The sequence below is a fragment of the Cydia splendana genome, chromosome 6 (assembly GCF_910591565.1).
Source record: "Cydia splendana chromosome 6, ilCydSple1.2, whole genome shotgun sequence".
Taxonomy (NCBI): Eukaryota; Metazoa; Arthropoda; class Insecta; order Lepidoptera; family Tortricidae; genus Cydia; species Cydia splendana.
The window spans coordinates 3,738,976-3,883,154 of NC_085965.1; the positions used below are offsets into that span (position 1 = coordinate 3,738,976).

General features: G+C 37.7%; 4 protein-coding genes and 1 long non-coding RNA gene across 5 annotated transcripts; 4 read left to right on the forward strand and 1 right to left on the reverse strand.

Moving 5' to 3' along the window:
- Positions 1-2,110: 2,110 nt before the first annotated feature.
- On the forward strand, positions 2,111-18,472 carry LOC134791270 (zinc finger protein hangover). Its single transcript, XM_063762255.1, has 8 exons — positions 2,111-2,319; positions 2,462-2,673; positions 5,177-5,278; positions 5,361-5,753; positions 12,596-12,806; positions 14,154-14,601; positions 17,194-17,328; positions 18,312-18,472. Exons 2-8 carry the CDS (start codon positions 2,469-2,471, stop codon positions 18,447-18,449), a joined length of 1,632 nt encoding a protein of 543 aa, XP_063618325.1. The 5' UTR covers positions 2,111-2,319; positions 2,462-2,468; the 3' UTR covers positions 18,450-18,472.
- Positions 18,473-22,075: 3,603 nt separating this feature from the next.
- Positions 22,076-63,995, reverse strand: LOC134791335 (sodium-independent sulfate anion transporter). Its single transcript, XM_063762351.1, has 13 exons — positions 63,874-63,995; positions 37,827-38,037; positions 36,863-37,064; positions 36,168-36,307; positions 35,203-35,283; positions 34,218-34,381; positions 33,279-33,433; positions 31,523-31,684; positions 30,234-30,346; positions 28,097-28,270; positions 26,481-26,631; positions 25,739-25,912; positions 22,076-22,376 (listed from the first exon to the last, which is right to left on the reverse strand). Exons 2-13 carry the CDS (start codon positions 38,025-38,027, stop codon positions 22,186-22,188), a joined length of 1,908 nt encoding a protein of 635 aa, XP_063618421.1. The 5' UTR covers positions 38,028-38,037; positions 63,874-63,995; the 3' UTR covers positions 22,076-22,185.
- Positions 63,996-82,200: 18,205 nt separating this feature from the next.
- Positions 82,201-84,762, forward strand: LOC134791544 (PDZ and LIM domain protein 7-like). The gene is made up of 3 exons (XM_063762592.1): positions 82,201-82,456; positions 83,013-83,186; positions 84,607-84,762. The coding sequence occupies exons 1-3, from the start codon at positions 82,439-82,441 to the stop codon at positions 84,760-84,762; spliced, it is 348 nt and encodes a 115-aa protein (XP_063618662.1). The 5' UTR covers positions 82,201-82,438.
- A 2,355-nt stretch (positions 84,763-87,117) lies between these two features.
- LOC134791545 (uncharacterized) lies at positions 87,118-90,681 on the forward strand (the record flags this gene model as incomplete). Its single annotated transcript, XM_063762593.1, has 4 exons — positions 87,118-87,174; positions 87,386-87,466; positions 89,089-89,192; positions 90,578-90,681. Coding segments are annotated over 4 exons (324 nt in total), but the record flags the coding sequence as incomplete, so codon positions are not given.
- A 24,389-nt stretch (positions 90,682-115,070) lies between these two features.
- Positions 115,071-121,016, forward strand: LOC134791828 (uncharacterized). Its single transcript, XR_010144340.1, has 2 exons — positions 115,071-115,252; positions 118,743-121,016. It is a non-coding gene; the product is annotated as an uncharacterized LOC134791828 (long non-coding RNA).
- Positions 121,017-144,179: the final 23,163 nt, after the last annotated feature.

Here is a 144,179-nt window from a genome sequence, read left to right on the forward strand (position 1 = left end):
TGCACACAAAAATATGTGAATATTGCTCATTAGAAGTTCCCACTCAACAATGCGGTGCCGCGTTACCGCTAAGGAAAATTATTTGTGGCAGTAATTATACTAGGTGTTAATAAACTAAAACACACGCACTCTTACGTAATTATTGTGGCAGTTTTCGAATTAATGAAGTTTCTTCTCTTAGGATCGATTGGGATGAAAAGAAAAAAATATGTATTGTGATAACTGGCCCTATACCTTTTGTTACGTCACAACATTTCTTAATATACTTAGTTGGTTAACCCAATTTTTCAGTCAGTAAGAACCAGGAAAACTATGCTCATCCTTTTCTTTTGGGTACTAGTACTATGTAGTGTAAGTCAAAGATAGAATGATTCTCTCTGTCTATGACTGAAATGAGACAGTCCTTTATTTTATTTTATTTATAAGGCACACTATACAGACGACATTCAATGCATGATTACAATAAAAGTGGTAGGCTTTATATAGAAATGCCATCCAAATAAGTGAGCACAGCAAGAACAATAAATAACAACGAGCAAAAACTATCCTTAAAATATAAAAAAAGACAATATATCTTAAAACCATACTAAATTATAAAATTAAATAAATGATCGTAACGACCTTTGACGAACTGTCCATGCTTATTGTCAATTTTCAGATCCCTAAGGTATTTAATGCCAAAATTTAAATTAGCCGTATTGTAATTGGAAAGTCTCATTTTATGAACTTGGCACATGCAGATGGAACAAGTAAATAAAAATCCCAACAAAAACATAAATGTGAAATGAGAGCCAAGTTCAATATTAAGAATATGTGTCGTTGTTGACTCGCCGACAAAAGAATTGAGATCTATATGGGTGCCAAGTTCTGTGCTGTGTAGAAAATCAATTATATTGTTAAAAATATTTTGCTTTCCTGTTTTTTTTTTAAGAAGCAAGTATTCCTTGGCTTTGATTCACTGATCTGTGCTCTTATTGAATAACCCTTTATGCAAGTAAGACAAATGTTTATAGAGTCTGTACGGAAAAAGAAGAGTCGTGGAATGTATTGGGCCCCATAACTACATTCCACGAGTTCCACGACTCCTCTCTTTCCGCACAAACTCTATCATTCGGTCTTTTGAATTGGTTCTCACTAGTCATTATCAGTAGAAACGTTGAGCGGGGTCAAATAGGTACAGCGGGATGCTACATTACCTCTTTCAACTCTAGCATTCCATTTTCTAATTTTCTGCGAATTTTAACAAACTTGAAGCTTTCTAAACAATCGACTCACGGCTGACGGTAGCTGCCAAAGTAGAAAGTTGATAACTTACGCGGAAATAATACTTGATTAAATGTAAACTAACTTGGTTATTCGGTCTGATCGGCATCGAATCACTGTCAAGTTCTAGGTCAAAGAACAATGCGCATATTGTTATTAAATATAACCCAGCGTTATTAGACATTGTTATCTTCTTCTTCAACCTAGCGTTTTCCCGGCCTAGCGCCAGGGTCCGCTTTCCTGCTCAGTCTTCTCCGTTTTGCCCGGTCTTCGGCATCCTCAGGTGTAAGATTGTTCTCTTGCATGTCCGCTGTCACGACGTCCAGTCAGCGCTTCTTAGGCCTACCTATTAGACATTGTTATCTTATTGATGTTAAATTAGCCAATTGCGTGTGCCTTGCATTATGTAAAATCTGTGATAGAAATGCTATTATCAGCCGTCTAAGGTTTACGTCACATTATCAATTACTTGAAGCATATTAACATACATAACTTTGAGTGAAAGTACGGGACTGGCCCGCCCATACTAATGTTCAAAATGTTTAAAGATTCCGAATTGGCCTCGCACTTTTCTCCGACGAGACGCAAGTTGGTAAACAAGGTGAATAAATTAATCGACTCAAACTAGCCGTACTCATCGATTCAAAGAACAGATAATTTCGCCTAGAGACCTTCTTGTCTACATCTGCTAAGACTAAAATATTCAAATTCTTAAAAAACTAATAAAAGCTTCCTAGGCTAATCTAGTAACAGCATTAACCGGTTTTATGAAAAACTGTATATGGATACGTGTTTGGCGCGTATAACCGTTTTGGAATAATGTATCGCGTCTGCGCGCGCGCTGCTCTGTGCGGGCGCGGCTACCATCACTACTTTCCTTCCCTGCGTGTGTGACGTAACTCTATAAAAGAGTGCGCGGTGAAGACGCCGCCGCTATACCGTTTCCGTTCGCCAGGCTCGGCCATAACGTCCCGACCACCGGCACAGAAGGACGCGAGCGGAACCTCTTCCGCTGAGCCCCCACGGACTCACCAGTGATCACTAGTTCAACAAAAGGTGAAGTGCTCCAAGGATCAGTGCACGTGTGCAGTGACAGTGTTGTGATATCGTGATGGCAACAGTGTCTGTGTGTGTGTCTGTGGGGCACTGTCGCGATCGCGGTCAAGAGGCTGTTATTAAAGGGATGTGTTTGTTTCAGATACGAGATGAGGTCGTTGTGGTTGTTAGCGGCGCTGTGCTGCTTAGTTTTGTCGGTCAGCGGGAGCCCCATCGCGCGATCGGAGGAGAAGGAAGTCGGCAGACAAGCGGCTGCTGCCGCGCCGGCTGCGCCTGCCGCGCCGGCTGATGACGATGACGACGACGACGATGACGATGATGATGACGACGTAGACCTGGATGATGCACTGACAGGTGAGCCACATACTTAAATAGTGATCCAAAATACTCGAGCCCCGTGAGCCTTTTTTTAGAGCTCGCCTCATCTCTTGACGCCTAAAAGGCTAGGTCTAGGTCATTTATTGGGGAATCTGATACACCGCTACCTTAAACCCACTGGTGTTTATCGCATACCGAATTGCCATCTAATAGAAACTCTACCATCCATTCCGGCATTTCGGATGATGGAATTCAAGGGCAGTCAAATAAATATTTCACTTATGTTGCTGTTAAACCACCCGGCTTTTGATTTGGTAACGTGTGTCTTGTGCGATTTCTTCGAAGACTTTTCGAATAGCGGTACCTAAAGGTGCCAATATCGTGACAGCCAAATTTATAAACCTACCGCATTTCACATTTTTTTTACTGTAAATCCATTCAACTGTATTCCAATACTACAACAATGGCTTACAAGTGCACTACGTAATTAACTATAAACATCAGTGATCTATTTGGATTTGTCTTAGTTCTTCTTGCATTCATAATCATATTTTGCTATAGAATTGTAAATAACATTAAGTAATAGTCACACCTGATTGAAGATATTCGTTAATTATGGTCCATAGTTGAGAGATTTTGGAATACCTATAGGTGCCATTTTCAACCATAAGGGTACTTATGGTTGGTTGTCAATGAGGCGGTATTTCCATACCTATAGGTGCCATTTTCAACCATAAGGGTACTTATGGTTGGTTGTCAATGAGGCGGTATTTCCATACCTATAGGCTTTCCCCGCTCAAACGGTATCACCAGGCTAGGGGTCGCGGGGTTGGATAACGGCCGGCGGCGAAAAAGCTGGCTCACACTGGATACACAGCCGTCCCCAAAAAGACGTGCGATCGACCGCCCCACAAGGTGGGGCGCGACCAGATACAGCCTCCGCAGCCGGAAGGCGGAAGAGGCCACTCGCACCCCTTCAAAAGGGTGTCGATGGACAACACAATCAGTATAGGCTTAATTAGAAATCAACTTTATCGACAACCGACAATGTGGTACCTTTTGGTTGAAAACGTCACATAGCTGCAGTAGTACGGTATTTAAATAGTACAAACAGTTTCGCACTTGTTTAGCCAGTACGGGTACTCGCATGCTGACCTGTTGGCTAGGTTTACCGTTCAAATGAGTAGGCACCATAACGGTTGAACGAAGTGTGAGATTTACGTCTTACTGAATGCACCGGTGACCAATTTACTGTAGTTATGAAGTTAATTTACTGCATTTTAATGAACACCTGCGTAATTACAATGGGAAGTAATTATCAATGATTGAATAGTTACGAAGCAGATCAGGTGTACCTTACAATATAGATGCTGTCATAAATAAAATATGTTTAGATTTTATCTAACAATCTCAATTAATCTTGTTTAAGAAAGTTCAATATATTAATAAATCAATAGATAACAATCTCAGAATTAATCGTGTTCAAGAAACATATAGGTACATTATAGTTCAATTGTATATTCATGTAACAATAAAGTAAATGTATAAAGACTTTCTTTTTAAATCGAAGTAATTAAGAATATACTTAACGAAATCTATCATAACGTCGAAAGTGTTACGTTTTTTCGATAAAAATACCTGAGAACCAGGCCGAGGAATGTGAGCCGGCCGTGACAGCGCGCTCAATGCTTAATTAATTCAAACAGATACTCAATCAGAGAAATTGATGCTCCCCTGCTTTCTAACTACGAAAGTCTCGCAGGACGTCACGGTCCGACGGCGTCTTTGATTAACTGTTTGCTTAACAGTTCATTTGCGTTTGGTGATGCTAATCAAAAACGTTACAGCCTACTTCGCAGATAATTTATGATTTATGATAAACATGCTTTAAATTTGTACCGTAAAACCACCCATGTATAGTCCAGTGCAACTATGGTCGACAAGTTCACCACTTAATAAATACATAAGTACCAATGATAGTTTTGGATTTGTTTGAGTACGACATTCAAAGAGTCGTCGCACCTAAAAAAAGATATTCGAGTTCAATTTGGACCAAAGATGGGAGGTTTTGGATTATAGCTGGTTGGTTATATGATAATTGGATGGTTGGTTACTGGGCTTTCAAACAGCAGGTTTAAATTGGTCACTGGGCTTTCAAAGAGCAGGTTTAAATTGGTCACTGCGCTTTGAAAGAGTAGGTTTTAAATAGCCGCAGGAGAAAACAAGGGGTACACGCTGCTAGACCATCATTAGCCTGGATCAAACTGTAGTAGTACTAACCAGCAGTCAAAACGGAAGATAAATAATTAGAAAGTAACCAAGCCCTCCCGTGGCCGAGGCCGGAGTCGAACCGGCGTCTTAAGATTACACGGCTAACGCCATGGCCTAGTCCTAAATTTTCGAGTATATACAATGTTTGAAAGACTAGGCGCCTTGCACAAATCAAAATATTTGTCGTACCTACAAATATAAATAATTAGGATACAGACATTTTTTTACCATACCATGGTGCAGAATTTTAATAAAAATGTATTTTTAGGTGACGACGATGATGACGATGACGACGACGATGAGGAGGAGGCTGACGATGATGATGATGACGAGGACTACTTGGAGAGGTTCTTCGATGACATCTTAGGAGGTGAGCTTAATACAGATACATACTTAAAAAATGATTAGTATTCTAAAACGTATCAGTATTACATTCGGGATATGATTTGCAGATGACGAGGATGAGGATGACGATGACACGCCAGCAGCGGTGCAGCCGGTCGTGGCTCCCGCCGACACCGTCGCCGCCGCGCCCGCCGCCGCCGCCGCTGCCAGTGCTGAAGAGCCCGCCGCCGTAGCCGAAGCCGCCGAAGAAGCGGCCGAGAGCGATAGCGAAGCCGCCGCCGCCGAAGAGTCCGAGGTCGCTCAGAAGGAGCCCGCCGAAGTAGAAGCCGCCCAGCCCGCCGAGGAGGCCGCTGAGGCCGACGATGCCGATGACGACGACGAGGAGGACGACATCGCCGACGCGCTCGACCCCGAGGACGACGACGACGACGACGAGGACGACGACGACGACGACGATGACGACATCACCGACGCTCTCGGCAGAAACGTGAGCAAAGCACGTGAGTCCAAAAAGCTGAAGGCTAGTCTCGTCAAACACGCGAAAAAGTCAGGGAAAAAAGCGAACTACCTGGGTAAAGTAAAGAAAACCAAAGCGACGGCCGCCGCGGCAGCGACTGCGGAACACAAAAAGTTCAGATAGTGAGTAGGCGCCGATTCCCGGGCGTCGGCCCCATCGGCCCCATCCACCTGAGAGACCTCCGCGGTCCCCTCCTTTAGCTTAGCTATTTATTGACTATTTATTTATTCTATTTAATTTATTTTATTTATTAAGTGAGTGTGTTTGACGTGTGAAAGTGTAAGTATGGAACCGAGAGAGTTAAATTAATGTCTAGATCATGTCACACTGGTCTCGTGGCAATTTATTGGAAATAAATCTGTTGTTCTAATTTGTTGTGTGCAATTTTTTCTGTAACCTACAAAATGATTTGTGCGTTCTTTTTCATATTGCAAATGATTGAAATGAATGATCGGTCAGAATTCTAGTTGAAATTATTTTTGTCAGCTGATAGAGTGACATTATCTAGTAATATTAATTTAATTTTGAGTATAAAATGTATACTAGTCATGATTATAAAGTAGGTCCTATCATCCTAACCTATTACTTCGTATGCTCGTAATGTATGTAATGACTCTTTTAGGCATTTATCTATATTGATCCCGTATTACTTCCAAAGTAGATGATAATATTAGTATTGTATATGTAGATATTAAAGCGTAGATGTAATTAACTAGCCTTTTGACCGATTTATCTATATAATCTAACGCACAGACCAATTTCTTCCCGCTCCCAATTCCTTTATTAATTAAAATAAGATAAGTAGAAAATGAGGGGCAGAGAAAGAGGTAGGAATCCCTCGTGAGATCGCGGGCGCGGCCAAGGCCCTTCACAACGCATATTGACCACTTTAAACAGGTGGACCAGTATAAGTGTGAGGGCCGACTGAGCACAGTTACCACGAATCTAGGGATCAAGTGAGACTAGGGACAAGTTTTGAGACGGGTGAACAGGTTTATTAATCGCTCAGCAGCGCTCGGGCAGAAGGAACTTGGACGTGGATGTGTGTTAAGAGGACGGGCGCACTTTCCCAATCTGGCCCGAGCGATGAACCCGCCCGATTTCTTCTACAACCTTGACACTTTCTTTGACCTTGCTGCCCGCACTCAGGAGCGACCTTGACGAATCTCAATATTTCAATACTGATAGAAAGTAAATCGCACTAGATGTTTACTCTCACTGAATGACGCGCACCGCGAAATTTGCGTGAGTGTCCGGCTTAGTGAAAACGAGATAATGAGATGCGAGAAGAGAAATTTTAAATGTTTGCCGCCGTGAAATGCTGGGAGAGTCGAGGAGTCATATTCGACCCGAATGGAACTTGTTTGTTACCGGTAGTGGTAACCTACATACCGTACCTGTTGGGTAGCTTTGCTTTTTACGGTAAAACTTCGTTTCCAATGAAATTTATAAATACAGTGGAAACTGGATAAGTGGAATCGCAAGGGACCGGCTGTTTAGTTCCGCTTATCCAGGTTTTCCATTTATCCAGTTTTCCACTTAACCAGGTTCAAATAAAACGTTTTCTCACTTACAGAGGCTCTCGCTAACAGAGGTTGTGAATGCTAGTAATGTCGCTTATAGAGGTCACGTACAGTATGGTCAAATAAAAGATGAAGAAATAAATAATCATCTTTTCTTAAATATGAATGTATTAACAAAAAATCGGTATGTAATCCTGACTTTAAAAAATGCAATACTGTAAATAATCCACAGTACACGTTTACAATTTTCAAAAACAAAATCAATTAAACAAAATCACTCCTAATATTTATTTATGCAAGAGAAACCAGTATGGTTAAATAAATCAATGTACCGATTGTACTTTAATGAAAAAAAAAACCGTTATTTTGGTTTGTTGACCTGAGTCACATTTTACCACATTTCTTTCAATATCGAGAATACTGTCGAACACATTTTTGTCTACGTTTTAACGTTTGGCTGCGATTAAAAAAAACTCTGCAGTGTTTCTATTGCTTTTTCAGTCTGTTATAATTTTTAATTTATCCCGAAGAGATATAAAAACTTGATTTTGCGCTTAGGCATTGCTTATCTAACAGCACGGCACCGCACCACGGCTAAAAGAACCAAACTGAACGATTTGTGATCTCATACAAAATACGTAGTTAAAACACGAACCATAATGTTAACGAAACAAACTACCCTCCTTGTGACGGTTTATTAAAATGACAAATTTTATAACGCCGAGCTATTCCACTCATAGAGGTTTCGGAGACGGCTGCTTCCAGTTACAGAGGTAAAAATAAGAAATTTTCGAAAAAATGAATTCCGCTTATAGAGGTCCCAAAATTCCACTTATAGAGGTAATTCGTTGCCAAGGGACTGGAACCGAGAACTTGGGTCCACTTAAAGAGGTTTTCCACTAACCCAGGTTCCACTTATCCAGTTTCCACTGTAGTATTAATAAAATGAGTAGTTAAACTAGAGTGAAACGTTGCATAACGTAAATTATAAAGTCATTATCATGGTCAATATCGACAAGTATAAAGCCAGCGTAGCAGAAACCTACATATGGCCGCCGGTTTGTAACTATGCCGTACTTCAGATTTCTTTAGCACGTCTCGGCACGCAGTTTCTTTTACGTGTGGAAAATAGAAAATCCACCGTTGACTGCGTGTATTAATTGTGAGTCGCCATTAGAATTCAAGCGCGACTCCGGGAACGATACAGTTAGCCGTTCGCGTGTCTTCATACGTGCTCAGAATTAGGTGTATTCTATGAATTATGCGGGCCAATAATTAATTATATGTACACTCGCGTGATGCAATGAAAAACTGACGAGTTTATATTTAAATAAAAAGGAATGTCTCGTCCGTTGAAAGAGAAATTGTTTGGCAAAGTTTCCCTTTGACTTTGCGCTCATTTGCAAATCAAACACAAATAACGTAGGTAAATTACATACCGTACATAATTTTATAATAGTGTGCGATAGATACCGTTAGATGGCTTAAAATGAGCACAATACACAAAATAGGTAATTATGCATAGTCATATATCCAGTTATTAGATATTAATTATTTAAAATTTAAAATTGGCGTGACAGGAAGGTCAACGATTTGAAGTATCGAACTATTCGTTACGATTAAATCAATTAACAATAAATAAATCGCTTGAATGTTCACAATACTACAGTCGAACAACACCTAACACGAATCGTCAATTAGAAACCTATCATGTGTATAACTAGAAGCGATTACTTGGTAGCATGCACTTGTTTGTTGATAATGGTCGATAGCGTTTCTAAATATGTAGTTAGATTTTTAACATTTGAACAAATAAATTTCAACTTTCAATATTTACACTATTACTATTATTGTACTATTTATATTATTGTAACCATAACACATTCTTGATTATAAAATCTTAACAAATCTTCTTCTTAGTAATACTGAAAAGACGGCAGTTTTATGGACAAATCCAAAGGAACAATAAACTAAGGACAATTTAGGTAAGGCGGTCTGCTTATTAAGTTAGTTGCTCTGCAAAGACAGTTTTCAAACAATTCTTGGGTATCTAATGTGTTTGAACCTATTTACATTCCATAATACAGATCAGCATCAACACTACTTTTTATATGAAGGAACCGTTATTAGGTACCTATAAGTATACAGCATTTTATGTAAGTAACCAAAAACGATGAGGTAATGAAGTAGATTAAACAAAACGACCAAGATGGTCATTATGTTTGGGAGAGAGTCTTTAGGTAGGTATACCTACTTACTAAGTTTATTCCAAAAGGAACAAAGTAGAACATTAACTACTTGCCAAAGACGTCTAAACACGTAGACGGCAAGTCGAATCTCAGATACCACGACCACAACGTTAACCTAACGTTTAGAATCAGGGATGTTGCGAATATGCGCATCCGCATCCGCAGAACATCCGCATTATTTTCAACATCCGCACCTGCATCCGCATCCGCATATAATCGATGCGGAGCTCATGCGAATGCGGATGTCGACCAAGTCGGTAACAGGAACGTCTTAGCGGCGGCGTAGGGCCTAGACGTGTGCGCCGCGCCGGCGCGCCGCCGCCGCCGGGCTTTTTGACCACGCCGCCGCCGCCGATAAATGATCGGCGTGAAATCGGCGTGACCTTGAGTGTTGTTAATTAGCTACTCCAAGTTGGTTTTTCGATTACAATATGGATTTTTTGTATTATTTATGTTACAGTTGTCAAATATACATCAATTATTAATTAAATGAAACTGAATAGCCAGTTGCAGAAACTATTTGACACACCAATTAAAGGAAATGAGTAATCCTAAGTATTCACCGTCTACTGTTAACGAACGAATGAAAACTGCTTCTTATACCTTGGACAGCTGGGAGAACAAACCCCTCCATTCTCAGAGAGCTCTATATCGCCACTCAGCTCTATCTAACCCAACATGCCATGGGTGAGCCCTTAAGGTGAAATCAGACGGTTCATTTTGTGTTCATTTTCGTGTTTCATTATTCATCTTTCACTCAAAGTGACACGTGTGAACACAAACTGAACCAAAAGTGAAAAATGAATTCATTAGTGAAATGATCCAACAGTGTTGGATATTTTCATTCGGCATCTTTCACTCGCACTCCGAATGAACAAAAAATGAACAGTGTGAACACAGAGTGATTGTTTTCTCGAATCCTGTGGGTAGTAGGTAGTACCTAGACTTCTTGGAAAAAGCAGGATATGGTATTTGTAGGTACTTAGTAAAAATATTTCAGAGTTCCAAAACAATCGCCAGTAGCAAGGTATTAGAAGATCTTCAAAATTACTTAAATTCATCCGCAAATGATTGCGATACAATTCAGGATCTTCAATGATTACCTAGTTTCCCCAATGTATTCGAAGCTCGCACCCACCACCGTCGACGTTTTCTTTGCTTTTTGCTTGTTAACATCTTTACTAAATGATCACAAATAAAAATGAATCCAAGACGCACAACTTCATTCGACGCTATAGTGAAAGAAAATGAAAAGTGAATAATCTTAGCACCAGCACTGTGTGAACATGCAATGAAAGAAAAATGAATCATTCACTCAAGTGAACATTCATTCGAGTGAACCGTCTGATCCCACCTTTAGATTCTTAGGACATATTGGATGATATGTCCGAAGAATATATGATGTGGAGAAACACATGAATTTAAAGCCGAATGAATTTTGGCAAACGTGCTCGAGTGACCACGACGGCTCTGTCAAGAGCGATACGACAGAGAAGAGCTCGAGTTGGAGCATGTGTAAGATGGTCGAACGCTATGAAGAGTGCGGCAGTCTGCACCGTGCAGTCCATACGGCTTATGACCGCATGAAATGGACACAAATTACATGTAACGATCCTCAGCAATGAGGAGACGAGAAAAAAGATACGGCTCAGTGAATCTGGTGCTTGTACGACAACAAAACCATTAAAAAGAAGCCATAGCAATCCACTATGTCTAGCAAATTTCAAGGATATGTGGAGTTCTGTTTTGTTAAAGTATGTCATTTTTAATAGGATAAGCCATGGAAAGCTTGAGAAAACGGAGAGTTACTGATCGGATCGAAGGTCATTAGGACCAGGTAACTTATTAATGCATCAAACATCATCAAACATCAAACATCAACATTTATTCAGCAAATAGGCCACAAGGGCACTTTTACACGTCATCATTGAATTTACATACAAGGAAAAATAATAACATCAACAATTTTATAAAATAAAACTAACAATTCAATCTAACGTATTACAATGCAAGCCAGTGTTAGGGAAATCAAGTTATTATACCTATCCTATATTCATTTACAAACCCTATTTTACTCGCAGCATATTCAAACTATATGTAGTTCACTGACCAGCAACCTGCATTGATGAAATTTTCAAGAAAAACAACAAATTAATGATTTTTTCTAAAGAAAGCTGAAAGTCAAGGTCACGCCGATTTCACGCCGAAAATACGCCGCCGCCGCCGATTTTTTGGCAAACGCCGCCGCCGATCATTTCTTAATCGGCGCACACGTCTAGTAGGGCCAGGTAATTTCGTCATTATATATAACGAAATCGTCTAGATTACGAAAAGTCGACCAAGTTACTGTTTATTAAATAAAACGCACCTATATTCTTGCTCAAATTCTAAACGTTTCGTTTTTTTTTTTTAATAAAAAATACTAGAAATGTAATATTTGTCATTTTTTAAGTACCAAATCTTGACATCCGCATCCGCATCCGCGGATGTGAGGCTTTAAATAACCGCATCCGCATCCGCGGATGTCAAAAAATCTGCATCCGCAACATCCCTGTTTAGAATTTTATTATCAACAACAAAATATTTCACTGGTTCTTTTCTGTCAACGTCAAATAACATCTTGCTCAACCAAACGCAGAAATATCTACTCAATTCAATTTTATTTGTAAAGCGATAAGTAGTGATTGCTGGCAATGGTTTAATTTCATGGCAGCGTTGTTGAGTTAAAGGAATCTGTAAAGTAAAATTCAGCTGAAATGATTAATTAAGTTTAATTTCACCTTCGAATTTGTTACTTTCCTTTACTTTAACTCGACCACGCTGCCATGAAATTAAATAATTGTTACCGATCACTAGCGATAATATGTCATTTTTATTTCGTGTGGTATAATAGAACACTTTATTGTGCATAATGGGATTGTATATTTGGAGGATATGGAAAGTACAAAGTATAACTACATAGGTATTTACTCACAATGAAAGCACACGTATTAAATTAAGATTTCTTACTTACTTAGTAAGCGCAAAACTTGAACATAACAAACCATTCACAGGTGCACTAGAAGGCGAGCCAGAGAAAACGCCAAAGGAGACAGTGCCAGCGATATACATAGTGAAGTACAACCGCTTCATTGACAATATTCTGGAAAAGATGAATGACATACTGCGACGCTCCTACGACCCTGTCAGCGTGAAGCTTCAGCCCATTGATGCAAGCAAGAAAACAAACAAGCCGAAGAAAAATAAGAACAAGACCAAGAAGAAGTAAGATACTTAAGGCTTAGCGCGCACGAGCAACCTTTGTCTCCGCAACTATTTCATCTCTCACATCAAGTCTAAGGGTAGTGACACAAAAAAAAGTTGCGGAGACATAAGTTGCTCGTGCGCGCCTCGCCTTAGCTTGCGCACTTGCACCATAGCTTATCATGCCAAATATTGCCTGGATTGACAATTAGTTAATAATGACATTAATGAATCTACCACACAGCTGTATGCATTTAACTTTAAGAATGAGAACGATTGTTTATTTAACCCTTTTCCAGGCATAAATGCGAGTTTACGATTTATCGACAACATAAGCGCCAATAGAATTTCAATTTTAGGATTCCGATATAAGGTTCAAATTAGATTGCACTTTCGGGCAATGCGACTTGTCTTCAAATGAATTATCAAAGCTGGATTAATTTGAATATGTTTGAATGTTTTGGGAAAACCTTGGGTCCGGCCTGGAAAAGGGTTACCTAAGGGCAATTTATGCCATGATAGGCAATGTTGAGCAAGTTAAACTATTGATTTACTTTTGTATTTGTAAAACATGCTTTGATATATCCCATCGCAAATTAAATTAAATTACTATAACTACGCATCTTAAACAACTAATTTGAAAAGTTCTAAAGTTCAACAAGCTCAAATGGAAACTGGGAATTGGATTCATACTTGTGAAATTCGTTTACAGACAGACAGACAGACACCGGGTCAGGTGAAAGTAAATATAAAACCTGTTAATAATGTTGAACAGTTCTCATTAAAACTAAATCGGTAGAATAATCTCGAAATCTTTTCGCATTTTTTCAAGTTTTTATTTTTATTGTCCCTGGCATCCAGTTCAAGCCGTAAGCTGCGTTCACCGTTATTAAAAATAATATCTTTCCATACAATGAGACGATGTGAGCGGTGTCGGAACGCTGGCAATCTGAGACCAAGGTGCGTAGCGTAGCGTAGTCGTCTCTCTAATATATCACTCTTACATATAAGTGCGACAGAGCGTTTCGTTACGGAGCGTAAAATATTGGCATCTTGGCTACGCACCCAAGACATCACATTGATAACGCAACATCAATAAGGAATCACGCGGTTTCTTCAATGTTGATAGGTATCTGTTAAACAGTAAAATGACCCTCTTTATAAAAACGAGCTATCGTTATTGTAACAACAAGATTGCCTAACAAGCGATAAACGATATATTTAAGTCAATTTGTTCTAATAGACCAAAAGGCAATGAATGATCGTGAGATAATACGCCCATAGAAAAGAAACGCTTATACTCGTAGCCTTCGAAATCGAACAACTTTCACTTGTTTCAATCAAGATTAACACTTGTTTCGTTTCCAGGAAAACGTCTAACAAAAAAAAGAACAGCGCTCGCGCCGGCAACCCAGAAACGACGACTGACAAAATCGCCCCAGAAGACGTAGTTAATGAGATAATTAACAAGATCAAAGAACCCAATAATGAAGGGCCTGTAGATCAGCTTCAAGCAGAAGGCAGGGCGTTGAAATCTGAAAGCGGGAAAGCTAAACCGACTACTCCAAAACCGAAGCCTTCAAAAACTACGAAGCCTAAAACTAAGCCTCCTAAAACATCCAACAAGAAACCAGCCCCAAATAAGACCAAGACGAAGACGACAGTTAGTAAAAGCAAACCGAGAGCGAAGGGGACGTTGTATGGGCTGTCCTCGTTAAGGAGGATGGGCGATGTTGCTGTCAGCATTATGTCGGATCACACCACTGTGAAGAGTAACTTTGCTGTTGGACCTTTGATCTTGAGAGTGGAAAAAGAGGTATTGTTCACATTACATATATTGTTGGGGTTTATCCCGTTCTTTATTTTTATTTTAAGCCACAGTTTCATAGGAATTTGACGGTTATTGTGGCGCTACCACACTATAACTCTGTATCTTTAGGTACTTAAATAAAAGTAATCAAATAATTTGTACATTTTCGGGTAGTTATAACATTTATTGGTTAACCAACCAAATACAAAACCACCTGGATCTGTCACTGAACGACCTGACTTTAACCTACATTATTTGATCATGTATAATGTTTTTATTTATTTACCCTCAACTGGCTTAAGAAGCCTTAGGGAGGCGCCTAGCGACATCTACCTTAATTACTTTTAATTTTTAGGGTTCCGTACCTCAAAAGGAAAAAAACGGGACCCTTATAGGATCACTCGTGCGTTTGTCTGTCCGTCCGTCTGTCCGTCTGTCACAGCCTATTTGCTCCAAAACTACTGGACCAATTAAGTTGAAATTTGGTACACATATGCAAGTCTGTGACCCAAAGACGAACATGTAATGAAAATAAAAGAATTTTGAATATAGGGGGCACTTTTGGGGGGGGAAATTAGAGAATTAAAAAACAAAGTTTCGCTAACCATATCGTGTCACATATTAAATGAAAGGGCTTATTTTAAGGATCTTAAATATATATTTTTTTGTAATATTATATTAAATAGTTTAGAAGTTATTTAAGATAATTTTTAAGAAAAAAAACCGACTTCTATGGGGGCCGGTGAAAGATTATTGTAGATGGTGCACTATGTAGAAATGGAGGTAAAACCACCCACTTTTCTACTAGCATTTCGCTTCTGTAAGGGTCGTAGTTTTAGCCTAACCCAATCTACTCCTCTGATAGCAGTTCGGTTTTGTGAGGATCGCAGTTCTAACCTAACCTAACCCTTGTTCGGTTCTGTGAGGATCGCAGTTCAAACCTAACCTAACCCACTTAACGGCGCATGCGGTGCGGTGTACGGAGGTTTGAGCGGGAGGGGCTAGTAAGATTGCCATCATCATACTTTAACTAGGTATACCTACATTTTATGGTAGGCAATCATAGTGGTTTATTTAGTTAAGGTATCATAGTGGTTTTCCGGGTCCGAGTCCGAGTCCGGGTCCAAGTCCGGGTCCGAGTCCGTGTCCGAGTCCGGGTCCGAGTCCCGTTCCAAGTTCGGTTCCGAGTCCGGGTCCGAGTCCGGTTCCGAGTCCGGGTCCGAGTCCGGGTCCGAGTCCGAGTCCGGGTCCGAGTCCGAGTCCGGGTCCGAGTCCGAATCCGGGTCCGAGTCCACGTCCGGGTCCGGGTCCGAAACGGATCCGGGTATGAGTCCGGTTCTGGGTCCGAGTCCGGGTCGCAGTCCAAGTCAAAATCGAAATTCGAAATCACCAAACGTGTAGGTACTATGCGTCGTTGAAGAGTTCTGTTCTGGTCATCATCAGCAGTTCCACTTCATCAAATGCGACAGTTTTTCATGTAAATGCTTGATTTTATGATGAAAATACAAAAAAATCTATACTTATGCCTTTAAGATTTGAGGAGTTCCCTCGATTCCTCATGGATCCCATCATCAGAACTGGGTTTTGACAAAAACGGGACCAATCTGTATGCATATACATACAATCAAAAAAATAATTTTCAAAATCGGTCCAGTAATGACGGAGATATGGAGTAACAAACATAAAAAAAAAATAAAAAAAAACATACAACCTAATTGATAACCTCCTTCTTTGAGATTTGGAAGTCGGTTAAAAATAGGCAAAAAATGACCATTCCCCCCCCCCCCCCCCTTAACTCCGATACTACTAGGTCTAAAATTTTGGAAAAAATACATAAAATAGTTCTTCACCTCTAGATGACAGGAAAACCTATTAGAAATCTACAGTTAAGCGTCAGTCGGACTTAGAAAAAAAACGCGGTTTGTATGTTTTAGGGACACGGCCGTAATGGTTTACGTGAAACGTGGTGTGGACAGCTATTGCGAAGGCCGAAGGCCGAGCTACGCGTATGGCCGAAGGCCCGAAGCGAAAAATTGTGGGTAGGATGTATCAGGGCCATGACCGCAATTGTTTACGTGAAACGTGGTGTGGACAATTAGTGCGAAGGTCAAAGGCCAAGCTCTGCGTGGGGCCAAAGGCCTGAAGCATCCGAGAGAGGTGCGCCTCCAGGCAAGGTCGAAGGATGAGCTGTAGGAGGTGTGCTCAAACATAGAACAAATAATTGGTTTAAGTAGCTAAATGAGAAGGCCGAACTGCCGTGTCAGACGTATATCTGTTATCTTGAAATAACAGAGATACGCTTAACCAACGCAAAAAGAATATAGGCACTATGCTTAACTTAATACTTGAACAAAATTTTGGTTTTTGTTAGCAAATTTACTAAAGTTATTGCGTAACTATCCTCTGACAGCTCAGTTAAAAAACATGGAAATGCCTGGCCATGCCCCTAGCCAGCCGTGTGTTGTAAGTGAGTTGAATATAAGAACTTCGCTTTGCTCGCTCGTTCGAAAATGAGTGCAGTACGGAACCCTTGGGACGCGAGTTCGACTCGCACTTGACCGGTTTTTTTATCTAAACTTTGACTTTATTTGGTTCTAGGTCGGACGTGGGGCTAAGAAGGAGTTAAAGTCTGCTACCGCCACCACCGCCGAGATGACCGGCAAGATTAGCCTCAGGGTTAACAATGATGGTGTCGCCACCTTACACTCTATCAAAGTTCTGCAGCCTAAACAGGTGAGTGAAAAATTATCTTAGTGTTTTAGAAATAAGGTCTTTATTGGCTCCCTCGTGGCAGGGGTGCGAAACTCCTGACTTCGGTCAAACTCGGCTCCGCTCGGCTCAGCATTGCTCCGAGCAATTATTAGGGTTGGCACCACTTGACTTCCTTTTGCGTGCACGACCACAGATAAGATAATCACTTGATTTATGACAACCCTAAATAGCCGAAAGGGATAGTGCCATATATTAGAAAGGGACAGCAAGATTCGACCCTGAACCGCTGTCAAACTTCGTTTTAGTAGGAAGTTTCCTTTCTGTACGGTAGTACTATTAATTATTCTGTGCTCGTGGTTGAAGTTCTTGAAGCGGTATCCAGACGGGACTGATCAAATCGGTCAATTTGACCAAAAATGAAATTGGCGTCAATCTTCAATTTTAGATTTATGGTGATATTAAAGCCCTCTAAATTGAAAAAATGCCCCAGAACGAAAATACTGGCCTCAAAATTTTTATTCTTGCGTCCGCACCTCATTTTATCGGTAATATCGGTCGTCGCCCAAATCCAATGTTTAATTTGTATGTAATTTTTGTATCTATTGTTTTCTTTGTCTCCTTTGTTTTTTTAATTTGTAGTTTCACAGTGCCTTGGTTTTACGGTTTCGATTCGATCGGGCAGTTTAATCAGATTAGCGAAAAATTGATTAGTCTGGATACGCCTTAAAGTAGACTTAACCCTTTGAACGCCACGACTATCATGCACGGCGCGTCATGGTAAACGTCAACTGACGCGCTTGATCTAGATTAGGTACAGTGTAAAACATTCGCACACACCGATAAGGTAATGGCGCGTTGTATATAACAGGCGTGGCGATCCTCTGATCGCCTGGTTAATATGGATATTTGCAGTTCAAAACAAGTGTTAGGATACCTACTCAATTATGACGATTGAATATAAACTTTATTTCAATAGCAATACGACTAATTATCCCTTGCTACAGGTCCGTGTGGACAGCAACAACGAACGCACACGAGAACTAGTATGGCGCCGCAGCGCGAGGATCGCGCACGTCGTGTCTGAAAAACTCATGTCAGCTTCCAAACCCATGTTCGTTCACCAAAGCGTGACCAAGCAATAAGCAACCTTAACACTTAAGCATAAGGCACAAGATGGCATATACTTAGGAAATTGGGACTCGCAAACGAGTGTCTTTGCCGCGAAAAATAAAGACGCCAGTTGGAATCCTGATTTGACACTGGAGGTTCTGGCGTCTTTTTCATTAACTTGACAATGGCACCTGACACTGACAATTACGTATTTCTGAGCGGGTACTTAAGCTTTTGGACGCCAATGACCGATATATCCGCACCGTAGGTTCAACGCCAAAGACCGATTAATCATATACCGGGTGTGGCCTGTAATATGAGCAAAAAATTAAACTGTAGGATGTACTCCTCATACTGACCAACATATGTTCAGCGACTTTTAAAAATAACTTGTGGTTTGATTTTTAATACACTTTAAAGTTTATTCTAAGACGCAATGTATTGCTAATTTTGTTATGTTTAAGGCGTGACAAGCAAAACGTCAATCACAATGATATGGCGCGGCGATGGCGTCCATTGAAGATAATATTTATTTTGTATGAAAAATAGGGACTCTAAATACTTCATAATTTTTAAAAATTGCAGAACAAAAGTGTCACCGTTTGAGGAGTACAATCTATGTTTTAATTATTTGCTCGTGTTACAGGCCACACCCGGTATATGTGTCGCAGTCGGATCGTATAATCCGCCGTATTACATTACGGCTAGCCGTTTTCAAAAACAGGGGCGTTTTGAAATGCGGCGGTTTAACGATTAGCCGGATTGAATGCGGCTGAATGAGAATCCGCCGGAATGTATTCGGCGCCATACGTTCTTCAACACGGCTAGCCGTAATGTAATACAGCGAGTCATTAGCCGCCGCTTTGACAGTTTTTAGTTCCCATTTTTAACACCCGTGGCGCTGCCTGACAAACGCTGGTGTGTCCATCAAATCTGGAGTTCGTCGGACTGTTTCTTTTCAAAAAACATTTCTTTCGCAACTTAACTAGACGGAGCCCCGCTTCGCGGGGCTCCTATTTCTGAGCGGTTTGCCCTTCGGGCATCTGAAGCTACCTAACGAACCTAACCTACCTACCTATTGATTTAGTGAGACGTCCGTGAAAACATTACACTTTGGGGAAAAAAGCGTAGGTAGGTAAGTAGGTTAGGTTCGTTAGGTAGCTTCAGATGCCCGAAGGGCAAACCGCCCAGAAATAGGAGCCCCGCTTGCGGGGCTCCGTCTATTTAAGTTGTGAAGGAAATGTTTTGGAAAAGAAACACATGTAGTGCGGTGGGACCATGGTAAAAATAAATTAAATTGCAAACATTGTCAAACTCCGGTTACGTAGGCGACCGAAAGAACTGGTCACTCTACAATCTAAAATAGTAGTACGATGCGGCTAAACGTTGGCCGCCTTATTGAAGAACGTATCGCAATGACAATCCGGCTAATCGTCGAACCGCCGCATTTCAAAACGCCCCTGTTTTTGATAACGGCTAGCCGTAATGTAATACGGCGGATTATACGATCTGACTACGACATATGCATAAAGTTCAATTTCAGTTTTGACACTTCGGTGACGTGGCGCCCCGCCCGAGTGACAGCTTTTGTGTTTGACACGGCGTCGAAAAGGTTAAGTACCGACGACGGTACAGAACGTCAATGTTTGCTTGAATTGTCAATGTCTAGAGACAATTGTCAGCGCAGTGAAAAGGGTGGTCGTGTCACTGTGAGGAGTTAATTGTCAAGTTGGTGAAATAGGCCCCTGGTTTATTTTTCATTAGTACGTAGGTACCTATATGATATGTCATCTATTTTTTTTAAAGTTGGTGAAATAGGCGCGCCATGTCACTTTTTCTTTGTATGAGATATATTTTTGAATTGTATTCAGATTTGCATTTATAGAATTTAAATTATATACAAACTAAGACTGTTAAATTATGGAAAATTAAGTTTTAAATATACTCATAGATGTGGAATAGTCAGAAGATGCATTTATTAATTTGTAACTTTAATGGTGCTAAGATTATTTTATAAAATATATCGTGTAATTTATTAATAAAAATATGTTTATATTCGTAACTGGCATTTTTCTTGTTAAGGGGTAAAATAAAATCCACAAAATGTCATTTGAAGTATGCTTATTATTTATGTGCTTTTTACAGATACAGCCAATACAGATTTGATTACTGGGTGGGGATATCACGAAATAACCAATCGATTTAAAATTATCCATATAACATAGTCATAAAATAAGTACCTAAGTAGGTATAAGATTTCGTTGGATTCCCGAAATATTAAAATTAAAAATTCATTACGCAAAAGCTTTTTAGATTTTATACTTAGTTAGGTAATGTTGGAGCCTTAACCTTAAAAATAATTAAATACAATGTATACTTACACAATGTACAAGAAAATGTGGGCTTATTTATGGGAAGAGAGCGAACATTGAATAGTTTTATACACATAGACACACATACCATAAATTCTCTAATTTCTCTATGATGCCGTCAAAAATCGTAAATTACAGTCTGACTTTTGTGTTATAACACATTTCTTATTTGCGAAAATGTTATTATTGCGTAATCTGTCAAGCCAATTCCGTCAGTAGAAAAAAGCGAAGGGCAATCGTCCCATAGAAAAATTGAATTTCTCGCCTTTTGCTACTGACAAACTTGTTTGACCGGCTATATATGTAGTCTGTGGTAATACATGGTAATACTAACAGATAACGTAGTATTTTTAGAAAAGAATGATATAAAAATATAGTTTATAATATTATAATTATATATATTACAGTAAATCCAATTCTTTCCTTTCCAAATTTTCGTCTCATACGTATTTCCTAATTCCTTGTTTCCCTAATTTTAATACCTTCACAACTTGACATTGGCTAACGTTCCAAAAGACATAATAGAAAAAAAAAAACAGATAACGTCGACATCGATTTAAAAATGACATTCAAATTTCGAACATATCTGAAAAACAAAGGAATTCGATACGACTGGTATGGAAACGGTTTTCTTTCTTCTATATAAATAAGGTAGGTCGGTAACATAACTTTTAAAGTTTAGTTTAATCTATTATCTGTTCCTACAGTGCATCAATTACAAATCCACATTTATTCAATAATTAATACTAATTAAGCGTCAGTATAGATATCGGCACTAGAGTTGAGACTACTAGAAATAAATAAAGTTTCCATTATTGGATTAGGAAAATTTCAAGCCCTATACAAAAATATGAGGAATTTTAAAAATTAAATACATCACGTGGAAATTTCGATATTTTGGAAACTTATCAAGTTATCACTATCAGTAGTTACCTCAACTCTCTTGCCGACACCTATGAAACCAAATCAAACATACATCGTCACATCCAAATGATATCTATAGTCTGTATCTTTATGTATTTAAAAAAGAGTGAACAAAATCTACCCTCAAATGGCTTCTTGCCAGTTGAGGGTAGATGAAATCATTACATGATCAAATAATGTAGGTTAAAGTCAGGTCGTTCAGTGACAGATCCAGGTGGTTTTGTATTTGGTTAGTTAATCAATAAATGTTACAACCTCCGGAAAATGTACAAATTATTTGTTTACTTTATTTAAGTACCTAAAGATACAGAGTATAAATGTCAGTCGCGGGTGTATTTCGCACGTACTTATCCGTATATGTATTAGTGCGAGAGAGACGCACAGGCGACTTACATCATTTTGAAGTCGCAATGTAACTTTGAATTAACCTATAACATAAATTGTCAGATATCTACACTAGAAATTAACATGGTCAAGTGTCATTGACCTCACTGGAGTCACTGGACGTTTTTGTATTCTCTATCTTAAGCAAGGGAGTCTGGGTTCTGTCTTCGGTGACGATTTCTGTGACGTCGTCCAGTTGTAGGGAGTTGTACGACGGCGGTGGTGTGATGGTTTCTTTTTTACCATTTAGTAGAGGCATTGCTATTTGCCCGGTGAGGTCTGAAAAGAAACAATGTGTGATAAAATGTGAAGTTTTCATACGCAAATATTGTCCAAAAGGAAGAAATACCTTTTTGTTCGTGAATTTATTTGTTACTTGCAATTTCTTGTCGAGAAGTGACAAATATTTTTTTACGTTACTCATAATTTATTCAATTTTTTTTTGCTTGAACTAACGTGACATTAAAAAAAATACAAGTTCCTAAGGTGATATCTATTTTAAAAATTGCGACTCGTACTAAAAATACATACGTATTGTATAATATTTTTTTGGTATTAAGTAGGTAGTCTCGTCGTACAGCCTGGTAAAAAAGAGTAGAAATTAAAAAGCGGCAACACTGTAGTGTCGTCCCGTTCTCTTATATAAATTGATTTGAAAGGGACGACACTTCGTGTTGCCACTTCTACTCTTATTGCCAGGCTGTAATATTCACGCACATCAAACGGCTGCAGTCAGCGAATCAAAGAGTCAAATGAATCTAAACCTTCTATACAGTAGTTAAATTCTATATTTCAGTGGCAGCCACCCATTAAACGTAAAATACATTAAAAGTAATAATAATAATTTCCTTACTTCTGATAAAGATATCAAAACTAGATGGGCCGAATACTATAAACATTTACTTAATGTCTCACATCCAAGAACCGTGACCATAAATACTACACGAACTGTTATCGGACCACTTCCTCCTATCACATTGGAAGAGGTCAAATTAGCCGTAAAACATATGAAAAACAATAAGGCCGTCGGCCCCGACGAAATCCCAGCGGAGATTTGGAAAAGGCTTGGAAGCACTGGACTGTCCTGGTTGTGCATACTCTTTAATAAATTGATGGTAGAAAATCTTCCCATACCAGAGGCTTGGCGAAACAGTTTCTTAGTCCCATTTTATAAAGGGAAAGGAGACATTAGGGATTGCAACAATTTTAGAGCTATTAAACTAATGTCACATACGTTCAAAACGTGGGAACGTATATTAAATAACAGACTAAAAGATATCGTACAGCTGACTCAAAATCAATGTGGCTTTGTTGCTGGAAGGAGCACTTCCGACGCGATTCAGGCCATTCGAATATTGGTGGAAAAAGCCAAGCCAACAACACTAATTTGCATATGGTCTTTATAGATCTAGAAAAGGCCTTCGATCATATCCCACGCGAACTTATCTGGGAAGCATTGAGATTCCATGAAGTACCTGAACAGTATATAGCATTAATTCAAGATATGTATACCAATGTCACCACCCAGATAGTTTGTCCAGCTGGAACATGTGAAAAGTTTGAAATAAGCAACGGAGTGCACCAAGGGTCAATATTAAGTCCTTTATTATTTAACGTCACCATAGATTACCTAACAAGAGCTCACCAAAAACCAGTGCCATGGAACATCTTGTATGCTGATGACGTCGCCCTAATATCAGACAGTGTCGAAGACCTCCAAAATCAACTAGACCTTTGGACTAAATCATTAGAGGAAAATGGTTTGAGAGTAAGCCGTAAGAAAACAGAACACATGTCATGTTTGTTTAACGGTACAACAGATCCCAACTCAATCAAGCTCTACATAAATGATGTCTACAGTGAAAGAATTTAAATACTTGGGGTCGATAATCAGCAACGATGGTAAAATTGATAGAGACGTAACTAGGGCTTGCAATATCGGACTGTTTCCAATTCCGGAACTGATTTTCGATATTGGGTCCTGGTTCCGGAATTAGGGTTAATCATATTTCTATTCGATTTTAAATTAAAAAACAACAAACCTGTGAAATTCTGATACTTTACGTTTATTAAAGCTAGTATTGTTTTAGTGGAATTTAATTTGCTGTATTATTAATCGAAAAATGTTAATAAATTGAGTAGTGTCCTAGTGCCGTCTTTGCACCTCTTATTTTAGCACCTAATTACTGCTGTGGTCACTTTTATTCACTTCAATGATACGGCGTATTTATTTGGGGAAACTACGAATGCTGGCAAACCATTTGATGTCTAATTTTATATAATGTCTAAATATAACGGGTTCGTAGACACTACTGGCTGGTGGCTCTGTTTACGAAGATGAAAGTCCTGATGGGGTTTCGATCTCGGTAAGGGCATTTATTGTGTTAAGGTACCTATAACGATTATTTGTTCCTGGGTTAAGGTTGTTTTTTATTTACATATTAAAGTACCTATTCGGCTATACCTATTACCTTTACGCATTGTCGACAAGTGCCCAAAACGCAAGCCTTATTGAGATTAAACCAAATGGGCTAAATGATTTCATTAGCGCTTCACTACAGCCAGGTGAGAAAAAGAAGCTTCAAGTAAATTTCCTGATTGCTTTTTCTTATTAAGTGTAAAATAATAAAATCCGAAATCTGTCATTGAGAATAAGATATTCAAATATTTATAAATTTTAATTCAAAGGTTTCGCGTAGGTATAGAATTCTAGGCTATAAGTAAATATATCTTTGATTTAGCAAGTATCAAAAGTAAAAAAATTGATGGTTAAGTTAATGAGGCATGTTAATGCATGTTGCTAGACATCAGACATTTGTCAGCCACGGCTAGTACCACCAGCATAGTGTAGTTTCTTGGCAATTTTCAATAGTAAATGTACTAATATCTAATTCCGGAATTTTCGATATTCAGTGGTCTCAATTCCGGAATTGTAATATCGGGAAATTTGTCCAAGATTCCGGAATTTCGAAATTCCGGAATTCCGGAATGCAAGCCCTAGACGTAACCCATAGAACCACAGTAGGCTGGATGAAGTGGAGGCAGTTGACCGGTGTTTTGTGTGATAACAGAATGCCTTTAAAAATAAAGGGTAAATTATATAAAACCGCAGTACGACCCGCCATACTTTATGGAACTGAATGCTAGGCATCAACAAATCAACACGTTCAAAAACTTCATACAACAGAGATGCGCATACTTCGCTGGTCAGCTGGAGTCACCCGGAGGGATAGGATCCGTAACGAATACGTGAGTGGCAGTTTTAAAATCGCTCCTATTGAAGAAAAGCTAAAGGAAAAGCGAATGCGCTGGTACGGCCACGTACTCAGACGGCCTTCTGATCACATGGTGCGAGTGGCATTGGATCTACCAATGACGAAACGGGGCCGTGGAAGACGCCCTGCTACTTGGCTGACAACGGTCCAAAATGACCTGAAAAACACAAATATTGACGCCGGAACTGCACAAAATCGTCCTGTGTGGAGAAAGAGGACAAGGAGAGCCGACCCCAGATAATGGGAAAAGGCTTAGGTAGAAGAAGAAGAAGTGGCAACCACCCATTGCGTCGTAAGGCCACTATCATGCCGTTTAATTATGGAACGTAACTACTGTATAGAAGGTTCAAATTCCTCTAGTATTACCTTGCAACGCCCGTTCCAATTCGTTGGCAGTAGGCACGACGACTACACTAGAGCCCGCGCCTTTGAACACGGCCGACACGTTGCTCCGTGGTGATAGTAGTACTAGTGGTTGTCCTCGGGATACTAGAGAGCTAGATAATGCGCAGATGCCTTTTGCCGCTGTGAAGTCAGCACCTAAAACAGAGTAGGATTACATTAAGTATTCTAACATCTAAGCACAGAATAAGTAATAGTATTATCATACAGAACGGTCACGCACCGCCCCGCCCCGACTCGCATTACCCCGCCCCGCGACCGGCCGCGACATGAATCTGGCGGACTTCTGGCGTCCTCTCAGTAAAGCGACTTACCCACACATACACAATGACGCGTGTACAGACGTGCCGCGCACACATATAAACGCAAATGATTTTTGATGTACCTATGGCGTACCTAAATACACATAACAGGGGTACAGCTAGGCAGAATTTGATTAGTTGGAACAAAGAAGCTCGAGCAGTAGTTGCGTCAAAACTCACGTCATTAGGATTCTTAAACGGCTGATACAAATGGACGGAGATAAATAAGATCTTTTGTCATTATAAAATAAACTTCTAATGATAAAATTACCCACAAATTACCTATTTACGAGTAGGTACTATGTGAGTGAACTTCGGGGGTAAATTACAAATACAATTAGTAGTTTTCATACAAATTCAGGGCACAATTCCGTAGGATATTTCAATAGATTCTAACAACTTACCGAGTACGTATCTGCAGTCAATGACCACTGGCATCCTACAGCCGGCTTGCTTCTTGGCGGCTCGCTCGACGTACTGTCTGATGTATTCCACCCCAGGAAAGTAAAGGTTGTTGCCTACAGTTACTAATAGATAGCCCAGCCCTGATGCGTTCTGTAAATAAGAAATTATACTTCATTATTTTTGTTTTGTTTGAATACATACCTATTAAAAACTTCTACTTATTTTGAGCCAAGGTCAGATCCGGAGAAAGTGGGCGCCATCTTATGTTCCAATTATTATTTATCAGCCGGAGCAGCAAAAAGCCAAGCGCGCCCAAAAATTTCGGCTACACCACCTGGGGCCGATTGCATAACAAACTACAACTAATATTACAAGCGGAACTCCTTTTCTAATTTCACTTATTAAATAAGGAGTTCCGCTTGTAATATTAGTTGTAGTTTGTTATGCAATCGGCCCCTGGCACAGATTAATAAATAGTTACTACGTAACAGATACTTCATTCCCAAACAAAAGCGAAAATACCTACGCTATAATAGCCTACAAAACCTTAATAATAATACCTGCTGCTCAGGACAAGAAGAAATGTACCATAAGTACGCGCACAAAGAGTCGAGACTGTGTTGCCCGCCGTGCGAGTCACGTGCTAACGCGTCATCGTAAGAATGCGCTAGGGTTGTAGGCATCTACCTATGATGATTATTGTAATAAAACGAATGTTGCGGATCAACCATATTTTTTATTAGTCAATCAAATATGTTTTAGTTTTATATAATGATTTATACTTTTTACCCTTCTCGGAATTCTCTGTTATTAAATTTTACAGTTGTAAATATCCTAAATCGCGTAAATAATTTTAATAAATACTCAGGAGCAAAGCAACGGAAAATCAACGGTTTTTAAAATTTTTAATACGGTGCTACCAGGCCGATTAATTATTACGTCGTCAAAATTATTTAAAAATACTTTTTCTAACCCTTCAATATAATTATTAAACGTTTTAGGTGGGACCTTTAGCCCGCCATAAAAAGATGAATCTTTATTATAGGCTTTTTCCTTTGTTTTTTTGACTTTTACACCCATTTACTGCACAATAATTACGTGGTTTCGGCATTTCGAAGCGTAAGCGCGGGAAACGTGCGGTGCGAGCGTTCAGGCGGGCGTTCGGCGGCCCTCTGTCGGTTGTATCGTCGACGATACGACGAGCGGTAGGCATATAGCGCGTGGCCGTGAGCGTGTGACGGAGGCCTGCCCCTGGTTAGGTACTAATACATCGGCTATACCACCTGGTTACATCGGCTACATCGCCTGGTTAATTACATCGGCTACACCGCCTGGTTACACTGGCTACACCGCCCCGTTAGGTTTAGGACTCCTTATAACGTACCGTGACGATCTCCGCGTCCATCTGCGGCCTCGCACTCGGATACAGCAGCAGTAGAACGTTTAATACAACGCCCACCAAGATGCCGATCTCTACGCCCACCACAAGGCACACGCAGAACGTGGCGAAGGAAGGCAGGCACGAGGTCGGCGCGGCGGGAACGCTACATTGGCTACACCACCTGATTACATCGGCTACACCACCCGGTTAGGTTTAGGACTCCTTATAACGTACCGTGACGATCTCCGCGTCCATCTGCGGCCTCGCACTCGGATACAGCAGCAGTAGAACGTTTAATACAACGCCCACCAAGATGCCGATCTCTACTCCCACCACGAGGCATACGCAGAACGTGGCGAAGGCGGGCACGAGGTCGGCGCGGCGGGAACGCCACATCGGCTTCACTACCTGGTAAAAATGATTAAAATTATTTATAATAAACTTAATCGATGAAAAGGGTTAATTTCAGTATCTATTTTATAAAGTAGAAGAAGTTTTACTTTTATTTATTTATACCTATATAGAACAGTTCACTAAAAGTCGATTAAGTAACCGAAGGGTGACAAATGAATTACTATTTCAGAGGTAACATAAGCGGTAATTTTTAGGGTTCCGTACCCAAAGGGTACAAAACGGGACCCTATTACTAAGATTCCGCTGTCAGTCTGTCCGTCCGTCCGTCTGTCTGTCTGTCACCAGGCTGTAACTCATGAACCGTGATAGCTAGACAGTTGAAATTTTCACAGATGCATTTCTGTTGCCGCTATAACAACAAATACTAAAAAGTACGGAACCCTCGGTAGGCGAGTCCGACTCGCATTTGCCCGGTTTTTATTCCATACATTCTCAACTGTTTTCTGCGAAGTTTTGAACCTACAACAATTATTTCAATATCTTTGTCAAACGTTTACTATTTGGTATTTTTATTTTCAGAAGTAGATGAATGGGTGAGTTGAAAAACTCGAAACTCGTTCATGATTTGGCATATTGTATAATTCAACGTGTTTTGATAAGCCGCTTAACCGAAACAGGTTAAAGAACCCATTAGTTGGGAAAATTACAATATTCATGAAACTCAAGTTCATTAACTTTTTTCTAAAGATAAAACAGGGAAGTGAAAACGTTCATTACGAAGTCACGAAAAACTGCAAAATTCACTTGCACGAGGAAACGCAAAAATTTTATGACAAAACTTAAAAAATAATAATTAGCTGTCATAAGAGCTATGGGAAATATTTATTAGTAAGATGTGTGCAAACCTAATTCTACACTTTACTGCACCAAATGGGACCCATGTAACAGTGCTCTTAGGGATCATCCATTAATTACGTCACACGAATTTCTAGGTTTTTTTACCCCTCCCCCCTCCTTGTCACACTTGGTCACATTTTGCAAACCCCTCCCCCCCTGGTGTAACGTCACATTTTAGGCAATTTTATTTTCAACGAAATCGACAATATTAAGTCGGCATTATTTTTTTAATAAAAAAATATTTTTGATATATAAATATTAGTAATTTTATAACACAACGAAAGTTACATCCAAAATCTCATTATTTAACTGTACAGCGAATAAAAAAATATAAATTAAATTTTCGGTTACTGATGAAGTTAAAGTGACATCACAATGTTTGTGACTCCCCCCTCCCCCATGTCACAACATGTCACATTTTCTTGACCCCCTCCCTCTCCCTAAACGTGTGACGTAATTAATGGATCCCCCTTACCTAATATTCGGTTCAGCTTATATCGAACCGAATATTCTACCGAATATTCAGTTGGGCTAAACCTGCCTAAAACGCAGAAAACAAGTTCATTCAGGTCCGCGGTCTACACATTATAACGTGTTTTTGACCCTTCTCCCGACCGACCGGGAATGGTTATGAAAAGAAACGGAAACGTCGCATCTTCTTCTTGATGGGGACACTCTTCACAGAGCGGTCGTGGTTATCATTGGAAGTCTCCCTTTGTGACACGTTTGACGGCTCGCCTCCACTCCTCCCTGACGGCTGCGCGTTTAGCGCATTCGTGCAAGGGGCCGTCCATTGCTGCCTTTATTTGGTCCGTCCACCTCATGGGCGACCTTCCTCGCGCTCGGGTACCTTCTACTCTGCCCTGCACCACCAGTCGCTCTATGGATACATCTCCACGTCGAGAAACGTGTCCAAAGAAGGTGAGGATGCGAGCTTGAACGTCTCATACCTGATCATAAAGTGCAGCCGCGCTAACTAGCGGACGCCCTTAAATTTTTTTTTATTCGGTAAATATTCGGTAGTTCGAACCGAACTTTACGGCCGAATACGAACATTGAAAAATATGCCGAATACCGAATAATCAGCCGATCTCGTGTTAACACCATAAATAAGTCTTACCTCATATTCTATCATAAATATCACAGCACATATCACAACGGCAGCCAGCGCCGCCTTAGGGATGTAGTAGAAATACGGCGTGAGGAGACTCAACGCCAACAACACCAGGGTACCTGTCAATATGAGGAAATATACTGTTATACGCTTCCTAAGAAGTAACCTATATGGACTAGGGACTTATGCGAACATTGCCTCCTAGGGAATAATAGCGACCTTCGCTTCCTAGGGAGTAATAAAATCATTACTTCAGGGTGTAATGACAAACTAGGGAGTCATATCGTTATCCATAACTCCCCAGGGCGTTATAACAATCGCTACTGCCTAGGAACTTGTAATGATAATTACCCTCTTCTTCTTCTTCTTTTTTAGCCCTTTTCAATTCTTGAGATGTAAGCCTCTTTAAATTTTTGCCATTTTGTTCAATTTTGTGCTCTTTGTACCAATTTTGATCCAGCTGTTCTTTTGATGTCGTCATACCAACGCAGTTTTGGTTTTCCTACTGGGCGTGACTCTCCCCAAGTCTCCACTCTACCACTCAGCTACTAGACAGTAATACATAATTTCACTCCCTGAGAATATTACAAGCCAGGGCGTTATAAAAAATACATTACTCCCTAAGGAGTAAAAATTACCATTACTCCCAAGCCCCGTACTTGGGAGTAATGGTAATTTTTACTCAACTACGCATTTTTCCTATGTCTGTTCGACAAAAGTAGGAGTCAGTTAAGCATTTGTTTTATAATGTGTTGAAAAGGATCTATATCTGAATCCCTAAAGTCTTTTCTCCTATCTTTGCATTCCCTAATATTGTTTGTCATAATGATCAGTTGTCCTAAGGGGCTATTCATAAATTACGTCATTTCAAAGTACGGGGGGGTCTGGACATCGGATGACGGTAGCATGAAGTAGGAGGAAATGGGGTCATTTGAAGCATGATTTTTGGATGATTATAGGGGGGGGGGGGGTCAAAAATCGATGACGTAATTTATGGACAGCCCCTAACACTAAGAACCCTAATTTTGGTTTTCCTATTATTGATTAGTTATCCTAATGTTATTAAGCATAATTTTTATTTATTGCGAGGGTCGCAGTTCTAACCTAACCTAACCCACTTTTGTGGCAGCAAGTTCTAACCTAACCATTTTTCAGAACCATTACATTATGGAAAATAATCGTTATGACAATTGATCGTTAGGGCATGTGCCCATTAGGACAAACCAGTTAGGGCAAGTGACTTTAGGACAAACGTTGTTAGGGATTCAGAAGGACACCCGTTGTAAACACGTCACCTGTATAGAGGCTGCCCGCCTGCGTGGCCACACCGCTGGCGTGGTTGACGGCGCTGCGCGAGAACGAACCAGTGATTGGGAAGGCACCTACGAACGACCCCAATATGTTGGAGAGGGACAGCGTTAACAATTCTTGAGTAGCGTCTACTGATTGTCCGCTTGCTAGAAAGAGAAAGATATATTGGTTAAACTTTATGTTCAGGGTACATAAAGGCACTGCACAGAGTCGGACCAGGCTGTAGTTCTGCATAGTATTTGCAAAAAAAAGTGTGTAAATGTCAAGTCAAGTCAACTAAGCATCTCCAGAAATTTTAACCAGACTACCTGTCAATTTAAATCAAAAGCTTGCTAGTAATTAAGTGTAGTGTAGTAGTATTTCTCAGTCATATCCATCGCCATCAATTTAAATTTTAACCTTAACAAGAAAGTGATACGTTTGAATTTCCGCTGACAAAAGATTTAAGAAGAATGACAAAACTATACTCAAGATTTAACCATAAAGGGGCCCACTGATTAACAGTCCGCCGGACAGTATCGGCCTATCAGTTGTTCGGAACTGTCAAAATTTTGTTCTAACTGACAGGCCGATACCGTCCGGCGGACTGTTAATCAGTGGGCCCCTTAATAATAAGGCGTTAAGATTGAATGTCCCATAGAAAACTTTACGACTAACGTTCCAACTTATATTCAAAAATAAACCTTAGTATCAAAATAATAAGATTTAGTTTCCCTCGTCAAGATCCGTAGCACAAATAATGCAACTTACATTTAAAATTCAACCTTTATAACGTAGTGATAAGATAAAATATTACATATATTATTATATATATTATATTGAATATTTGTACGCCATATTATGGTAAAATAAGGAATGAGACTGAAAACTTTGTATACCACCCATTGTACCCTTATTTATGCAAATAAATATTTTTGATTGATTGATCGATTGATACTTACCAGAGGTTTAGCTATAGCCAGTGTTAGTGTACCCCCCTTCATACAATCAGTCTATGCAGGGGGGTCACTTCTCTATGCAACTGACTGTAAGTACGTGCTAAAGGGAGGTAGGTACCACGACGGTCGACCTTTTCTGCAAAATTCAACCTTAAGAGCGTAGTAATAAGATTGAATATCACTTACCGAAAGCTTTCGCAATAGCCACGTTGCCCAGTACACCGATGATGGGAACTAGAATGATTGAGGAGCCCAACTCTGAGCACATGTCAATAAACGACACGTATTTCCCGTTAGCGTACGTGCTGAAGGGGGGGAGGTTCCAAGATGGCAGACCTTCTTTGCAAAATTCAAACTTAAGGGCGTAGTAATAAGATTGAATATCACTTACCGAAAGCTTTAGCAATAGCCACGTTGCCCAGTACACCAATGATGGGAACTAGAATGATTGAGGAGCCCAACTCTGAGCACATGTCAATAAACGACACGTATTCCCCGTTAGCGTACGTGCTGAAGGGGGGGGGAGGTTCCAAGATGGCAGACCTTCGTTGCAAAATTCAAACTTAAGGGCGTAGTAATAAGATTGAATATCACTTACCGAAAGCTTTAGCAATAGCCACGTTGCCCAGTACACCAATGATGGGAACTAGAATGATTGAGGAGCCCAACTCTGAGCACATGTCAATAAACGACACGTATTCCCCGTTAGCGTACGTGCTGAAGGGGGGAGGTTCCAAGACGGCAGACCTTCTTTGCAAAATTCAACCTTAAGAGCGTAGTAATAAAATTGAATATCACTTACCGAAAGCTTTAGCAATAGCCACGTTGCCCAGTACACCAATGATGGGAACTAGAATGATTGAGGAGCCCAACTCTGAGCACATGTCAATAAACGACACGTATTCCCCGTTAGCGTACGTGCTGAAGGGGGGGAGGTTCCAAGACGGCAGGCCTTCCCTGCAAAAACATGATTTAAAAGTCTTGTGAAAGTGTTTCGTGAAAAATTCTAGTCTCATTTGTAAAAAGTCCAACTTCGGCAAAAAAATACAATGGACTTTAGAGTCTGATAGATAAGTAGGTAGGGAAAAAAAGCGCTGGTCATTGGAGGTGCGAATTTCAATCCGAAGGCCGCGGTTTCGAACACCGGATTGTACCAATAAATTTATTGGAACGATGTCTTTATGTATTAAATAATAATTATCATTTGATATTTACCAGTCGTTTTTGGGTGAAGGAAACCTGCATACATCCGCTAAGGCATTGAAAGGTGTATGTGAAGTTCCCAACCTGCTTTGGGCCAGGGTCGTGGAGACTTTAACCCAATCCCTCTAGTACAGCCGCCATCATCAGATATATCGGAGCGGCTAAGGCGCTCACAAATATCTGAACACGCCCCTATTGCCAGGGCGTTAGAGTGCGTGTTATGAAATTGTGAACACCTTGTCCGCTCCGATATATCTGATGGCGACTTTGTTACAAGTAAAGTTTTAAGTCATAATGTACTGTTTGTCATATTATCATTAGTCCTAAAACTGAAATCTTTAACTTTTCAGGATTTTCGTAAGGTTATTTTTGGTTAGGTTTGTTTTATGGCAATCCTGAAAAGTTACGCGTTTCTAAACTAAACAAATGACTAACGAAAATGTGAACAAACAATACATTAACTTAAACTTTTTGGGTAACAATGGAGACCCGTTGGACACAGACTGAATTATGATATTAGATAAGTAGATAGACTTACTTTACCCGTCCCGTTATCCGGAAAGGTTGAGATCCGCGAGACTCGAATCCGAACGATATCAATGAACACACTATGACGACGATCGCGTTTCTTGAGGTGGAGAGCAGCCAGAGAGTCTTCTTTAGGCCCTTTTTGGTTCTAGATAATTTTATGTCTTTCACTTTCTGTGGACAATTCAATAGAACGAAAATATAATTCAAGTGTTATAATTTTGGCCAGGAGTTTCTTGACTGGTTTTAGAGCTACGCTACAAATAAATAAGTATATCTTCCTGAGGCCCAGTCATACAAATGAAAAACCCATAATTCTCCACAGAAATTAGAACCTTTAGTGCAGGGAATAGAGTTGATTTTGGTTTTGTTCGAAAATTGAACGAAACAAAACAAACGCGACTTGTTCCAATTGAATATGATTTAAATTTCATCGAACTGAATAAGTACTTTAGGTAGGACCTTGGGCCTTAGGAGGATATTAAAGGGAGTTGCAAGAAATTAGGGTATGTAAAGACAGTCGCTCTGCAAATTTCTGCTGTTAGGTGACAATGAAATGTGTATTTCTAATATGCTCCTTATGCAAAAATAAGAAAAGGGAACATCAAATCGGGAGTCGTGGAAATTAAGGGGAGAGGCCTTTGCCCAGCAGTGGACCACTCAAATAGGCTAGGAAAAAAAATGCAAAAAATTTCTTGGTAAAACAAAACTATTTATATAGGTAAGAACTGTAATGAAAGTAATAGCTGAACAATATTTAGCTACAAGTGCTATAACTGTATTGAGAAAGCGTGACTAGGTATATGTATTCCAAGAAACTCAAAACATTCCTATATTAACAATAAAAAATTAGATAATCGTGTATAAAAAGCGACAATTAGCGTAAATATGTATTGTAAAATTATAATCAATATCATAAATCACGTAGCTTATAATGTATAATTACTGTCTTGACGATTTAATAATTACTTTTGATGAAATCATGAAATACTTACACGCATAAGTAGTAAAACTATTATACAGGTAATTCCTAACGCGCTGTCTGCAAGCCTTGCATTCGGTAAATTTTCTGCAACCTGCAAAAAAAGATAATCTAGAGACAACTACAATGTAAAGTAGATAAAAATTATGTTTTCACCACACCAGCTCGGAAAGGCTTACTTTGCACTTCAAAAACCGATAGCAAAGTTGCATTTTATTCACATGTGAGGCAAAGTAATCAAATGCAAATTTTGAGTTGTTTTCTTATGTTTGCTGGTAGAAATGACTTTTAAATGATGATGATTTTGGATGATAAATATTTAATAACATTCATTTGGATTTGATTTGGTTTGATTTTGTTTGATATTTTACATTTAATATTTGCTTCGGGTTGGTGTGGTGAAAAATGTTGTTTGACTCGGGGGCAAATTTTGTTTAACTCTCGTGCTTTGAAACCCTCGCAGCGCTCAAGATTCCATTTTTCGCACCACTCGCTACGCTCGTAGTTCAATTTTGGAATCTTTTGCTTGCTCGGGTATCAATATTAGCACGAGCAGTTAAACAACAACTTTGCCCCCTTGTAAAACAAATAACTATTCACGTTCTAATCGTGACATGACTGTCAATTTCTTATAAATACCCGGCATGCGTAATTGCATTACTCCACGTAAAAAAAGGTGTTAGAAATGAATTATATAGCGTGTGACAGAGACAGCACGCCCACGCGTGCGTTAGAAGCAGATGGCACGCCAACTGGGCGTCTGCCCAATAGAGCCAATTTAAGTAGACCCCGGCTCGCGTATTAATAGACTAAGCCGCCGGTCAACTTATAATGGGCGCGTGCGCCGCCATGTTGTTGTGTCGCGTAGTCGCTGAGGGCGCTGCGCGCGAGTTCAGTTCGGTAGCCGGCTTGGTATAAACGTGTGCGCGTATCCGACCCTACGACCAATCATAACTTTGTTCAATTGTATTATATTACCATTTTGACGGTTGTGAGGAATCCTCCCGATTTGAAGCTAAGTCCGAGCAGTCCTTTCAGCTGGGACACGGCGATGATGACGGACGTGGCCGACGTGAAGCCCACGGTCACCGGCACCGATATGAAGTCTATCAGGACCCCTGATAAATATAAGGTAAGAATGGATCTATTATTCGAACTTCAAATTACTTTCTATTCAGTAAATATATATACCTACAGGATGGAAAAAAATGTATGGGCTCTGGAGGGAAAGTACCTTAAAACCTTATAGTCTATCCCCCTTATTCATAAAACTTTACGGGCCTGATTTAGTTAAATTATGTTTTATCCCTTTCTTACAAATACGTAAGTCAAAAGGACAGATAAGGACAAACGATTATTAGCTAATTGAGGTTTGCAGCGCGTTTATGAATAAGGGGGTATATCTTTAGGTATTTAAATAAAAGTGAACAAAATATACCCTCAAATGGTTCATTAAGCCAGCTGAAGGTAGATGAAAACATTACATGATCAAATAATGTACGTTAAAGTCAGGTCGTTCAGTGATTGATCCAGGCGGTTTTGTATTTGGTTGGTTAACCAATAAATGTTACAACTACCCGAAAATGTGCAAATTGTTTGTTTACTTTTATTTAAATACCTAAAGATACAGACTTATAACTTAGGACAATCAACAACTAACTACTTCAACTCACCTAAATGCAGCATCCCCATGATCAGCTGCACGATGCCAGTCAGAAAGCACAGCAAGACGGCGTATTCCGGCCGCGGCGGCGTGCCCTGTATCTGGGCGTGCGTCATCAACGCCAGGAGGGCGGTGGGTCCCAGTGTGATATCTTTGCAGGAGCCGAAGATCACGTACACGAAGCAGCCCATGAATGAGGAGTACAGGCCGTCCTGAGGAATAAAACACGGATCAAAGACAATTTGACGACCTGTCTGGTATAGTGACCCTGTGAAGCCGATGGCCCTGGGTTCGAGACCCGGTAAGGGCATTTATTTGTGTGATGAACACAAATACCTATTTGTTCCTGAGTGATGGGTGTTTTCTATGTATTTCAGTATGTATATCGTCGGCTAGCACCCATAGTACAAGCTTTGCTTAGTTTGGGGCTAGGTTGATCTGTGTAAGATGTCCCAAAAAAAATATTGTGCTGGTGGCAGCGGTATGGTTTTCAAACCCGTCGTGGGTTCAAACCCTGGCGCGTATCAAATAGATTCTTGAAACTTATTTATAAAATAACATTTTGGTAGACGTCTAGAGGAAACCGTAATAATCCACAAAAGGACAACTTTAGTATAAGATGACAAAAACCACTTTTCGCTTTCAGAAAAACGAATTACTGCACCAATTCTTTAGATTAGGTTTGGAATAAAGGCAGGTTAATATGTCTAATTTCAACTGCGGTCAAATACCAGCTGGGCAGTATTCGTCTAACTTTGGTGCTCATAGGACGCTCGTAATGGTCAAAACACGAGGTATATTCGAACTAAATGACTGACCCGGTTTTAAATATTTTAAGTCTCACTAAATTTTGTATCTAAAATCTACAAGCGCCTGAAACTCGTCAAACGCTTTACGGAAGCTCGCTCATTTATTATTTCCCGGCTGAAACAGAAATCCCTAGGCAGGTAATTAAACATGCAAGATTGCCTTACCTGGGGCTCTAAGCCGGCGAGCGTAGCATAAGCCAGTGCCTGCGGTATGACCGTGAGCCCGACTGTTATTCCTGCTATAAGATCGGCCACTGCCTTGTCTGAGCTGTACCCAGGGAGCCACGTTACTATGGGCAGTCTTTTATTCAGCAGCCGCCGGCACCATGCTTGCCTTTTGAAACGATCTTTTGAAGGGGACGCCATTTTGTGGTATCTGGTGACAAAAAGAAAAATTAATTATTAAAATAATGTTGTTCGTAACGCCTACAAAACGTACATTTCCTAACTCTTTAGGAACGCCTCTGCGTTTGCTCTGAAAATGGCCTTTTACTGAAAATGTGAGATGTTTAAGGATCATAGTTACCTACTTATAGATAAACTTAATCTAGACAAATTCTTACATTACTTACCAGCCCTCGTTTGAATATTCATATTTCATTTCATTGTTGTAGGAGACAATTTTCTTTCGTGCAAATGGTAAATTAATGGCTCATAAAAGAGTTGTCGATAATTATATTTTATGCAAATAGTTCTTGCAAATGGTTGGTAGTAAAATATAAATTAAAAATTATGATTGGCCGTGTCTTAAAAAGATTAATTCCATGATATCCTAGCAATTGTCTCAGTTAAGTAAGTAACTTTAACATAATAATACTTAAGTATTAATTACTATCCAGTACAAACGCCTCAATCTATCACGAATCTATATAGACTTTGCTTTGATCTTTTAGTAGTATGTACTTATCTTATAAGTAGTACCAGCCGGCCTACAAAGCTCTCCTGGTGGGAATTGGGCAGTTGATTTAATTAAAGGACCTTTTGTGTCACACACCTCCAATTTCCTAATAAACAGCTCAGGATAAACATGACCGTCCGAAAACAAAGGCAGAGTTCTTACAAAGGGCAGCAATATCGAAGCTGCGTTGTATGTATTATTGTCCATGTCCAGAACGACAAATATTACGTTTTATTGCTGCGTCCCATATGAACGCTTTGGGTGCGGGATTAAAATTAACAATACCCTTTGGGTAAAATTCGAGTTAGCTAAGGTGGGTTATTAAGTATATCTTGAAATAATTTACGCAATCACATCAATATTTCGGGCCTGTTATATTATAGAACACTAAACTGAAAATCGTAATTCAAGACCAAAAAAAGTAAGACAATGTTACCACTGCAATAATTTGTTTGTAAAATAGTAAATTCCTTTTTATAAATAAACACGCTAAGATAATTATTTATTCATTGGTAATTTTACTCCTACGATTTAAAAAAGTAATTTTATTTACTTATTTTTACATAAATACAAGACGCGCTAGTAAAAAGTGGCAACATTGTTTTACTTTTTTTGGTCTTGCATTACGATTTTCAGTTTAGGGTATAAAAACGCAGGTAAAACGTTTTCCGTTTACTATGGGAAATATTCTCGAGCAAGAGTGTTTTCCATACAAAACGGAGAACGATATCGGGAACAGCACAACTCTAACAGGGAACAAAAGAAACCCTGTAACTTCAAATTGAACGTTCAAATAAAGTTACGACTGACAAAATACAATTACGGAAAGTCCAGCACCCGAAACGAGTAGATAGTTGGATGTCCACAATACGAAATAAAACAAAAACTCGAGAGATTTCAGACCCTCCCAGGTTGTGGTTGGGGTTGAAACAAATCAATTACTGTCAATTCTATCCGACAGAATATGTTGGCAAGGGATAATAACCTATTAAGGTATAGTCGAGGCACCTTCAATTGTCTCGCCTGGCATTAATTTGGGATGAGATGTAACGTAGGTGGATTGCTAATAAACCTTTGAACAATGTCACCCTTTGTTGCCAGTCAGGTAGGTCTGACCAATTATTTGCCTGGGATTGGATTAGGATTTCTATTAGCCTTTGTGTTTACATTTATTTGTAACATAGCTAGCTAGTGAAATGATTTACATTAAAATAACGCTTAGGTTTAGGTACTACCAAGCTATTGTCTTTAGGATTATAATGTTCTTAAAGAAAGGATTAGTTATTATTTATAATTTGTTCATGAGACCCTTGAGTGTCTACATCAACTACGTGTAACAACTACTTGTAAAACACCTAGTCTACACAGGTACAGTTACAGAAATAGTAACAGTACCTGCAGTACACAGGTGCAGAAATAGTAATAACGAAGAAACAATGCAGAACTCTCAAAAGAATAAGTAGAACTGTGTAAATAAACGTAACAAGGTATTTATACAGCAGTACATAAAACATCACATTAGAGGCGTTTAATGTAATTTCACAATCAACGACAATGCATACAGTGAACGATAATTGAATAATATCATGATGTACCGGTATATGTGGCCCTGACAAGTCAATTTGTTTCGCTAAGCATAATCAACCATAATTGAACTGATGTATTATGCTGCATAATGAGCGCAAGCTAGTTGAAAAGTTATAATGGAGTCTGATTTTAATCTAGGCGCCATTCATTTATTACGTACGACGATTTTTGCCAGTTTTTGACCCCCTCCCACCCCTATGTAAGAAAAAATAAGAATAGGCTGACCCCCTCACCCCTATATTACCATATATTACGTAAGAATCTAATGGAAAAAATGAGTACAGAAAAAATGAGGTTTGTTTTAGTGTTTATTTTACAAGAAAATCATTTTTGGAATATTTATTTGTACCTATACCTACAAAGGTACTGGAGCCCCGTTTAGCTAACTCTGCAACATGTTTGATAGCACAGAGTGTGGAAGTATTATTTTAAATGTCATAATTTCATAGAAATTTTAAAAAATCGCATCTTTGTGACCTTACGTAAGAGCTATGAAAACCCCTTGTAAGAAAAAATAAGATATGTTCTACTTCTACCCTCGTCCCTCCCTAAATCGTCTTACGTAATAAATTAATGGCGCCCTATGATAGAATCGATAAATTTCTGATCTAAAATATTCCGAAGGGAGGAGATAGATGGGAATATATATAGATAGATAGATAGATAGATAGAATACTCTTTATTGGCACACCTCAGTAAAAAGATACAAAAGAAAAGTACAATTGATTAAATTGATTGATATAGGTAACTTGTTCTCGCGTAACTCCGGCAGGTCAAAAGGGGAGGAACCATTTTAATATGTCTCCATTATTTGTATAAGGTGGTAAAATACTCTATGGAAATTCGGGCAGGAAGCCGAGTCGGGCAAGCTGTTGAAACCCGGGCGACAGTATTCTGTGTGGAGTACATACACGTCTGACAAAAAAAACTCTTAATGCGTACCCAAAACAGACTAATCTCATCTCCAAAATACTCTGGTCGCCACCGTCAGGTCTAGACGATTTAAAGGGAGTTCGCAATTGGTTGATTGATTAGTGTAAGCGTGTTTTTGGTTTAGTGTCCAAGGTGATGTCCGAGTTTTAACTGCAACTGTATATTACTGTTGCGTTATCGTTGCCGCCGCTGTATCTGTCAATTTTCTGGACAAAATGAGTAACATTCGCCGCCGCATTACTGTCCCGATTATGACGTCCGTTCCGTCACTATCTTGATAAAATCAAGGAAATTGACGGATACAGCGGCGGCAACAATGACGCCTCAACAGTACTTAATGCAGCTGAATTTGACATCCGAACGTCACGCTAAGAAGACAATAAACGATTATCTGAAACCATAAACTGTTTGACGTGGTAAGCGATAAGAATAACTCCACTAGCATAGGTATAATTTCCTACTATTAGATTGCAGCACGCGAATTGAAATTGATAGTTTAAATAAACATCAGTTACTGCTTATAGGTAAGTAATAATCACACGGAAAATATGATTAAAAAAAATAACAGGGATTGTAAATTACGTTGTATTTGCGTATTGTCATCATTACACGCGTTTCAAGTTTATTGTAAAGATTTCATTCTGGACGCTGTAATTATTGCTTATAATCGTTTGCGATTAAATTTAGAGATCGGTTATTTACCTAATTATTGTACATATTTTAGGATTGGGTTAGCATATTTACTAACGGAAATCACAATTAGGTAATCTGATATTCCTAAAGGTGTGGATAATACATACTAAACAAGGAAAGGAAACGAATTATTACTGCTAGCATTACAACATTAACAACACGCATTTACTTTATTTAAGGCAGATATTTCAGTTTAGTGCTAAACTTAAGTGGCAGTGGGCGGGGCACATTGCCCGTAGAACCGATGGCCGTTGGGGCGGAAAGGTTCTCGAGTGGCGACCACGTAACGGAAGGCGCAACGTGGTTAGACCCCCCACAAGGTGGACTGACGACCTGGTAAAGGTCGCGGGAGTCCGCTGGATGCGGGTGGCGCAAGACCGGTCATTGTGGCACTCTTTGGCGGAGGCCTATGTCCAGCAGTGGACGTCCTCTGGCTGATATGATGATGATGAAGGCAGATATTTCAGTTTAGTTTGATTGCAAACATTTAAGACGAATCTCTAATTCTCGTTTTACTATAAGAGATAAGGAAGAGCTGTAAAGTTAGGACGATATAATATTTTTACATAGAAGGTAGGATCGTATAGAAGTGGTATACGCGTGCCTCCGTGAGGGACAAAACATACGCAAATGCGACACTGTGATTGGTCGAATTTATTTGTTGCCCACCATTATCCATACTAAAAAAATGGTGGGGAATAAAAAATATGCGAGACTGTGATAAGGACAAACAATAATAGCGCTTTCTCTGCTACTCCTACTGAAAGATACGTAAGACTATCCCGTTCTGTTAGTTATCCCCACCACTCATGCCCAATCCCGTTTAATACTAGATTCATGTATTTTTAAGAAGAAGGGCATTTGATAAAATGACAAAAAAGTCTTGTCATCTTTCCCTCGCATTCCAAGTTTGATGAATAATAAAATAAACTGGCATATTTTCGCGCAAAGAGCGACGTTTTACAGCTTTAAAATGTATCCATCTTGATTGGTCATAAAAATGTCCGCTATCGGAGTAATTTAAGCTTTACTACTCGGATTGCCATCAAGGGTGTTATTTTAACCGCTCGCTTCAAGCTCAAAGATAACTAGAATACGGAGGCTCTTAGATTAGGCATGTATTTGTTACGGAACCTAGACGTTGGGCGCCAGTTTAACGTGACTACGTTAAACTGGCGCCCAACGTCTAGATAGACCAGAAGGGCTAAGATGGCCGGTTCTTTATCATTTGTCACCATACCTGTCACGTTCTAACAAGTAGGTATGTAAGTGCGAAAGTGACGCATAAAATGACAGGTGATAAAACTCGACCATGATAGCGCTGCAGGATCTCTAGAACTGTGTCGTATGCATAATTATTAGACCGCAGTTTGACTTCTGATCGCTGTATTGGTGTTCCTATGCTTCAAATGAAATGGGGGAAGGGGCTGGAAACGTCACCACTTTTCAGCCTGCCAACATCGAGTTTCACAACACCACTAGAAGAATCAGAAGTCAAATTGCGGTCTAATAATTATGCATAAGACACAGTTCTAGAGATCCTGGTCAGAGTCGCCCGCGCTCGTCCCAGTAATGATAACATGAAGTTCATCTATCGCATATTAAGTGCCCATCTGGGCGTTGGCAATAATTCCTCCCGAGATGATGATCTATCATTTGGGGGGTTGGGAGACGTGAGCCACGTAATTCCTCGATCAATTCGCCGGGCATTCGTGCTGGCATTTTTAGGAAATCTTTATTTATTAAAGAAATCTTTAATATTGGTATGTACAAAAACCGGACGTCGTGTAAAAGTAAAGTGAAGAAGTTGATGAAAAATGTCATGTAACATTTTATACATCTGGTTTTGGCGGTGACGTATCTTGTGTCATTGAGAAATACTTTGCTCATTTATTTTTGCGAAAATAAAGCATTGATTGATTGATAGTTGTCGTGTATCAATTTCTTCTCAAAGGGATGCCTCCATACAAGTTATAGGAAGTAAATGATTGGTCCATTCATCACGGATCGTATTTGTATCGCCATTGCCCTCAGGAGGTTACTTATTCCACATTCTGTAAGTTTTGGGAAGAAAAGAGCGAAATGCCGAAAGTCGGTATCGGCATCGGTGAACTGGCACCCCTTGTTAACTTATAATATTTCACACTTGTGACTGTGTCACTTGTGAAAATGGCACTTATGACACTTTTGAAGGGAAGTACGAGGAAAGGAAAACCGAGGAAAAGGTGGATGGACTGTGTGAGATGATATGAAACGAACGCAAGTGTCTGATGAGATGACGGGTGACAGAGAGGTGTGGAAGGGAAAGACATGCTGCGCCGACCCCAAGTTAATGGGAAAAGGGCAAGAGAATGATGATGATGATGATGACTTGTGACTGTGTGTTCTATAAGTGGAAACTCTTAAACAAATACGAAACGTGCAGTCAATATCATTTGTCTTCGCATTGTTTACTATAAATGGAACACTAGGTATTATGTATATATTGTGTTATAAGTTATAAACATGTAAAACGTGCAATGTATTGAACAGTCGTTATGGATATTATGCTATATAATGATATAGAAGCATTGTTATAATATATTTCATTGGATTTAATGGAAATAAACAATTTAAATCATAGTAGAAGTAATTATTTACCTTACAACGACTAAACAATGAAGAACTTACAAAGGTTTATGGGTATGGGTTTAAGATACATTTATATTTAGGACTAATAGGCAGGAAAATTCCATTGAAGGATAAACAAAACAAGAACGCGTAGCATTGCAGTAATCTGAATTGCTGCAGGAAATAAATTTTAATCCTTAACCGATGTTGTAGTTACAATCCGACCTGTTGGCTGGTGTAACGCATAGTTCGCAAGTGCCAATTTTTATGTAAGTAGCATCAAAATATTGTGGTCCTGTTAAGCAAACATTTAACTTATTTCAGTGCGTGTGAAGCTCATGGTAAGGGTACTGGCATGGTGCGCCATAATCCGCACACCATCATCCATAATCGTGTTAGTTGATTGGATCTCTCGCTAGACCGCTTATCACAGGCTGCTACAATCTACAATATACCGAACCGAACGTTACATTATATTGTAGTCCAAACGAGATTAACATTTTGGAGTAGGTTGGAGTTCTTTAAAAAAGGTATGTAGGTTTTTAAAAGGAACCGCTACCGCTGTTCAATTGTTCACTGAAGTCACAGGCGTTCATATGCCACAGTGTCTGCTTACCATCAGGCGGGTCGTATGCTTCTTTGCCAACCTACGTGACCAACAAAGTGTTTGGTATTATATACCACTAAAAGATTAATTACATTGTTGGGGCAGGCCGAAAAGTTTTCGGACGGTGGTTAGACGTAGGCGATGTACTCTTGACGATGGTACATTTGTACATTATCGTATGGAATTCGATAATGCCATGGACAAATAATGTGACAGTTGCCTTCCCCAATCAAACATATTTTATTGTTTTTTTTTCATTACTAATATGACAACCTACCCAAATCTAAATTGAGAAGGGTCGAAAATATAAAAAGGTTTTTCTCGTGTCCTCGAAAGGGTGAAAAGTTTCCACGTGCCTGGATTAATGACTAAAGTACGTGTCGGTTGTCTCTAGCCTGCGTCACAGATTACATAATATGTTTAAAACAGTAGATACGTCACTATTATTAAACAGTAGGTGCATGTACACAGAGAACGTCGAGCTCAGAGTTACGCTTAACCCTTAAATGCATAGTGTTGCCAAATGTCTACAAAGCATTAGACAGCTCACAGATTAAAAAAAAAAGGCTTACGTTCTTGAACGCACCTTTATACCAAACGCCAAGTAGTAGGGTGATGATTTAAGGGTTAAATTTATGCAATATTTTTAATTTATAAAAATTACATTCGTTTTAAGACGAAAAGTCGGAAAGCTTGGAAAAATCCAGAAGTTGTTAATTTTTAGTATGTGATTTTGAACGGTGTTTTCGGGGTTTGTAATTATTTTATATTTAAAAACTTTATCATAAAGGTTGAACACGCCAAAACTGGGGCATGTACAATCGACTATTGCTATGCAAATAATAGAGATATACAAACTTTTATGGCACCTACTTGGTCACAAGACACTGGCCTATAATGTTATCAAGTTTTTTTAAATTATGTTTATCCGTTGTCAAAATGTCGAGCAAACAACATCAACAACGCGAGCGAATTTTGCACGAATACGTAGAAAATTCATTACTGAGCTACAGAGATATCGCGAAACGACTGAAATGTCCTCAATCTACGGTTTGTCGCGTATTAAAAAAGTTCCGTGCGCACCTAACAATAGATCGGAAGCCAGGAAGTGGAGGCTTGCAGGGTGTCAAGAATAAAAAAAAGGACGAGAAGGTGGTGAACATGTTTGCCTCAAATCCTAAGATTTCGTCTCGCGATGTTGCTAAAAAAGTTAAAATGTCTCAGTCCTATGTTCAAAAAGTGAAACGTAGGGCTGGCCTAAGGAGTTATAAGGCCCAGGCAGCACCAGATCGAGACTCGAAACAGAACTCATCCGCGAAGAAACGGTCTCGAAAACTTTATGAGAATTTCATAACCAAATTTGCATGCGTCGTCATGGACGACGAAACATACATAAAAGGTGACTTTAAACAAATTCCTGGGCAAGAGTTCTATACCAGCCTAAGTAGAGTAGACGCCCCTGAAGAGTGTAAATTAAAAAAACGTTCGAAATTTCCAAAAAAGTACCTGCTTTGGCAAGCAATATGTAGCTGTGGGAAAAGAAGTCGGCCGTTTATTACTACCGGGACAATAAACGGCGATATTTATAGAAAAGAGTGTTTGCAGAAACGTTTGCTACCTTTCATAAGAAAGCATGACTCACCACCTTTGTTTTGGCCAGATTTAGCCAGTTGCCACTACTCAAAACCAGTGATGGAATGGTATGCTGCAAATGGGATCGTGGTGGTACCAAAAGTGTGCAACCCCCCAAATAGTCCGGAACTGCGGCCCGTTGAAGAGTACTGGAGTATTATGAAGGGAATTTTAAAAAAGAAAGGCGGCGGAGTAAAATCGGTCCCTGAACTACAAAAGATGTGGACATGGGCGTCAAGACAGTGTTCTATTAACATGGTGCAAAGTCTTATGAGCCGTGTACGTAGGAAAGTTAGAAAAATGGCTTACTGTGTAGACCAAATCTAAAATATGGAATGTTATTTTAAACAGCGTTAAATATGCTATTAAATGTGTAAAACATAATATACTTTTTCACTTTTATTATAATTTTGTACTACATTTTGTGTGCCCCAGTTTTGGCGTGTTCAACCTTTAGGTATATCACAAATAGTGTACCTTTCTAATGGTAGTAAAAAAAAATCATATATCTATTACTGAAAATTACATATTTACATAAATATGATTTAGCCAATTCAACTTCTAACACTGATTTCGCAGTGAAAATCTAAGTTATATATTTTTTTACTATTTTTCCTAGAATCGGCAAACAATTATGTGATACATATATTAATTTTGGGCAAAAAGAAAAAAACATGCATTTAAGGGTTAAGTCGGTTCATTAGGAATGAGTGGATTGGTCGAGTCACGAAACTTTTAGGCGCAGTGAAGGATATCGAATTTAGAAAGTATGGATTGGCAGTGTAAGATGGACTATCGCCAGGAACAATAAACTTTTGAGTGAATATCCACAGTACTACAAACAGCGACATCTTAACTGTCCATCGGTGGACCTTATTACAAAAGGCATAAGATCCACCAATGGACAGTTAAGAGTACACAACACCAGATCCATTGAAATTAGCGGTGGCAAACAACAGTGCGGTTGAGGTGGTGGTTGACAAATCGTCTTGCAATGTGGTGTGTGGTGACATTAAAAGACGATTTGTCAAAAAGCTTACGATGATAAGGTAGGATGGTAATGGACCGATAGGGTTGGAAAAATAAACCTTGTCTGAAAGCACTTAGGGCGTTTTATATTTAGTTTCGAGTGGCCTATCTGTGTGGACGTAGGATGTTATCTATGCCCCCCTGCTCCGGTGCGTACGACACAATGTGAACAAATCGCTCTTTCGTGTAAGTTGTTTTTAATTTTATGTCCCGCTGTTAACTTTCTTAAGTTTCATTTTAACCAGTCTTATCTCAAAGACCTAATCTCAAGAACTGGCGTAAGTATGAATGCGACCCTCCAAAAAGCAGAGGAAACCTTATTAGGGTTCATTAATGTATTAGAGTCTAAGGGCTCATTTAGACGGTGCGAGAACTCGCATGCGAGTTTCATTACATTGTGTTATTTGATCGGTCGGCTGAATTGATGTAACCTCAATAGTCCGCAATGTAACTTAAATCGCATGCGAGTTCTTGCATCGTCTAAATGAGCGTATTAGGCCAGCTTCGTCACAATGAAAGGAAAACTGAAAAGCTACTGGTAAATATCAAATTATATTTAAATTCACAATGAACTTTAAGATATTTTATTTCGAGTTAATTATTAGAATTCTCTTTCTCACACTGCCAGGTAGAAATTTAATTTCGACAAGATGGCTCTGCAATAGTAGTGCTGTGCCACGATTTGCTTATTTAAGGGAATGTAATACAAATAAAATTTAGGTTTTATTTATTTCTTTAAAAAATGTCTTCATAAGTGTTAAATATCGCTAACACTTAGGTTTACAGTTCAAAGAGCCACCTGAGTAGGTAGTACTTATCCTCCTAAGGCCCAAGGTCCTACCTATAGTATCTCTTCAGTTCGATAAAATTTAAATCCTATTCAATTGGAACAGTCGCTTTTCATTGACGTACATCTCCGTACTGACCTTACGGGCAATAAGAATGGGGCTTCAATGGGGCCAGTACAGCGGTGTGATATCGCTACAACGCGATTGGTTGATGAGTTCGCATCACGCGCGCGATTGGTCGCAACTAGTTGCGTTAGACTGCACGATTGGCTCGAATTCGTGAGTGACACCGCTGAACTAGTACCATTTTTAGTGCCCGTAAGGTCCGCCCTGAGATATACGTCGATGTCGCTTTTACTTTGTTCCGTTTAATTTTGCAACCACGCAAAATCAACTCTATTTCCTTCACAATAGGTTTAAATTTCAGTGGCAAATTTTGGATTTTTAATTTGTCTGGGCCTTAGGAGGTTAGAATAACAAAATATATTAACTTTTTAGCGCCGTTAATGTCCCTGGAATATTTCCAAGCATATATGTTGTTTTTACATTAACATTATGCAATATATGTGTGTTGTCATATGTTTGGTCAAGGGACATTTTTCTTAACATACGGATATAATAATATTATGATTGCTAATTTACGTAATTAGCGTAAAATGCATGGTGATTGTAGTTATAGTTTTAAATTCTTTTGATAGTAACTATGGCATGGGCGTACGCACGATGGGGCAAGGTGGGGCAGTTGCCCCATCCTGCTGTCTGACCCGGAGCTAAGAATTTTAGGCAAAATTAATATAATGACAAAATAAATATATTCATTTGCGTAATTTAAAAATTGGACCAAGATATTGGATAAATGGAATACCACCCCAACTGATGGCATTTTATTTTAATTATCTGACTAACGAATTATTATTTATGAAAAATCATCTTGTAACGTAAAGTAGCGGTCAAGTTCAAGTATATGTTTCACACAGTTACAGTCAAAAGCATAAAAATATAACAAGTTTTGCATAAAACGTCCAATAATTCCATATGCGATGCTGAATAGGCACTGCATATTTTAAACAGTGAAATATATAATGGTTTGACTTTTTGTTAGCCAAAAACACTGGAATTTGGTGATTTTCAGTTTAATTTTCATCCGCACGTTCTATTTCCATAAAATTTACTACGAGTATAATCAATAACAAGTGACCGATTTCTGTCATGGATACAGAGAAAAACAAGCTCTGCGAGTCTCACAAATACATAATAAATAAAAAAAATCAAGGAAATAAACTGAGACAAGGTTGTTTTAAAGACAATAGCACTAATTACGTTAACCATGATACTACAACCGATGCCTATTTATCATAATAATATTAATAATAGGCGGCAAAGATTTTTGTACCGACAATGGGACGTTAGACTGTTAGCTTTCATCTGTTTAAGAGTAAGAAGCCACCGGTAACTTAGTTACGCGTAACAACATATTAATTATTCATTAGCATAATTTATGTAAAATATGCTATAACACTAGGTAGGTAGTATGTAGTATAATGCTAGGTAGATGCACAGTAGGTACAGAAAATTAGTTCTCGATATTGTAAATCTTGTCAACGATCAAGTGCTGCCAGAACTGTTATGGAGACTGACAAATGATTATTGTAGCGCGATTTATGCCCAGGCCCAAACCGCATTATACATAGTTTAAAATAGCGACCCACCCGGCTTCGCACGGGTTATTTATTTTATTGAGCAATAAAGGTAAATAATTAATCAAATTTCCAAAATGGAATCTTTTATATCTCGTAATATTTTATCGGGAATGTTCCCGTAAAAGGGCACGTCACTGGAAGCACTCGGCTAAGTGTAGGTGTCAGTTACCCTGTCGGGAACGGGCTAAAGGAGCATTCCAAGGATAGTCACTCGATACCGTACTCTTATTATCAACTTACGTCGGACATGGCCGCATTCTGCGGTCTTTAATTGTTTTATAGGGTTCCGTACCTCAACGGGGAAAAAGCGGAACCCTTATAGGATCATTTTGTTGTCCGTCCGTCTGTCCGTATGTCTGTCAAGACCCTTTATCTCGTGAGGTATCGAGTTGAAATTTAAACCATATAGTCAGGTCTACGGTCCCTTGAAGCTGTGAAAAAATCACACTTCTAATTTAACGTAAAAAAAAGATACGGCCAGTTATGCCGCAAAAAACGTATATTTCGACACTCTCAAGAGAATCAAAATTGATAGGGTACAACCCGTTGACCTAGAACTATGAAATTTGGCAAGTAATATCGTCTTACACTACAAATACAGGAAAAAAAATCCAAGTGACGAAGCTTGTCACACCTTAAACATAAGAAAATACGCAGTACATTGCGTCTTAGAATAAACTTTCAAGTGTACTAAGCTTAGAGCATTTAATAACTGGAGTTGCCTTTAAGAGCTTACCCCTCTGCCGAAAACCTTGCACAATTGTGCAAACTTTTGATTGGGCTGACATGGCTATTTGTACGTTACGTAGAAATCATGTAGCGTGTGTAAATAGCAATACATTTGCCGTCCCCTCTCCCGCAAAAATGGGCAGACTGTTTTGTACAGAAAATGACAGCCATGACGTCTCCAGTTACTAAATGCTCTAAGGTAACAAGAATCAAAACACAAGTTATTTTTAAAAGTCGCTGAACAAATGTTGGTTAGTTTTAGGGGTACAGCCTACAGTTTAATTTTTTGCTCGTGATACAGGCCACACCCTGTATAAAGGAAAACACCAATTAATTTCGTATTACAAATACGAGTACTTAAAAGGCCTGAACCTGAAAATTTCTGTATATGTGTAACATGGCAAACCTGCATGTACAGCCACCGCGCGCACTGGCCGGTTGGAAATAGAAAACTAAGGGTTTCGCCGTCTTTTGTTTTTTCTTCGTAAATTTTTCCTTTGGAAATGTTGTCGGATATAGCACAATTCTGTAATTATTATTTTAATGCGACTGTATGGTTATAATTAGTGATAAAGTTTAATACTAGGGCTGCCACTAATGCAGCCCTTCCTTCTACCTTTAAATTGAAGAGCTACTTATTACTGTTGCTGCTTATTATTTGGACGTTTGCTGCTGAAGCTTTTCTTTACCCACGGACCTCGCTGAGCCTGCGTTGCCAAAGCTGATTCCGCACCCGCGGCCTAAGTTGATCGTACGGTTCGACAAAGAATGGGATTCAACAACGTTAAGGCCAGTGACGATATTTTATTGGTTTAGATTCAAGTACTGACAGAAATTAGTTTATTTTATTGTACATATTTTCATATTTATATTATTTACTATAAAGAACCTAGTTTTCATTTATCGCTCTAGCTAGCCGGTTACATATGTCGAAATCAAGTATGAACAAATTTAATATATAAACCAAAGTATTTATTTATAGGTAGATAAAAATAAATAAACAAATATTATAGAACATTCTTACACAGATTGACCAAGTCCCACAGTAAGCTCAAGAAGGCTTGTGTTGTGGGTACTCAGACAACGATATATATAATATTTAAATATGTACTTAAATACATAGAAAACAACCATGCCTCAGGAACAAATATCTGTGTCATCACACAAATAAATGCCACTACTGGGATTCGAACCCAGGACCATCGGCTTCACAGGCAGGGCTTGATAATAAGTTTCAGTTACATAACATGGTTAATTGGATTCAATTTACTGTAACACAGAAATAAGTGAGATTTGTTCCGGTGTTCGGTTACCCTTGCGGAGTGCATTCAACTGTTTAACATAATTATTTTGTACTTAATTGCATTGTTTTTATCAATGCAATGCATATGCATATGAGTAAATTTAACTAATCTGCTTGGACCTACGTCTGTCTTGACTGGCATACTGAAAATTCCTGGAACTGGCCACTTAGAAAAAACAAGTCGTCTCAGATATCAAAATCCAGAAACTTTCAGTATGGCCCACGTATATCCGGAACGTTTTAGGGTTCCGTAATCAACTAGGATATAGTTTCGCCGTGTGCGTCTGTCTATCTGTCGGTCCGTCTGTCCGCGGCTTAGCTCAGTGATCATTAAAGTAGAAAGTGCAATTTGGCATGAATATAGATATTAATCACGTCGACAAAATGGTAAAATAAAAATTAGAAAAAATATTTCATTGATATAAGTTATGTAAATCCATTTTCCAGTTTTTAAATTCATTGGTTTAAAATTCTCTTCTCGACCTAGTAGAGAGAGGCACTACTACTACTTCACGTATTCTGTAATGTGTAACACAATGTCACCTCATTTGTGAGGTAGTTCCACGTGTAAAACCTCACACATGAGGTGATTTCACGTGTTACACAATACATCAAACGTCGGATCCTGTCGTCCCATGTTTGCCTATAGCCGACGCTTAAATAAACCCAAATTTTCCTGCGTATTTCGCGACAATTGTAAATTTTGTGCCGGGAAAACATGGCGGGATCGTATCACGTGATTCTCCATCTTGGTCGTACTTATGACTACGTGTATGTGATTGATTGTCATCTCTCTCTACTCACTCGTGAACAATATCTTACAGATCCACTGAGCGAAATGAACGAAACGAGGGATACATATCGCGAGCGAAAGATATGAATCAATCTTTTCAACTCAGTGAACCGTTTTGCGCATGTCTAACGAAGGGTACTCCTTAATGAGTAGGTAGATAACTAGACTTTATAGCCCTTAGAACCTAATTGCTGTGTAAGACCCTGAAATACCCACAGCATATGTTCGTAAGTAGCACGACGTAATCGCTGCAATTACACCGTTGACGTTGTATTTCAATCGTGGTGCCGCATGCAAGAAGATCTGCTTGCTTAAAATTTCGAAAGAGACCCATAATCCAGTAACTTTGTCTGGGAAACTACTATATCTACAGATACAATTCTAGTCTCGTATTGTAGCAAAGGGTCTAGCAGGCTAAGCGAACAAGAAGTGCCCCCAACGACGGATTTGGTCATTCTTTCAGGTGGTGTACTGGCAGGTCCTAAGAACACTCTACATATGCTTAATATCAGTCCTCGATCTTCTTTTGTGAAGGAAGCGAAAACGGTACCTATGTCAGGATCGTACATGTAATTACCTATAATACGTGACCACGACTGCTCTGCCAAGAGTAATTCGACGGAGAAGAAGAATTACCTATAGCCGTCTACAGCTTATTCGGATGGTCTTCCCAACTTTGGTTCTCTGTCGGTCGTGTCATCACAATGTCAATCGTTTAGCCCACTTTCAGTCATTATCTACTTGACAATTCGGCCCGCGCGACCATTTTCCCTTTAACCATGCGGATCTGCGAACAGTGCCGAGTGCTTACATTTTAACGTGAGGTTTGGGATATTTGTTTTATGTAATTAATGTAAATATGTACAATTATAATATAAGTATCGATTCAACTACAAGGATATGATATGAGACCAAAGATAATTAATTGTGTCACCTGTTATAGTCTGTGCAGAAAGAGAAGTCATGAAATGAATGGGATCCAATATATTCTACGACTCTTTTCTTTTCGCACAGACTCTATCTCCATATATTTGCATAGAATTTATTTCAAAAAAATCCTTTATTATTGGTGTTCTACAATTTGAATGCCCTACCGTTTAGGCTTGTCATCTTTATAACGGGGCTATTTTATGTATTCAGATAACAGAGTGGGTTTCAGTCGACATCTTTAATAATAGTAAACTGCAATTTAAGAAAAAAATACTGAAATTGGCAATGGATAGTTAATAAGAGATCTACCTTCTTACTTTAATGCATGAGTGAACATACGCATACTACATACTTATAGACCTTATAGTACCTAGTTACTTATTGTACAATAGTCGTGTTAGTCGTTACTGTTTTTTTTTTTTTACTGTGTCTCTTCCTCTCTTAGTAACCATCATTCTGTTTGATAAGCTTAGCGTCTATGTAGTGTTAGTAAATTAACAATTGTATTTAGTACCTTAAGAGTAGTTAAGTGTAGTATATTCCTGTTATATATGTTTTAGTGCTGCTAAGGAAGCTGTTAGGGAAATAAGTGAATGTCCTTAGTGTGTCTCTGTAAACTTATCTCCTGCTCACTTATTTCTGTTTGCTTTCCAAATGTAAATTCAAATCAATAAATAAAAATAAAATAAACCTTTAGGTCACATTTAGGCACTTATCTTTATTAAAGTACATCGAGGATTCGCATCGTCAGCGTGGTTTTGCATATGGTATTCTAAGAATGTTATATAAATAGTTTATCTGGTGAGAATACGTTTGTGCCATACGTCACTTACATTGGGTTGCACTTTGCAGGAGAGCAAAAAGAAGCAAAAAATTTTTTTTTCGAAAAGTATTACTTAGAAAATATTGCACTTATTTATCATTTAGGCACAATACGTTTACTATTTATAGTACCTACCATACAAATATTTTGAACATAGTGTTTTTGATGAGTAAATGTTAAACGTACAATGTATGACATGACACAACATTTTCGATATGACACAATTTTTATTATAATTTTCTGTTAAAATAGTCTAATTAATGTAATTATCCTATAGTAAAATGCGGATACGGCACAACATCTTTGAAGAATATTTTAAACGGATTACTGACAATTATAGCATATTTTTGTTATTTTAGAAATAATTAAAAAACGATTTTGCTCAAAAATGGATGACACAAACCGTATTCTCAGCCGACGAGTTATAAAAATGGACACGCCGTGGATTTACCTAAATCGCATACCTATATCAAGCGTGTTATGTAAATAAGGTTTTTAACCTTTTATTACTTAGGCCGATGTCCTGAATGTAGGTATTTATCCGATTATATAAAGCTAGTAGTATTTTTACCGTAGCAAAAAAAACCGAGCGCTATAATAAAAAGTCCCGTTCCATCTTATTCTAAGCATCGTGGGTTCTTGTTCCGAAAATATTATGGATGTCAGCAGTCAACACTCAACAGTGACATATAACAAATGGAAGACCAAAAATGATAGTTTTAGAATAAGAAATCAAAATCAGAATCGGGCTCGAGTAAGAGAAGTCAGCAGCAGAAGTTGCTAAGCGAGCCAGGTGTTCAAAATGATCTTGACGCGACTTTATTGTAAAGAGAATAAGAGCGTGTCAAGGTCATTTTGAACACCTCGCCCGCTTAGCAACTTCTACTGCTGACTGTACCTAATTGCATTCATTAAAATGCCTAGAACTAATATACTCCTTGTGATAATAACTGTGAATGTCAACGGAGGAATGAAATTTATGACGAAGAAAGTATTTTATGCAGATTAGCAATCTTTATTATTTTATTTACATTAATCAACTTCAACTCAACTGGGATAATTGCAAATATGGGGTTATTGCACCTACTTGACTTCTTTTTTAGGGTTCCGTACTTAAAGGGCAAAAACGAGACCCTATAACTAAGACTCCACTGTCCGTCTGTCTGTCACCAGGCTGTATCTCATGGACCGTGATAGCTAGACAGTTGAAATTTTCACAAATGATGTATTTCTGTTGTCGCTATAACAACAAATACTAAAAAGTACGGAACCCTCGGTGGGCGAGTCAGACTCGCACTTGTCCTGTTTTTTTTTTCAACAACGTGACTTAGGTACAAGAGCTCCTGTCATTTAGGGATAAAATCCTGTCCTGTACGGATATGATGGTCGTTCTTGTCTAATACGTGACAGCGTGATAAAACGGTATCCGTCACTTTCTATCCCGTGGTGTTAAAAAGTGACAGTTATTTTATCACGTGGATAAAGATGGATAAAGCCATCCATAATACGCCGGCTGAGCTACTTGGAAATAAAACGTAACATAGACTGCGTTCCGACCAAACGTATCCGGGAAGTAAATAATAGACGCAATAACCCCATAGTTGCGTTTACCCCGGTTGACCTTATATACCTATAGGTAGGGTAGCTCTAGCTGGTAGGTTCATAGGTTCTGCTCACTGGGAATCACATGACTAATCATAATCAGTCTGCATTTAGTCACATGATGTTTATGTTAATTAAGCATATTAATATCTATTTTAATGAGCATAAATTGATACTTAATTTGATAGTAGTTATGTGTTTAATATTTAAATATCTGTTTCATGTTAATAAATAAATATTATAAGGACATTCTTACACAAATTGACTAAGTCCCAAGGTAAGCTCAAGAAGGCTTGTGTTGTGGTAACTCAGACAACGTTAAATATAATATACAAATACTTAAATACATAGAAAACATCCATGACTTAGGAACAAATATCTGTGTTCATCACACAAATAGATGCCCTTACCGGGATTCGAACCCAGGACCATCGGCTTCACAGGCAGGGTCACTACCCACTAGGCCAGACCGGTCGTCAGTTATTTTAGAATGTCGTTATAGAATGAGAGTATAACTTTTATTGTATGGAGGCGGCTACGTTCATGACTCTTAGGGTCTACCGCGAACCGCGTTCGACGTGTTGCCTCCCTGTCACACTTACGTACGAATTTACAAGTGGGATAAAGAGGCAACACGTCGAACGTTGTTCGCGGTAGGCCCGCTTAAACAGCTTGATGAATCGTGGTTCGTGGGTGGTCCTCTATGGATATAATGGATATCAATGAATATTGATTGCAAGTAAAATTGTCGATAAAATTAATTAACTATTCGCAAACCTTATTGTAACGAGATAAGGTTCAATAAAGGTCAATAAATTGTGTTTCTGTTAATAGGTATCGGTTAATCCACTCTCCATTATCGTATCTATTTGTATAGATATATTTCCGGTATTCATATTCCAAATATTTTGAAGGTACCGAACTTGTTATTGGAGATAACGGATGATATCAATGATATATTGATACGCCGTGCCGTAATGATAAAGCTCAGGAAGGTCAATTGATATTGAAATTAAGAGTGAATCAGGAATGACTTCTGTTATTTTATCTTTCACAATCTATATTGATACACCTGTAGGATTTGTTATTGCAAATATAGCTAGGTTATCTTTAGTCTCACACATTTTTCCTTATTGATTAATTTTACGAATTCTCAGTCTGGAGAAAATGTACTTTAAAGTACGTTCTAACAGTACATCAACCCACCAACGGAGCGCCAGCTGACGTTTACAAGACTTCATCTTCCTTAACCATTTTACAAGTCGCTGCCTAAGATAAAAATCTGTTACTGGTTCGCGGTCCATATGTTGTAAATCAAACCTAACCAGATTACTTCTCACTGCATCAGAACCTGTTTATGTCAAAACAAGGAAGTATACTTATTACTTACTCATATAACACGAGCTGGATTGCTGCCTAGGTATTTACAAAGGTTTTAAGCTCACCTATGATCTGTGTCCATCATATTTTGACCCCGAGATTGGTACCAACTATGCGTCGACAAGGCTCAATCTTATACTGGACCATGGAGGACTGAGTTGGCCTTTAAAGTTTGTTAAGTGCTTGTGAAAGGAAAGGAGATCAATTGCAAACCAGATTAACTATTAAATAGTAGTCAATAATAAAAATGTTATCGTATACATAATTACTGGAAATAATGGGTTTATTCACTTAAGTATCTTTTGTAGGTTCTTTTTATCGAGTAAATGCCGCTGGTCTTAAGATTTAGTGTACATAGGTAATTCAGTTATCAAACTACTACTACGGTAAATACTTAGATTTATGTATGGCCACAGAAGAAATAATAGTACTACCGTACAGAAAGGACACTTCCTACAAACCCGAAGTTTGACAGCGATTCAGGGTCGAATCATGCTATTCCTTCCTAATATATAGCACTATCCCTTTCGGCTATTTAGGGTTGTCAAAATTCAAGTGATTATCTTATCTGTGATCGTGCACGCACAAGGAAGTCAAGTGGTGCCAACCCTAATAATTGCTCGGAGCAATGCTGAGCCGAACAGAGCCGAGTTCGACCGAAGTCAGGAGTGTCTCCCCACTGGTATGGCATACGTTAAGGTAGTGGGTACTTTTTTTCTGAATCGGCATTGCAATAATTTGCATTTCGTATACCTACATAAATATATACACAGTTACGGAAAGTTTTTGTATGTAAACTCTAAGGGCCACCCCACATCTAGCGTCTTTCGAGCGTCGGCGTCTCGTCGGCGTCTACAACTCTATGGCCCTGCTCGACGCAACGTCGACGCAACAGAACTGCGCAGCGACGTCATTTTCCATAGCGCTGACCGACGCCGACGCCCGAAAGACGCCAGATGTGGGGTGGCCCTAAATCATAATTGGATTCCAAAAAATGTTGCCACTGCAATAATTTGTTTGTAAAATAGTAAATTCCTTTTTATAAATAAATACGCTAAGATAATTTATTTATTGGTAATTTTACGCCTACGATTTAAAAAAGTACTTTTATTTACTTATTTTTACATAAATACAAGACGCGCTAGTAAAAAGTGGCAACATTATCTTACTTTTTTTGGAATCTAATTATGATTTAGAGTTTAAGTAGGTGTATTTGAAATGATAATTATTTTTTTTATTTATTGAGCGTGTATGAGGAATGATAAAAGTGAAGGAAGCGAAAGAGGTATGTCAGGATCGTAGCAAGTGGAAATCCGTGGTCTCTGCCTACCCCTCCGGGAAATAGGCGTGATTATATGTATGTATGTAATTTATAAATATAGTTGTTATCATCACTTAAATTACTTAGGGTACTTAAGGTACTTAGGTAATTTAAAAGTGAAATGAATACAATTTCAGTACAAGTAATAAATTAACTAAAGAAAACAACAGCTGCAATACTGAATGAGTAATATTTGCACACTATTTTAAACTTCATTATATTAAGCGTGCGTAATTTAACTAGCTATGTACTTAATGATGTTACATCAAGAAACGATAATAACATTTATATTATGATTAATTTCACACAGAAAGGGGTGTGACGGATGGTACAGTCGACGTCAAAGACATGTTTACATTTTTTGCCTTATTACAAAGGAGTAAGGTGCAAAAGTGTAAGCATATTTTTGACGTCGACTGGTGCTCAAAACGACACGCTCTTATTCTCTTAACAATAAAGTCATGTCAATATCATTTTGAACAACTCGCCCGCTCAATATCATTTTGAACAACTCGCCCGCTCAATATCATTTTGAACAACTCGCCCGCTTAGCAACTTCTGCTGCTGACTGTACGTATAGGCACAGTACACTAAGAACAGTAGTGAATCTAAGGCCGCTCGGCAAGTTATTTGCCTACTCTTGCGTTGGCGCTTAGGGTTGTCACTTTTATTTTTAGTTAAATATTATTTGCATATTATGAGTAGCACTACGTTTCTATTTATTATATAATATAATGAAATGTTCTATCAATTCATAAATGAAGTATAAATAAAACGCTTTTTAAATATTAACATTAGGAAATGGCAGTTATTAAAAAAATTATAAATTCGATACAGAAAAAAATCCTCCGGTTTCTGCATGTTCGGAACGCTTTATTGTTAGCGGTTAAAGTAAAGTAAATTCTCATCCTTACGTATAAATTTAGTAAAAAGGTTTTAGGGAAGCATGGGCAAGTAGGTATTATGAAGAATGACAAGTCCGGGTTTGAGGAGTCGTTATTGAGACACTATATTTTTTTTCTACTGTACGACTGTAATTTTTGAATTAAGATTTCTTATACCAAACTGCAAATGGGTATTTTTAATGTACGGGCTCCCAACTCAACTATAATATTCATTTCGATAGAGTTTAGTCAACTATAATGAAAATGACCAATTACAGCTCGCCGCGGTCAAGAGGGCGAAACAAAACCATAGCTCAAATTAATTATTAATTTTAGGTTGTATAGTAGAAACAATTGGGTAATAAATCAGAAACGCGCATGTGACACCCTTAATATAACAACATCCATAGACTACGAAAACCACTTAGTGTTGCTTGTTAGTCTCCATAGGCTACGGTGGCCAAAATCGGGAAAACAACTGTCTAAAAATTGAATTTAGCGGCACATTTCTATGAAGATTCACTACTGTTCTTATACTGTGGTATAGGTACCATCCGTCGTATACAGGGTGGAACATTTCTAGGGACTGAGCTGAAAGGATAGTGTTATCTAAGTGATCTACAATCGACTTATTATAATCGTAAAACTGGATAAAAGTAAAACAAAATCATTAAAATGAAATATTTTGATATCAGTGAAAACCCTACAAAGTTATTTAAATTTTAAATTGACACATGTCACGTCATTCAATAGGATTGCTAGGATTGAAACATACAGATATTTGCACTAATGTATAACAAACTGTATCTCAAAAACGGTTAGAAATATTAACGTAATTAATAATTGAAAAATAAAGTACGTAGCCTAAACAATTCCCCGTTTGCCTAAAAGTCCTTCGTCCCGAAAAGCCTGGGTTTGAACCTGCGACCTCCGGATTGAAAGTCGCACGCTCTTACCGGTAGGCCACCAGCGCTCTTATATCTACATCTGCACGTACGAGTAAATAAACAATGGTTTTTTTATAGGCCAGCACTGATCAGGTATCAATTTTTCTAATTATATGGCGATCACGTGTAAAATATTTTTTTTATTCTATTTTTATTTTATTTTAAAATAATTAATTATTGATTTTTATTCATTTATCCAATGGTTTAATCGCTGAGCCTAAAAATCTCTTTTCGAAAGTATACGAGTCCAATATATAAAATTTAAATCCAGTGGTTATTGGCCTTAATATCATTAACTGTAATTAATTTATCAGTGAAGAAATTAAATCGTGTATAAAAATAAATTCTACAAAATAACACAGATTAGCATTACATACCTATATAATTAAAACGGTAGATCCTAATTATTCTCGTATCGTCAAAACAGAAGCTCACTGCGAAAGTGCACACAATACACAGTTGTATCACGATGCTCTCATGCACATTTTCGCGACGCGTGCACCGCGGCGGCACGTTTGACGCGAACTGTGCCGGCGTGTGCGCAGGTCGCGTTGCGATAATGATTAGACTAACTATCAAATATTACATCAGGGGACATTCCGATTGATTACTGAGCGCGGGACCCGTTCAACTGAAGTATAGTGTGCGATTGTTAAGGATCAGGGATGTTGCGAATATTCGCATCCGCATCAGCAACCGCCGAACTTCCGCATTATTTTCAACATCCGCATCTGCATCCGCATAAAATCGATGCGGAGCTTATGCGGATGCGGATGTCGAACAAGTCGGTACAGGAACGTGTTAGCGGCGGCGTAAGTGCTAGGTTATAGGTCATTAACGACAATAACGACATCGTCTAGATTCAGAAAAGTCGGCCAAGTTTATGTTTATTAAATATAACATAACGCCCCTATATTCTTGCTCAAATACTAAACGTTTCGTTTTTTTTTACATAAAAATTACTAAAAATGTAATATTTAACGTTTTTGAAATACCTAATCTTACATCCGCATCCGCATTCGCATCCGCGGATGTGAGCCTTTAAATACCCGCAGTCAAAAAATCTGCATCCGCAACATCCCTGTTAACGAAGAGACGATTAAACTTAAGAGGAAAGGGGACGACCGCTTCTGCATACAAACGTAGTCCATTTTCTTCTTAGGATTATTATTAACATTATAGAAAGTATGTTTACACATTTTGATGTATTTTGAGCATATCTATGCCCCTTCCTTTAACATTTTTCGATTTTTGATTAATTTATGAGTTAGGAGCGTAAAACATCATCAAACTGTGGTTGATATACGAGTACATCATAATAAAATCAATGATATCCAGAGATGAAAATGGGCACTATTATGTTTGTATGAAAAGGAGGTTTTTTCAATGTAAACAAATACCAAGAATAAGTGTGACCACGAGATCAGTAATGAATGGCCAACTGGAGATAATCAGATAACACTAATGTCCGCAACATATTTGACTGTTTTATTACAACAAAATATGTCTTTATTTCCAAAACTTTTGTTTCCGAGATGATGGGAGGTGGAGCAAGAGTGTCCTAGCCTCGTAACCTAGGAGGCCTCGTTCTAAAATAGAGGATAATATTTAAAAGATTGCAGGACAGCAAACGGGGCTGCTTGGAGGAAAATTGGAGAGGCATCTGCCCAACAGTGGACACATACATGCTGAAGAAGAAAGAAGAAGAGTGATTCACATTTAAAATGAGGCTGCAACTTCTATTGTATGGAAGCGGGAATTTTTATAAGCTAATCTGAATAATACTACAATAATACCAAGATTCTGTGAATAATAGTGTTCCTTCGTTTGAAAAAGTTTACATATATTTAGTTTCAGATTTGCCTTTTCTTTTATTAAAAGTTAAGAACATTTTTAGATAATTTAGTTTAATAATTTGACACACAATGTCATTTTTTTTTCTCTACAACATCAGTCTGTACTGCCTATTTATTAATATTTGTAATTTAATTTTATGATAAATATTTGAATGCTGAAATTCCAGCCAGGCATGTAAAGAACTGAATTTGTATATATTCACACCTTATTTATAACTCGTGTTTATCTAAAAATAAACGATTATCTTATCTCTTATCTTATGTTATCTAACATTGGACATGGAATAGTGCGAAAAATAACAAGCGACATGACATAATGGTGGAATATAACAGTGGAAAATATTGACATATTCTCATGTTTTCTGAATGAATTCACAATATCAGCATTGTATTTATTATGTAATATGTTATAGAGGAAATGACATACTTTAGATATTTTTTTATTAATAGTTACACTATTATCTCAGGTTTACCTGTAAAAAAAGTTGTAAGTGTGGAAAAAAAAAGATGACTGCCTAGCAGTGGGGCATTAAATAAACTGAATAGAAGTGTGTGGTAAGCCGCTAGAGGATAGTGTGATCACTCTTATCACTAAAGTTCATAAATCCCTGTTTTCCCCAGACTTCTTAAAAAACTATTTTATAACATGTAAAAGAAATATTTGTAATTTGTATCCCTCATTTCTTCATAATCTTGTATTAATTTATTTCACGTCATAATATTAAACTTGTAGTTTATACCTACTTTATTTAAGTCCAGTCAGAAATAGACTAGCAACAGTAGCAACCACCCATAATTAAGACAATGCAGGGGGTGGATTGTCCCTGCACTTTTTCCAATATTACAATCAAAACTAATAACGATGAAATAGACAAATATCGTTATAGGGAGATGCTTCCACTGCAAGATTTACATTTTATTAAACATGATATGTATACTTACTAATAAAATTGGTACAACCTCATTTGACCTAATTTCAGCTGAAACTGCACATTTACCGTATCAAAATATTCAAATACTTTTGTAAAGCGAAAGTATCGTTTGATAAATCGAGAATTGCTATTTATTCAAGCCATCCCTACCCAAGTTTTACACTTAAACATAGAACTAATTACATAAACTGTTTCTCAACAACTGTAGCTTTAAAAAAGAATATTAGCCACTCACCTGCTTCCTCCGAATGTTAGAAATTCAATTATAAAACATTATCCACCTTATTAAGTCACCAATTAATATTAAAGTTCGATTTGACGAGAAATATTCACTTCACGTCGAGAAGTGGATCTCACGTATTCGTAAACATTTTTGTATCAAGCGAACGTCAAGAACACGTCAAGTCACATTGACAGTTGACACTGACAGTTAAGACGCTGCTGAGTCCGTATTAGGCTAACGAATTTTTCGTTAAGTTGCTATTTATTTTTAGTGTCTGTGCGGAACAAAGACCTTTTATTATATCAAGACATTCAAGACCTCGGAGTAAATATCTATGGAGTAGAGACGCGCACTAATTTCTATCTGAAAAATTCTGTCGTTTTTGGCGCGGGGGACGAGGTAACGCACACTAATAATGTTAACACTAATGCATTTTTAGCATGCGTCGCTACACACGCACACGACAAAATTATCAAACACTAGCAAAAACTATATTCACACAAGTACAAGAACAAACACAGACAACCCTGTCCGTGAACGAGATGACGTCAGTTTTAAGTAAACCTAGATAGTGCGAGGGACGCGCCGATAATATTGTCGATATTTTATTGACAATGAATTTTAATTTCTGCTTTTATCAATTATAATAATATTACAATATCAAGTCTTTCTACCAGCATTTTACTAACTTTCAATTTTTGTATTGTTTTTAGATGTTGTTCTAATAGTTTGTCAATTTGTTTAGGGCGAATCTTGCAAGCTGATATAGAATGATTTTTTATTATCAGTTCATTAGTTAATATTTTACATGTTGGTTTACTTCTGAAAGCAATGCAATATACTCCTCGTGATCTTTAATGAGCTTCCTCAAACGTGTGGTGACCCTAGCGGTAGGGATGCAATATACTATTGAGCATGTAGATCTGATGACAGAGATGGAACGCGGCCATAGGATGTCATTTAAGGGATATTGAGTAGGGGATAATTAGTATATATATCGGCGGTAGATCGTAAAATCGGGCATATCGAGATATTCCTAGGCATATCATGAAACTCCGCCATTTAATAATCTGCCTTTTGCATTTTTTGCCACTGCTAGTGCTGCATTCTATGTGGCATTTGGAGCAGAATGCGTAGGTGCTAGGTAGGTACTAAAATCATACGCTACCCAAACACGTACTATAAGTAGGCTGTCAAGCCATTTCAATGGTTATCATTTGCTAAAATGTAGGACATCCTACTTATTCGATATGCCTAAATGTTGAGGTTTGCACGGTATGGCTGGTGATCACTAGTCAGAACATGACATGCCGGCGTTTCACGATCTGCTTAGGAATATCACACCTTGAAGTTAGCACGATATGGCTGGTGGTCACTAGGCAGATCATAATCTGCCTAGGAATATCACTCCTTGAGGTTTGTACGATATGGCGGGTGTTCGCTAGGCATCATGACCATCTGTATATTATTCATTATGTTTATATCGATATTACCGATATTGGTTTTTATAGTGTCCCATCACTAATATTGGTACGGTGATACCAGAGTAATCAATTAAAAGTGCCTATTTATGGAAAGTGACAGCCGTAAATACCTTAAATTAATAAAATATTTGACATGTTAAATAAAAATATATAGCTGGTCAAGCAAATCTTGTCAGTAAAAAAGGCGCGAAATTCAAATTTTCTATGGGACGATATCCCTTCCCGCCTACATTTTTCAAATTTGCCGCTTTTTTCTACTGACGAGATCTGCTTGACCAGCTATATGTAGACACTAAAGGAAAAATTAATTTTCAAAAAATAGTCTATCGGTAATTTTACGTTATTTAGGGGTTGTGCACAAATCACGCGAGATGTTTTCGACTACTTTTTGATCCCCCGTCCCCCTTTTCTTTATTCTTATAGATCTATTTATTTGATTAAATAGATTAGGTTGATATGAAACTAAGGTGTTATATAAAAATAATGTGTTAAATAAATTATATAACAAAAAGCAACGCAAATAGGGCGTATTAGTGCAATGATCTGCCGCCAGAGTGTAGCACTAAGCTAGCTAGTAAATTTTCTCTTTTCTCTTTATCGCTCAAATATGCAATAGTGATAGAGAGGTAGATAACGAAATTTAATATTTCTTGTTCCGCGGCGGACCCCCAGATTGTGATGGATTGTGGTAGTCGCGCCCCCTACGCAGAGTTTCGCATAATATTTCCTATTAGAAATTCTACTCGTACCTAAATAATATTTAGAAAGTCTTCTTTAGAATTACCCTAAATTAGATCTAATACCATATCACTGGTATCACTGTCAGATTGACAATGTTTTTTAGTTATTTGCAAAGTTAATGCACTATTTGATAATATTTAGATGTAATAGTACCTACATATGATAAGAAACGTGTTCTTTTTGTAGACTAGACGTTTTCGATCTCATTTTGAACGAGAAAACGCTGCAATTCCGCATTTTCGGCTCCTATCATTCCGCTTAGACTGACGTTTGCTGAATGGCGTATGACGTGTGGCAACTAGTTTTATATAACCTCCTTGACCGGCGGCCGCGGACTTTTTGCAGAGGGGAACGCCTGTTAATGGCCGCTCCATAGATATTTACTCCGAGTTCAAGACCAAATCAAGACCGTGCGTGCACTTATGCGAAAATACAGGCCTAGTGAGAGATGACTTAAACGTGACTTAAACTCAAGGGCCCAACGTTTTCTGTTCTCTTTCACGTCGCAGCAACTAGTATTATTTCTCTCTCCTCGCTCTTTTAAAAATGACGTTTGTCAAAAAAGGACAACCATACTGTTGACAAGGTGGACTTCAAATCAAGTGTTGCCTTTCTTGATGCGCCCAGGCTGTGTATGTGTGCGTAAAAGCGTATATGTGTGCTCTTTTATTTAGGGATGTGAAAAGTCGATTTTAATCATGTTATATATCGATAAACGCTACACAGCGGAACGAAATAGCGATTAATTGAAGCTTCAATATCTTCGTTAAACATAAACATAATTGAAATGCTAATGGATAATGATTATATTATAATATAATAATATAATTCAATTATTGCGGAACACCTATTTTAGGACGTACTCATGTATTTTAATTAAATATCTGAACTTTCCCTTGGTTCCCTGCTGGGGCGTGACTATAAAATTGTGATCTGATAACCACAATAAAGAATAAAAGCGTTTTTGGTAATTTTAGGTATCGTTAAGCCTTTGAAGTAAAATTAAAATTGCAAGAAATGTCGATAGTTTTATCGATATGACTTTATCGACATGGCTACAGCAACGTGGGCCTCATTGTTAATCGTACACTAAACAAAAGTGGCAACAGTGACAGCTCGCTGAGACACCGTCTCTATATATTATAAGTCTATGCTTAAACTGAGTTTGTCTTTTTCTTTCACATGAAAGATTACATATATAATTATAGTGTATGTTACACTTACCCTGGCCATGTTGTTAGAAAAGGACACACTCCGTTCGACTATCCTCTTGCTGGTCCCGTTTGTTTGTAAGTATATTGCTTTGCTCAACCTTAATAGTAGGTGGTAATGCTTAAGTCACTTAAGTTAATTAGGCTACTGTTTGGAGCCGCCATTAACAGGCGTTCCCCTCTGTCGAAAATAGGCGGCCAATGGTCAACCACATGTCAACCATATGTATGGACTGACGTTTATCTGACATGACGAACCTATACATTTGATGTGCCCCTCCACGGCAAAAAACGGCAGACTATTTTGTACCGAAAATTTTAGACATGGCGTCTCCGTTGGTTATATCCTCTAAGCTACTAACACATTATACTGTCTTGCAGTTTCATCTTATTTTATTTATACCTTTAAACGAGCAATTCTTGTTTATTTATATATATAAATATATTTCGGGGATCTCGGAAACGGCTCTAACGATATCGATGAAATTTGCTATATAGGGGTTTTCGGGGGCGATAAATCGATTTAGATACGTCTTATGTCTGGGAAAACGCGCATTTTTGAGTTTTTATATGTCCCAGATATTAAGAGATAAAGAGCGCATTCATATATGTTAATTCTATTTACAGACTTTTATTCGGTTGAAAGGCAATTGAGGCTCGGTTTTATTTGACTCATGTATGGTCAAAATAAAATGTTATTATTACCGCTAAGGTTAGAAGCAATTAGAAGACACGTTTAGTACCTCTATGTATCTACGATGAATGATAACGATCGAATTCAACTGAAATTACTTATACCTATGTACCTATAGATGAATATCTCTTTATGTCAAGCTATCAGAGAATGTCTTAAGTGACAGCTTAGTCCATTTCCAACGACAGCTGCATTACTGTCAATTTTACTATGGAAATTGACAATGACAGCGACGCGTTCAGTTAAGTACCGGTAGTGCAGCTGCGGTTAGAAATGGAATGTTACCATTACTTGAATACTTTTGTCGCTTAGTCTGTTTCGTGGCTTTTTGTTGCAAAGTCCAGTCCAACGCACGTAAAATGTCAGTTATTTATATTTTGAAAATACACGCAGACCGAGAATAAATTGCGAGACATTCACGCCGGTATTTGTCACCCTAGACCCTCTCATGGGAAATTGTGCTCATATTGTAGGGGCTAATCCGCGACGAGAATTCATCAGGTTCTAACGTGGCCCTTATCACGACCCTCACTACATCTACCCACTTTATTTCTTTTCGTACTAAACCTTTGATGAAATGTTTTCGATTTCAGCACATTTTTGTAGCAAAATACCATTTATTTCCAAGAACGATATTCACGGCGGCAGGATTTTGATAAAAAAGTTTTTTTTTTAATTTTCAGGTATTGCTGCAAGATTCACGCTTTTGGTGGTATTATTTATTCTTGGTCAAGCAGATCTTGTCAGTAGAAAAAGGCGACAAATTTGAAAAATGTAGGCGCGAAGGGATATCGTCCCGTAGAAAATTTGAATTTCGCGCCTATTTGCTTGACCAGCTATAGCACTTAAAATTATTAGTGACATAGATGTCCAACCGAAAAATGTTTCATCAATTCTTAAAAATAATTGGAAAGGGGAAATAATCCGTTTCGGGCGAGACTCAAGCTTGAGACTCCGGGGGCTGCTATCCTAGTCGCGAATTCGAATCTTGCACGAGACAGGGAAATTTACCACTTATATTTTTAAACATTGTGGTATCGTTTGCAGACGCTTCACAGTGTACGCGAGCTATTACAAAACGGTTAATGCCGAAAGGAAATTTAGTGCAGTGGCCCCACAGGCCACACGAGCTAGAGCCAGATAAACCTGCGTATTAGGATCCAGGGATGTTGCCGATGCAGATTTTTTCACATCCGCGGATGCGGATGCGGATATTTAAAGGCTCACATCCGCGGATGCGGATGCGGATGTCAAGACTCTTACATTTTTGTAATTTTTGTTTTAAAAAAATGAAACAATTAGTATTTGAGCAAGGCAGCAAGCATAATAGGTGCGTTATATTTAATAAACAGTAACTTTTATTTAATTACACAAACGGGTCTACCGCGATATAATTTCATTATTTTTACCTTTAATTCCGACGTTTCAGCTGAGTTGCACCAGCTGTGGTCACGGAAAGACTGACGTCCGTTTGTTGGGACATTAAAGGTAAAAATAATGAAATTATATCGCGGTAGACCCGTTTGTGTAATTAAATAACAGTAACTTTTGGCCGACTTTTCTGGATCTAGACGATTTCGTTATAGGTAATGATGAAATTACTTAGCACTTAACGCCGCCGCTAAGACGTTCCTGTACTGTTCGACATCCGCATTAAGCTCCGCATCGATTTTATGCAGATGCGGATGCGGATGCGCAAATAATGCGGAAGTTCCGCAGTTGCGGATGCGGCTGCGGATATTCGGAAAATCCCTGGACTAGGATCACCAATATTGGCAGTGCCAATCCTTATTATTTACATGTCTTTGATACCATCGAGATCTCCAATTAGAGCGTGTGAGAGACATATTAATTAATATTTCAATATGAATCTGATAAGGAGAAATTTATAATCAGTATCATAATTAATCTCTGCATGACGAGCCATTCTGCTACCGACGCGAACCAATAGGTACATTATAACTTTATAAGTGTTTTAAATTGTTGTTAGATTGGATAAATCAGTAAATTTATTTATCATCGACAGATGCTTAGCCATATACCTACCTATAAATAGGATAGGTAGGAACAGCAACATTTTTTACCTGATTATCGGTAGACCTTTGAAATAACGTTTAAGAATGTTCAACTAAGCGCCACTTGCACCATTCCTCTAACCCGGGGTTAACCGGTTAAACCTGGAGTTACCATGGTTACCAGTACAATTTGACACTGGATTAACGGTTTAACCGCTTAACCCCGGGTTAGTGGGATGCTGCAAGTGGCCCTAACAGGTTGAACGATGGTACAGTCACTAAGCAATACCTTCACCAAAGAGGAGTTTTGGCCGAAGGTTTTGGCTGTTCCGCGGCCGGCTCCCTGTCACTGCGGGGTTGCGTTTTGCATCACAGCCATAACGTGTTTTACAATACATATGGTCCTGGTAATGTACTAAATAGTACATCGTAATATTACGATACAAGTGCGGAAAAGAGGAAATTCGAAACGAGTGGCGATAAATTAAAACACGACCGGAGGGAGTGTTTTAAACCGACACGAGTTGCGTATTAATTGTACAACGTTTTACAGTACTTACATGCATATGGCCTTATTTTTTGACTTAGGGCCGGCGCACATAGCCACGATACGACGTCGTATCGTGCAACGACGAGCCGTCGTCTCACGTTGCGGCGTCGTGTAACGTTGCGACGTCGTGTCGTAGAAATCTACGACGTCGTACCGTGGGCACTATACGACGCTGTGTCACGTTGCGACGTCGTGTCGTAGAAATCTACGACGTCGTATCGTGAGCACTATACAATGCCGTATAACGTTGCGGCGTCGTGTCGTAAAAACCTACGGCGTAAACAGTAAGTAAACTTTCTGCGACTTCTTAGAGGTAATGGCAGCAAAACAAGAACATGTCTGCTGCAATCCTTATATCTTGATTAACTGCGACGATTTTTTACATTTTCAACGTCGTGGTAGTAACATGCCGTAAATGTTACCATGGTTACCAGTATAATTTGACACTGAGTTAACGGTTTAAGCGCTTAACCTCGGGTTAGTGGGATGGTGCAAGTGGCCCTTAATGGTAGAGTGTGCAGATAAATGAAAATAGGTAGGTACTTACTTCTGTATGCGGAAGATTTAAAGCTTTGATAACAAAAAAATACAGTTGTCTATTACACAATTATTGAATTAATTGTATTAAACGGTTTTATACAAATAATTCAATATTTGTGGAAAATTCTTAATCAATAATTTTCCACGATTCATATTTTATTGACAGATATGGCGATTCATAATATGTTATGAAGGACGTGACAGATAGACGGACAGACAGAGTCATAAGGGTTTTTTGTACGGAACCACCTCTTTGGTACGAAACCCTAAAAAGCATAATTGACCGAAGCGAAGCGAAGGTCTACGTTTTGACTCGGGCATTTTGCTTTCGTATGTCCGGATGTTCTCCTCTACAGGTCGCAATTCTTAACCGATTCTCGTGAAATTTTGTGACCGAATTTTATGACTAAATAAAATTTTATTGTCAATCCGGTTTTTGGAAATTTTTAAAAATGGCGGAGTTGTGATACCTGGCTCCTAAACAAATAGTCGTATCGATATCATAAGACTTTTTTCTTTTTGAAACATGTTTACAGAGTTAATAGCAAAAAATGCAGAAAAAAATTATCGCTGGTTTAGGCGGTATTTAGATATTTAATTTTAACTAATTTTAATTTGAGAAGGAGTAGCTAAATTTCGTCAACCCATCTAAGAACTATTTGGCTCAGTTTGTATACGTTCGCTTTTTCTGTTTGCACAGAGGGTCTGGGTTCGATCCCCAGTAATTGTATGCTGGGATATTATAACTTTTTGTATTTTTTTACACATAAATTTCGTATTGTTTTTCTTTAATTTACTATACACCGTGTTTTTATTGAATTCCGTTAACTTCGGGGTATAGTTAAGTACGTTTATAAGAACTAAATGGCATAGTTAATTTTCAAGAAAAAAATTTTTTTTTGTTTTCTTTTTTGTTTTTTTTTTTGTTTAAAAAGTAATTAAATGTAGCATATAGCGTTGTTGTAACACGGGCATTACATTTAACTCAACCAAACAATTGAAATCTGTGACATATCAATGTCATTTCGTACATCAATCGACCGAGATTGTACTTAAGTTTAGTAGCAAATGTATGAACTCATTCTAAACACTAATCAATATGTAAGCCGGCCCTAAGGCAAGTGTACACGCTTGTAGAGGCCTTATAGTAAAAAAATAAATTATGGATTATCTCCGAAATGGACTTAATTAGAACATCGGTGTCTTTGAGAAAGTCACTTGATTTAAGCTCAGGAATGCACCCTTGAAATTAACGGAAATCAAAAAAACACGGTGTATTTAAAGCTCTTAGCACCATGTTATTTCAAGCTCTGCTCGCGAGGTCTACAGCTCACAGAGCCACTAGTATGTATTAAGAACAGCGCTAAAATATATGCATGTAGTGACTGTTTACCGTCATTGCCATTATCTACTAGAGCCTTTGCGAGCTGTCTTGCGAGCCCAATGGTCACGCCATTATGAAAAAAAAAGTGCATGGACTTATAGTATTAACTTATGAAGGCATATGACATATGAGTATAATTATTAATTTGTTGTGCTAACGGTACTTTCGAATCGTAGTCTGATTGTGGTCGACTAAAACTACGATGCGATATCGTGTCGTGAATCAATCAATGCACATCGTAGATTTCCACGTTACGGCGCCGCAACGTGACACGACGTCGTAAAATGTCCAGACACGACGTCGTATTGTGCCGCGACACGATGTCGTATCGCGCCACGATACGACGTCGTAACGTTACACGACGTCGCAACGTGAGACGATGTCGCGTCGTCTCACGATACGACGTCGTATCGTGGGTATGTGCGCCGGCCCATATAGGCACGTATTGTCCTTAATCCCGCCCTAGGGCGGTAAAGTAGCACCATATGTACTGTAAATAACTATTTCATCACACTCGCTCAGTAAATGTGGAATTGCACGCAGGCTTAGCGGGTGTTATAGAAAAAGCGTTTTCCCTAGGGAGTTATGAAGTTTCTTGTGCCATAATTAACAGTTTTTTGTCTTTATACTTAATTTTTGTATCGCAAGTGTGATGAAAAACATTGTGTGTAACTCGGGGCGTAATAATATTGCAAACTCGAGTTTATAAATCGCTCCGGCAAGCCGTCGCGATTTAACTTACTCTCGTTTGCAATATTTGTTGCACAATGTACTATTTTAGTTTTTAATTTTAAGATATATTTTTTACTAGCTGTGCCCGCGGCTCCGCCCGCGTGGAATTCGGTCTGTGTCAGTAAGCGGCTAATTTCTAATCCTAATTTCTCTCCCTCTCCCCTGGAGGCGGAACTTGAAGTAAAGTTGACAGATGGATATGCTAGAGGCCTGTAGTCCAGATAAAATATTTTACAATTAGGTACCACTAAATAAAACTACACTCCAAAATCAATAGTTTTTTTCGCCCTTATTCAAATTTTACACGTGATTTAAACGACAGAGTAGTAAGTAGTTGTATATCGGACGATACAGTAAGGTATACGCGCGCGAGCGAAAGCGAAGCGGCCTGCCTGGCTAGAGCGCCACCCACTCACCGTGGTCTTCTTCAGACTCCTGAGGAAGACCACGTGCCCCTTGTAACCCAATGCGTTGCGAAACTTTCGCGAATGATTCGATTTTTTTCGGGATGCATGGTAATGCGTATAAAATGCGAGTCCCAAATCGTTTGACTCCGCAAACGACCAGTCGGCCGGATTAAGATATTTTGATGCCCTAAGCATTTCTAGACCATGAGGGGGCACCCCTCTCCCTAGGGCAGTGGTGGGCAAACTTTCTTCATGGGGGGCCAGAAAGTTTAGGAAATTTAAGTGGAGGGCCAGAATTGTAGCCAATTTTTTTTTGATTTGTGATAATCGTGAGCCAATGCCATATAGCCCACATTCTAATTATTTCATAGGACCGGCGGCGGGCCGGATAAAATCCATTCACGGGCCGCAGATGGCCCGCGGGCCCGCGGGCCCGCGGGCATCAAGATTGCATTTAATTTTTTTGGTAAATTGAGTGACGTTCATTGCTGCATTTCAGCTGAGAATGGAAATCAGTCACATCATTATATCACGAAAATTGACAGTGCCGCAGCAGTAACGTTGCAACAAAGTACCTAATGCTGCTGCAGTCGCCATATCTTAGAAAGTGATTGAAAACGCGAGCGAAGCGAGCGCGAACATTTTTCGATATAAAAACGCAATTTGATAGACAGTTGTACATTTTTACTTTTAGTATATATGGAAATCAGTCACATAATTTTATCACGGTAATTGACAGTGCTGCAGCAGTAATGTTGCAACAGAGTAATGCTGCTGTAGTCGCCATATTTTAGAAAGTTTTTGAAATTCGCGAAAATTTTTCGATATAAAAACGCAATTTGATAGACAGTTGTACATTTTTACTTTTAGTATATATAGAAATCAGTCACATAATTTTATCACGATAATTGACAGTGCTGCAGCAGTAATGTTGCAACAGAGTAATGCTGCTGTAGTCGCCATATCTTAGAAAGTTTTTGAAAACGCGAGCGAAGCGAGCGCGAAAATTTTTCGATATAAAAACGCAATTTGATAGACAGTTGTACATTTTTACGTTTAGTATGGAAATCAGTCTCATAATTTTATCACGAAAATTGACAGTGCTGCAGCAGTAATGTTGCAACAGAGTAATGCTGCTGTAGTCGCCATATCTTAGAAAGTTATTGAAAACGCGAGCGATGCGAGCGCGAAACTTTTTCGATATAAAAACGCAATTTGATAGACAGTTGTACATTTTTACGTTTAGTATGGAAGTCAGTCTCATAATTTTATCACGAAAATTATAAGACTGCACTGCACTGGTGGCCTAGCGGTAAGAGCGTGCGACTTTCAATCTGGAGGTCGCGGGTTCAAACCCCGGCTCGTACCAATGAGTTTTTCGGAATTTATGTACGAATTCTCATTTGGTATTTACCAGTTGCTTTTCGGTGAAGGAAAACATCATGAGGAAACCGGCTACTAATCCCAATAAGGCCTAGTTTCCCCTCTGGGTTGGAAGGTCAGATGGCAGTCGCTTTCGTAAAAACTTGTGCCTATGTCAAATCATGGGATTAGTTGTCAAGCGGACCCCAGGCTCCCATGAGCCGTGGCAAAATGCCGGGATAACGCGAGGAAGAAGAAGAATTTTATCACGAAAATTGACAATGCTGCAACAGTAATGTTGCAACAGAGTAATGCTCCTGCAGTCGCCATATCATAGAAAGTAATTAAAAAACGCTAACGAAGCGAGCGCGAAAATTTTTCGATATAAAAACGCAATTTGATAGACAGTTGTACATTTTTTCTTTTAGTATGGAAATCAGTCACATCATTTTATCACGAAAATTGACAGTGTTGCAGCAGTAACGTTACAACAGAGTAATGCTGCTGCAGTCGCCACCCGAATGTCACCTTTATCATATCTCATAATGTAATTGTAAACGAGAGCGAAGCGAGCGCGAAAATTTTTCGATATAAAAAACGCAATTTGATAGACAGTTGTACATTTTTACTTTTAGTCCCAACCAGGCGCGAATCCAGGATTTCATACAGAGAAGGGATGGGACAGTTTTCTATCAGCCTAGCTTCGCATAGGGCTCGATATTTAAGAGTCTCAGCGAGGTTGTTTTCATACAGAAAAGATGCAAGCAAGCAGAGCTTGGAATTGACCAAGTTAATTGAATTGGCGAAGTGTGAGCAAGGCAGAAGGCCCAGCTGCGGAAGAGGAAAGCTTGGATTTGGATCCACGCCCAAGTGTAATTAAGGCAGAAGATCAACTTTTCCATAAGGCAGAAGACCTCGCATAAGACCTTACGCCGAACTGCAAAAGAGTGGCTTGAAATCGAATCTATGCATGTAATCACGACTCTTCTACTGGCTTTTTGGCTTCACTCGAAAGCGCTACTTGATAGGATGCTTTTAGTTTTCGGCTTTCACGGGGCCCCTTATAACACTTTGACAGTTAGGTCTCAGGAAAGCGGGTAAGGAGCAACTCGGCTTGGCCGACAAATCTGGCGTGCAAGAGAGCAAAATTCGCTATAAAATCGGTAACCTATGTCGGAAAAATCGGCTGGCCGCAAGCCCGAAAGCAAGGTTTTTTTTCCATGACTTTAAGGGCCTCCGCGTAAGGTCAAATCGAAAGCCTACGTTGGAGATGTTCTTACGTACCCTCACTCTCTTACTTGATCCCTACGACCCTTCGTTATAAGATGGGTACTTGTACACGTATAAAAGTTTCATGTAGGTACCTACTCCACGACGACTGCAATGCTGATGCAGCCTGCGCGTTTGTTTTGCCTACGGTTTTGGTGCCCCCTAGACGTGGTGCCCTAAGCAAGTGCTTATTTTGCTTAAAAGGGTTAATCCGGCACTGCAAATGACAGAGGTTAATGTTTTTTTTCTGAAAGTACCCACCTTCGTGGCCATTATTAAGTGCTTAAATGAGGCGATACCTACGTATGAATATGGATTTGATATGGGTGCGATATAATTACGATTAGGTATAATTCATAATAGAGAAAATTTATAATTTTAAATAATTATGCAATTATACGCGTGTTGATATGTGTGTTTATTTTACCACTACGTAACTATGTAAACTCATTTTTAATTTTCTTGATTACTTCATGTTTACTCAGTTCCCCAAAAAATGGCACTGTGCAATGAGGGGCAATTAATTTACTGTCGTTTAATTTTGTTGTATTATTAGTTTATTAAATCTACTCGTACATAATTATTCAATTATTTTTGTTGATATCCGTACCCCCTCTGAAACTTAGAGTTAATTTGGCAAAATCTTTCCTCGGTGGCTTATTCATGTCACAAAGTATTAAATTCAGCGCCATCTGTTAGTTTACCAGGGTACTCAATAGTGGTAGCACATATTTGAAAAAAGTTTGCCCCTCCTTCCTAAGTAGCGCCATAAGATTCAGGGGCAAACTTAAGTCAATTGAGTGTTGTGGCTACCCCCCCTTTTAGGGGTTGAATTTTTATAGCCTATAACCTGGCCGGGAATTTTCTCGACAGATTAGTAAAGTTTTCATCAAAATCCGTTCAGCCGTTTTCACGTGATGCGCGTTCAAATAAACAGACAAACAGATAAACAGACAAACAGACAAAAATTCTAAAAACTTTTGGAACGTGTTCTGTTATCGATTCTAAGTATTCCCAGCCAACTTTTTTTCAAATATCTTCCATGTACAGACTATCGACCGTCTTCAGCTTTATTATATGTATAGATAATATGTATGCTAGTTTAAAGCTATTTATCTAAGGGCTACTAGTTGCCTGTAATAAAGTTTTTTTTCATTCATTCAATAACATCGCAAAGGGAAATTCGTACCAATAACTATTCGATATGCTCCTAGTGAGTCATACTCGTACCTATAAGTCCTTGTACTTTAGTTTTTACACGCGCTTCGTTATGCAATTTAAATTATCGCAGCTGCTGTCACAGATTGTGAAAATACCGGGTGTTATTTTCACTTGAGTGTTCTATCATTTTCTCACGGATATTATATTTAAATATAGCTAAGTCCAGTACTCGCAACGCAATCGCTGTGTCCGAAATCGGTCAAGACTTCATCTTTATCTATGTCTAATCTATCTATCTATCTATCTATCTATCTATCTATCTATCTAATTTTATCTTATCTTATACCTTTAAACGAGCAATTCTTGTAGGTATATTTATTTATTTATTTATATATATATATTTCGGGGATCTCGGAAACGGCTCTAACGATTTCGATGAAATTTGCTATACAGGGGTTTTCGGGGGCGAAAAATCGATCTAGCTACGTCTTATCTCTGGGAAAACGCGCATGTTTTCCGAGCAACGCTCGGTCTCTCAGATATTTATTATATTATTTAGTGTCAGATCGTGACGACCATAAGTAAGCTGTAAAAATACTTCATGTCGTGGTAAGAGCTGCATGCTGCGGGCTGCGGCTTGTCGGTACAGTCAGCTGCAGAGAAAAGGTGCATATAAACTCAATCAATGAATTTAAGTGTAAGAATTCACCCATGTGCATACAACTTCCTCAAAAAGATGTCTCATAGTTCTTAATTCGTTGACATAAGACATACCTATTTTTGGCTATGATGAGTGTACCCATATTTTTACATTTGACTGTACAAAATTAGATGTTTTTCATTGATTGAGTAGGTAATCATTTCGAAGTTGAATTTTATAATTGTCAATGACTTGTAACTAAATGTGCTCTCCTCCTCGCGTCATATTCCTCAATATTGAGGGTCGTGACCTCCCTTTTGAATCACTTTCTCTCTCACCAAATGTGCTATTTGCAAGATAAAGTTTGTGTAAAATGTAAAAGTTTTGTGTACTTATAAAACTTCTACTCGCTCTAATTTCCCTATGTATTGACTTTTTGACTTGACTCTTATAGTTTGAATAATCTCAGGTGAATTTTTCGGGCTCGGACCCTAATCTGTTAAACAAAAGATATTGTTTCCTTTATGCAGTGGTTACAATGCTTACTGCTAATAGCCCCGACGTAAGTAACGGGAACAAACCCATTTAAAAAGCAAATTTACCATTCTAATTATATGGTTCAAATTCTTGAATCAGCTCATTCGGAGATAACACGTTTTTGCTATCTCTAAAAACAAGACCACCCTAATTGTTCTCTGAACAAGCTGTCATATGAATTTGAACCTTAATACTATCACGATAGTTGCTTTTTAAACAACATGGTTGCTTTGGCACGTGGTTGTAGACCGCTCTTAAAAGAAACAAAGGCTTTTGTTTAACGGATTAGCACCCGAACTCGAAAAATTCACCTGAGATTATTCAAACTATAACACATTCACTGCCAACGATCTGCTACGCGGGTTTTCTGTTCTTAGGCGCTTTTCGCTACATACGGGTTTCCCTTGTTATTGGCTACGCTCTTAGCGCGTAGCTTGCATTGGCACTGAATGTGTTAAAGGTTATTACGATGATAAAATATTTAGGGTGTGGTAGGTATAAACCCGATTATTAGGTGTTGAAAGGAATATCGACCAAGAGCAGCATTCGTTGCCAAGTGCTTGGAATAGTCGGCACACCGAAACACCCTCCTTGTTATCGCCCTGTCGCGTTGACACTGACATGTTTATATCATATCGAGATGTATAAAAATGAGGCATTTATTTAAGAGTCACATGAAGCCGCCGCCATACCGCTCTCATTTTAAAACGACACTGTAATCTGTAATGTATTGGGGTCATTTTATTTAAAGCTGTGCAGCTGTGGATATGATGGTCGTTCTTGTCTACGTGACAGCGTGATAAAACGGCATCCGTCACTTTCAATCGCCCGGTGTTAAAAAGTGACAGTTATTTTATCACGTGGATAAATCCATCCTTAATGCGCCTGCTGTACCTACACTACACTTTTTATCAAAGGAATTAGAGTCAGTCCATGAATAGTCTGCAGCGGATTTGATAGCCCACGCAGTGGACGTGTTATTTTAAACGTGAAATGAAATTATGACGTATAAATGAGACTTGCACTGCGTGGGCTATCAAATCCGCTGCAGACTTTTCTTGGTCCGACTCTATTTATGTTATTTCTATATAGAATCACGAGTTCTTTCGATCCCATTTGTCGTTCCATCCATTCCGTTACTGTCATACAAAGCCTATGAAAATGGTAACGGAATCAAAAAAATCTTTGAACACTTTATTTCTCCTATTAGAATCGTTAGAATTTCAGTCGATAGCGTAACGTGACGTATGCGTTTGCGTTGTGTCATTTTGTATATGGGATCTTGAATTTCCAAAACCCGCTTGGCGCGCTGTTCAAAATCCCATACTATAATAGACATAACGCAAACGCGAACGTTAGTCTTACTTACACTAGGGGTTCGGAGCAAAATAAAACAAAAAGTAAATGTAGTCAGCGAATGGTGTAAGTGGTGTACCTATATGTAAGTGTAGTGTGTAAGTGTGGTGTAAGTGTATAGTGTAGTTTGTCATATTGTTTATGTTTTTTATAATTTACCTATATCAACAGCGCTAATCTTAGTGTTTTAAGTCGGCACTTACCTTCTTTCCGTCTATTAACGTCTTTTTTCAAAAAGAGAAGTCTGTCAGTTGCCTAATTGTCTATGCGTAGTTGTAGGTGTTAAAGCAAGCGGAAGTCGCACGAGCCGCGGCTTCGTTGCCAAGTGCTTGGAATACTCGGCGCACCGACACACCCTCCTTGTTATCGCCCTGTCACTTTGACAATGACAAGTTTATATCATATTTAGATGTACTTATTGGCTATTGAAGGAGAAGTCATTTATTATATGTTTAAGTGTAGTTATGAGTTTTTTCATATTGCTTATGTTTTTTTTATATTTTTTGTCGAAAGCGATTTTAGGTGTCTACCTTGGGCTTCGTGAATTGTGAATCACGCGAGGTTTTTTCGACTACTTTTTGACCGCCCCCTCCCCCTTGGTGATTGGTGAGGTTTTTGGCTACCTAAGTCCAAGAGTGGTCGGGAGAGAGATGTCAGAATGAGAGATGTACACTTGTACAGGATTGTTATGCCATTTAGGGTTCTTGCTAAATTGGAAATTCTATAGCGTACCGACTTATTGAACAACTTTGACACTAAGTTTATTTATATCATATCGAGATGTACTTATTGACTATTGAAGGAGAAATCATTTATTTAAGTGTAGTTATGAGTTTTTTCATATTGCTTATGTTTTTTATATTTTTTGTCGACAGCGCTCACTTTATATATTTTTTTAGGTGTCTCCTTGGGCTTGTGCACAAATCACGTGAGGTTTTTTCGTCTACTTTTTGAACCCCCCTCCCCCTTGGTGATATTTGGTGAGGTTCTTGGCTACCTAAGTACAGTGGTCGGGGTAGAGATGTCAGAATGAGATCCAGATGTACATAAAATGATTAGTTCGAATCAGCCTCAACGTTGTGATGAATCAAAATGTGTTTGCGATTGAAGGTTGATTCGATTATTAGGGGTAATTAATTAACAGCTTCGTTTTATTGGTTTTTAATTATGATAATTCGTATCGACACTTTCGACAGCGATAGCCTTAGACTTTAGAATATGCACTTGACAAAGATGATTTTAGGGTTCCGTAGACTAGCAGCAAGGAGCTTTATGAGTTTTATGATAGGTAGTATTAATTACAAGAAATCTGATTGTACCTATTTTGTCACAGGTGTAAACGTTCAATAAATATCTTTTTTTTAATGTAGGTTAGGTACATAATTTACCTACTTATTGGAGATGGGCCGAATATGGAGCTCTATTTATTGCATTCCGCACGCACAGATTTAAAGGTGACCCGGTGAGAGCTTTAACTTGGTCGGTCCATCGCATTGAAGGCCGCAATCTGGGTCTTGTGCCATCCACTCTGCCCTGAACTACCGACACCAGATCTTACCGACTCGATTATTCGGCCGAATTATTCGGTTCATCTGTTTCATTCTTAAAAAACAATTGAAAACGCTTTAATTAGTCACTGAACATGAATCGCTTCCTTGGCAATTCCCTAGAAACAAACAGGTCTATAGGCACGGCACTCAAACAAATATTCAAATCATCAAAAATATCCTATGGATTCAACATGTCTAATGTCTAATCATGTGTTTAATAACAACGGGAAAACGTAACCTGCAGGCGTATTATAGATGGCTCTATCCATATGATAAAATAACTGTCACTTTTTGACTCCACGGGATAGAAAGTGACGGACACCGTTTTATCACGGTGTCACGTAGACAAAAACGACCATCATCATCCGTACAGTATTACGAATGTTATTTTATCACATGGAGAAAGCGATCCATAATACGCCTGGGTGAAAACATGTGAAAGACAGTACAAGTAGTTGAAAAGTTCTGGAGGGCCTTACATTTTATAGTGATTCACAACAAGATTGGAACAAGACACATTGGAAAACTTGCCGAATATGCCGAATACCGTATAATTACTTACCGAATATTCGGCCCATCTCTAGTACTTATACGACTTATACGTCTACCGATTAATTGAGGCGGTTGGTAAGAAGTGAATACTATAGCTACGGACTGATTATCATTGTTCCCTTTTTACCAGTCATCTCATTCCTAATGCCATCCCCTTAACACGTCAATCTAGAACGATTAATCGCCGATAAATTCCATGCCAATTAAAATATATTAATACCGCCCAACTATTAGCCCTTGCGCGGGCGCCCCTATAATAAGACTCGCCATTCATTCACCATTCACTCTTGCCAGCAAAAAGTGTTCATTCATTCGCAGGAGCCAGAAGAAAGTGTAAACGTTGCGATTTTTAATAATAGCGGTAATAACTAAGTTTGCGATATCCTAGGAAAATGGAGGAGATTAAAAATGTAAGTTGTAGATTTCGTTAGTTTCATGGCTGGAGGTTTCCGACTCTTCGAGTTTTTATTATATTATTTTTTTATGTTAAAAGGGATGTTTCTTTGTGCAATGGCTTTTGTGATCGAAGATTAAGTAATTATAGGAGCTTAGTAATTATTAAACAATACATATTTCTGAATGGAGTTTATTTAAAATGCGCTAATATCTTCGCATACCGCTTGTTTTTAATTATGTATACAATTATCGGTAGGTAATACATAATAGTTTCAATCATGACAATTCGTTTAGTTGTTTTTTTTTCTCTATTTACTTATAGTAATCAAACACTAAAATTGATAAATATTTTTTTTTATGAAAAAAAAATTGTATGCGTTAGTGTTTTTGGTGTAGCAATTCAATAATTATAACAGAGAGGATAGAGTGTTATATATAAGTACCTATCTTTGATTATAATATGAAAATCAAAATTATTGTTTTCAAATCCTTGAATTTACAGAAAAATGAATTGGGATATATACATAGGTACATAGGTTACTTGTAATCTCACCAATATCTCATCTTCAGATGAAACTGCCCAAGGCGTTAGTTGAGGAGCTTCGCAAAGCGGAGCAGCGCTCGACCATCTCCTGGGAGTCTAGCAACGAGGGGGTCCACGAGAGGGTCAATTTCGATGACACGATCTGGGGTCTAAGCCTCGCTGGCGGCGCGTTTTATAACACCCCTCTTCGAGTTACACAGGTAAAAGCCAATAGTCTGAAGCCTAGGTTCTAGGTCTGGAACCTGGGCAGCTTGTTTCAAGCCCATAGTAAGAGCAACGGCCGACCATCTGGGAGACCAGCAACGAGGGGGTCCACGAGAGGGTCAATTTCGATGACACGATCTGGGGTCTAAGCCTTGCTGGCGGCGCGTTTTATAACACCCCTCTTCGAGTTACACAGGTAAGAGCTATAGTCTGAAGCCTATTAGGTTCCAGCTTGTTTCCAGCCCATAGTTAGAGCAGCGCTCGACCATTAGGGTTACACAGGTACTAGAGAAGTTGTTTCATTTATTACTGACTCCACTTTCAAGGATCTCGCTTTCAATGCGATCCACGGTAGGGTCTTTGTGGATCCGTCAGTCAGTCAGTTTGAACCACCCGGTCGTTTCTCAGGTAGGTACGTTGGGTGTTATATTAAATTTTTTGTGATTTGTGTGTTTACTCTTTAAGCGATTTTTTAAGGAGCTAGTTATAGTTTAATGTAAGTATTTACATTTAGTTTAGTAAGAAGGAATCTGTATTTTGTGTGAATTTTTCAGCAACAAAGTTTTAATTTAATATTTACATGCTTTAGGTACTAAGTAGAGTTATGGTGGGCTATGTAATTAAAATTTTATCAACTTACCTACTGTAACCCATATTCTGCAAATAAAACATAATTAATTCATCATTTATTCAAAATTCTCAACCGGCAAATTTGAAGAATAATTTTCGTTTTAGCTGGCTATAAATTATTCTGTACGGTTTAATTATAATAATATTAATCTCTTTATGGCCTTATTTTAAAACTGGTTCGTAGGTATTCTGTATGAAGTGAATTTGAATGAGGACTAAATTCCATATTAAAACGAGGTTTATATTGTCTCAGATTGTGCGTAAATTATTTCGGTCCGACACCCTTTTATACCCTAAACTTGACAAGTTTAAACCCTTTTCATTTGCAAACAGCGAGCTAAATGAATCACGAAATATAAGGGAAGAATCGTTTGATTTCTTGGAAATTGTTTTAGATGTATTTCTCGTTATTTTGAATTAATGTCATTGGGTAAGAGTATGGAGACGCGGGCGATGGTGGCACGGGAGAAACGTGGATCTAATTGCTGTGTATGACCCAGAGAGGCCGTTTTAGAAAAATGGCCCTGAACGATATAAGCTCTAAGCAGGCGTGGCTCACTACGCGATTTCGTCGCGTCGCTACAAGTACATGCAGCCCACATCAATTTTGGTGTGTAGCAGATAGTAGTTGCCGCGCACCGCATCGCTACGGAACGGACGCCTGCTCGCGCTTGCCACCTTGCTGCCATCTGTCGTAATTACAATTAGACCCGTTTTGTTAGAGAGTAAACGTTCTCTACCTAGTACTGTTATTTATTCTGTGACATGACATAATATTAGTTGTAGGTGAAAGAAGGCAGCCGAGCCGAACACGCAGGCATCAAAGTCGGTGACTACCTGACGAGTATCAATGACATTGACAGCACCACGCTCACGATACAGGAGGCTCATGACATGATCCTTGAGTCGGGGCTGCAGATTAAGTTCGCGCTGTCTGCGTAAGTACCTTCACCCAACTTGATGAATGTTTGATCCTTCCGGCCGATTTCGGCCATGGCGACCACTTCTACTCCTAGTTTGCCATCTATGCTTTATAACTATTCCCTGAAGATCTTGTAATCACATTTTGTCTTTAAAAAAGTTTCCGGCGCTCAGTTTCATTGTTTTAGGCTACCGTAAAATGGGGTGAGTAGGGATTACGAGGGCAGTTGGGTTATTAATGGCGTGAGGAGGGATGACAGAGGGGTGAGTTGGTTTTTACAGGCTACTGCTACGTAAATTATATATTCTAATAACAAAAATCAAGCTATTATAATGTTCATAATCCCAAAGTGTCGATCGAACAATTTTCAAAACTCACCTTAGTAGGAAATCCCTCGTCACCCCAACTACGGGGTGAGCTGGGATTTCTTACTATTTCGTGTTTATCTCTAAAGTTATGAAATGGAACTACACAAAATCATAAAAAAACTAAAATTCAAACGACTGGAACATTTATTATGTATAAAAATCTGTTTGCCACATATAAAAATAAAGTTTTATCGAGGCTTGAATGTCAGTTTTGTCCCTACTCACCCCATTTTACGGTACCTATTTAATTCGACTTGAACTAACCACATTGTCATGGCGTTATTTCATGGGAATAAAACTCACGATGAGCTTAGATTATAATGTCATAAGTGTAAATGTGCCTACTTTGCTACTAAGTAAAATTGTGGTAAGTATGTTGATATTTAAACTAAACCGTATACTACCGTGTTGTGACACTTAAATGAGGTTGCAATATACTGTTTAGACGACAACGGTTTCACTCACTTGAATTTTTAGTCGCTATTATTGGCGACATGTTTTGGGCCCATCGGGGGTTCTTCCTCAGGCTCGAGTCTAAAGAGTTTAAAATATGTCTCACGAAAGTTTAATTTCGATTAGGTTGCAATATAGTTTTAATGTATAAAAACTATAAATTGGAGCACAGCACATTTAGGCACATTTTATGGTAAGTAACTTATAATTATTTTCTAGTTCAGTAACTCCTTTTGGTGCACCCCAGCGCCGTATGATTTATGTGTTGAAAGTTTCGAACCAATTTAAAGTTTTAGGGGTAAAACTATTTTGTTCGTGTTAATTTAAAATTGTTACTCGCGCTCTTGTAATAGAATGGAGCTGTGCAGTGTTATTTTTAGGGTTCCGTACCCAAAGCGTAAAAACGGGACCCTATTACTAAGACTCCACCAGGCCTCCGTCACACGCTCAAGGCCACGCGCTATATGCCTACCGCTCGGCGTATCGTCGACGATACAACCGACAGAGGGCCGCCGAACGCCCGCCTCAGCGGCCGCACCGCATTGCACCGCGCGTTTCCCGCGCTTATGCTTCGAAATGCCGAAACCACGTAATTATTGTGCAGTAGATGGGTGAACAAAACAGAGGAAAAAGCCTATAATAAAAATTCATCTTTTTATGGCGGGCTAAAGGTCCCACCTGAAAGTTTAATAATTATATTGAAGGGTTAGAAAAAGTATTTTTAAATAATTTTGACGACGTCATAATTAATCGGCCTGGTAGCACCGTATTACAACTTTTAAAAACCGTTGATTGTCCGTTGCTTTGCTCCTGAATATTTATTAAAATTATTTACGCGATTTAGGATATTTTCAACTACATACTTATAAAATTTTAATAACAGAGAATTCCGAGAAGTGAAAAAATTATAAATCATTATATTAAAACTAAAACATATTTGATTCGCAACATTCGTTTTATTACAATAATCATCATAGGTAAGGTAGCTACAACCCTAGCGCATTCTTACGATGACGCGTTGGCACGTGACTCGAACGGCGGGCAACACAGTCTCGACTCTTTGTGCGCGTAATTATGGTACATTTCTTCTTGTCCTGAGCAGCAGGTATTATTATTAAGGTTCTGTAGGCTATTATAGCGTAGGTATTTTTGCTTTTGTTTGGGAATGAGGTATCTGTTACGTAGTAACTATTTATTAATCTGTGACTCCACTGTCCGTCTGTCTGTCTGTCAGTCACCAGGCTGTACCTCATGAACCGTGATAGCTAGACAGTTGACATTTTTACAGATGATGTATTTCTGTTCCCGCTATAACAACAAATACTAAAAACAGAATAAAATAAATATTTAAGTGGCTCCCATACAACAAACGTGATTTTTTGATAATGGTACGGAACCCTTTGTGCGCGAGTCCGAATCGCACTTGACCGGTTTTTTAGAGAAATACCTGTTGTAAAATTATTTGTGAATATTTTAGGATTGAAATACGTTTTAATTATGGTTATTTTTTTTTTAAGTTTAATATTTATGTAACCAAGGCCATAACCCCACTCTTATGTTTACAGGTCTGATGTTGAAGAAACAGTTCACACAGTTTATCAAGATGTTTTTGTAAGTTTTTCATACAACTGTTTTTTTTTCATTAAAAGCTTTGATGCCACAGACAGACACACTCTCTCACACACATATCGGACAAATTTATAACGTCCCTCTTTTTGCGTCGGTTTCGGGTTAAAATAGTTTTGAAAGAGATGTGAGATCATAAAATTAAGTAACAAAAATAAATACTAAGGAAGTAAATTAAATAATAGTAAATTTTCAGGAAGATGAACAAGAGGAGAAACGACGCGTGCGGGAGGTGAAATCATCAAAAAAACAAGTAGTTTTTAAAGGCGCCAAAACGGTAAGTTTCGCGGTACGTAAAATGGGGTAACTTTAGGAAATGTTGGGGTTACTTTGAAAGTTATTAAATGGCCACTAAATTAGCATTACTTATTCATTATTCTCTCAAACTGTTTATGTTAGAAGATAGATTATTACGAATTATTGTTTGCTTACTACCTACCAAAAAATCACGCATAAAAATATAATGCCGCCCATGTATTTCAAAGTCACCCCGGTTTACCAGCACTGTTCCCGCCCTGCAAAGCCTCGTTATTTAAGCATGATTCGTGCATTTACCTACTTTTAAGAAAAATAATAGGGAAAAAACTATTATAATATATTTTATGTAGCTATAGTGATAATAATATGGTACATTTACATACACATACATACATACATCACTGGCTCAGTGACCCAAAGAGGATCTTGGCCTCTGACACAAGAGAGCGCCACTCTGCCCTATTCTGCGCCACTTCACGCCAGTTGGGTATTCCGAGGGCGGACAGGTCTTTTTGGGCTTCGTCACTCCAGCGGTATCTGGGACGCCCCGACGGACGTTTTCCGCCCGGGTGCCCCACATACGCTCTTCTCACAGCACGATCCTCCCCCATCCTCTCCAGGTGACCGAGCCATCGGAGTCGTGTGGCTTTGAATATGGTACATTTATCAAACAATAAATATTATGGTGCGTGCATACTTTCTTACAAATGTGGCAAAAGCTATTAAATTAAAAAAAAATGCCATCGTATTTTTATACAAAGTATGGTCTGAATCATGGTATAATAATATACTCCGCCTGGTACTCCATTCCGAGATTCGCGTATGACCTAACTGACACGCGCCTACGTCATCATGCTGTTTACAGGTTCTCAAACTTTGAAATGTGGGAGAATTTTAACCAACGGTGAAAATTATTTTAACGGCATTAATTTTAAGTTATTCATGTAGAAACATAGTAAAATAAAACAAATCTAATGTATTAAATTAAACTTTATTTATCTATACAAGACAAACGTTTAAAAAACTAATTCACAGTTACACATTAATTACCAAGCTTACGACGTGAAAAGTTTGGAAAACACTGCGACTGCTGACACTGAGCGAGAAGGAAATAACAATTAACACGCGTTCGACAAGGATGACGGTCAGGGCATGAAGTTATCTAGATCCGAATTGTCAAATATCCACAGCGCTATCCTGTGTTGCCAGTAGTATAAACAGAATTACCCGAAAGTCTGAAATTTCTTTCGTGAATCGGAAGATATTGCTAACGAGTAATTAAAAATGACGTGTTATTGTAAAATTTAAGCTAAAATACATATAAATGAAAATTATAAAATTATAAAGAAATATTTTAACTTATTAACCATAGGTATAATGTACCCATGTAACATGTTATGTTGAAATAAAGTGGCAATGTTATTGTGACGTAATCGCGTGTCACTCTGGGAATGGAAGACCATGTTTTATTAGACCATGCATGGTCTGAATATAAGATTGAGACCTGAGATACACTTTGAAGCACCAAAAAGGAAGTTATTGTAGATGTTTTTAGATCAATTCTTATACCGAACGATATAATAAAAAGCTACAAAAAAAATGATATAAAGAACAATTAAAAATGAGTCTACTGTATTTTAGAACGATGCGTGGAGTCTGGCGTGGCCGAGCAACAAAAAACGGGACATAATGTACCGCGAATCGAACTGTTTTCTGGTCCCCAGTCGCTATGTGGCGAAGCATTCGTAAGTTTTGGAATCATACTTTTATTTTGCCTATTTAAAGCTTTAAAGGATGTCTCACGTTAGACCGGGCCATGTCCGGGCCGGAGCTTATGGCGCTTTGTTTTCTATGGAAAGCATCACGTGATCACCTGTCATCTGTCATAGAAAAGTAAGCGCCGGAAGCTCGGGCCCGGACACGGCCCGGTCTACCGTCCTTTACAAGATTATATTTGTCCCTGAGATATTCTCGCTATAAGCGGCTTAGATATGGCAATACTATAATGTGCGTACGTCTAGTATAGCTGTCGCAGTCGGATCGTATAATCCGCCGTATTACATTACGGCTAGCCGTTTTCAAAAACAGGGGCGTTTTGAAATGCGGCGGTTTAACGATGAGCCGGATTGAATGCGGCTGAATGAAAATCCGCCGGAATGTATTCGACGCCATACGTTCTTCAACACGGCTAGCCGTAATGTAATACAGCGAGTCATTAGCCGCCGCTTTGACAGTTTTTAGTTCCCATTATTAATACTCGTGGCGCTGCCTAACATAACAACAACAAACTATGAAAAACGCTGGGGTGTCCATCAAATCTGGAGTTCGTCGGACTGTTTCTTTTCAAAAAACATTTCCTTCGCAACTTAAGTAGACGAAGCCCAGCAAGCTTCGCGGGGCTCCTATTTCTGAGCGGTTTGCCCTTCGGGCATCTAAAGCTACTTAACGAACCTAACCTACCTACCTACTTATTGATTTAGTGAGACGTCCGTGAAAACATTACACTTTGGGGAAAAAAGCGTAGGTAGGTAAGTAGGTTAGGTTCGTTAGGTAGCTTCAGATGCCCGAAGGACAAACCGCCCAGAAATAGGAGCCCGAGCGGGGCTCGTCTATTTAAGTTGTGAAGTAAATGTTTTGGAAAAGAAACACATGTAGTGCGGTGGGACCATGGTAAAAATAAATTAAATTGCAAACATTGTCAAACTCCGGTTACGTAGGCGACCGAAAGAACTGGTCACTCTACAATCTAAATAGTAGTACGATGCGGCTAAACGTAGGCCGCCTTATTGAAGAACGTATCGCAATGACAATCCGGCTAATCGTCGAACCGCCGCATTTCAAAAATGTTTTGTTTTTGAAAACGGCTAGCCGTAATGTAATACGGCGGATTATACGATCTGACTACGACATAGCCATAAAATCCAAAAAAAAAAACGTCTAGTATAGTCAACTAAAACGCCAGTATCCACCCGTCAAGTCAACATTTTTACACGAAGAAACACACACTTTCACAGAATCTTGGTTTTAGATTAACTATTTTATTTAAGATCGCTACTTTTTATGCAAAGCAACATAAATATTTACTCTCTGCTATCGTTTTCCCATCTGTGACACATTTTTCTTATTACAGGGACAGAATTTTAATAAAAAGCAACGAAATTGGAAAGGAAAGCAAACCGGATATAGCTCCGACTGTGGAAGTTGATAACTGAAATTTAATAAACAATTTTTAACAAAATATATGTTTTTAATATTAAAGAATGACCTGAATTGAAATATCAAAGCGGTAAGATAGTTTAGCAATCTATCAATAGCACTAAATTCTTATTCGCAACGAGGTAGGAGCCATTTTTATTACGTGATTACACTGAAGTAGATGACTTAATTACGCCTTCCCAGCAGTTTGGGAGTCCCAATAACGAGCCCTATAACAAATTCTATGAAATTATGACGTATTAATAACATTTGCACTGCGTGGGCTATCAAATCCGCTGCAGACTTTTCTTGGTACGACTCTATAATTCGCCAGCTGGTGAATAGTAGTAGAACCTAACCTATAAGTAGGTATTTGGCTTTTTTACTTAAGGGGCCGGTATATGACGTTTTCGATTTAGACCTCACTTTGTAACCATAATTTGTTCAATAAATGTTTGATAATTGCATTAAATTACACGTAAATTTATTCACGAAGAAACCGTGTACCGACTTTTCATGCCATTATATTTTTAATTTGCTGTTATTCTCTACAAATCGACACTAAAAGTATCAAAAAATCAAAATATGGAGTTCCGTTTGAGACAGAAGCAAAACAATTTTGTCTTTGACAGTAATTGAATTATTGTATGATTTTGGAAGCTAGATAATTCAGCTACCAATTTATTATCGATTTATATTTTTACTCACAAAGACAACACAGAAATTCAATCTCAAATGTAAACTTTCGAACAATTTCCATACATTGACGACATCACTCAAAATTCTTCTTCAAGTCAGATGCCCGTTGGGGCTACACCGGAGCACACGTGTACTTCTTCAAATGAAAATGACAGCTTGATTTTCTTGCTTTTGACAATTATATTGACATTAAATCATATACGCACACGAGAAAGCATACCAGTAGATAAAATGTATTTCAAAAAATAGGGTACATAAATATCAGCTCGCGTCTCATTTAAATTTCATTTGCTGTTATTTACGGGTCATTATTGTTGAAAACCGCAGTAAACTATATTAAAACAATACGATTACAGTCGAATTTAAGTATTATGTTCCTTCAAATCTCGCTTAAAATGAAAAAAGTTTAAAGACTCATCTTTACTGATTGGGATCCATTTTTATTATGCTGGTATCATTTTGCGTCATTTTAAAAACGTATTTGACTTCTGTATGTCAATGAATTTTGATGACAACTGTAATCTTGTATTATATTATAGAACTTTTATATTAAAATATTGCCTATTAACAGGAAGAGTTATGTAATTCGTATAAGTAATACCTGAAAGTCTTGTACCTAGATCTGTAATACCATGGATAGCGACGAATAAATTATTATGATTATGCCGTTCGTTCCGTCTATATGTATAATGCGTGTACGTGCTGTTCTCTGAAAATCTTCAAGAAAAAATAACGGCTAGACCAGCACTAAGTACTTGCAAGTTTTTGCGGCTTTGGAGACCGAGATGAAGCTTACAGGCCAATAGCAATGTGGCCTGGTTATTGTTATGTATACCTATGTATCGAATGTTTTATAAATTTACTATAAAAAGCAATGTTTTATTTCGATTAGGTCTACATTTTGTGCATATTGCATATCTGAAGTATTTTCGTACTAAACTTGAAACTTTCGTTGTAACTAAATAAAATAATTATTCCAAATGTACAGTCACCTGCAATTTATGTTACACAACGAAGGCCGCAAAAATATCTGACATGATCTTATTTGTAGAACCATAAGAGCATGTCACATATTTTTGCGGCCTTCGAAGAGTAGGTACCGTCATTACTCATTACCACCAACTTTGCCCGCTTTTTTTTTTAAACACGAATTTCTCAAAAAAAATCACATCATATGACTTTTTTTGCTCAGCACGTCCATTGTGATCAAACGCATCAGTTTATGTGAAGAAACCATTTTTTTATCGTGTTTTTACCCATTTTTTTGCGTTTTAGAGGGCGGGCAAATAATAAAATATCCGGGGTTTTCGCCAACATTGCCCACGTCAATTTGGTATTCAAATACAGCTCGTATGATGATGATGTCTAAGGATCACTTAAAGGTTTTGGGCAATCCTACCATTCCCTGTTAATAACTTAGCGATAAGTGTAAATCCTTTTAAATAAATTTGCTGGGCAATTTTGCCTACCCGTTTTTGCCCATTTCCAAATAAGGCTCGCCTAAGCATTTTACAAAGGCTAGGGTTGTCACTTTTGAGAAAATCTGTTACAATAGTTTAATGGCCAAAAATATGATTTTTGTTGTGTTTTCATTCGGGATAATATATAACGGTATAAAACATCTAAATAAAGGATAATAAGACAAATTAAATACAGTATATATCTATAAACTTATTTTAGTGTACAAACATAACCTTCTTTTACTTGCGAAGTTGGGTAAATTAGATGAAAGTGACAACCCTAATCCGTTTTTGGTAATGGCCAAAAATATGATTTTTGTTGTGTTTTCATTCGTTAACGGGATAAAACATCTAAATAAAGGATAATAAGACAAATTAAATACAGTATATATTTATAAACTTATTTTAGTACAAACATAACCTTCTTTTACTTGCGAAGTTGGGTAAATTAGATGAAAGTGACAACCCTAATCCGTTTTTGGTGGTGGGCAATGTTGGTATGGATGCCAAATTACCGGATTACTTTGCCCACCGCTAAAACTTTTGTGTATTTAGGCCTTTTTAGTTTAAATCTCAATAGACATAATCTATGCTTCATGTGTTATAACTAGTGTCCGACCGAAGGTTCGGTTTCGGTTTCGGCCAGTTTCGGCCAAAAAATCATGTTGCGGCTGTAGTTTCGGTTTTGGCCATAAAACGGCCGAACCTTTCGGCCGGGCCGAAACTTACGAAATGGTACTTCGGACAAAGACCAAAATTTCGGGAATAAGTAGGACAACAATATTAATACATACCTACATATACTGATTCATGTATAGGTACAGAAATTAATTGGTTTATTATAAAACACAATTCCACTAATGAGAGCGCCACTGGACGGTCGACGCAGTCTTAAGAGGCTGTCAATATCTATAACGCGCACACTGTCTAATTGTATCGGAGTGAATGAGATAGCACTGTCGCACGTAGCCGTTGGCCGAGTATCAGCTCGGCACGAGTCGAACGATGTCTTTTTCGCTCTTATTCACTCATTTTTCTATCTACCTCTAATGGCAAATTTTAAGCGAGGCTAAAGGCTACGCTCAACTAGTGCCGCAAAGTTGATTTTCTCAATAGTTAATATTTTGCGAAGCTGAACAGCTGATTATTGATTAAAACGAAGAAAAAACCCTTAAAAGTGTCCCCAGTACAGTTTTTCATACGAATGCTCGACCTTAGCCTCACTTTTTACCTCAATTTACCATTGGTTTGTGTTCCACATGTCCTCTACTTCAGCTTAGCCTTTGGTCTCGTTGCGCCATGCTCGGCCTGCGGTCTCGCTTTTTAATACAATGGACATTGGTTGGAGTCTGTGCTTAACTACTTATCCTGAAGCCTGAAGCACGGCTTTGACTTTGCATGAAAGTTCGCCTCACTGGAGCACTTCGGACTTTTAGGCCCAGGGCTATAACCGCGAAAATCGAAGTTTGCAAATTGCGGGCATTTTTCTCTGTCACTCTAATTACGCCTTCATTGGAGTAAAAGAGAAAGATCCCCGCAATTTGCAAATTTCGGTTTTCGCGGTAGCCCCTCAGGTGAAGATCGGTACCCGGCCTTGCGATATTGTTAACAAAAAATTTCGCGCTCGCTGCGCTCGCGTTTTTGGTTGGTTTTTTGGTTGGTTAGCTTATGTTAGCTTGACTGGTGAATGAATAGAGTTAGACCAAGAAAATTTTCCAATGATTTTGATAGCATACGCAGTGCTACTAGTTGCTAGGGCATATGTTATTTATACGACATAATTTCATGGAAGTTTTGACGTTTAAATTAACACTTGCACTGCATGTGTTATCAAAATCGTTGCAGAATTATCTTGGTCTAACTCTAGTAATTTTCTTAAAAAACTGCTTAAGTAACATCAATTTCAAGGACATTGGGTGTTGACAGCCCCATAATATGTGTGTAAAAGCGGTTTTATGACATTTTTTCAACGATTTTAACAAGTCTACAAAAGTTTCGGTTTCGGTTTCGGTTTCGGCCGAAACTAGAGCCAAAGCCGAACATTCGGTTTCGGTTTCGGTTTCGGCAAAAAAACATGTTTCAGTCGGACACTAGTTATAACTGAAACCCGGAAATATTTGTCAAAGGGTTCTCAATTTTTTCTACTTGCATTCATTATTTATCAATTTTTTGCCCGCCGAAATATACCCTATATTAGACAACACGCTCAAAATTCCCAAGTCAAGTTATGCACAAGTTTGGCATATACTTTGTCAGAAATATAACCAATTTTCTACTAAAAACAGCAGGGTGGCCATAACTATTATCATTTTTTCTACATTAACGAATTTATTTAAAATTGTCGTTTTGGGCAAAGTTTCCCTGGAGGCAAAGTTGGCGCTAATGACGTAACATATTATTGCAGGTGACTGTACATAAATGTTTCGGTGATTTTGAGATTATTTTCCAGGTTAGTTTACTAACAATCAAGTTATGCAGATACCGATTTCGTGAACGTATAAGTAGTAAGGTACCGCTATTGTTTAGCGATACCGATTATTTTTGAAGGTAAAACTATACCGGTTGAAATATGAAGATATTAAAATTACAGCAGGGACAACCATTTTTTATAGGTGTACCTAAACCATCATTGGCCGAGCGTTAGCAAAGGTCTCCGTTTCAGCTCGGGCAAAAATGCTTTTGTATGTTCTCCTTTGCAGATCACATTTCTCAACTGATTCTCGTGAAAATTTGTAAGCAGGTTCGATAGAACTATTCTGTTTCGCTTTATCCGCCAAAATGGAATTGCCACCCTGCTGAAACTTTATTTATTTAAATTCCTATTGAATGGATTTTGCACATTATGAAAAACCGTATAGAGTAGTAAATAACATTTTACATCTGACTTAATGACATCTTGTTTTATTCGCTTTAATTGTACAAAACGCGTATCTCGACAAAGCAATATTAGGTAGTAAAACAGTCAACAATCAAATGAATTAAATAGGTACGTCACGTGTGACATGAACAGACAAGGAAAGCAAGATTAAATGCATTGTTTCTCTTTCATCTTTAAATGGAATGCTTTTACCTTCAAAGGAGGCTAGTGGTCAATACTAAACTAAATGTCCAATCTTAAAAAAACATGATGGGTCACTGACCTGTCCCAGTAAAGTGAGGTAGTGTGCGTGAAGTGCGCTTGTGTGTGAAATGGGGTAAATTGACAGAATCTGATATTTTACCCACCGCTACCGTCGCCTTAAGGGCATTATTTTAATGTAGGTATGTTGAACCCTCATTATATTTTATTCAGTTTGCAAGGAGGAGGGATTTCACGCATGAAATATTTGGAATTGAAAATGTAATTAACTCGGAATGGATCGCTTTAAGCAAACTTTGGCAGTAGCCAAAATAAAGGGAGGATAAACAAAACTGTGGGCCTACCGCGCAACACGTTCGACGTGTTGCCTCTCTGTCACACGTGTAAATTCGTACATAAGTGTAACAGGGAGGCAACACGTCGAACGTGGTTCGCGGTAGGCCCTCTCTGGGTAGGTATACTCGTATCTTCCGAAATGTATTTTTGCCGTTATCGAAAATGTGTTACTTTATTTTGTAGATACTTAGGTAGGTATCACATTTCGAGTTGCGGAAAACTGCCTGTGTTAAAATAAAATACATACTTAGGTATATTTCAAAGTATAGGTAAGCTTTGAAATACCCTAAAAAGCACTGGTGGCCTAGCGGTAAGAGCGTGCAACTTTCAATCCGGAGGTCGCGGGTTCAAACCCTGGCTCGTACCAATGAGTTTTTCGGAACTTATGTACGAAATATATCATTTGATATTTACCAGTTGCTTTTCGGTGAAGGAAAACATCGTGAGGAAACCGGACTAATCCCAATAAGGCCTAGTTTCCCCTCTGGGTTGGAAGGTCAGATGGCAGTCGCTTTCGTAAAAACTAGTGTCTATGTCAATCCATGGGATTAGTTGTCAAGCGGACCCCAGGCTCCCATGAGCCGTGGCAAAATGCCGGGATAACGCGAGGAAGAAGAAGGTAAGCTTTGAAACCTAATATTTATTGAAATCACAATATATCTATTTGAAGTAACGGGAATTCGGATCACAAAAATAGGAGGTAATTAAAAAATGACGACGTATTTCTCTTTTTACCCGATTTCGAGAAGTTAAGGGTATAAGTGGACTCCTATTAGTATAAGCGAGAGTATTAAAATGGGGTCAAAATAATGTTTTGCAAGTTCTAATATGCCCCGGAGAAAACACTGTTTTTGCCGTGGTTGTGCTCTACGAGTGTAATAGTTTAACATTATTAAATGCAACTAACGAGCTATAGGTATATAAGTACGTGATGCAATAATAAAATTGCCTCTTATGTTGTTGTGAACAAGGTGAACAAGGTATAATCAAAATGGAGCCTAATTTATGGATACATATATTGCATAAGAATTGTGCTCATCCATTTATTTTACTTCAGTTCTTAACTTTAAGATACAAAAAACACACAAATAAACTCTAGTTAAATTGGTTCTCTTCATACTATTAAATTTATCAAGTAAAGTGGATCAATAGAATGTAGGTAGTTAGCAGATTGCAGGACCTACAAATAAATTTTGTCAACAAAAACAATATGATTTACTGTGCAGATTGCTATACGAACAAAGTTGTATAAGTGATTTATGATAAGTTGATAACCCCTTTTTATCTACAAACATCTAGCCAAATATAATGAAGCTTTGAAGCTACCCTTTTAAATTATATGTATAGCGTTAATTAAATTTACTTTTCTTGGACTGTTGGGAACTTTACCTTTAAATTCCTGTACTGAGGAGGGAAAAGTTTTAATTTAATATTCTGCACAGCATGGATAATTACAAAGCTTTCTTTGAAAATGCTACCTTGTAATATTTATGTAAAACAAACACCCTGCTTTAAAATTAAATTCCATGAACCATTGCCAAAGAGAATAGATAGTAATAGAGGGGTCCTGTCATAGTAAATTTTGTAGTCACAGTAAATTTACTGCCATCTATCGACACACAACTAAAACTCAAAATGAAAACGTATAAAATTATCAAAAAAATGTATATATTTATATGGATAAATTATTTTATTATTTTTATATCATTTTGACCCATGTTCATTCACTGATATCTATGTGTTAAAATTGTTAAATATGAAACGGTGTCGTCACGCCATCTAGCCGAGCATAGGCTAAAGGTGTGTGTGCCATCTATCCGAGAATGACTTTTTCTTGATTTCCGAGGCACGTTTTTTCCTTAGACTTTATTCATCTTATACGAAGTTACATATGTTGCCATTGCGTTAAGTAAAAGATTTCTTTATATGGACTCAATTTAATTTGAAACGGGTCATAATGGTAACATATATATATTAGTATAGGTATATAAAAAAAATGACCACCTAGAGAATAAATTACTATTATTATTTATTATTTGGAGCCTGTCGTCTCCCACTGCTGGGCAAAGGCCTCCCCCCAATTTCTCCACAGATCTCTGACCAGTACTGTCTGGCCACTCCTTTAAGAAGGAATCCAGTTCATCCCGCCATCGATGGCAGGGTCTGCCAGATCCCCGATTTGAGTTTTCGGGCTCCCAAACTGAAGCGATTTTGCCCCACAACGGGCCACAACTCATTCGGCATAAATAGGATAGGTTTTTTAAAGTGCCCGTTTATTTTTTTATATGCACCTACTAGTACATATTTCAAGACTTTGATTTTTGTATGTCCATAGTAAGTACTTTAGCACGAATATTGTATTCCAATTATAATTCTTAAGAAAACAACTTACAATATACCTTTTATACAGGACTGGCTATAAATTAGAGAAATTCCATCCGCCCGTTAGTACAAAGTTAACCGGCAACCACACAAATTACGTGCAGTTTTCGAAACTGTCCCGGACGACTGTATAACTTTGATATTTCTGCATGCTATTTAATGTGTTCTAATCTAACACTGTGCCGAACTTTGGCAAGGCATTTAAATTGTACCAGAATGTTGCCGCCACATTTACCACTAAACCCCAACTTAAACCCCATTAATTTGGGGTTTGGATTAAACCCCATTGTTGACAAAAAAACGGAGAGAGAGAGAGAACCCTTGTGGTTTGAATTAGATATATAGGTAACTAGCTGTGCCCGCGGCTCCGCCCGCGTGGAATTCGGTCTGTGTCAGTAAGCGGCTAATTTCTAATCCTAATTTCTCTCCCTCTCCCCTGGAGGCGGAACTTGAAGTAAAGTTGACAAATGGATATGCTAGAGGCCTGTAGTCCAGATAAAATATTTTACAATTAGGTACCACTAAATAAAACTACACTCAAAAATCAATAGTTTTTTTCGCCCTTATTCAAATTTTACACGTGATTTAAACGACAGAGTAGTAAGTAGTTGTATATCGGACGATACAGTAAGGTATACGCGCGCGAGCGAAAGCGAAGCGGCCTGCCTGGCTAGAGCGCCACCCACTCACCGTGGTCTTCTTCAGACTCCTGAGGAAGACCACGTGCCCCTTGTAACCCAATGCGTTGCGAGACTTTCGCGAATGATTCGATTTTTTTCGGTAAGGCATGGTAATGCGTATAAAATGCGAGTCCCAAATCGTTTGACTCCGCAAACGACCAGTGCCGGATTAAGATATTTTGATGCCCTAAGCATTTCTAGACCATGGTGCCCCCTCTCCCTAGGGTCATCGAGATTACATTGAATTTTTTTGGTAAGTTGAGTGACGTTCATTGCCGCATTACAGCTGAGAATGGAAATCAGTCACATCATTTTATCACGAAAATTGACAGTGCTGCAGCAGTAACATTGCAACAGAGTAATGCTGCTGTAGTCGCCATATCTTAGAAAGTGATTGAAAACGCGAGCGAAGCGAGCGCGAACATTTTTCGATATAAAAACGCAATTTGATAGACAGTTGTACATTTTTACTTTTAGTATATATGGAAATCAGTCACATAATTTTATCACGAAAATTGACAGTGCTGCAGCAGTAATGTTGCAACAGAGTAATGCTGCTGTAGTCGCCAAATCTTAGAAAGTTATTGAAAACGCGAGCGAAGCGAGCGCGAAAATTTTTAGATATAAAAACGCAATTTGATAGACAGTTGTACATTTTTACGTTTAGTATGGAAGTCAGTCTCATAATTTTATCACGAAAATTATAAGACTGCACTGCACTGGTGGCCTAGCGGTAAGAGCGTGCGACTTTCAATCTGGAGGTCGCGGGTTCAAACCCCGGCTCGTACCAATGAGTTTTCGGAATTTATGTACGAATTATCATTTGATATTTACCAGTTGCTTTGGTGAAGGAAAACATCGTGAGGAAACCGGCTACTAATCCCAATAAGGCCTAGTTTCCCCTCTGGGTTGGAAGGTCAGATGGCAGTCGCTTTCGTAAAAACTTGTGCCTATGTCAAATTATTGGGATTAGTTGTCAAGCGGACCCCAGGCTCCCATGAGCCGTGGCAAAATGCCGGGATAACGCGAGGAAGAAGAAGAATTTTATCACGAAAATTGACAATGCTGCAGCAGTAATGTTGCAACAGAGTAATGCTCCTGCAGTCGCCATATCTTAGAAAGTAATTAAAAAAAATTTCGATATAAAAACGCAATTTGATAGACAGTTGTACATTTTTTCTTTTAGTATGGAAATCAGTCACATTATTTTATCACGAAAATTGACGGTGTTGCAGCAGTAATGTTACAACAGAGTAATGCTGCTGCAGCCGAATGTCACCTTTATCATATCTTATAATGTAATTGTAAACGCGAGCGAAGCGAGCGCGAAAATTTTTGAATTGGCGAAGTGTGAGCAAGACAGAAGGCCCAGCTGCGAAAGAGGAAAGCTTGGATTTGGATCCACGCCCAAGTGTAATTAAGGCAGAAGATCAACTTTTCCATAAGGCAGAAGACCTCGCATAAGACCTTACGCCGAACTGCAAAAGAGTGGCTTGAAATCGAATCTATGCATGTAATCACGACTCTTCTACTGGCTTTTTGGCTTCACTCGAAAGCGCTACTTGATAGGATGCTTTTAGTTTTCGGCTTTCACGGGGCCCCTTATAACACTTTGACAGTTAGGTCTCAGGATCGCGGCTAAGGAGCAACTCGGCTTGGCCGACAAATCTGGCGTGCAAGAGAGCAAAATTCGCTATAAAATCGGTAACCTATGTCGGATAAATCGGCTGGCCGCAAGCCCGAAAGCAAGGTTTTTTTTTCCATGACTTTAAGGGCCTCCGCGTAAGGTCAAATCGAAAGCCTACGTTGGAGATGTTCTTACGTACCCTCACTCTCTTACTTGATCCCTACGACCCTTCGTTATAAGATGGGTACTTGTACACGTATAAAAGTTTCATGTAGGTACCTACCTACTCCACGACGACTGCAATGCTGCTGCAGCCTGCGCGTTTTTTTTTGCCTACGGTTTTGGTGCCCCCTAAACGTGGTGCCCTAAGCAAGTGCTTATTTTGCTTAAAAGGGTTAATCCGGCACTGCAAATGACAGAGGTTAATGTTTTTTTTCTGAAAGTACCCACCTTCGTGGCCATTATTAAGTGCTTAAATGAGGGGATACCTACGTATGAATATGGATTTGATATGGGTGCGATATAATTACGATTAGGTATAATTCATAATATAGATCATTTATAATTTTAAATAATTATGCAATTATACGCGTGTTGATATGTGTGTTTATTTTACCACTACGTAACTATGTAAACTCATTTTTAATTTTCTTGATTACTTCATGTTTACTCAGTTCCCCAAAAGATGGCACTGTGCAATGAGGGGCAATTAATTTACTGTCGTTTAATTTTGTTGTATTATTAGTTTATTAAATCTACATAATTATTCAATTATTTTTGTTGATATCCGTACCCCCTCTGAAACTTAGAGTTAATTTGGCAAAATCTTTCCTCGGTGGCTTATTCATGTCACAAAGTATTAAATTCAGCGCCATCTGTTAGCTTACCAGGGTACTCAATAGTGGTAGCACATATTTGAAATAAGTTTGCCCCTCCTTCCTAAGTAGCGCCATAAGATTCAGGGGCAAACTTAAGTCAATCGAGTGTTGTGGCTACCCCCCCTTGTAGGGGTTGAATTTTTATAGCCTATAACCTGGCCGGGAATTTTCTCGACAGATTAGTAAAGTTTTTATCAAAATCCGTTCAGCCGTTTTCACGTGATGCGCGTTCAAATAAACAGACAAACAGATAAACAGATAAACAGACAAACAGACAAAAATTCTAAAAACTTTTGGAACGTGTTCTGTTATCGATTCTAAGTATCCCCAGCCAACTTTTTTTCAAATATCTTCCATGTACAGACTATCGACCGTCTTCAGCTTTATTATATGTATAGATAGTGGAGTAGGTAAGTATGTAGGTACTTAGGAATGATATGAATTATTTGAAAGCGAAAGTAATTTAATTAAATATATATATTTTTTATAACATTCATTTGAATTTGATTAAATATAAATAACTTAAATTAACTATAAACTAAAAAAATTAAATCTATTAAAATAAATAAATAAAACTTACCCACCTATATCTTAGGTCCCCCAGTAATTTAATAGGATTTCGTCAGGGACATTAATTATTAAAAATAATTGAAATTCATCGAGAAAACATAAAACCAACACATTCAAATGGCTTAGAAATTAAAGTCGGCGCCCGTATCGATTTCATTTAACTAAAAGAGCCTCGACGGAGATCATCCAATCCATTATTCGCCTTCGCCATATCTTTCATAGTCCCAATAAGAATAAACCCCATTTGTTCATTTCTTTTGTATTATTCTATGTTTTATGGTAAATTTTCCTGGATAATGCATTGAAAGTGCCCACAAAAGAGGTGCCACAAAGGCTGCCTTGTACAACTGTCATATTATTATATTTTTTCGACAAAAAAAAAATTACATTCATCAGTTAAAAGATTTACCATACTATGAATGACCACTTTTTTTCATGGACAGGCCTTAGAATATGTATAAACGTTCATAACAAATCAATAAATCGAGTTTCACAGTTTATTTTTAGAACAATCGCGCGCCCGTATTTGCAACTAAAACAAATCGTCACAGCGTAAACCGTCCCGCACTGCATAGGATATTGCATGCCAAAAAACGAATAGCAAGTCCAACGTTGAAAGGTGCGCTAGATTGGCATACGGGGTTGGCACTGATTGTTGAATACCTGTGATGCCTCGAATATTGAAGGCCAATTTTGATCTAACAATATGATAGTTGCATCTCGTTTTGATACGACCGTGACCGTGATCAACAATCAGTCTTCCGCTGTCGAAATTTTCATTATCATTATTTTTTATTAAATCAACACGACAAGCTAAACCTTACGAGTTAACCGGTTAAATCTGGAGTTACCATGGTTGCCAGTACAATTTGACACGGGTTAACGGTTTAACCCCGAGTTAATGTGATGGATGGTGGTGTGATGGAGTTAATGTGTTGTTAATAATTTAGTTAATTAATCGATTGCTTATAAATTATAATGGTTTTTAAATTGTGTATTGCTTGACATTTGTATAATTATAATCAATTGTTATTTTCCTACTTGACGATCATAATATAAATTCGTATAGATTAGTGTAAAATAATTTATATTGTAATTTCATATTATGAAATAAATAAATCTAAATCTAAATCAAGTGATCCTTAGTGTCTAACATGCAATATTCACTTCTAATTGTAATTAGATACAATAAATTGATCAATAATAGGAAATATGAAAAATAGACATATACAGCAATAAATTAAGTAAATGAGACTACATAACCTACCATTGTTAATGCATTAAAATAAAATAAATCGAATCAATAAATTATAGGTCAAATACCGAATGTAGAATTTTAAATACTTAATGAACAATGTCAATCGCTCTTATTGGTGCACGTGAGCTGCTGGATGACACGGCCCAAGGTCGTATCAAAATGAGATGAAAACCAGATCAAATGGTTAAGCCAGGATCGGCATCCTAGTTGTTGACGCTCTGACGTGTTACGAATAAAATAATCGTAAGCGCATCGGTCTTGAAATATAGAGAGGAATGGAATGAATGATGATTAAATTACATACCCAAGTAGAAATGTATTAAGAAAGCGCTGACAATTTCATAATCTTTAATACGACGTATTGTTATGTGAATGAGCATTTCACGATTTATTAAAATGTAATACATATTTGGAATGTGGAACAAGCTTAAAGGTAAGGTAAAGGTAAGGTCTGAATATAAGTATTTCACTTTACTTAGCGGTCAGTTTTATCTGGTTTTATAAACTTTGGTTAAAAAAATATATAATTTAGTTTAACACTTTAAACTCTCGCGTTTTGTACACATATTTAATTACACAAATGGGTCTACCGCGATATAATTGATTTGTGTAATTAAATATATAATTTAGTTATATCGATCGGGTCGGTTTTCGGCCTCGGATGTATTATCCTGAACTTTTGAATCTGATGATTTCACGTTTGTATAATTCTGAGAGTATCCATTTTGCATACACACTCGCAGGCGTACAAAATATTTATGTTCATAAATTCCTTAAACAATGTTGTACCTACTTCTTTCGTACACAATTCACAAGATACTTTCGAAACTATGTCGGTATAGTAAAAGATTTACGACTTTGCCATGCCAATATTTTATGGTCACTTGCGAGAAGAATTGCTCCAACAAAAATCTAATTTTCATCAAGTGGACGAAGAGCGGTCTGTCTCGCCAAAGTTTGTTACCTACTCAAATATTTTACACTAATGGTATTGAGACGTCGTTTGGGACTGTTAACTGCCATTTTATAGTTCTTTTGCAGGCAACCCTCGTTTTTGTGGCCAAACTTTTCCAATTATAAGATAATATTGTAGCGAATTTCGGAAAATTTGATTGGTGTCTCTTAGTTTGGTAAATTATCGATATTCACCCGGCTTCGAAATTAATGTTTTTTTTAATGAATGTTCAGAATAATGGGAATATTTTGTACTTTCTGTTTGAGTATGCATTCGGGTGCTACTTATTAATAGTTATTTGTACAACAAGAGATCAAAGTTTGATATTTCTTCGAGTGCTTATTTCGAGTCCCGTGCAAGCGAAACATTCCATAGTACATCCACGAGCGTAGCGAGTGAATCTAATTTAGAATCTTGAGCGTAGTACTCAAAAGCGCACGAGATGTAAATAACTTTGATCTCGTGTAGTACACAAAATTTTTAATCTCAGCAGAGAGAACATACCTATTAGGCAACTTGAAAAATGTAATCCTTCTTCATCACTTAATACCTGCACTCATGTTTTCTCAAGATATATAAACAATTACTTAAGTTTAATTACCGCAATCGAACACAAAAACAAAAGTTAATAATAAATTTCAGTAAAATAATATGGAAATAACGGACACCAACTGACACTTCAATCGTCAACTTTTTTTTGTAAAAAAAAAACTTTGTATGATACGGTCCGAATTGCGGATACGTACTATTTGTCAACTATGGTAGAAATTCTTAAAAGTAAAATAATTAATTTTGCATGATAGTCTGTGTATTTTTTGAGTTAATTATTTTAACTGTACAATAAAATACCTAAAATATAGTATTTTATTCGTTTTTATCAAATCTACAACTTTATTTTTATTAATTTATTACTAAGAATTCATACTCGTACGTGGTTTGGAACGATGCGGTCTGAAGTTTTTCGGGGTTCTATTATAAACCGTCAATATAGCGTTGAATGTCGTTTTAACTTTTTTTGTCTGTTTCTTTTTGCTAACAGTGTGAAAGGGATAGAGATAATAGAACCCAAGTATTTCAATCTTGTATTAGACCCCGCATGTTGAAATGACATTTGACTATAAAGGTCACTTGAATGTCATTTTGTCTCACTCACTGTTTTTACGAAGCAAAGTACCCTTGTTCGAGCTGCTGAGGTGAAAACTTATTTGTATCATGGTCTAATAAAACATGGTCTTCCATTCCCAGAGTGACACGGGCCTACGTCACAATAACATTGCCACTTTATTTCAACATAACATGTTACATGGGTACATTATACCTATGGTTAATAAGTTAAAATATTTCTTTATAATTTTATAATTTTCGTTTATATGTATTTTAGGTTAAATTTTACAATAACACGTCATTTTTAATTACTCGTTAGCAATATCTTCCGATTCACGAAAGAAATTTCAGACTTTCGGGTAATTCTGTTTATACTACTGGCAACACAGGATAGCGCTGTGCACATTTGACAATTCGGATCTAGATAACTTCATGCTCTGACCGTCATCCTTGTCGAACGCGTGTTAATTGTTATTTCCTTCTCGCTCAGTGTCAGCAGTCGCAGTGTTTTCCAAACTTTTCACGTCGTAAGCTTGGTAATTAATGTGTTACTGTGAATTAGTTTTTTAAACGTTTGTCTTGTATAGATAAACAAAGTTTAATTTAATACATTAGATTTGTTTTATTTTACTATGTTTCTACTAGTGTCCGACCGAAGGTTCGGTTTCGGTTTCGGTTTCGGCCAGTTTCGGCCAAAAAATCATGTTTCGGCTGTAGATTCGGTTTCGGCCAAAAAACGGCCGAACCTTTCGGCCGGGCCGAAACTTACGAAATGGTACTTCGTACTATGAAACTAAACTATGTGACAAAGACCAAAAGTTGGGGAATAAGTAAGACAACAATATTTATTAAGATGTACCTACATATACTGATTCATGTATAGGTACATAAATTAATTGGTTTATTATAAAACACAGTTCCACTAATGAGGGCGCCACTAGACGGTTGACGCAGACTTAAGAGGCTGTTAATACCTATAACGCGCACACTGTCTAATTGTATCGGAGTAAATGAGATTAGCACTGTCGCATGTTACTGGGCCTGGGCAAAGGAATAATAAAAAAACTCATCATCTTCCTCGCGTAGTCCCGGAATTTTTGGCACGGCTCATGGGAGCCTGGGGTCCAATTGACAACTAATCCCAAGAATTGTCGTAGGCACTAGTTTTTAAGAAAGCGACCGCCATCAGACTGATCTTCGAACCCAGAGAGTAAACTAGGCCTTATCGGGACTAGTCCGGCTTCCTCACGATGTTTTTCCTTCACCGAAATGCAAATAGTAGGTAAATATCAAAATTATATTTAGTATAAAAGTTCCGAAAAACTCATTGGTACGAGTACGTCAAGAGTACGTGGCCGGGGTTTGTACCTTGCGACCTTCGGATTGAAAGTCGCACCAGCGCTCAAGGAAATATCTCGCTTTTTAATACAATGGACATTGCTTGGAGTCTGTGCTCAACTACTTATCCTGAAGCCTGAAGCACGGCTTTGACTTCGCATGAAAGTTCGCCTCACTGGGGCACTTCGGACGTTTAGGCCCAGGTGAAGATCGGTACCCGGCCTTGCGATATTTTCAACAAAAAATTTGCGCTCGCTGCGCTCGCGTTTTTGTTTCATCCTGTATCTACAATCATGTTGGCTTGACTGGTGAATGAATAGAGTTATACCAAGAAAATTCTGCAATTATTTTGATAGCATATGCAGTGCAACTAGTGCAAATGTTATTTAAACGTCATAATTTCATAGAAGTTTTGGCGTTTAAAATAACACTTGCACTGCGTGTGTTATTAAGATCGTTGCAGAATTATCTTGGTATAACTCTAGTAATTTTCTTAAAAAACTGCTTAAGTAACATCAATTTCAAGGGCATTGGGTGTTGACAGCCCCATAATATGTGTGTAAAAGCGGTTTTATGACATTTTTTCAACGATTTTAACAAGTCTACAAAAGGTTCGGTTTCGGTTTCGGTTTCGGCCGAAACTAGAGCCAAAGCCGAACATTCGGTTTCGGTTTCGGTTTCGGCAAAAAAACATGTTTCGGTCGGACACTAGTTTCTACATGAATAACTTAAAATTAATGCCGTTAAAATAATTTTCACCGTTGGTTAAAATTCTCCCACATTTCAAAGTTTGAGAACCTGTAAACAGCATGATGACGTAGGCGCGTGTCAGTTAGGTCATACGCGAATCTCGGAATGGAGTACCAGGCGGAGTATATTATTATACCATGATTTGTATGACCTACGTGTGGATGAGTGTAAGAAAAGAGAAGACCAGGGTACGTTAAAACCAAATAAGAAAATAAACGTAGTTATTGTTATCTTTTTGACTGTTAAAATAGTATAATACTCGTAATTTTTTATTTGAACAAATTTACTTATTTATGTTTTGGGTCAATTTTCCCATGTGGAAATTTATTATTTTCAGGTCAATTATTCGCTTCTCTCAAATATTCAGTCGAGCCAGTCACCTCGGTTAGCCAAACTACACGATACTGCTCTAAGTAGCTACGTTTTTTTAAAGTGATCTATCTGCTTATTGTTCCTATATGGTATTTTATTTTTTATCCATATTCTATTGGAAAACTGAATCAGAGAAAGATTTGAATTAAAGGACCCCGGACCTAAAGTATGGAAAATGTGGTATCAGTTAAATACCTTGAGATTTTGATATGTTATAGAGTTCATAGTCCTTTATGCAAAGTTAAATCTCGCAAGGAACTACATACTTTAAGTAGATAATTATTAAGACAGCTAGCTAATGTGACTGGAAATTATTATTATCTCTAACATCACTCTTGTATCAGCTCATAGGAATGGCATTTTCTCCTTAAGCTAACGTGGGAGCAAAGTCATCTCGAGACGCTCGTCTGCGCTCACCCTTTTTATGGCTCGGGTGAATTATGACATAAAATATTTATCTTCTTTGGGGATATGTATCGCGTCTGCGTTTTTCGAATGATAACATAGTAAATTCCCGTTTTTTAATAAAAAAGAATGGGATAATCGTCTGTAGGGAGCGCAAAAACAAAATAACTTACTAAATACATTTGATTTGTTCATTTACAGTTGAATTTTAACTTCGGAACATTATCTATCTATCTAATAATAATAATAATATTTCGGGGATCTCGGAAACGGCTCTAACGATTTCGATCAAATTTGCTATATGGGGGTTTTTGGGGGCGATAAATCGATCTAGCTAGGTCTTATCTCTGGGAAAACGCGCATTTTTGAGTTTTTATATGTATGTTTTCCGATCAAAGGTTGGCCTCCCAAATATTTAATATAGGTATATTATTGGGTCACAGACGTCACAGTTCATTCAAGTGTTGTGTTGGTACTGTTGCTGAAGTGTATAGTGTGAAAGGTCAATGAACTTATTTATACACGTAAAGAAAAAAATTGAAAAGTTTTACTAAAGGAACAAAACAAGTCTTGTTTATCTGTTAAATAAGAAAGTTTAAGGCAAATATTTAGGCGAAAAAATATCCTTAGTTTTACTACGATGGAAACTTCCGATCAGCTATTATTAAGTACAGCCACACATATGAGTAATTCCTGTTAATCAAAACACTTCAAAACACTTTAGTATATAAAAAAAATATACAATCTCGCATCATCAATTCAAAGCTTCACAAATAAAAAAGGTCTAAATATTTCAAAACATATTTGCTGATAAATTTTGGAATCTATATACATATAATAAAGCTAAAGACGGTCGAAAGTCTGTACATGGAAGATATTTGAAAAAAGTTGGCTGGGGATACTTAGAATCGATAACAGAACACGTTCCAAAAGTTTTTAGAATTTTTGTCTGTTTGTCTGTTTATCTGTTTGTTTGTCTGTTTATTTGAACGCGCATCACGTGAAAACGGCTGAACGGATTTTGATGAAAACTTTACTAATCTGTCGAGAAAATCCCCGGCCAGGTTATAGGTTATAAAAATTCAACCCCTAAAAGGGGGGGTAGCCACAACACTCGATTGACTTAAGTTTGCCCCTGAATCTTATGGCGCTACTTAGGAAGGAGGGGCAAACTTTTTTCAAATATGTGCTACCACTATTGAGTACCCTGGTAAACTAACAGATGGCGCTGAATTTAATATGTTGTGACATGAATAAGCCACCGAGGAAAGATTTTGCCAAATTAACTCTAAGTTTAGAACAGGGGGTACGGATATCAACAAAAATAATTGAATAATTATAAATTAATAATACAACAAAATTAAACGACAGTAAATTAATTGCCCCTCATTGCACGGTCTTTTGGGGAACTGAGTTAACATTAATTAATAAAGAAAACTAAAAATGAGTTTACATAGGTAGTGGTAAAATAAACACACATAATTATCAACACGCGTATAATTGCATAATTATTTAAATTATTAATTTTCTCCATCATCGTAATTATATCGCACCCATATCAAATCCATATTCATACAAGGTGGGTACTTTGAGAAAAAAAACATTGACCTCTGTCATTTGCACTGCCGGATTAACCCTTTTAGGGGGCACGTCTAGGGGGCACCAAAACCGTAGGCAAAAAAAGCGCAGGCTGCATCAGCATTGCAGTCGTCGTGGAGTAGGTACCTACATGAAACTTTTATACGTGTACAAGTAGCCATGTAATAACGTCCCATCCCTTCTCTGTATGAAATACTGGATTCGCGCCTGGTTGGGACTAAAAGTAGAAATGTACAACTGTCTATCAAATTGCGTTTTTATATCGAAAAATTTTCGCGCTCGCTTCGCTCGCGTTTTCAATAACTTTCTAAGGGATGGCGACTGCAGCAGCATTACTCTGTTGCAACGTTACTGCTGCAATACTGTCAGTTTTCGTGATAAAATGATGTGACTGATTTCCATACTAAACGTAGAAATGTACAACTGTCTATCAAATTGCGTTTTTATATCGAAAAATTTTCGCGCTCGCTTCGCTCGCGTTTTCAATAACTTTCTAAGGTATGGCGACTGCAGCAGCATTACTCTGTTGCAACGTTACTGCTGCAGCACTGTCAATTTTCGTGATAAAATGATGTGATTGATTTCCATACTAAAAGTAAAAATGTACTTACAACTGTCTATCAAATTACGTTTTTATATCGAAACATTTTCACGGTCGCTTCGCTCGCGTTTACAATAACTTTCTAAGGTATGGTTATTGTAGCAGCATTACTCTGTTGCAACGTTACTGCTGCAGCACTGTCAATTTTCGTGATAAAATGATGTGACTAATTTCCATTCTCAGCTGTAATGCGGCAATGAACGTCACTCAACTAGCCAAAAAAATGCAATGTAATCTCGATGACCCTAGGGAGAGGGGGCACCATGGTCTATAAATGCTTAGGGCATCAAAACGGCACTGGTCGTTTGCGGAGTCAAACGATTTGGGACTCGCATTTAATACGCATTACCATGCCTTCCAGAAAAAAATCCAATAATTCGCGAAAGTCTCGCAACGCATTGAGGTTACAAGGGGCACGTGGTCTTCCTCAGGAGTCTGAAGAAGACCACAGTGAGTGGCGTTCTAAACAGGCAGGCCGCTTCGCTTTCGCTCGCGCGCGTATACCTTTCTGTATCGTCCGATATACATCTACTAATTGTAAAATATTTTATCTGGACTGCAGTCCTCTAGAATATCCATCTGTCAACTTTACTTCAAGTTCCGCTTCCAGGGGAGAGGGAGAGAAATTAGGATTAGTAATTAGCCGCTTACTGACTGTTCAAAAAGTACCGTAAAACGGGGTGAGTAGGTTTCGCGGGGAGAGGTGGGTTATGAATGGGGAGAGAAGGTTTGAGAGGGGGGTGAGAAGGGATTTTAAGGCTACTGCTACAAAAATAATGTATTCCAATTTAAAATGGAGCTATAGTAATACGCATAATAAAAAAAATCGATCCAACAATCTTCCAAAATCACCTTTGTATGAAAACCCCTCTCACGCCAAATACGAGGCACTACGGGGTGAGGTGGGTTTTCCTCTTTATCGTCAAAGTTATGAAATGGAACTACCCAAAATAAAATAAAAACTACAATACAAACGTCCGGAACACATATTATTATGTATACACTCAGTTTTCATATGTAAAAATAAAATGTTATCGAGGTTTGAATTTCAGTTTTGACCCTACTCACCCCATTTTACGGTAATGAGAAAGATGCATTTTATCCACATTTTATCGTTTTTACTCGTATAGTGCATAGTCTTAGATATCAGTGTATAAGAACAATAACCACGAAAAAAATATTTAATAATATTATCATCAATGTCGACGCATTACGTATTGGGCTCCGGTTTCGTTCAAGGAAATGTTCTTTCAATTTCTAATGGATCCGCACTGAGGGAATATTTGTTAGCAAACTTTCACCACACAGATTTACATAAAAGGTAAGGATGAGGAGTAAGGGATACCCAGTGTCCCGAAAAACGTATTCTTGTCAGGAGTCCGGATTTTGTAAAGGATTTGTCGGTCAATTTCGCTTGAGTACGTTTTAGTTGTAGTCAATTTTGTGCATAATCAGAACCGGAGTTTATTGACAGCTATTGGAGCTTCGTCCTTTAGAAATTTAAGCCCTAAACTGCGGCCAAAAATTAAAAAAAAAGTTCGCAGATCAAGCTTGTAAATCTTATAAGTACAGTGAAACCTGGACAAGTTGGACATCAAGGGGCGAGCTAATATGTCTCACTTATAGAGGTATTCCACTTACCCAGGGTCTCAGTTAGCCAGGTATACATAAATATGCCTCACTTACACCTCATTAATAGAGGTGAGACTAGAGGTTATAGAGGTGGTTAATGGGGTAGGTACAAACTTCCAGAAAAAAGGAAGACACAGTGGAAAGAACTAATAACTCCATAACCGGGCCAAACTTCCATCATATTGAGAAAGTAGGTAACAGTTTATTCTTCATAACGAACATTGCAAGGTCATTCCAGTGGCGAATAGCGAAAGAGATAAGCACACAAAGATTTATTAGCGGTAAGTACCCGCTGTGCACGTACAGAGGAAAACTGCAGGATCACACGGCGGGACTTGGCTCACTCTTATCTAAATACCTACCTATCTACTTGTTTGTCTACAGAAAAGGATTCTTGAATATCCTGTGTTCCTCAAGTTGAAGCGTAAGTATTCGTTGAGATACTTTGTTGAGCGGTATGGCAGGCGGAGGAATAGTAAATGTCCACCTGTTTTATTTCAGCACATCACGCTTGTAGGAGTGACCCACAATTTCTGCTGAAATGCTGCTACTGACTCTAAAAACTCGCGAAACTTAATCTTATCTTAATTACTATGAAAATGTACTTCTGTTTAAAAATTTTCTCGTTAGGTCTCTCAGCTATTTATAGGTTTCTATTTCACAGAACAAATTTCTGCTAGGGTATGCAGGGTAGCGATACATACCTAACTGAGAAAATAATATGAAAATTAGACATGTAGTAGTCGTAGCATAGTAGTAGTAGTAATTAGATTATTGTACACAACACAGGTTTACAAAAATAAATTACAGTAATGGAAGTACAAAGGCGAACTTATCCCTACAAGGGATCACTTCCAGCTAACCTTACACATGCATAGCATGCTTAGCATGATAGCTTTTAGCTAACATGTATTCGTGATTTTTTTCGATCGAGCCAACTTTAACTTTTCAAGGTTTTGGTTAGTCTGGTCTTGATAATATAGCCTAATAGTTTCCGTGTGATTTTTTAAATGGCATTTTGCTCTTGATTGAAATTTTACGTTAGCCCCCTCTTAAACGCTTTGTACCGTCACCACACGGGATTGTTATGCCATTTAGGGTTCTTGCCAAATTGGAAATTCTATAGCGTAAGTATTGAGCAACCAGGACCCTAAATGGCGCAACAATCGCAGAGCGTATGGTAGGTAGTAGGTACCTACAATTCGCAAATGCCAAAGAATTGTTAACAAATACTCATCTCACGGCACGCGAACCGTGAAGCCTGCTCACGATAATCTGAAGGAACTTCTCAAAAGGAACGATCACGCGTGAATATTAACATGGTCGTAAGTTTCAGGGGAACTCAGACCCAACCTAGTTGCGCCGCGAGCGTTAAATTGCTTTACAAAATTGTCGACGAGCATTCGTGAATTTTACAACTGTAAGTGTTATCGAACCTTGTTTATTCGAGTGATTAAGCATTGTATGTGGGTTATTTAGGCTCGGTTTGAGTTGAGAGTAATGGAAAATGTATGTACATTTAGAATAGAAATGATATTGGTTACTTAATACTTATGTAGTAAAAGTGGAGCTAAACTATTTTTTTTTGCTTGGTGGTGGATAAAATAAAAGATGCCTTATCCCACAAAGTTCTAGTTATTTAAACTTTAATTTTCTAACTGAAAAGCTCTCTCTTTAGGATAGATGGCAACTATGCGCTAACTAACTAATTAATTAAGCCGACCACTGACTAACAGGCCGCCGGACGATGTCGGCCTGTCAGTTAGAACAAAAATTTGACAGTTCCGAACAACTGACCGGCCGATATCGTCCGGCGGACTGTTAGGCAGTGGTCGGCTTTAGAGACATAGTTACTAAACATGTGTCATGTGTCTCATAAGAAGGCTGAATGTCAGTTAATGAAAGTTACCTTGAGAAATCGGATAAAAATAAGATTCGCCAGAAAAATTAAGTGAGACAGGATCATTTTTTTTAAATATAACTAACGACCCGCCCCATCTTCGCACGGGTTGACAAATTATACACCTAAACCTTCCTCAAGAATCACTCTATTGATAGGTGAAAACCGCATGAAAATAATCCGCTCAGGGGGCCGATTTCTGAATTTCGACCACTCGATTTCGTGTATTTCGTTCAATAATATCTCCTGCGGGCTTAGCAAGGTTATATCATATTGCGCGTGGAATCTACTGTCGTCTTTTAACGATAGTCGTATTTTTATCGTTTTGCTGAACATGGTTACGGGTTACGATAAGAATACCACGTCGATATCGTATAAAGTTATCCACTATCATTCGTAAGTGACCACGATTGTCTATGCCTAGAGTTTATGAAAAATCCATTTAATGCCTGGCTTTATTAAAATGTCGGACGTGTGTCGGACGATGTTTGAAAACGAATAGTTAGTTTTATTACTACACTTCCAAATTGAAAAATGTTTAAATGAGTGACAGCTTTATACAAATTGACTTACATTATAACATGCACGGATAATCGTGTTTTCTCAACTGACAATTCACTTGACATTGACAAGCATCGCGTACGCGCATGATTCAGTGAATTTAGTGAAAATACAAACCAAGTCGAAGAAAAATACTGATTTGCTGTGTAAACTAAAGGAAATGCCACCCAAAATGTAAGTTTCTCTAATTTATTTATAGAAAAAGTTATAGTTCGTTTGATCATTAACTGGTTTTGTCATGAATATGTTTAATTTCAGTCGATGCTTCGGCGCACAAGAAAATGCTAGCCAAATATATAACTCAGCATCCCCTGTTCGCCTACACCTACAGGGAGATTCATGAGCCTCTCGGAACCCAGAGATACAAAATGCAATGCTGCACAGTGCACACAAGTTCTAAGATCTAGAAGAAAGGATTGAAGATGTAAGTACACCTTTCTTAAACTAAAATCATGAAAAGTTTCTGGTGCCTTTTAATATTATTGACACTTAATATCTATTTCTTCTCATTCTATCTATTATGTTCTACTAAGTGACAAAAGTTTGTTAAAAACCTGTTCTATCACTACTATAATTGCAGGAAGTTGATTTGGCAACAAGGATGTGTAAAAGTTACACTACAACAGTACCTATGCATAAGTACATTTATTCACACTGCATAAAAAGTGCATACTTAAGGGTTCTAACAAATATTAAAATCTTTGAAACCCGTAGACCTCACTTTAAAAACTTATATATTTTTTTACTCTGTTTGTATATTCTAGAAGCTGGTTTTGTAGCAAGAATAAAAGTTTATTGAAAAAGAAAAAGACACACTTTATGCCATAAATCTAAGACATAAAGATAAAATATTATTAATAAGTATTTAGTTTTTATGCCCGTTCCGGATGTCCCGCTCACTTAAACTTTAAGTCCTTCCTCTTCATAACCGTTTTATGTATGATTGTTTTGCCGTTCAGGCAACCTATCTATGGAATGCACTCCCTCTACCTGTAAGACAAGCCCCAAGAAAATTTGTTTTTTGAGTAGTCATGCTCGGTAGTTATCTGCTAAATGTCTCGTCTAGTGTCTATCATCCCATATACATATTAGTACATTTATTTTTATAACATATATGTATGTTTATGTTAGTATGTATATCTAAGATATACCTACTGCATTTGCTTTTTGATTGGTTTTTGCACCAACCTTTAGTGTTTATATGTGACGTCCCACGGGTAAAGGTACCTTATGGCGGTTGGCGCTTACGCTATTAACTATTAACGCCGCTCCAATATTATTGCGGCGCTATGCGACGTAAGCGCCAGCCGCCATAAGGTACCTTTTGCCGTGGAACGTCACATATTTGTTTCTATGGTTGACTAGTAGGTGATAGATAATGCCTTTTGGCATTAAGTTCGCCATTTTTACGTAATTCTATATTTTTGTGCAATAAAGTTTATAAATTAAATAAATAAAGTAGCCATACCCACAAGTAACTTACAAATTCCCTGCAAGAGTTAGGCCGGCGCCCCACTGCACACTGGAACCCGCCCATACATTGCTGTGCTCAAAACTACAATAAGTAAAATTAAGCAAAAAAAATACTATTCTACATTCGTAATGTCAAGTAGTGCTTATAATAATAATTATTTACATTATATTTATATTAAAAAATAAAATATTCCTATGATGACGTTACATATTCACCGATAAACATGTTGACAGCTTCCGGGTGAAATATTTTTGAATTAATAATTGGCAGAGGTCGTGTGCAGGTGATGATGGGATCAGAAGAAACCAAGAGCCTATTAAAAACATCTGTCATGTTGTCGAATCTACAAGTTTTACGACTAAATCTCTCTCGATAGTTTTTAAAATCCTTATTCCTCGCTTCCTGGGCCTCTTCACTTAAATTGCCTATTGGGATCAGGTGCTCAGATATTATTGCGACTCCTTGAATAAGGATTTTATGAACAGTAGGTGTCATGCGACACCACCGGTACAGTTTTACATATAACTTTGCTGTCTCTAGACAGTATTTTTTGAATTTACACGTATCGATCTTGTAGCCACTGGAAATTGTTTGTAAAATTATGTAAAAGCGACGTATGAGTTCTTCATCTATTTTAGTAATTTCGGCTGATATTTCGTAGTTTTGGAAAAAATTTCGAGCCACATTACCGTTATTAATATTGCCAAAACCTGGTTTTGGTTGATCTATTATTAAGGAAGTTATTAAGTTATTATTAAGTAAAATTGTATCACTTTTTTCATCTGAAACAGTCGAAATGCATAGAAATAACCTTAAGGTAAAATATTACGCACTAAAACATTGTTTTAGTGAGAAAAAGTTATATTTTCGCTAAAGTAAAAACGCCTGATCAAATAGTCGGAGCAAAAAATTTGGCCCATTTCGAAAACTGGACAACATCTTTTACTTTCGAATAAAGAATCTTAATAACGACAACTTTTTTAGCTATCATGCCTAAAAATTATCAAAAGATGTTGTCCATTATCGGAAATATGACCATTTTTATTAAATTACAATATATGTTACTATTTGTCGGAATACCACAAACCCAAAATTGTTTTAGAACATAAAATACGTAAAACATAATCTACATACCTTGCTCAAGATAAGTCATTGCGGATTTTGAGTTATTCATACCAACTACAATTACTTGAAATAACTATTTTGTTAATCAATACAAATTACCACTGAGATGTGACATATAAAATCCTAGACCTTTGACATAATGCAACTATGTAATGACAACTGATAATGAAGGTATTTTTCTGCAGTGAGGTGCAATATCTCCCTGTTTATGCATATATTTCAATTTGAGTACAAAATACCCACAATTGCAAAGTTGAGTTTTGAGCACTGCAATGTATGGGCGGGTTCCAGTGTGCACTGCTGCCCACGCTATGTACACGACCCACGTTCCTATACAAAATTTCGTGGGCTTGCCCACGGTTTGTATTAAAACGTGGGCCGTGGATGTAGCGTGCGCAGCAGTGGGGCGCCGGCCTTATTCAATACAAATAAATTGTATTAGTACCTATTCTACTAAGATTATAAAAAATAGAATACCTACTCGTACAATATTCTTACTTATAACATGTAGGTAATATAGGAATACTAGGAACAGTTATGTTAGCACTAAAGCTGGCCATATACATTTGACAGCTAAGTTTGACCCACTTCCCGATTTCCGATTGAGCTGAAATTTTGCATACATAACAATATGTAAATCGGATGACAATTGCAATATTATGATGACATGGAGCTGATCTGATGATGGAGACATGAGGTGGCCATGGGAACACTGTGATAAAACAACGCAAACTAATTGTGCTTGGTGTTGTTAGAATGGACTCATGGAGTATTAGTTGCCTGTTGAAAGAAAAGTACAGTCAGCGATAAAAGCTTGTACCAAAAATTATATTTTTGCCAAAAACTTATTTATATTGTTAGGGCTTGGGAGTAGAAGCTGGTTTCTTTACTGCTGGCAGCTGGAATATTTTTTTTGTGTTTGGTAAAGTGGTCTATTGTACCTATACCTGACTATGGGAATGATTTTAGCAGCCTATGTATGTGTGTGGGTATGTTTGTGTCGTATATTACCCTAGCATAGAATATCTGAGATACATTTTGATAAATAAGGTGTTGGTTGGTTTGTTTTTATGACGCAAGTGGTACAGAACTACACTTGATACATAATACAACTTTAATAACGGATAAATAATTACTAGAACAAAATTCAATTTATTTTCAATCGATAATTTGGACAACTGTAACAAAAAAATCCCCCTGGCTTAAAAACGAGAGCTTTCTAAAAGTGACATTAATTTCACATAATTTGCCAATGAACCGCTGTAAGTACTAGCCTGCGCCTGACCTCATCTAATATAATTTGTTTCTGTTTCAGTCATAACATATTGGAGGCTTGAAAGTGCACATACCCATAGATTGGACGTTAAGCTCAACGAGACCATGCGATGCATCTCAGGCACTATCCGATCTACAACCGCCACTGGCTGCCGGCATTGAGTCACATTGCCCCTCCTCACATCCGACGACTCAAGGCGTTGAAGAGGGAGGCTGAGAATATCACGAATAACCCCACAATGCCTGTCCACGAGGAATTCTGCCGCCCGACTGCCCGCCGACCCTGTGCTACAGCTGGGAGCCTGAGCAGCTTTAATATTTCGGATAGGTGGATAGCGGAATGGTCAGCTTCGGCAGCTCGGAGTTGCTGTATATCTGACCCAACTAAAAAACCAAAAGGGTTTGACCTTCCTCGGAAAATCTGGTGCCGCCTGAGAACCGGACATGGCCGCTGCAATTCAGCCACACAAATGGAGGTAGACGGCTTTCCCACTTTGCGAATGCAGAATGCAGACCACTTAGCATATCTTCCAACGCTGCCTACTCCACTCCTCCTCCACTCCTGGGCCTGTTGAGGACCTGAAGACCGTGACACCTGACTTGGTTGCTTGGCTTGGCAACCTCAAGGCTACACTCTGAATGCCCTCATCAGTTTATGATATGAAATGAAATCACTTTATTGGAGCATTCCACGAGCTGTCCCGTACAAACGCATTTTATTTCCTGTGTTGCGACTTTTTTTTTCGCCATTTAAAGCAAGCGATTAATTTTCCGTGCATGTTTGACCATTTGTCATAGAAAAGGAAACTCTTATACCTGCAAATCTCCAGAAAATCTGCATTTCTACGGGACAAACGGTAGACAATTGCATGGAATGCTCCATTGCCAAAACATGATAAGTTGATGGTAGAAAAAATATTAGGAATACAAACCATATACCTACATATAAATTCTATGATAAGTATGTACTAAGTTATTCTAGGTTAAGTACTAACTTATTGTCTACTCTATACATAGGTAATTACACTTAGCAAGACATGTTGGCCGTGGGTACCAAGCTCAGCATGTGCTAGACTGGCGTCCAGCGCTGGTTTTCAGTTTGGCCCCTTTTTGTTGGAGGTCTGAGAGGAATGTTGATCTTTTCTGCGCCGTTAAGCATTCTATTTATATTGGAAACGAAACTTATAGATGAGCAGTTATGAAATAGCAATACTACAATAATATGGATATCAAATAAAAGCTAGTGAGAAGACCATTCCAAAAATATATATATGTGTCATACCTATCCACAAATAAAACAACAAACAACCTTTTCAGTTCATTAGTATTATCATTAAGCGTTTTACAACGTAAGTTAGGCCGTCGAATCAGACAGAATGGTAAGGGCCCCCGCTCAGTGGCGAAACTGAGGCAGCAGGGAAACTTTTGTCAGTCGTATTTACCACCACTGTGAAGTGTGAAATGCGGATGGTAATCTGGCCCACAGCGCAAAAGAGAAAGACGATCTTTTAGGAACTCTTTTTGCATCGAACTCGACCTTGAAAGACGACGGTAGCGCCCTACCGCCCACCATCCCGTAGTGTGAATACTCTATGCCAGAAACTTCTATCAAGCAGAGGGATATTCGGCGGGAGTTGCTATGCTTTCGTTTTATAAGGCGAGCGGGCCAAGTGCTTCAGAGTTGTGTCCAGTGTTAGCGCGTCTTACGTTAGGGGTCTCCTGTCGAAGTTACCATCTTATGGACTGTCCAATAGACTACCTATTATGCAAGTGGATCGCTAGCCCTTTGTCCGGCAGGCGCATATGAGCCGTAGTTGACGGAACCTGCTTCAATAGCTGCTGCTGCATATCTGTGACATGTTGTCTATCGACGACATTCATCGATATGTGGACTACTGAGGCTTCCTATACACTATACAGGATGGCTAAAAAATAACTACATTCCCGTTGCCAGGGAGGTTTTGGGATTATACTGAGTAACTTTTGCTACGGGACCAACCTCGAAATCGCGAAAAAAATAGTTTACCCTCCCATAGAAATTGGACCAGCCAAAATGTATGAAACAGCCAAATTTTTTTTCGCGACTTAGGGGTTGGTCCCATTTCGTTTCGGAGAGGGGGGGGGGAGGCGCAAATTTGGTGCCTGCCCCGGGCGCCATATGACGTTCCTGGTACAAAAGCTGTTCATACTTCATAGTAATCCAGCGATAAAGCTGCTGGCATGATGGGCACTTTCACACCGGGTACGGCAGCCAATGATTTGTTTGTACACCTACATTTAATGTGTAAATAAACTTTGTTTAATTTTTTGGCAATAGTTGTTTTATTTACCCATTTATAATATTCTCTCTAGCACAGAGCCGAAATTGTTAACTTATCTATAGAGTTTAGTAAACAAAAAAGACTTGACAACACCACAAGTGACGAGAATTGTCATTCTTGTATCTACCTAAATGGAATTTAACATAGTTTTTAATATTCAACATTAGTTATTGGCGTATTGAGTCTGACCGCAGTTATAGTCACTAAAGTAGACTTATTAGCATAATAGATCATTTAGGAATATTCTTATTTGACCTTTTCACCGCCAGACTCACTAGACGCGTCGTTAAGACGCGTCTTTTCATACAAACGTAGTCCACATTTTTCTCTCTGGATAATAACATTAAATATTTTGATACAATTTGTTGTATATCATATCAACATCAACTACAGCCATGCCCCTACGTTTGTTCTTTTTTTTAAATTTTTAATTATTATAAGAGTTAGAAGCATTTAAAAATTTGTATGTAATCTGTCTTCCGCTCCTAATTTTTACAATAATCAAAAATTCGAACGTAGGGGCATAGCTATATGGTTAATATACATTAAATTATGTAAAAATATTTTCCATAATGTCAATATCCAGAGAGGAAAATGAGGACTACGTTTGTATGGAGAAGCGGAAGCGGCCATCTCCCTTTCCTCTTAAGTAAGAACGTGCCTAAAATGTTTTTATTACCTATGCTTTCATTGTACTATACTGCATATGAGTTGGATTTTACATTTAGAAGCTATAATATCACAAATTTTGTACGCATAAGGCTAAAATGAAAAATAAGAATAAGTGACACCTACATTGAAGCATGCCCGGGAATGGTGTTCTGTGTGAAGATTATCCGTCTTGAATGTTTACTAGTCTCTACTTGTATAGAAATATAGGTAAATTAGGTAGGTATTTGTGTGATAGTAAAACATAGTAATAGGCGAAATATGTATTTATTAAGCTTATTAAGAGCCGGTTTTGTGCATGCTTGCATGCTTAGGAAGTTTTTTAGGAGCGTCTTCTCTAATTTTTCCCTTGATCCACGAGAAGTTTTCTGGAAGAAAAAGAAGGAAATAAGTAAAAGTAGGTTCATGTGGCAGCGATGGAGTAAGTATTTTCACATGAGTGCAGTCTAGTGCACTCAAGATATATACTAAACAATCGCCAGGAATAATATCCATTAAACAAGGCAGCACATTAGAACTAGGTGCCTTAGTTAAACCTAATAAGTATTGCATTCCCAGATTATATATCCCAGAGATAACTACTTATCATACATAACTATCAAACAATGGGTAGGTACATATCTCAATGCATAATACAGCCGCACTCATACTTATTCAAAAAAGGAAAAGTTACTAAGACAGTCCTTGTGGAAAGTCACAGTTTTTTATGTCTAATACTTAATTCAGTGCTCAAAAGAACTTACCTTCTGTTTACAGCATCTACAAACTGCTCGAGGTTCAGGCTTACAGTAGTGTGGCCAATCCAGTCAGTAGTGCTCCAATGGACAAGCCATGATCTTGACTAGTCCCACGTTGGTAGTTAATTGCCATCAGCTAGCAGGTGTAACTGTTACACACCAGCAGCTGCTGCTGCTGCTGCTGGTGTAGGTGTGCTGCTGGTGTGGTGTATACTGTTAGAACCTAAAACAAATAAGTACCTAATTACAGTACCGGCCAATAATATATCACCTCCATGCTTTTACGGTATAACTTTTTTTTATATTTGTGAGTGACTTCCACAGCTTTAGGTAGTTTAGTAGTATTCCTTGTCCAGCGATGAGAAAAATTGGTCTATGTAATGATTTTTTCATAGAGGTTTTTTGTTTTAATGTATGGTCAACTTCATTATTTTTAAAGAGCTTTTTTAGTAATATGCTGAGTCTCTTATTGTAGTTCACAGTATTTCAGTATTCATAATATCTTATACCTTTAAACGAGCAATTCTTGTATATTTATTTATTTATATGTATATATATTTCGGGGATATCGGAAACGGCTCCAACGATTTCGATGAAATTTGCTATATGGGGGTTTTCGGGGGCGAAAAATCAATCTAGCTAGGTCTCATCTCTGGAAAAACATGCATATTTATATAAAATGACTAGTAAAATATGAAATCTACAAACTAACCTACTACAAGTTCATACAAAAACACACAAAGGTGATATGTTATTGACCGGTACTGTAAATCTAATTTTGTCAAGTAGATTTTCCCCCTGGAGGTTAGGATATGAATGTTGAAGTAAATAGTAGCTTAAGGCCCTACCAAAGCCGCGAATAGCGTTTCGTAAGCCACACCCGCTAGCTTCGTCCCCCCCGCTAGCACGCACACATGGAAGCGCTTCGCGGTGCACTTGAACTCCATCTAACTTCAAAACAGTTAACTACCATAACGCGTAACGCGGTCCGCCAGGAACTTAAATTCGGACAGAAAAGAAATAGATGGCGTTGTTACTAATGGCAAATAATAAAATAATTACATATTGTTGTAATAAACTTAGGACTACGTAGCCAGTTTTTATTGTTGATTTTTGGAAGATGCTAACAGCATAGTTAATTGTAAGTATTATAAGAGTATTGATAATAAGAAAATAACACAAGAAAAGAGAGAAGATTATTTTTGGTAAAATATTAAAATATGATGAAAATAGATTTACTTGGGATTTACGGTCACTAAATGCAAATTACAACCTTATTGATATGGAATTACATTTTATTCATGTACGTAGTATAAATATATCGTATCTCCATATGTGTGTTCTACCGCTTGTACAATGATGGACTGTGCTTTGAAAAATTGTTTGACATGATGCCAACGGCCGCTTTCTATCACCGTACCGCTCGCCGTCGGTAGGGTGTTCATCCTCACATTATCGCGCAGTGTGAGGCCCCTCCCGCGGACGCTCCCTGCCGAGGTTTTCTCCTGGAGCTCCATCAGTGTGGGTGTGGGGTTCTTCAAGAAAGGTATGTCGGTAACGCGATTGCTACAACCCTGGGGTTGCGGGTGTCCATAGGCTACGGCGAAAGCTTACCATCAGGAGGTCCGTATGCTTATTTGCCACCAACTCATTATTATTATTATTATAAACGATATTTTAGACTTCTAAGTACATAGGTATATACACCGATAGATAGTTAAATACTTTGGTCTATGAGACGATATCCTTCTATTCGCGCCTACATTTTTCAAAGGATCACGCCGAATTTAGCCTACCATTCGATAAGCATACATATGTCGTAGGCCGATCGTAAGATCAGGCAGATCGTAATGTTCCTGTGTAATGTTTTGACGATAGTCACATTAAACCAATACATAGGTAGGATAGGTTCGTTAGGTTGCTTCAGATGCCCGAAGGGCAAACTGCCCAGAAATAGGAGCCCGCGGGGCTCCGTCGACTCAGGGAACGAGTCAAAGATTTTCACGTTTCACGATATGCCTAGGAATTTCACGATATGCCTGATCTTACGATCGGCCGCCGACATATATATGATAAATTTAATCATATTTCTTACAATCTCATACATATATTAGATTCCAACGGACACTTCTTAGTAACAAAAATAAGTAAAAGAGTAATTAAACCAAATCAACACATCCTGCGCCATTACATAGAATCAATGACAGTTTATAAATGGACGTCTAGAGCTAAACAAAAATGTATGGCAGCAGAATACATTTCTACGATGTTCCTGATGGTTGATGCTAATAACGCTTACTTATAATGTTCTTCAAAGAAAAACATTCATACCACTAACGACATACTGTTTTAAGCACTAAGTATCAAAATTGCAAACAGAACTGCGATACAGTAAAAACTTTTTTTTCCAATGACTTTAATTGTAACATGCCCAAATGACTTACGTCAAAAGTGAATAGTGTGTGAATAGCGAACGAATATAGAACGAATAGAGTCGCTATGGATTGTGTTTTCATATTAATTATTACATATTTATTTGATGGTATGAAATCTAGATGAGCACCAATTTACAATTAACTTTCACCGGCTTTCCCCATTGGAGTCGTTTATTTCTTCTTTAAAATTGATTATTGTTTTTTTTTATAAAACGTTATTTGATATCAGGGTATGAATAACACAAAAATAGGTTTAAAGTAACTAAACTAAAACACGAATATTTATACTATATAGACTTAAAAATACATTAAAATACTTAAACTAAAAGTAAAGGGAAAATGTATATCTAACTTATTTATAAATTGCGTATATGATAAAAACCTACAACTTAAGAATCCTAATTTATTTGAAATAATTTAAGTTTATTATTAACTGCCTTTTAGGCAAACATAAACAAACTTTCTTTTTTGGAAAAGTTATTGAATTTATTATAACAATCCTGTGAAGGTTACTATATTCCCTTCTCTCTCTGGAACTGAAGTAAATATGTTTTCACATCCATACTATGGTTGCAGACGATATATGGAGTTATCCACATTTGACAGCGGTAGATGATAGAAGACAATTTGCATAACATGGTCGTTGGATAAGATGTGGATAATTTGACAGATTGTCCCATTTTGACAGTTCAACTTAGTTAATTTTAACTACGTGCTTCTTAGATGACGATAAGCCTTGTCGTGAAAGCAAAAGTAGTGAATAATCATATTTTAAGGTATAAATTACAGGTAAATATCAGTTTTTCTATGATTATATTGAGAGTTATTAGTTACAATGTTCCGCTGTATATAATATTGTCAATATTTTCTTCGCAGGGAAGTCAAATTTTATTATTCCTACTCGCGGCTGCTGTTGAAGAAAAATATCGTAAACAGCTTTAAGAAACACTTGCAGCCCATTTGATATGACGGACGAAGAGTTTCGGCATATTTACAGAGTGCGTAAGGAGTGTGCAGTGCATTTACTTATGTGCCGAATTTAACGCCGAGCTTCAAAACGGTGATGGGTTACCTACCAAAACATCTCAAAGGTAAAGCTATAAAATTGCAGTGTTTCTTATAAAGTTAATATGTATTCTATGCATAGACCCTATTATATTTGAAATCATTGATTCTATGTAAAACAGACGTCTTAATGACAATGCTACTAAACTCTTCAATACTAGGTACCGGCCTCATTATTATATGTAAAAGTTAGTATGTTAAGATATCTGTTGTACAATCTCTTACTTATGCTACTAACCTACTAACAGAGGTTACTTAAGGCTGTGCATCGCAAAATAACAGGATCTTAGAAAGGTGGCAGTGGCTAGCCCCGGAAATAAACAGATGTGATTTTCGGATATATGTTTTTTGACTATATGATAAGAGATTTCATGCTAGTCGAAACACGAATGCTTAAAATTTTCTCGATAGAAAATAAATCCAAAGTTACCTCTTCATTTTCCTTAAGTACCTCAGTGCAACTAGAAAACACATCCATATCCAGCATAATCCACTTTAAAGTAAAGGTTTTCATCTCGTCTTAATTGTCATAGCTAAGAATATTTACTTATTATCATTATACCGACGGATTTATCATCGTTTTTGATTTTATGAATTCAACTGAAAACGCCCATTTTACGCAATTCGGCTTCTCATTCTGTCATGCGTCAAAGTCATAAGTGCATCCTTTATGCCAGTAATGTTAGATGGCCGTCGGGCCTCAAAGAGGTAAGACCTATGTCAAATCGCGCAGCGCTCCGGATTACGTAAAATTTACATATCCAATAAACGATGAGTCGTAGCTCCATTGAGTAGTAACGGAATCGGAGGTCTACTACAGGTGGTGACATCTTTACAGGCCTATACGTTACGCATGTGTGCGTGTTTGCTTAGCTAAGTCAAAATATATACTCTTTGAACAATTACAACGGGTTAGGAAATTTCGACAGTTGTTGTAATGTATTGGTGGCTGTGTGATATTAGGCATCAGTGAAAATTGCGTCGCCTATGAGTGACCGATCTTCGGTTCTAACATGAACCATCCTCAACTTTTTGTATTTTTTTTTCGAAAATATCTATAAAAATATTATTTTTGCTTATCTTATTGTAATATAAAAATAAATCGTAAAATAAAATTTTAAAATAAATCTTGTCTGTTTCATACGCAAATAAATTAAAATTATTGAAATATGTGTATTAATAAAATAATTACTTATGATATTTTAATATTACGAAAAGTTTTATTCGTAAGTATTTATTCATACCTATTTGTTGTATCTTCTAGGACTCTAGGTCACATTATAATTATTTAAGTACCACTAAAAAAAGATCCCTACTTACAAAAACTCACACGGTTCGGGGTTCGAACCCGCGACCATAGGTTTGAAAGCCGCACGCCAGTACAATTTCACATACCTAATTTATAATTTATAATGAATAATGACAGGATACTGTGGAAAAAGTGAAATATGTAATACACTGTACTCTGTTACTATCATTATACAGTTTGTTTTAGCTTGACTAGGAGGAATGAGAAAAACGTGCCGAGCGAGAGGCTTAAATCTATCTGTCCCTTTCTTAAAGTTGCCAATTAAAGAAATGATGATTGGTTTATGACATTTGTTTTGAAATTCATTGTTTCAACATAATTTGTCGGTATTTTTGGCATACATTTAATTACTTTGACAAATTTTGCTTTTTAGTATGTTGCGATGACTCAAAACGTGTCGCCTGGGTTACCAGCGATTTTTATAATAAAACTTTATTGAGTCGAAAGAAATGGTTGTCTACTATACTGGGTGGAAAAAAATAATAGGCTCTGGAGGGAAAGTGCCTTAAAACCTTAAGTTGGCTCATTTTACTTAAATTAAAAACTTATACCTAAACACACTCGATCAATTAATAAATTAACTCTCAAATTAAACATTCTTTTATTTTTTTTAAGAAACATCTATAGTTGGTCAAGCAGATCTTGTCAGTAGAAAAAGGCGGCAAAGGATGATGTTTCGCTCCCATACAAGTTTGGCCCAACACTCGCTAAAACATGGGAGGTATATTATCAGGCTCTAAACATGAAATGGAAGTCCCGACAGTAATTAGAAATTCACGGACACTTCACAGAACATTATAAAAGCGGGATTTCTCTACGATTTTGAGGTTAGAAATTCTGCCGTAATGGGTATCAATAAGGTATCATCGTACGGATATGTTAAATATTATTATGCCTTATTACAAGGAAATAAGGTGCCGTAAATAGTGTAAACATATCCATGATATTAGGCATTTAAAGGCTGTCAAGGAACAAAAATCGAATGAGTTGATATTACGTTAATAGATTTTTTTAAATACCTATGATAATACATACATTCAATACGCGTTCCATAAATTAATAAGCCATAACATGCGAACCGGAATAGAGTATAACAGTTAGAGCTATTTTATAGTAAAAATTGTTATAGCATCAAATGTAAAACCAATCACTTAAGTAATAGTTATTTGTTTTACAAGGGGGCAAAGTTGTTGTTTAACCGCTCGTGCTAATATTGATACCCGAGCAAACGAAAGATCCCAAAGTTGAACCACGAGCGTAGCGAGTGGTTCGAAAATGGAATCTTGAGCGTTGCGAGGGTTTCAAAGCACGAGAGTTAAACAAAATTTGCCTCCGAGTGAAACACAACATTTTTCACCACACCAGCTCGGAAAGGCTTACTTTGCACTTCAAAAACTGATAGCAAAGTTGCATTTTATTCACATGTGAGGCAAAGTAATCAAATGCAAATTTTGAGTTGTTTTCTTATGTTTGCTGGTAGAATTGACTTTTAAATGATGGTTTTGGATGATAAATATTTAAAAACATTTATTTGGAGTTATTTGGTTTGATTTTGTTTGATATTTTACATTAAATATTTGCTTCGGGTTGGTGTGGTGAAAAATGTTGTGTTTCACTCGGAGGCAAATTTTGTTTAACTCTCGTGCTTTGAAACCCTCGCAACGCTCAAGATTCCATTTTCGAACCACTCGCTACGCTCGTGGTTCAACTTTGGGATCTTTCGTTTGCTCGGGTATCAATATTAGCACGAGCGGTTAAACAACAACTTTGCCCCCTTGTAAAACAAATAACTATTACTTAAGTGATTGGTTTTACATTTGATGCTATAACAATTTTTACTATAAAATAGCTCTAACTGTTATACTCTATTCCGGTTCGCATGTTATGGCTTATTAATTTATGGAACGCGTATTGAATGTATGTATTATCATAGGTATTTAAAAAAATCTATTAACGTAATATCAACTCATTCGATTTTTGTTCCTTGACAGCCTTTAAATGCCTAATATCATGGATATGTTTACACTATTTACGGCACCTTATTTCCTTGTAATAAGGCATAATAATATTTAACATATCCGTACGATGATACCTTATTGATACCCATTACGGCAGAATTTCTAACCTCAAAATCGTAGAGAAATCCCGCTTTTATAATGTTCTGTGAAGTGTCCGTGAATTTCTAATTACTGTCGGGACTTCCATTTCATGTTTAGAGCCTGATAATATACCTCCCATGTTTTAGCGAGTGTTGGGCCAAACTTGTATGGGAGCGAAACATCATCCTTTGCCGCCTTTTTCTACTGACAAGATCTGCTTGACCAACTATAGATGTTTCTTAAAAAAAATAAAAGAATGTTTAATTTGAGAGTTAATTTATTAATTGATCGAGTGTGTTTAGGTATAAGTTTTTAATTTAAGTAAAATGAGCCAACTTAAGGTTTTAAGGCACTTTCCCTCCAGAGCCTATTATTTTTTTCCACCCAGTATAGTAGACAACCATTTCTTTCGACTCAATAAAGTTTTATTATAAAAATCGCTGGTAACCCAGGCGACACGTTTTGAGTCATCGCAACATACTAAAAAGCAAAATTTGTCAAAGTAATTAAATGTATGCCAAAAATACCGACAAATTATGTTGAAACAATGAATTTCAAAACAAATGTCATAAACCAATCATCATTTCTTTAATTGGCAACTTTAAGAAAGGGACAGATAGATTTAAGCCTCTCGCTCGGCACGTTTTTCTCATTCCTCCTAGTCAAGCTAAAACAAACTGTATAATGATAGTAACAGAGTACAGTGTATTACATATTTCACTTTTTCCACAGTATCCTGTCATTATTCATTATAAATTATAAATTAGGTATGTGAAATTGTACTGGCGTGCGGCTTTCAAACCTATGGTCGCGGGTTCGAACCCCGAACCGTGTGAGTTTTTGTAAGTAGGGATCTTTTTTTAGTGGTACTTAAATAATTATAATGTGACCTAGAGTCCTAGAAGATACAACAAATAGGTATGAATAAATACTTACGAATAAAACTTTTCGTAATATTAAAATATCATAAGTAATTATTTTATTAATACACATATTTCAATAATTTTAATTTATTTGCGTATGAAACAGACAAGATTTATTTTAAAATTTTATTTTACGATTTATTTTTATATTACAATAAGATAAGCAAAAATAATATTTTTATAGATATTTTCGAAAAAAAAATACAAAAAGTTGAGGATGGTTCATGTTAGAACCGAAGATCGGTCACTCATAGGCGACGCAATTTTCACTGATGCCTAATATCACACAGCCACCAATACATTACAACAACTGTCGAAATTTCCTAACCCGTTGTAATTGTTCAAAGAGTATATATTTTGACTTAGCTAAGCAAACACGCACACATGCGTAACGTATAGGCCTGTAAAGATGTCACCACCTGTAGTAGACCTCCGATTCCGTTACTACTCAATGGAGCTACGACTCATCGTTTATTGGATATGTAAATTTTACGTAATCCGGAGCGCTGCGCGATTTGACATAGGTCTTACCTCTTTGAGGCCCGACGGCCATCTAACATTACTGGCATAAAGGATGCACTTATGACTTTGACGCATGACAGAATGAGAAGCCGAATTGCGTAAAATGGGCGTTTTCAGTTGAATTCATAAAATCAAAAACGATGATAAATCCGTCGGTATAATGATAATAAGTAAATATTCTTAGCTATGACAATTAAGACGAGATGAAAACCTTTACTTTAAAGTGGATTATGCTGGATATGGATGTGTTTTCTAGTTGCACTGAGGTACTTAAGGAAAATGAAGAGGTAACTTTGGATTTATTTTCTATCGAGAAAATTTTAAGCATTCGTGTTTCGACTAGCATGAAATCTCTTATCATATAGTCAAAAAACATATATCCGAAAATCACATCTGTTTATTTCCGGGGCTAGCCACTGCCACCTTTCTAAGATCCTGTTATTTTGCGATGCACAGCCTTAAGTAACCTCTGTTAGTAGGTTAGTAGCATAAGTAAGAGATTGTACAACAGATATCTTAACATACTAACTTTTACATATAATAATGAGGCCGGTACCTAGTATTGAAGAGTTTAGTAGCATTGTCATTAAGACGTCTGTTTTACATAGAATCAATGATTTCAAATATAATAGGGTCTATGCATAGAATACATATGTGACGTTCCACGGGAAAAGGTACCTTATGAGGGTTTCTAGTTTCGGAGATATTAAATGTTTTGTAAAGAGGTGAAAAAATGCTCAATTTTTTTTTATTGTGTGATCTGAAACCTTAATGCGTAACGTTTGTTTACCTGTTTTTATTTTTGTTATAAGTTAGTTATAAGCCTAGTAATGTCGTCTCAGAGTTTAGTAGAAAAGGTACCTTATGGAAAAAAGATTGAAAATTCCCAAAAAAACTAGTCAATACGGGAAAAGAAGTTTGGTAGAGAACTGTATTAGCATTCTGCAAAACTAATTTGATAATTTCAGTTCTGGTTGGGGCGCCTCGCAAATATTATAACCGTACATAGACCGACATCACAAATCCAAGTAGACTGCTATTATACCAAAGTTACTCTCGTCAAGTCTTTCTTAACTAGAATAATCTTCATTTGGTTTGGTCGCATGCAGTAAATCAGCCATTGGTTTGCTGAAAAATGCCAATACCCGACGCATTACCTTATGGAATATCTGAGGTCATTGAACCTCAATGCCGCTTATTTTCAATAGCAACCGAAATATATTATTGATAAGAAATAGACGATTTATACCATCTTAACCCCAAAATATTATTAGTTTATCCTAACTGTTCCATCATCATCATGCCTCATCATGTAACTTGACCACAAGGTACCTTTTCATTACATACAAATTATTGGTCTTTTTTAAGATTATTATGACGAAGAACTAATTAAATTGGGGGCAGTTTAATGTAAATTAATATTTTCTATTCATAAAAGATAAACTATAATATGATTGATATTTTGTAGTGATGTATTATTAGATTTATTTCCATAAGGTACCTTTTCGTAAATGTATGGAGCAAATACTGTTATTGTTATGTAAGTTTAAAGTGGCATAAGGGGTTAAATATAGTATTTAGTTGGGGTTTTAGGATTTATTTCATTTGAATGACAGAATTTCTTTCATATGTGCTCAGAAAAATTGATTGTGTGTCACATTAAAAGTAAAAATATTCAATTTTGTGATTTTAAATGAAAAAGTCAGAAAATACATTTTCACCTCTAAATCGGTATTGTTTTTTGCTTAAACTGTCTGTCAGTGTCGTTTTCTAATAGATAAAATTTAAATCTTGAGAGCTCATTGCAATCAATCGTGAAAATGAAATAAAACTTTATTTTCAAGAGATTGGTTAGTATACACATAAATCAGTCGATATCAAAAGTTTCTATTTGCATTACAGAACAAGTCGCAATATTTTTTTAATCTCAGATATATAAGGCATTATTATTTGTAGTCAACTATGTAACTTACTTCAGGAACATAGTTTTTTAGGCGGCTAAACTTAAAACTTCTCTATCGTAAAGTTGCTCATTTCACAACATTATTTTCAAAAAATCATATCTCTGTAACTACGCAACCTAGAAGGTTGATCTTTTGTGTTATCGATAGCTTATTTATTGTAGATTACTGGGGTATGCATAACTCCATACCCGCCATAAGGTACCTTTGACCGTGGGACGTCACATATTAACTTTATAAGAAACACTGCAATTTTATAGCTTTACCTTTGAGATGTTTTGGTAGGTAACCCATCACCGTTTTGAAGCTCGGCGTTAAATTCGGCACATAAGTAAATGCACTGCACACTCCTTACGCACTCTGTAAATATGCCGAAACTCTTCGTCCGTCATATCAAATGGGCTGCAAGTGTTTCTTAAAGCTGTTTACGATATTTTTCTTCAACAGCAGCCGCGAGTAGGAATAATAAAATTTGACTTCCCTGCGAAGAAAATATTGACAATATTATATACAGCGGAACATTGTAACTAATAACTCTCAATATAATCATAGAAAAACTGATATTTACCTGTAATTTATACCTTAAAATATGATTATTCACTACTTTTGCTTTCACGACAAGGCTTATCGTCATCTAAGAAGCACGTAGTTAAAATTAACTAAGTTGAACTGTCAAAATGGGACAATCTGTCAAATTATCCACATCTTATCCAACGACCATGTTATGCAAATTGTCTTCTATCATCTACCGCTGTCAAATGTGGATAACTCCATATATCGTCTGCAACCATAGTATGGATGATAAAACCGACGATAACGGCCGTTTTATCCACACCTATTGCGTGATAACTACCTTGTCGTACAACCTTGCTAAGCCCGCAGTACCCGGCATTTAAATTCTACTAATAGAATTGAAAACGAGTGCACTGTTAAAAATTATGTAATTTTACATGCAAAAAAATTACATAATCCTGTAAAATTCCCGAAAAATCTGGGAAATTTACGGAAAAATATGACATTTTACGTAATTCTCGTAAAAATTTACGAGAATTACGTAAAATGTCATATTTTTCCGTAAATTTCCCAGATTTTTCGGGAATTTTACAGGATTATGTAATTTTTTTGCATGTAAAATTACATAATTTAATTTAAAATTACATGATTTTTAACAGTGTGGTCAATACCACTCGATTCCCAATTCTATCGCTAGTATTTCAAAAATTTGCATTTCGCTGTTTTCCACCGATTTTCGAGTGACGAAATCGTGCGCTCGAATTTCAAAAATCGGCCCCCAGTAGTTTTTGAGTTTATCGCGAACATAGGTACAAACACACAAACAGACGCGGCGGGGGACTTTATTTTATAAGGTGTAGTGATGATACTGATTTTCGTTCTCGAAAACAGATGATTATAGATAGTAATATAGGCTGCAATTTGTAAAAACGTTTTGGTTTTCAATAGGTGCCATGTTTGGATTGAATATGCTTGTATCATATTTAATAATAACGATATCCAACGGCTTCAAAGTGTAGTTCATGCTTCTAGCGTGCACTCACGTCTTGCTTTTAGAACTTTGTGCAAGGCGCATCATGAAATCTCATCGTATATAGTAAGTAATATACGAACGAGCAAACCTTCAAGCCACAGCTCTGCTCGAGAGTGCTTCTAGGCGTTAAGCTACCAAATACGTACTTTAGGGTAGAATCTTTAATAGCTTGCGTTACCATGAGTTTATCGTAAACTTTCAACGGATTGCCAGAATCTAAATAGAAGTAGAAAACTTCAAAAATTAAATACGTGTAGTTTTGTCGGTTTTTTTTTCTGTTTTTATATAGTTCCCGTTATATAGTTATGAAAATCATTTGCTTTAGAAGTGGTTCAATCAAAAAATAGTCTCACCTCCTTACCTAAACTAGACTAGTTGGACTCATGTTGGACTCTAGGTAGTTGGTTGGTTTTACGGTAGTGTTTTTTCCTACTGTGACTAGGTATATTTGAGTTCAATATATAATGCCTGACAAACGTGTTTCATTGTAGAAAGGTGCTGCTACTAATTGATTTTTTACGCAGTCTGTTTAATTCAAATATGGGGCATTATCTATGAAAGGGGACCTTATTGTCGATGGCGCTTACGCCGCACAGCGTCGCACGGCACGGGATTGTATTTATATCGGAGCATCGTTAATAATGGCGTAAGCGCCATCGACAATAAGGTCCCTATTCATAACGTCACATATAGGTTCACAGCGCTGGTACAAATGTTAAAGTTTTGGACATACGAGTACAGTTCGAAACACTACTTAGAACTGCATAAAATTATGTTGCCGCTTGTTCTGGCTAACTACAGTTTTATACTTAGTTTCTACTGCGGAATAATTGGATGTGAAATATTTCTGTGCTACGTAGGAAATACTTTCAAATATAATTGGATTTGTAAGAACCCTTTCTAAGTTTACAAGTGAAGGATGACTCACGTTAGACCAGGCCGGGTCCGGGCCGGAGCTTTCGGCGCTTACTTTTCTATGACAGATGACCGGTGATCACGTGATGGTTTCCATAGAAAACGAATTTCTAAATCAAAATTGAAAGTTAAGTAAAAACCTACCTATGAATAATTAGTACTGTAACATTTTAATATTCTGATAAATATAATACTTAATTTAACGATTTCTGGACTTGTTGACGCAAATAAAATACCTATGTGACAAGCACCGACACTTAACACGACATTTTGACAATATTGACGTTGCTTATTATGATCAGCATCCCGCAAAATAGATGATTCAATTATCACGTGGTCGTTTTGGTAAACGTATCTACGTTAAAGTACCGAGTAAATAGGTACGGTCAGCCAAGAAAGTGGTCTACCACTTTTCGACTATCAATCAGATGATAGAGTCGAAAAGTGGTAGACCACTTTCTTGGCTGACTGTACCTACCTATGCGACAAATACTTAAAAATTAAACAACGATACCTCTCGCTCCTCAAAAATAGTCAAAATATCTGTTTTTATAACCAGTTTGCTGGGGTAAGTTAGTACTTTTCGATACGAATACGAACTCACAAAATCCTGAACCCATTCTGTTACCTACGTATATACCCAGTAGGGCATAATTTAAGTGTTTGTTTTTTACCAGATGAGATATCTCTCATGGTATTGCTACTGATCTAAGGCGAACGTCGAAATAGCTATTTCAAAGTCAAATATACTATTCATGTAGGCGTAGCAACAATCACTTATGTACGTACTTAAATATGTTTTACATATATATTATGGCTAATTATCAGAGCTTGGATTATTATACAAATCAAATTTAACACTACCTACGAATTTCACAAAAATATCGTCAAACATAAAAAGTTGTATAAAAAATACTAGTCTAGAATGTTTCTAGAATAAAATATAAATGTCAAAAAAAAAACATAACTAAAGAGTAGGTACACTAAATATAGGTAACTAAGTAAGTAAGATTTGAATCTTGGGAATTCAAGCGATAGAGAGGCAGTCTAGTGCTAGAATTCGCAAGATTTTTCAAATCTTGGTGGGCCTGCTGGCTTTGTAGACTGAGATTCCGTAGAAATTAGTCCGGAAATTCCATGTTTACGCAGTTACCCGTTTGGTTTCATATTTGGTTTCGTAATTGGTTTTCCCGCTAAGCGACGCCAGATTCAGATGCGTTAATTACTTACGGTTATTTGCAGATCTTCTACATAGATGTTGTAAATCTTACATCCAGCCTGTACGACAGTGGGAAAAATATTTTGGACACTATTTGTGCCCTGAACGCTCAAGATTCCACTTTCCGAACCACTCGCTACGTTTGTGATTGAATTTTGTAATCTTTCGCTTGCTCGGGTACCGAAATTAGCACGAAGAGTTAAACAACAACTTTGCCCCCATGTAGAATAATAGTACATTACGATACAAGTGCGAAAAGGTAATTCGCAACTCGTGTCGATTTAAACTAGTAGTTCGCCCCGAACTGAGAACTCGCGGTTTGCCAAAAATTATATAGAGCGATTGTAGAAAATAATTTACAAGAAAAAAAACCGACTTCTATGGGGGCCGGTGAAAGATTATTGTACATAGATGGTGGACACATTATGTAGAAAAGGAGGTAAAACCACCCACTTTTCTAGTAGGTAGCATTTCGTTTCTGTAAGGGTCGCAGTTTAAACCTAACCTAACCCACTTAGTGTAGTCATTGAAGAGTTCTGTTCTGATCATCATCAGCAGTTCCAGTTCATCAAATGCGACATTTTTTAATGTAAATTCTTGATTTTCTGATGAAAATACACAAATCTCTATACGCATGCCTTTAAGATTTGAGGAGTTCCCTCGATTCCTCATGGATACCATCATCAGACCTCGAGCTTGGCAAAAATGTGGCTTAAAAACTTAACTTGCTTAAGAAACATAACAAAGCGGACAAATCGCCAAACGTGAACTATGCTTCATTGAAGAGTTCCGTTCTGATCATCATCAGCAGTTCCACTTCATCAAATGTCACTTTTTGAAATGTATATGCTTGATTTGTTGATAAAACATATAAATCACTATATGTATGCCTTTAATATTTGAGGAGTTCCCTCGATTCCTCATGGATCCCATGATCAGAACTGGGTTTTGACAAAAACGGGACCAATCTGTATGCATATACATACAATCAAAAAAATAATTTTCAAAATAGGTCCAGTAATGACGGAGATATGGAGTAACAAAACATAAAAAAAATCACAATCGAATCTCCTCCTTTTGAGATTTGGAAGTCGGTTAATAAATGAGGGCGCCACTTTCTACGTAGCTGTCACATTTTTGACGTAAAATGCTTACACATGGCAACAATTTATAGTCTGTCAAGCCATTTCCGTCAGTACAAAAAAGCGGCTAAAAATGTAGGCGCGAAGGGTTATCGTCCCATAGAAAATTTGAATATCGCGCCTTTTTCTACTGACAAACATGTTTGACCGACTATAGTATGGAGATTTTAGAGTTCCATTTTATTTTATTTCTACTATTTTATGTCCCACTATAGGCGGCAATGGATCAAAAATCGCGTGGATATATTACAAGGTCTGTGGAGCCCTTAACTGATACTGTATCTGTGGTAAGCCGAAATATTTCCTGTCAAATGTCAAATACCTATATTATGTAGATTTTTATCTTGCTAATTATTTCAAAATGGCAAATTTAAAAACGATATTATAAAAGTGCAAGCCGAGCACTTTCATTTGATACCAAACTCGACCCATACTTTCTTGCAAAAAAGTTGACCAGAATAGCAAGACCCCTCAAAAATAGCTTTTTAGCCTTCTAAGCTCTTCTAGCTCAATAACCCCTTAATCTAGCCTGCTCATAATTTAATGACTAAAATATAATGCCCTCAACTACACGTTTACCCAATATCATTTAAATTAGAACAAATTTACTTAAGTTCTTGAGTATCAAACTATCCTCTGATAGTTCAGCTTAAAAACATCGAAATGCCGGGAGGTGCCCCTAGCCAGCCGCGTGTCCCAAGTCGAATGTAAGAACTTCGTTCGCTTCGCTCGCTCGTTCGAATATTCCCTTCGGTCGTGTTTTAATTTATCGCCACTCGTTGCGAATTTCCTACTTTTCGCACTTATATCGTAATGTACAATTTCACCACACAAGCTCGGAAAGGTTCTCAGTTGTTTTATTGATAACTATTATTAAAAAAAATTACAATCTCAAAAGAACGAATAATAAACATGTACGTATTTAACGTTCTAATTTAAATACTTAATCAAATTGCTCAATACGAAGTCTTTTGAAGTTCAACTGATATTGACAAGTTCATTTGATATTACCTACTTACTCAGAAGTTAGGTTGTCTCGGTCACATTGTCTCAGGTATTTGTGGGAGACTTACCTATCCATTTTTCCTAACTAAATAACAAATATCGTAATACTTAATGGTGATAGATAGATTAGATAGACGGGGTTCCTACACGAATGCCATATTCTATAGGTACTAGCCTTTACAGCCATTAACTTTTGGGTATGTCTACAGAAAAGACGTGAACACAGTTTTGTGTTTGACCCAACTGGACTAGTTTATATTTTTCTCGTCCGAAAATAGACCTAAAACGCAGATTCCACTTTTGAATGTTTTTATTTTAGAAGGCCGTTTGCAAACTAGCGATTGTTGACTTCTGAAGGTTGACACACAAGGAAACACCCCGACCTATCTACTCAATTAGGTTACGCAGAAGTATTCAAATAAAATAACAATGATTTTGGTATTTAATGTTAAGCCTGCATTTATCTATACATATAATAAAGCTGAAGACGGTTGAAAGTCTGTACATGGAAGATATTCGAAAAAAAGTTGGCTGGGGATACTTAGAATCGATAACAGAACACATTCCAAAAGTTTTTAGAATTTTTGTCTGTTTGTCTGTTTGTCTGTTTGTCTGTTTATCTGTTTGTCTGTTTATTTGAACGCGCATCACGTGAAAACGGCTAAACGGATTTTGATGAAAACTTTACTAATCTGTCGAGAAAATCCCAGGCCAGGTTAAAGGCTATAAAAATTCAACCCCTAAAAGGGGGGAGAGCCACAATACTCGATTGACTTAAGTTTGCCCCTGAATCTTATGGCGCTACTTAGGAAGGAGGGGCAAACTTTGCTCATACTATTGTGTTGTATTGTGTGCTACCACTATTGAGTGCCCGGGTAAACTAACAGATGTCGCTGAATTGAATACGTTGTGACATGAATAAGCCACCGAGGAAAGATTTTGCCAAATTAACTCTAAGTTTAGAACAGGGGGTACGGATATCAACAAAAATAATTGAATAATTATGTTGATTTAATAAATTAATAATACAACAAAATTAAACGACAGTAAATTAATTGCCCCTCATTGCACAGTCTTTTGGGGAACTGAGTAAACATTAATTAATAAAGAAAACTAAAAATGAGTTTACATAGTTACATAGTGGTAAAATAAACACACATAATTATCAACACGCGTATAATTGCAAAATTCTTTAAAATTATTAATTTTCTCCATCATGAATTATACCTAATCGTGATTATATCGCACCCATATCAAATCCATATTCATACGAGGTGGGTACTTGGAAAAAAAAAAACATTGACCTCTGTCATTTGCAGTGCCGGAATAACCCTTTTAGGCAAAATAAGCACTTGCTTAGGGCGACACGTCTAGGGGGCAGGGGCACCAAAACCCTAGGCAAAAAAAAGCGCAGGCTGCATCAGCATTGCAGTCGTCGTGGAGTAGGTACCTACATGAAACTTTTATACGTGTACAAGTACCCATCTAATAACGTCCCATCCCTTCTCTGTATGAAATCCTGGATTAGCGCCTGGTTGGGACTAAAAGTAAAAATGTACAACTGTCTATCAAACTGCGTTTTTTATATCGAAAAATTTTCGCGCTCGCTTCGCTCGCGCTTACAATAACATTATGATATGATAAAACTGACATTCGAGTGGCGACTGCAGCAGAATTTCTCTGTTGTAAGGTTACTGCTGCAGCAATTTTCGTGATAAAATGATGTGACTGATTTCCATACTAAAAATAAAAATTTACAACTGTCTATCAAATTGCGTTTATATATCGAAACATTTTCGCGCTCGCGTCGCTCGCGTTTTCAATAACTTTCTAAGTAAAATTGCGTTTTTTACATCGACAATTTTCGCTCTTGCTTCGCTCGCGTTTTTAGTAACATTCTAAGATATGATAAAGGTGACATTCGGGTGGCGACTGCAGTAGCATTACTCTGTTGCAACGTTACTGCTGCAGTATTGTAAATTTTCGTGATAAAATTATGTGACTGATTTCCATACTAAAAGTAGAAATGTACAACTGTCTATCAAATTGCGTTTTTATATCGAAAAATGTTCGCGCTCGCTTCGCTCGCGTTTTCAATAACTTTCTAACATATGGCGACTGCAGCAGCATTACTCTGTTGCAACGTTACTGCTGCAGTACTGTCAATTTTCATGATAAAATGATGTGACTGATTTCCATACTAAAAGTAGAAACTGTCTATCAAATTGCGTTTTTATATCGAAAAATTTTCGCGCTCGCTTCGCTTGCGTTTTCAATAACTTTCTAAGGTATGGCGACTGCAGCAGCATTACTCTGCTGCAACGTTGCTGCTGCAGCACTGTCAATTTTCGTGATAAAATGATGTGACTGATTTCCATACTAAAAGTAGAAATGTACAACTGTCTATCAAATTGCGTTTATATATCGAAAAATTTGCGCGCTCGCTTCGCTCGCGTTTTCAATAACTTTCTAAGTAAAATTGCGTTTTTTATATCGAATAATTTTCGCTCTTGCTTCGCTCGCGTTTTCAGTAACATTCTAAGATATGATAAAGGTGACATTTGGCGACTGCAGTAGCATTACTCTGTTGCAACGTTACTGCTGCAGTACTGTCAATTTTCGTGATAAAATGATGTGACTGATTTCCATACTAAAAGTAGAAATGTACAACTGTCTATCAAATTGCGTTTTTATATCGAAAAATGTTCGCGCTCGCTTCGCTCGCGTTTTCAATAACTTTCTAACATATGGCGACTGCAGCAGCATTACTCTGTTGCAACGTTACTGCTGCAGTACTGTCAATTTTCATGATAAAATGATGTGACTGATTTCCATACTAAAAGTAGAAACTGTCTATCAGATTGCGTTTTTATATCGAAACTTTTTCGCGCTCGCTTCGCTCGCGTTTTCAATAACTTTCTAAGGTATGGCGACTGCAGCAGCATTACTCTGTTGCAACGTTACTGCTGCAGCACTGTCAATTTTCGTGATAAAATGATGTGACTGATTTCCATACTAAAAGTAGAAATGTACAACTGTCTATCAAATTGCGTTTTTATATCGAAAAATTTTCGCGCTCGCTTCGCTCGCTTTTTCAATAACTTTCTAAGATATGGCGACTGCAGCAGCATTACTCTGTTGCAACGTTACTGCTGCAACACTGTCAATTTTCGTGATAAAATGATGTGAATGATTTCCATACTAAAAGTAAAAATGTACAACTGTCTATCGAATTGCGTTTATATATCGAAAAATTTTCGCACTCGCTTCGCTCGCGTTTTCAATAACTTTCTAAGATATGATAAAGGTGACATTCGGGTGGCGACTGCAGTAGCATTACTCTGTTGCAACGTTACTGCTGCAGTACTGTCAATTTTCGTGATAAAATTATGTGACTGATTTCCATACGAAAAGTAAAAATTTACAACTATCTATCAAATTGCGTTTTTATATCGAAAAATTTTCGCGCTCGCTTTGCTCACGTTTTCAATAACTTTATAATGTATGGCTACTATAGCAGCATTACTCTGTTGTAACGTTACTGCTGCAGCACTGACAATTTTCGTGATAAAATGATGTGACTGATTTCCATACTAAAAGTAAAAATGTACAATTGTCTGTCAAATTGGGTTTTTCTATCGAAAAATTTTCGCGCACGCTTCGCTCGCGTTTTCAATAACTTTCTAAGGTATGGCGACTGCAGCAGCATTACTCTGTTGCAACGTTACTGCTGCAGTACTGTCAATTCTCGTGATAAAACGATGTGACTGATTTCAATACTAAAAGTCGAAATGTACAACTGTCTATCAAATTGCGTTTTTATATCGAAAAATTTTCGCGCTCGCTTCGCTCGCTTTTTCAATAACTTTCTAATGTATGGCTACTGTAGCAGCATTACTCTGTTGAAACGTTACTGCTGCAGCACTGTCAATTTTCGTGATAAATTGATGTGACTAATTTGCATTCTCAGCTGTAATGCGGCAATGAACGTCACTCAACTAACCAAAAAAATTCAATGTAATCTCGATGACCCTAGGGAGAGGGGGCACCATGGTCTAGAAATGCTTAGGGCATCAAAACGGCACTGGTCGTTTGCGGAGTCAAACGATTTGGGACTCGCATTTAAAACGCATTACCATGCCTTCCAGAAAAAAATCCAATCATTCGCGAAAGTCTCGCAACGCATTAAGGTTACAAGGGGCACGTGGTCTTCCTCAGGAGTCTGAAGAAGACCACAGTGAGTGGCGCTCTAGCCAGGCAGGCCGCTTCGCTTTAGCTTGCGCGCGTATACCTTACTGTATCGTCCGATATACATCTACAACTCTGTCGTTTAAATCACGTGTAAAATTTGAATAAAGGAAAAAAAAAAACTATTGATTTTGGAGTATAGTTTTATTTAGTGGTACCTAATTGTAAAATATTTTATCTGGACTGCAGTCCTCTAGCATATCCATCTGTCAACATTACTTCAAGTTCCGCCTCCAGGGGAGAGGGAGAGAAATTAGGATTAGTAATTAGCCGCTTACTGACACAGACCGAATTCCACGCGGGCGGAGCCGCGGGCACAGCTAGTACTTTTATATTTATGAATAGCCGGGTCCACACAGAGCGAGCATACGCGCGAGGCAATTTCCTCGCGCACAAAATGGCCAGTGTAGACCTGCCTCGCGCGCGCCGCCTCGGCCGAGTGTGTGGACCCGCATAATGGTTACTTATTTATTAAACATTTAGATACATTTTCAAACAAACTCCGCTGCTATGACTACTCATAGATATAGTTTTCAATAGTTGACCAACCAATAAGTTATACAAGTAACTGTTGCAATGCACATCGTATGCTGCCTGCAATACCGCCACTACATCTCAAAATATATGATTCGAGATTGTATCTTATTAAAAATAATAAGTTGTAGCTAGGATTGCCAACTTTGTTTTGGTGGAATAGAGTATTTTCCAGAATAATTAATAAAAATATTGTACATTCCAAAAAAATATAGTACTTTCAGATAAAATACTAAACATGAGTGTAATATACGTTTAGTCGGAAATATAGTATTTTAGCGTACTATATATTTTTCCAAAAGTATATAGTACAGAGAGCCAAAATATAGTACAATACTATATGTATAATATAGTACGGTTGGCAACCCTAGTTGTAGCGGGACAATTTCGACTGCAGGATAATTTCAACTACTTGATCGAAATATCTTCCATATTTTACATATTAACTAGAGTGCCATGTATGTCCAGATAGCGAAAAAGATGTGTTGTGTGTGACTATATTAGTTAATGTAATAGATATTTCGATTAGTTGAAGTTAACCCGCGGTCGAAATTGCCCAAAATGTTGGCACCCAAGTGCCAGTATTGCAGGCAACATAGGAAATTGTCGTGTTGTAACATTCGTAACACATAACAAACCTAGGTACATTCTCGTTTAGTAACCTACACCTACATAGTTTGTCATGAAATGTATTTGCCAATATATACAAAATAATAGGTATAGTATTAAGTAATAAGGCAAACAAAACGAATCAACATAGATAGTTAAATATTAATTGTTAGTATTGTCACGTTTTATTATATATCGTTATATAAAAGTATATCTGG

Coding starts and splice junctions, on each gene's coding strand:
- LOC134791270 (XM_063762255.1), top strand. CDS start 2,469: ATGAGGTCGTTGTGGTTGTTAGCGGCGCTGTGCTGCTTAGTTTTGTCG. Junction 5,754..12,595: donor CAGAAACGTGAGCAAAGCAC/GTGAGTCCAAAA, acceptor AACCATTCACAG/GTGCACTAGAAGGCGAGCCA. Junction 14,602..17,193: donor TCTTGAGAGTGGAAAAAGAG/GTATTGTTCACA, acceptor ATTTGGTTCTAG/GTCGGACGTGGGGCTAAGAA.
- LOC134791335 (XM_063762351.1), bottom strand. CDS start 38,027: ATGGCGTCCCCTTCAAAAGATCGTTTCAAAAGGCAAGCATGGTGCCGG. Junction 30,347..31,522: donor GGCGGGCAGCCTCTATACAG/GTGACGTGTTTA, acceptor TCATATTGACAG/GTACCCTGGTGTTGTTGGCG. Junction 25,913..26,480: donor TGACTGCAGATACGTACTCG/GTAAGTTGTTAG, acceptor ACTCTGTTTTAG/GTGCTGACTTCACAGCGGCA.
- LOC134791544 (XM_063762592.1), top strand. Junction 83,187..84,606: donor CCCCTCTTCGAGTTACACAG/GTAAAAGCCAAT, acceptor TATTAGTTGTAG/GTGAAAGAAGGCAGCCGAGC.